The 141,141-nt window shown below is 50.3% G+C and overlaps 3 protein-coding genes and 1 non-coding gene across 6 annotated transcripts; 3 read left to right on the top strand and 1 right to left on the bottom strand.

The window, feature by feature from the left end:
- Window positions 1-21,349: 21,349 nt before the first annotated feature.
- Window positions 21,350-22,482, bottom strand: CEBPB (CCAAT enhancer binding protein beta). Its single transcript, XM_049781350.1, has one exon. The coding sequence runs from the start codon at window positions 22,389-22,391 to the stop codon at window positions 21,351-21,353; it is 1,041 nt and encodes a 346-aa protein (XP_049637307.1). The 5' UTR covers window positions 22,392-22,482; the 3' UTR covers window position 21,350.
- Window positions 22,483-51,160: 28,678 nt separating this feature from the next.
- Window positions 51,161-70,114, top strand: PEDS1 (plasmanylethanolamine desaturase 1). Of its 2 annotated transcripts, XM_049781354.1 has the most exons (6): window positions 51,161-51,322; window positions 56,306-56,425; window positions 64,222-64,313; window positions 65,654-65,798; window positions 67,242-67,454; window positions 68,729-70,114. In XM_049781354.1, the coding sequence occupies exons 1-6, from the start codon at window positions 51,193-51,195 to the stop codon at window positions 68,848-68,850; spliced, it is 822 nt and encodes a 273-aa protein (XP_049637311.1). In that variant the 5' UTR covers window positions 51,161-51,192; the 3' UTR covers window positions 68,851-70,114. The 2 variants fall into 2 exon arrangements, with proteins under 2 accessions (XP_049637311.1, XP_049637312.1); XM_049781355.1 differs by lacking the exon at window positions 56,306-56,425.
- Window positions 70,115-78,066: 7,952 nt separating this feature from the next.
- On the top strand, window positions 78,067-78,194 carry LOC126019405 (small nucleolar RNA SNORA51). The gene has a single exon (XR_007499124.1). It is a non-coding gene; the product is annotated as a small nucleolar RNA SNORA51 (small nucleolar RNA).
- A 16,848-nt stretch (window positions 78,195-95,042) lies between these two features.
- Window positions 95,043-125,672, top strand: UBE2V1 (ubiquitin conjugating enzyme E2 V1). 2 transcript variants are annotated; one of them, XM_049781358.1, is made up of 4 exons: window positions 95,043-95,113; window positions 112,427-112,575; window positions 123,698-123,823; window positions 124,942-125,672. In XM_049781358.1, the coding sequence occupies exons 1-4, from the start codon at window positions 95,092-95,094 to the stop codon at window positions 125,086-125,088; spliced, it is 444 nt and encodes a 147-aa protein (XP_049637315.1). In that variant the 5' UTR covers window positions 95,043-95,091; the 3' UTR covers window positions 125,089-125,672. The 2 variants fall into 2 exon arrangements, with proteins under 2 accessions (XP_049637315.1, XP_049637316.1); XM_049781359.1 differs by lacking the exons at window positions 95,043-95,113; window positions 112,427-112,575 and adding an exon at window positions 112,626-112,764.
- Window positions 125,673-141,141: the final 15,469 nt, after the last annotated feature.

Below are 141,141 nucleotides of genomic sequence, written 5' to 3'. Positions count from 1 at the left end.
ACCAGTGATTCATTCATTACAATGCCCCACAGGGCACCCCGTGGAATCCAAGAACACTTAGATCCACAGAGATTTGTGGGGGAAGGACAGAGAACTGGGTTCCACCAAATCCTTCCTAGCCCACACTGCCCAGGCCATTGGGAGCCCTGTTGAGCCCAGGCCCAACGGTCACAGGTAAGGACACTGCCTAGAAGACCAACCATATTTGCCCATGGAGTGCCAGCTTCCAGGAGCATAAATATGGGGGGCAGTTGGGATGGGGAGCTGCTAGGTAAAGTTTTAGGAGGCCTGGCTAGAGCAGACTGGCAGGCAAGCCCTCCTGTCTCAGTTCCTACTTTGGGCTGCTGGCTGCAGGCAGAGCAGGGGCTGTTTAGGACAGGGAGAGCCTCGGTCGTGAGGAGGGGGTAACTCAGAGCACTTAGGCCAGCCAAGGCTGCAATGTTTTAGGGTGCAAGGGCCAGAGGCATGTCCAAGCCAGCCAAGCAGGTAGCCCTGGGATCTTAGTCAGTGTGGGTGCTGATGAAACCAGGGCCAGAGGGAGACTCAGCTGTTGGGTGGTCTACTGTTACCTAAGCACCTGGGAGAACCTCCCCTCCTCAAGAGTCAGGCAGGGCCTGGGTCTCTCCTTCCTGTAAGTGTCAGGCCCCTGGACACAGCAGACAGAGACCCAAACACTGGCATGGCCTCTCGGCTGCTGCCCCCACCTAGACCTCCTAGGGAACATTCCAGGCAGCGATTATCTCCCTTCTCAACACTAATTAGCCCAGTTTCACTGCAGGCTCAGTTCAGGGAGGCCCCCCGGGGAGGCCATCTCCAGGCACGTGGTCCCCAGGAGGGCCCATAGGCAGATGAGGGGCCCTGGGCTGGTCCTGGACTCGCTAGATCTAGGCTGCACCCCAGGTGTGGCGCATGTGGTTCTATACACCAGCACCCTCTGCCTTGCTCTCCACCTGCCTGGCCAGCACAGCCTTTGTACCAGGACTGGCCCTGGACACCTGGCCCAAGCCCCCACTGCACAACCAGCCAGCTCCCCCACTTCCCTCGCCTCTCCTCTCTTTCAGCCTCAGTCTGGCCAACTCTTTCCTTCCTCCTTCCTTCCTCCTTTCTTCCTTTATTTCTTTTTCCTTTCATCTTTCTTTTATTATTTTTTTTAGTGACACCTGGTTGTACTCAGTGATCATTCCTATTAGGACTGAGGGAGTTCTTATGGGAACCTATAGGAAGACAGGGATAGAATCCAGGTTGGCCACATGTAGGGCAAGTGTTCTACCTGTGCTCCAGCAAGAGCTCTAGCCCCTTGACTTTTTTTCTTTTTTTCTTTTTGGGTTGTTTTTTGATTGGTTGGTTAGTTGAGTTGGTTTGGGGACCATCACAGGTAATGCTCATAGGTCATTCCTGGTTCCATACTTAGGAATCTCTTTTGGTTGTGCTCGGAGGGACTGTCTTGGGTGATGGGGATCAAACCCTAGCAAGGCAAGCACCCTCCCTACCCGCTGTACTATTGCTGCAGCCCCTTCTCTTTTTTCTCTTTCCTTCCTTTTCTTCTCTCCTTCCTTTTTTCTATATTTTTTTCTTTCTCCCTCTCTCCCTCTTTCCCTCTATCCTGTTTCTTTCTTCCTGCCCTATCTCAATCTAACTTGAGGGCTCTCCCTCCCTATCTCTCCCCCTTGTTCTCACCCTCCTGTCCCTGTCCCCAAATCTGTCTCCTGGCCCCCTGCTGCCCCCTCCAGCATGGGTGGGGACGCCCTGGGTCCCAGCTCCATGGGGGGTGGGGGGGAGTGTCCCAGCCACCTCCAGGCAGAGACGCAAGGATGGTGCAGGCACAGACTGCTCCAAACCTGCCGGTTTTTCCAGCTCAGTCCCTCCCTGGCAGGGGCCACCCCTTCCCCGGGGACCCACCCTCCCAGGGCCAAGCGGGACTGCTAGAAGGAAAGAGATCCCAGTCAGAAGCAGAACCGAGGAGCCTAAGCCCACTTTGCAGCAAGATCTGTGCTCAAGACACAGGAACCATTTGCACAGTAGGGGCCGAAATAATAGCACAGCAGATAGGGCATTGTCTTGCACAGGGCAGACCTGAGTCAGATCCCCAGCATCCAAATGATCCCAACCCTGCCAGGGGTAGTTTCTAAGCACAGAACCAGGAGTAACCCCCTGAGAGCAAAAAGAAACAAAAATATGCACTTTAGGCCCTTCCACAGACATGGCCCTAGTCTGCCTCTCTGTTCAGAAGTTATATGTCAGTAGGAAACTGCCCGGAAGCAGGGTCCAGAGGGAGCCCAGAAATGTAGCCCAGGGTCCACCCACCTACTCCCATCTCAACAGTTTCCTGCACCTGAGGCTTCTGGCCCCAGTTCCTAGCAGGTCTCAGAAGGCCAACTTTGCTCTTTGCTGGAATATACAGAGACAGGCACAGCCAGCCCTCAGTGGGCCTTTCACTTACTGAGACCCTGCAGATGCCAAAACCTTCTTGATTATTCCTAATGCTGCACCAGGCTGTCTCTGCTATTTAGATTCTCCTTTATATAGAAAATGTCACCAACAGGGCCAGAAAGATAGTTCAGTGGGCAAAGCACTTGCCTTTTTATCCTATCACTCTAGGAAAATGGGTGGGAGTGAAAAGGGTTTTACACCATGAAACCAGAGCATGAATTGGGTTAAATAAATGAGAGATAGGAAACACACAGGAAGATGCAAGGACAAATCTGAGACTGAACAGGTTTTGGGGTTAAGAAAGAAGAGGAAGAAAAGGAGAAGGAAGAGAAGGAGGAAGAGGAGGCAGAAGGGGAAGAGGAAGAAGAAAGAGAAGGAGAGGAGAAAATGAAGAAATGTGTGGACTTGAATTGAACCTGGAACTTTCTGTTGCTTGTTGCCTCTGTGCCCACTCTGATCTTGTCGCCTGTCACTGCTGCTCTGCCTCCTGAGTGTCCCCCCCCCCCCCATATCCCATCCTCTCTCTTTGGGGCTCTGCTCCCCTCCACATATCCCTCCAACTGCACTCATCTGTCTGTCTCTCCCTCTGTCCCAGATGCAGCCAGCTGTCCCCAGGATTCAGAGCACCAGCTATGTGACATTCTGGGCACACAGCATTGCTTTGATAGGCCTGCCCCATCCAGGAGGTTAGTACCATGAGGAAGACTGGCCACAGAAACACAGCACACATAGACCTCCAAGCAAGGTTTCATTGTGGACAATGAGCACAGAAATTTAGGGCAACACATGGGGGAGAGGGGAGGCCCCTCTCTGGGCCCAGCAGTGAAGGATAGAGGTTGGCTTGGGAGAGGGGACAATGTGAGCAGAGGGAGGACTAAGGTCAGGTGGAAGGCAGGAAGACCATGGGCAGAGTAAGCAGAGCCTGAGATCAGAGTCACACTGGCCCCAAAAGAGCAAGGATTGGCACCCAACAGGGTGGATCAGAACCTCCAGGGCAGCAGACAGAAATCAGGGCAGGGTGAAATCAGCATGGGGTACCTACTCTGCCTGTCCTCCCCAGCATGGCTCCACTCATCTGCTCATCCAGAGGCTTCCCTATCAGTTCACAGAAGCTTCCAGGCCCTCGAAGCCTGCCCCCGCTGTGTGCCACAAGGAAAGTCGGAAGGTTCCCCTTCCAGGAGTGAGTGGCTTCATGCTTCACTCCTCTCCCATATCACCCAGAGCCCTGAGAGGTCACATCGTCTCTCTCCTCTCAGGATCACCCTCCCCAGGCCCTATCCTGCTTCTCTGCCCCAGCCACCAACTGTCTGTTCCCATTCCACCCCTGCTGCTCCTGACCCCAGGACCTTGCCCTTGCTGTTCCCTCTCCCTGGTCAGACCCAATGCTCTTCCCCTCAGCTCTTCCAGGCATTGCTTCCTCTCACAGGTAAGGCTGCATTGTATGTGTGTGAAACATACACATGACATTGTGTATGACATACAAACACATGCATGCTGGCACCCACACTCACACTAGCACTGTGCTCTCTCCTCCTGACCATCAGACCCAGTGGATCTCCCACTTCTGATACCCCATGAAGACAGGCCTTCGGGGCTGCCTTATTGTCAGCTGACTCAGCGCTCAGCAGGTGACAGGTTCATGGTACCATGAGCACATAGTGGAGCTTCAACCAGGTGCTCAGCTCAGGCTGACAGACAAGGCACTGAACAGAAGGGCAACACATGGAAGGTGGCAGCAGAATTTGGGTCCAGAAACTCAGAATGCCACCTAGGTCCTTCCCTAAGAGAAGCCATAGGCTTGGCTTGGCTACCTCTCCACAGTGGCACTCAAGGCATTATTGTCCACCCTTAAAGCCCAACCCCACATTACATGTTTTCCAAAACTCCAACTGGTCAAACCCAGCAGGGAGGCCTGAGTGAGATCTCGCCAATCCCTAGCCATGGTTGTGTTTCCTTTTATTCCAAGAGTTCCAACAGCCACCATCTGTCTCCCAGAGCTGAGGACTGGTAGTCGGGGGTTCTCCTGATGATCCCACTGCGGTAAATTAATCTGTGGGAGTCATAGGGCAGGGAGATGGGTGAAGCCCCGAGCATGGGCACTAGGCAGGGTTGGGTTAGTGACCATGGATGGCACTCATCTCTGCCCTGTGCCCTGGTGACACTTCTATAAACAAGGTGTGTTTGAGCCAAGGAACAGTACAGGACCTGCCTTTCAGGCAGGAGCCCTGGGTTCTACCCCCGCATCTCACACATATATACACGTTTGCAGCTTGTTGTGTCAACAAAGGCTTAGAAGCAAATGCCAACACACAGCTTACCCTGGTCAGACGATGAAGGGCCAGCTCCATGCACACCGCCAAATCCAGGAGCCCCTACTGCTGTTCTCATTTGGAGGCAAAGGTGTGCAAATGTCACTAGCACTGTTGTAAATTAAAACTAAATTTAAGGGACCAGAACGGTGGCACAAGTGGTAGGACATTTGCTTTGCATGTGCTAATCTAGGATGGACCACAGCTGGATTCCTCGTCATCCCATATGGTCCCCCAAGCCAGGAGCAATTTCTGAGCACATGGCCAGGAGTAACCCCTGAGCATCACCAGATATGGACCAAAAAAGCAAAAATAAATACATAAATAAAAATAAAAATAAAAAACTAAATTTTAGAAAGAACAAAGGGTCTTTCAGAATGCACAGGCAACGGGCCCGGAGAGATAGCACGGCGGCGTTTGCCTTGCAAGCAGCCAATCCAGGACCAAAGGTGGTTGATTCGAATTCCGGTGTCCCATATGGTCCCCCGTGCCTGCCAGGAGCTATTTCTGAGCAAACAGCCAGGAGTAACCCCTGAGCAATGCCAGGTGTGGCCCAAAAAAAAAAAAAAAAAAAAAAAAAAAAACCAGAAAGCACAGGCAGGAGGAGCCAGAGAGGGGCTCCTCTCAGAGTCACAGCAGTCCCACCACTGCTTCCCACTTCCTAGATAATGAAACTCAGGTCAGGGAGGTTAGTGATGGTGGCACCTACTCTCAGAGAATATTCCAAAGCCAGAGATAATGAGGAGATTACAGCCTTTGCCTGTCTTGCCACTGACCCAAGTTCTATCCCCAGCACATATAGGGTTTCCCCCATCCCTTCCAGGAGTGATCCCTGAGCACAGCTAGGTATGGCATCAAATCAAAAAAGTAAATTCCAGCACATTGGAGGAGGTAGCTCCTGTGAAAGTCCTCTGTGACCTGCCCAGAACCTGCCACACAAAGTCATTGAGAACATCAAGACAGGTGGGCCAGACACTAGTCCTGTGCCCCTCACCTGTGCCTCCCCTACTTCCCCAAACACAATCAAAACCGGAATAAAAACGAAGGAAGTTTTCTGAGTACTCCCAAGGCAAATGGAAAGCTCCTTTCTCCAGAACTTTCCATTGCAGACCAGCTGTTTTCCCATGCTGGTGTCTAAGAGGTCCCAGCCCCCCACTCCTCATGGAGGCCATAACTATAGAAGAACATAAAAGCAGCTCCAGAATGGAAGAAGCACTTTGAGCAGCCAAGAGCCCCCTCACAGCTCAGCGGGGCTAGACCCTGGAGGTGGGAACCAAGTCACCACACAAGGAGACACTGTGGCCTGGTGACCCAACATGAAAGGGTTTGAGGGAGACAGAGCTGGACTCCACCCACCCCCAGGATGCAGAGCCCAGGAACCAATACACTGGCCCAGGAAGGAAGACAAAGGCCAGCAGGCTACAGGAAGGCTGGCATAGGCGGTCACCCTCTGCCCCACTGCCCCCACCACCACCACCACCTCTTGGAGCCTGGGGCTCAGAGCTGGAAAAAACCTTTGCCAGACCTGGTTTCGCCATCACTGCCAGGCCCCAGGGAGCCTCTGGGAGCCAAACAGGGCCGTCTGGGCCAGAGCACTGGGTGAGGAGCTTCACTCACAGACCTCCAGCCCCCATTCGACCCAGCTCCCAAGCCTGCCGCTGCCAAGGACAGCTGCCTGGCCTCAGCCGAAGCCTGTGGGCTACTGCGAGGTTTTTCCTTTGTGGTGCAATGGGAGAAAGTGAGGGGCTGAGTTCCCGGCTCATCTCTGGGGGGTTGATGGGTTGATTCCCTCGCTCAGGCCTCACTTGCCTCACTGACAGTGGCCAGTGACACTAGCTTGCTGTTCTTCACTGCTTCAGTGCCCAGGCTCAGCTTCTGACTTTCAACGCAAGTCAAGTATGCAAAGGGAACATCTGCCTCTCAGTGAACAGAGACAGTTAAGGCAGAGAGAGGGCCGAGGCTCAAATACCCACCTGACAACCCTAAACACCGCACTGGTGACTTCCTGCTGGACAGTCCCCTAGGATGCCCTTTGTGTGTTCAGAGATTCTCCCTGGCACCTGGATCAATAGCTGCTGGGTCACTGTGTCATCAAGGCATTGATGAACAGACAAACTGTGAATTCTTTGTCTTGCTGAAAGACACTAGATGGTGCCTAATTTGAGCCCCTCATAAACAACAGTGGAAGGATTTTGCATCTGGGTCTTCCATGGGCTCATTCATTCATTAATTTATTTTGGTTTAGTAAAGGCCAGAAGTTGTGCGGGTTTTTACAATGACTTTAATCTAACTCCTACATTTCCTAAATTCAGGGACAGGCATCGGGGAAAGGCTTTGCCCAGACTATTGTCACTTTGAATTCAGCATTTCCCCCTAGAGTTAAAACTCTCACCTGGGCTTAGTGGGTAGAGTGTAGGGCATGAGGTCATGAGTTTGATCCCAGACTCCATCCACATACTGAGCTCGCTTTCTAGCACCCCACACAATGGCTAAGACCCTAGGCCTTCAGTAGAGCAACAATGGGAAAGGAAGGAAAACTAGAAACAGGGGGTGGGGGGGAAATCATTACTGAAACATATTTATTTCTCTCTTGCCCTGAATTATTTGAGTCATTGTTGACCCATGTCCTTTGATCCCCAAAGTCTTGCCCTGGAACTGTTACCATGCTCAGGACAGACTGTCCAGTTCATGTTCCAGGACTGGAGAAGCTCAGCAGGCTGAGCACAGGCTCCTCAGAAAGGCACTCCAGGTTCAGTCCCCAGCATTGTAGGCATCCCTGAACACAGAACTTGGAGTAAACCCCAAGTACTTCCTGGGTGGCATAAACACAAAGAACAAATCCAGGGCCCAGAGAGACAATGGAGGACTAAGGCACTTGACTTGCATTCCACTGACCCATTTCCTATCCTTGAACCACATCTGGTTCCCAGGGTGCTTAGGATCATTCCTGAGCATTGATAGGTGTGGTCAACACCCTGACCTCCACAAACACACCCCATTCGTAGGCATCACTGGAAAGGTTCCACCGCATGTCAGAGATTAAATGCTGGTCTCTTGCCTTTTCTGCTGCTGAGACACTTTCTGAGCTCCAAGAAGGTTTTTAGGATTTTTCAGGTGCTGGATCACACCAAGAGTCCTTGGGAGGATTTTGTCTACCATTTTCCCCTTTGGACTCCTGTGCCATCTCTCTTGCACCTTGTGCCTCATGCCGGGTCGTCTGTGCATTTCTCCAAGCTGGATCTGGTCAGCATCTCTGCCCAGCCAGGACAGAAGTCATGCTTCCACTTTTTGAGTGTCCTATCACGGGGAGTACAGTGGTGATTTGTCCCCAGCATAGAAGAAGGGGACAATAATAGCTCCCCATGGTTGAGTACTCACAAGGACTGAGACACAGCCCAGGCTCTGCTTCAGCAATTATTGTTCTGTTTACTGCATTTGAGGCTGAAAGAAGAGATTCAGGTCCCCCCACCTGATTTCTGGGATGGTAATCAGGAGGTCCCATCCGAATATCTGTAACCAGGATGCAAGGAATTGGGGGGTGGGGGGGACAAGGCACCTTGAGCCTGGTTGAGCGAATAAGCTTCACTAATCCCTTAACTGAGTGGTGGGAACTGAGGCTTGCCACAGAGTCACACGGTGAGAGCCGCCAGGTCTGGCATCACCCACTCCACACCTGACACTGGCAATGCCTCTGCCTTTGTTGTTCACCAGTACTGTGGGCAGTGGCCAGGTGCCATGGAAGGCAAGAGTACCAGGAAGAGAACCAGCCTGCAGACTGAATGACAGCTTCGAGCTTTCTCCTAGGGGCCCTTGGTCCCCTGTACACAGAGGGGGTATGGGAACAGTTGTCACATGAGGCACAGTGTGCAATGGCAAGAGATAGAGGCACAGCGAGAAGACAGCGGTCAGGATACTACATGAAGTGTAGTCACTAGGTATGACCCTGGAGACCTCTGAATATCATCACAGTGACCTGGCAGTCCCAGTCCCTGACACCAAAGAACCTGAGCCTTGAATTGTCCAGCATGATTGGCCAAGAACTTCCAGGGATGGCCCTGAGCCCCTGACCACTGCTTAGAGAGCCCCAAGGGGAGGGGAAGTAGATGGAAAGATAGAAGTGATTGGGGCTGAAGTGATCAGATTGTGGGTAGGGCACTTACCTTGCATGCAGCCATCTGGGGGTCAGTCCCCAGCATCCCAAGTGGTCCCCTGAGCCCTGCCAGGGGTACAGAACCCAGTGGAAGTCCTGAACCCTGCTTGTGTGACCCAAAAACAAAAAGAAAAGAAAAAAAGTATGACAAAGAGAGTTGGAGAGATGAACCAGCAGAGAGGGCATTTGGCTGGCTTGAGGTCGACCTAGTCCCATCCCTGGTACCACATCTGGGGTAAATAAACCCTGAGTACAGCCATCGAAAAGGTGAACCAAAAATGGCAGGGAGGGAGGGAAGGAGGGAAGGAAGGAGGGAAGGAAGGAGGGAAGGAAGGGAGGAAGGAAGGAAGGAAGGAAGGAAGGAAGGAAGGAAGGAAGGAAGGAAGGAAGGAAGGAAGGAAGGAAGGAAGGAAGGAAGGAAGGAAGGAAGGAAGAAAGGATGGAAGGAAGGAAGGAAGGAAGGAAAAGGGAGGGAGGGAGGGAAGGAGGGAGGGAGGAAGGAAGGAAGGAAGGAAGGAAGGAAGGAAGGAAGGAAGGAAGGAAGGAAGGAAGGAAGGAAGGAAAAGGGAGGGAGGGAGGGCAGGAGGGAGGGAGGAAGGAAGGAAGGACGGAAGGAAGGACGGAAGGAAGGAAGAAAGGACGGAAGGAAGGAAGGAAGGAAGGAAGGAAGGAAGGAAGGAAGGAAGGAAGGAAGGAAGGAAGGAAGGAAGGAAGAAAGGAAGGAAGGAAGGAAGGACGGAAGGGGGAGAGAGAGAGGAAGGGAGGGAGGGAAGGAGGGAAGTAGGGAAATAGGGAGGGAGGGAGGGAGGAAGGATGGAAGGGGGAGAGAGGAAGGAAGGGAGGGAGGAAGGGAGGGAAGTAGGGAAGTAGGGAGGGAGGGAGGAAGGAAGGAAGGAAGGAAGGAAGGAAGGAAGGAAGGAAGGAAGGAAGGAAGGAAGGAAGGAAGGAAGGAAGGAAGGAAGGAAGGAAGGAAGGAAGGAAGGGGGAGAGAGAGAGGAAGGGAGGGAGGGAGGAAGGAAGGAAGGAAGGAAGGAAGGAAGGAAGGAAGGAAGGAAGGAAGGAAGGAAGGAAGGAAGGAAGGAAGAAGGAAGGAAGAAGGAAGGAAGAAGGAAGGAAGGAAGGGGGAGAGAGAGAGGAAGAAAGGAAGGAAGGAAGGAAGGAAGGAAGAAAGAAAGAAAGAAAGAAAGAAAGAAAGAAAGAAAGAAAGAAAGAAAAGAAAGAAAGAAAAGAAAGAAAGAAAGAAAGAGAAAGAAAGAAAGAAAAGAAAGAGAGAGAAAGAAAGAAAGAGAGAGGAGAGAAGAAAGAAAGAAAGAAAGAAAGAAAGAAAGAAAGAAAGAATAAGAAAAGAAGAATGAAAGAAAGAAATAAAGAAAGAAAGAAAGAAAGAAAGAAGAATGAAAGAAAGAAGGAAAGAAGGAAAGAAAGAAAGAAAGAAAGAGAAAGAAAGAAGAAGAAAAGAAGAATGAAAGAAAGAAAGAAAGAAAGAAAGAAAGAAAGAAAGAAAGAAAGAAAGAAAGAAAGAAAGAAAGAAAGAAAGAAAGAAAGAAAGAAAGAGAGGAAGATGATGCCCATACATGTTGGGGGTCCCTCCCTCACACACTGGTTAAATGGCCTTGTAAGGAGAAGCCAGTTGAGGAATGGCCACAATAGTGATGCCAACATGGCTCCAATCTATCCCAGCCAGAGGCACAGCCAGAACTAAGATAGTAGGAAGATCAGATCAACCAAAGTGAGGGTCAAGCTACAAAACCACTGTCCTGCCACCTCACAAGGGATCAGGTCACAAAAGTCAAGGAGGGGTGCCAGCGATAAATGGTACAGCAGAGAAGGTGCTTGCACAAGGCTGACCCAGGTTCAATCCCCAACATCCCATATGGTCCCCTGAGCACTGCCAGGAGTGATTCCTGGGTGCAGAGCCAGGATTAACCCCTGAACACCTCCAGATAAACATTCCCAAAAAAGGCAAATGAGGGTCTGGAGCAGTGGCACAGCGGTAGGGTGTTTGCCTTGCACTCGGCTGACCCAGGACAGACCTTGGTTCGATCCCCAGCGTCCCATATGGTCCCCCAAGCCAGGAGCAATTTTTGAATGCATAGCCAGGAGTAACCCCTGAGCCTCACCGGGTGTGGCCCAAAAACAAAACAAAACAAAAAAGTCAAAAGAGTCTGAGGTACAAAAAGGAAAAAATGCTTGTGATTCTAGCTGGTGTCTTTTTCAGGTGAAATACAAGTGGTCCGAACAGATGACCTTCTCAAAGGCACCTCAATGAATTCTGAACCTTTCAGCAGCTTGTGGACACAACAACAAGGAATCAACCCCCAGCCTCACATCCCAGCAGCCTGGTCTTGGCTTTTCCTGAGAGAGAAATCTGATGTTTGAAAGTCAGATGATGGGCTTCTGTAAGCAGAGCCCAAGAAGATTGAAAATAAAGTTTCTGGGCCCGGAGAGATAGCACAGCGGCGTTTGCCTTGCAAGCAGCCGATCCAGAACCAAAGGTGGTTGGTTCGAATCCCGGTGTCCCATATGGTCCCCCGTGCCTGCCAGGAGCTATTTCTGAGCAGACAGCCAGGAGTAATCCCTGAGCACCGCTGGGTGTGGCCCAAAAACCAAAAAGAAAAAGAAAAAGAAAAAAAGAAAATAAAGTTTCTGAACAAAAAAAAAAAAATAGAAAAAGAATAAGAACAAAATAAAAAGAAACAGAATAAGATTAAGAACAGAAAGGCATTCCCAGGAATGAAAACGCTCACACATGGCATTTCCTGTGACTCAGCAAAGCGCTCTGAGGTCAGTGCCCAACCAAAAGACTTACCTGAGTTCACCAAGACAGGCTTCTAGAATGCCTGCCACAGCCCAAGTCGAAAGATCTGAAGGCTGACCACAGAAGGACCCCTGACAGGGGAATAGGCAGACTGGACTGGGGAGGTCAAGCCAGTGCCTTTTTGTTCAGTGTACAAGGGACCATCATGAGCACAGACAACTTGGCTGAATTATGCTTACAGACTGAACACGATTATTTCAATACCCAATTGCCACACTGAATGAAAGATGTTCAGCCAAGAGAATAGTTGTGTGTACTTGCATTTATAAACACTGTAGACATAGGCAGGAGGACACTCTTAGAAATCAGAACAGAGGCAGAAGCAACAATAGTACAGAGGCAGGGTGCTGTCTTGCATGTGGTCAACCCAAATTCAATCTCCAGCATTTCATATGGTCCTCTGAATAGTATGCTCCCCTGAATCACCAAAAGTGATTTCTTTTTTTGTGAGGGGGCCACACCTGGTGATGCTCAGGGGTTACTCCTGGCTATGCACTCAGAAATAACTTCTGGCTTGGGGGACCATATGGCATGGTGGGAGATAGAACTGTGGTCAGTTCTAGGCTAACGTGTGCAAGGCAGATGCCCTACCGCTTGTGTCACCACTCTGGCCCCTCAAAAGTGATTTCTGAGGGCAGTTAGAAGTAAGCCCTGAGCATTTCAGGATGTGGCCAAAAAAAAAAAAAGGAAAGGAAAGGGAAAGGAAAGGAAAAGAAAGGGAAGGGAAGGGAAGGGAAGGGAAGGGAAGGGAAGGGAAGGGAAGGGAAGGGACGGGAAGGGACGGGAAGGGAATGGAAGCGACGGCAAGGGAAGGGAAGGGAAAGGGAAGGGAAGGGAAGGGAAGGGAAGGGAAGGGAAGGGAAGGGAAGGGAAGGAAGGGAAGGGAAGGGAAGGAAAGGAAGGAAAGGGAAAGGGAAGGGAAGGAAAGGGAAAGGAAAGGAAAGGAAAGGAAAGGAAAGGAAAGGAAAGGAAAGGAAAGGAAAGGAAAGGAAAGGAAAGGAAAGGAAAGGAAAGGAAAGGAAAGGAAGGGAAAGGAAGGGAAAGGAAAGGAAAGGAAAGGAAAGGAAAGGAAAGGAAAGGAAAGGGAAAGGAAAGGAAAAGAAAGGAAAGGAAAGGAAAGGAAAGGAAAGGAAAGGAAGAAAGGAAGGAAGGAAGGAAGGAAAAAAAGAAAGAATAAAGAAAGAGCGAAAGAAAGAGAAAGGAAGGAAAAAAGAAATAAAGAGAGTGAAAGAAAGAGAAAGGAAAGAAAGAAAGAGAGAAAGAAAGAAAGAAAGAAAGAAAGAAAGAAAGAAAGAAAGAAAGAAAGAAAGAAAGAAAGAAAGAAAGAAAGAAAGAAAGAAAGAAAGAAAGAGAAAGAAAGAGAGAGAGAAAGAAAGAAAGAGAGGGAAGGAAGGAAGGAAGGAAGGAAGGAAGGAAGGAAGGAAGGAAGGAAGGAAGAAAGAAAGAAAGAAAGAAGAAAGAAAGAAAGAAAGAAAGAAAGAAAGAAAGAAAGAAAGAAAGAAAGAAAGAAAGAAAGAAAGAAAGAAAGAAAGAAAGAAAGAAAGAAAGAAAGAAAGAAAGAAAGAAAGAAAGAAAGAAAGAAAGAAAGAAAGAAAGAAAGAAAGAAAGATAGATGCCCATAAGGGTCCTACAAGGGATGTGAGTTAAATGCTAGGGCAGGTGGGAAAGCACAGCTGAATGTACCCTGGCTGTGCCCTTCCTGTCACTTCACCAACACAGGAAGCAGAGAAACCAGTGAGATGCTCAGGGAAGGGTGAACAGTGGATAGCACCCACCTTCAGGGAGGTAAAAATGGGTGCAGTGAATGTGTAGGTCCAGGATGAAGGGGGAGAATGAAGTAAACTGCCAGGTAGTTCCTGCCCAAATGGAGTGTGGAATCTTGGGAGGGTGGGGAGAGCACACCACTCTGCCCCCTAGTTCAAGTTTAAAAAGGTCAGGACCACCCCTTTACTCCCAAGAGGTGTCCATCAGGTCGGATTGGGAGCTGGTCACATTCGCAAGAGACTCCTGGCCAGAGCTAAGTGGCCCAGAAGCCTGACCCTTGGCCCAGTGATCCCCCACCTGCTGACCCCTGCCCCCAGCTCCTCCCTGGTCTTGTCTGTCCCCCTCACCCCCACCCCGAGGGCTCCAGGGCTGGGGCCTGGGAGGCAGAATCTGGTGACAGCTATAAAAATAAAAGCTCACCCAGCCACTTCCCTGGCCTACACACCTCACGCGGAACACAGCTGGGCTTGCCCTAGGCAGGTTGGCAAAGGTGCCAACCAGCCCTGGCAGGCTATATGGGCTCATTGGAGCAAGTGGTGGCAGTGACAGTGTGGGGCAAAGAGGTTATTTGGGTGGTGTGGGGGGACTCCAGTAGTCGCCAACATGTTCTTTGAGCTGCCATAACATCCATCACAGTCACAAGAAGAGGGGTTGAGGACCAGGATGTGCTGGGTTCCAGAAAGGGACATGTGTTCTCCTCTGGGCAGGTTCGAACCCAGTTTGTGCCTGCCTGGTGTCTCTGAGTCTCTGAAAGACACTGGAGCACTCTTCAAGGGCCTGGTATCTCTGAGTATCATTGTGTCATTCGAATAAATTCAGAGAAACCCTCCCTCCATGCCTGATGGTTGTTCCCACCTAAGCACAGAGAAAGCCCCACCACGTTCCTCCTCGCCGAGCTCCATCCTCAGGACTTTCTCAAACAAGGAGGCACTGGGGCATCACTAAGAAACACAGACCACAAAACAGCTCATGCGTCTGATTCGTTTTTGCGAATTGATCCTTTAGAAATAGATGCAGCTGCCAGAAATAGGTGACCAAAAGGACAGACCTGAGTAAGCAGGGGCTGCTGATGTGACTACTTTAACCAGCCTGAAGAACGCCAAGGTCTCTTCCCTTCTCATTTTACCACCCTCCCCATGTGGCTAACTTGCTTCAAATGTTTGCTTCACAGCTCAAGATTGTTCCTAAAGCTCCAACCATCACATCTGAGTTCCAAAGCAGAAAACAGAAAGTGGAGATGGGGTTTCTGAAGAAGGAGGCAAAGGAATATGTACCTCAGGGATGAATTGGGTTTAAAGAGCTTTCCTAGAAATCTCACCTATAACTTCTTGTTGCAATTCTTGAATCATCATCCCTAGTTGCAAAGGCGGATGGATGAAAAATGGAGTAACTTTGTAGGAAATGTGGAAAAAGAGGGGGGGGGGACTCCAAATAGGTAGCATTAGCTACAATGAAGGAATAAAAAAAGAGATGAACATTCTGGAAAAAAAAAAATACCTTCTCGGTGGAATTCCTTCTACACACTGTTTGAATTAATCTAGGAGTCTTTACAGAACACTGGGGTGAGGTAAGGGAGGATAGAAACTGAGGCACAGAGCAATGTACTTGCCCAAAATCAGATAGTCAGGAAATGGTGAACTCAGAAGTGAACTCAAAGCCAGGTATGTGCAAGGGCCCAAGTTCAAGCCCAGCACCATGCGTCCACCAAAATAACAGCACCACATCACCAAGCCTGAGAACTGACCCATCAGGCCTAGTTGGCCAAATATCACCAGAACCCCTGAGCATTGCTTGGGAGGGCCCCAAAAAGAACTAGGATACAAACAGCCAAATGATGACATCCGGCCCTAAACCCACCCCAACATGAATGAGTCCCTTTTTTGTTGTTGTTGTTTTGTTTTTGTTTTTAGTTTTGGACCACACCCGGTGACGCTCAGGGGTTACTCCTGGCTATGCACTCAGAAATTGCTCCTGGCTTGGGGGACCATATGGGATGCCAGAGTATCTAGCCGTGGCCTTTCCTAGGTCAGCCTGTGCAAAGCAAACGCCCTACTGCTTGCGCCACCACTCCGACCCCAGGAATGAGTCTTTCTTAAGGATGAACGGCAGCTAATACTTAACTGTGCTGACAATGCTCAGAATTGTTGCTGGATTAACTCATTTAATTCTCACAACAACCTTCTCAGGTAGGTCCTGTTATTGTTCCATTTCAGAAACAACCAAACCAAGAGGGGAAGTGACTTGCCCAAGGCCACACAGTGAGGGTCAGCCAGGGCTTCTTTCTGGGGTGCGAAACCAATGAGGCCTTTTGATTTCTTCCTTTGACCACTAAATCACCTTTTTCTGGGCTCCCAGTGACAATGCGTGTCCTGGTAACTTATGTGAGAAATTGGGAGTCAAGCGAGGCACCCCCTCCCCAAGGTTCAGGCTCCCCCACCCCAGTGCCAGGCCCTGCTCCCCCAGCCCAGCCCAGTGCCCTCTCCCCTGCAGTCTGGGATCCCAGAGAACTCTCGCTCCCTTGGCTACCCGCCCTGGCTGCTCGGTGCCCCTCTGGCCGCCTTTCTCCTCCTTCCTGCCTCATCAACAGCTCCTGGCTCCAGGCCCTGGGGCAGAGGCTCCTCACCCACCAGCCTCCCACACTTCACCCACTGCACTTTGCTCCTGCCGGCGGCCCAGGGCCCGCTAGAGCCCGTCCTGGTTCTGGGTGCCAGGCCCTGGCAGGAGCTGCCACTCACTTCTCTTCCTGACAGCCCCCTTCTTCACCCTGGCTCCTCACTGCGGCCCTTAACGATGCCCCTCACTCCACATCTCCCCTGGGCTCAGGCCTGTCTCAGGGGCCCCTGCCAGACCCACTGAGGCCTTCTTGGGCCACCCTCCCCACCTTTTTCACAAACTTGCTGTGGTCAGGCCTGCTGGCAGCTGGGGTCTCACTGTCACCAGAGAACCTGTCAGGCCAACTTGGTCACAGGCCACAGAGGCGCTTCCTAAACTGGGTGAGGGAGAAGCTGAGCACTATTCTCTGAGCTACCCCCCATAGTCATGCTACCTGGCCTGAATCACCTACAAACAAAGGACAGAGCTTGGATTTGTACCTTCTCAAAAGGTGCCAAGTGAAAGCTGAGGTTTGCCAGAGCCAGCGGGCCTCCCATGAGGGGCTGAGTGTGTAGCTCAGACAGCGGATTCGAATCCCAGCTTTTCTGCTTTCTTTTTTTGGTTTTGTCTTGTTTTATTTTGGGGGGGGGGTCACACTCGGCAGTGCTCAGGGGCCACTCCTGACTCTACGCTCAGAAATCGTCCCTGGCAAGCTCAGGGGACCATATGGGATGCCGGGATTCGAACCATCGTCCTTCTGCATGCAAGGCAAACAAATGCCCTACCGCTGTACCAGCCTTTCTGCTTTCTAAGCCAACAAGTTCCCTCCACCTCAGGCTCTGGACTCTGGGCCACTGAGGAAAGTTGGGAGGGACCCCAGAAGCAGCCTGACCGAATCCACCCAGCCTACCTCACAGCCCTGTATGTGCCACCCACCCATTGTCGGCAACTCCTGAGGACACTCTGCTGGGGCCCATCAATGCACCAGGAATGTTGCAGTAGGGATGGCAGCAGGACAGAAGTGGGGAGGAGAGGAACCTTCCATGGAAGGAGAATTCAAATCTGTCGCTTCCCAGCTGTTGGATTAGGAAACTAACTGTTGTGACTTGTGCCTCAATTTCCCCACGTCAGGAGTGAGGTTGGGGGTGGTGATAAACAGCAGCTATGTTAGGGCAAATGAAAGAGATAGAAAGCACAGAAGTGCATCTGGGGGGCCGGGCGGTGGCGCTAAAGGTAAGGTGCCTGCCTTGCCTGCGCTAGCCTTGGACGGACCGCGGTTCGATCCCCCGGTGTCCCATATGGTCCCCCAAGCCAGGAGCAACTTCTGAGCACATAGCCAGGAGTAGCCCCTGAGTATTACCGGGTGTGGCCCAAAAATAAAAATAAATAAAAAAAAAATGAAGTGCATCTGGGGGGAGTAGCATGTCAGTGCTCACCCATACCTCATCTAACTCGATACCTGCATGCATACCTGCTCTCATACCACCTCTTGGAAGCCCTCCCAGATGGCCCTGCAGCCTTCCCTCAGAGCCCTTATCCCCGCCTGTCAATTATGTGGTTCCCCTTACTGGATGCCAAGTGTCTCTCTCTCCCCATATTGTGTTACCTCCATCCAAGTCACCTGTGTCACCCAGCAGAGGCTTGGTCAAGCCAGTTTCATCATTGAGAACCATAGAGGGGCGAATCAACGACTGACTGAGTGAGGGTGCTAGGCCCATAGGTGACAAGGGGTGTTGCGGGGAGTGAGGAGGGTAAATGTGCTTAGTCTCCAGCAGAGCAGCTGAGACAGGCCTCGGCCCCGCACACTCCTGGGCAGAGCTGTGCCAAAAGCAGAAGCTGAGAGGCCCAGGCACCAGGTGCGTCCACGGCAAGTCTGTGGCCCCAGCACCTGCAGTGGCTCTGGTTTCCCTGTGACACCCACTTTTGTCCTGGGTAAGACTGACAGGCATGGGGGGACAGCCTAAGGTTCTGAGGTGTGGATGTGTGTGTGTCAATCTCCCATCCCCAGCTCACAGGACTCGGCTAACCTTGGTGATCAACCCCACTAAATGGGTCCATGGCAGCCACAGAAACATCAAGTTCTCTAGGCAAAGGGCCTGGCATGGTGTTTGCACATGGTAGACATTGAACCTGCAGCCGGGCCTATTCCCTGGAGCTCATACCTGGCCGTGAGGTGTCCCACCTTCCCCCAACACACACACACACACACACACACACACACATACACACACACACACACACACACACCACCTTATCTCATTCCCCTATGCAGACTGTGAGTCTCTCTGTCCACTATGCTCCCACTTCGGGGCCCCCAGATAACCACCAACTCTCTGGTGATGTGAGGGTGAGTTTCTGGCACATCTCAAAACAGGGTGTGAGGCCAGACACGTGTCCTTCAGGGCCAGTCTGTCTCGCACATGTGCCGAGAGGCCAGGCCAGGCCTCAGCCCCACACTTTCACCGAGACTTAGCTGTGACTCATGCTTCATCCCATTCCAGTGTGAGCATTTCCCCGGCTTCTGTGGACCCCAGTTTACTTTTAAAAAATGATGTGTAGGAACTTCCGCAGAGGACTTTACAGGAATGGGGATGGGGTGAGCACCAGAGTAAAGAGATGGGAGCTGGGGCCAGAGAGATAGCATGGAGGTAAGGCATTTGCCTTGCATGCAGAAGAATGATGGTTAAAATCCTGGCATCCCAGATGGTCCCCTGAGCCTGCCAGGAGCAATTTCTGAGCATAGAGGCATGAGTAACCCCTGAGTGCTGCTGAGTGTGACCCCCCACAAAAAAAAAGGGTGGGAGCTGAGGGGCCAGCCTGGTCCCCCTGACCCTCAGCTCCTCTGAGTCTTCTGCAAAGGAGGACAGTGGCAGTCAGGGGCAAAGATGAGAGCAGAGATGGGGCAGACCTAAGTAGTGACCTAAGAGATGGATCCTACATAGTGACCCTGGCCCAGGCTCCCTGAGACAGGCAAAGCTGCTCTCCATGCCCAGCCCACAGCCCCTGGTCTCTCGGGGGCCAATCCTGGGGGTAGACAAGCTGCAGTAAGATGCCTGGTTCTAGCCAGGCTTGAAGTTGGGCCCAGCTTAACCCCCAGCATAAAGCGCAAGAAGCCTTGCCCGTGGGCCCTGAGGTCATCCATAGCCAGTGCTGTACACAGCCCAGTGTCCTGAACCCAAGACAGTCCATGAGGAAGGAACTGGTGCTGGCCTTGGTCCTCAACTCTGTAGTGGTGGGGCCAGGCTCGCCCCGACCTGGGGTTCCCGTGAAAAGGCAGAGCCAGGATTTCCGAAGGAACCCAGGACACCCCGTTCCCCACTCAGATCAGTGTTGGAAGCTGCACGCAGGCCCTTGGCAGCTTATCCCCAAAGCCCCTTCCAGCCACTCCAACCCATTAACCCCTCCGGAATCTGAGGCCGCTGCCCCAACCAACGCTACCTCCTGCCCTAAGTTCAGACCACTTCAACCTGCCACCTCCCTGCAGGCCCTGGGGAGGGCTGGCCCAGGGTTTCCTAAACACCCAGCCTCTGGCAGCCCACACCATACTCTGCTCAGCTCCGCTCCCAAATCTGGGGCGCCACATGCCAGGAGCCTCCCAGCGAAAAATAATAACAAGAGCAAAAGCTTGTATAACACCTCAGCGTGCCAGGCACCGTGGGGCGCAGCGCGTGTATCCACTAACCCCTCAGTCTGCCGGCATCCTCAACTCTCAGGAATGCCGGCCAGGGCTGGGACGGGGTGGGTGGGTGAGGGGGGAGGAGCAGGGGGTGGGGGTGGGGGTCAGGGAGCAAGGAGGCAGGAGCCTGGCCACAGGCCACATCTATTGCGGAAAACTATTGGAGAGTCCCACACACACACACATGCCTTGTTCAAGCCTGCACCCATCTGGGTTAAGAGGAGCAGGGCTTTCTTGCAGAGGGGAAGGGGAAGTGGGGGGACCCTTCCCGCAGTTCCTGCACCTGGACAGGGGCACTCAGACCGGGGGGGGGGGGGCTCACGAACACAGTACAGCCTGCCCACATGCCTAGGCTCCCCTCACATACAAACGCACACAAAATTATTTTGTAAGCAGCCCTCTTCATAAGCCCTACCAAAAGGACCCAAGTTTGGGGCTCACTGGGACCCCCTCCAACTGTATCCCCTCCCCTCCACAAGACCTACCAAAAGGACAGAGACTTGGGGCTCAGTAGAACCCCCAATTGTACCTCTTCCTGCAAAGTAGCAGGCCTGCCCAGTCCCCAAACACTGTGCCAGCGTGACAACCCTGCATGCCCACTCGATGGGAGCAAGTCAGGTACCAGCCAGAGAAACCCTGGGCTTCCCGCCACCCCCAACTTCCACTACCAGCCCCCCTCCAGAAGCGTTCCGGTCACTCCCCCCCAACCCCCCCTGCACCCAGGGGCAGCTGAGTCACCCGGAAGCCTGACCCAGCACTCAGCCCTCCCCCTCAGCCCAGCCTGGGACCAGAGGCTCCAAGCGCAGGAGACAAACCAGCTGTAACACCCGCACTCAGCCCCCCCCCCCCAAAAGCGCAAAAATAACAGCAGCCCCCACACGCACCCCCATGCAACCCCCCCACACACACACAGAGACGAATGCACACACGCTGCAGCAGCCAGGAAAGCCAAACTCATAACCTACGGTTCCAAAAGCCAAGGGGAGGGGGTGGGGTGAGGAGAAAGATCCAAAAGCCGAAGAAGACTGCCCCCAAAAGGTGTTTCACCATTTTCCAAAAAAAAAAAAAAAAAAAAAAAGTTTATTATTAAAAGTGTGCTTAATGCTTGCAACGGAAAAGATTCCCAAATATACAGACGCCTGTTTTCTCATAGAAATAGATTATTTTTTATAATACAAAAAAGGAGGGGGGGGCCAAAAAACAACAAACAACAACAAACTAACGATTACAAGGACGACAGCCAACGAGAAGAAAACAGCCCGTAGGAACATCTTTAAGCGATTACTCAGGGCCGGGCTGACAGTTACACGTGGGTTGCGTCAGTTCCGTGTACACTCGCGTCTGATCAGCCATGTTGGAGCCGATTGCATCAACTCGGGACCGGGCCGGCCCGCCGGTCGCTCCTGGCCCATCCGGACGCACGGACATCCCTTCTTTAAATAACGGGGCAGGAGGGCAAGCGGGCGGGCACAAAATAGATAGTTGGGTCGATAGATAGATGGGTAGGTCCTAAAACCCTTCCAATCACCCACCAGTCCCCGCCCTGCCGGGCGCCCCAAAGTTTGGCCGGGGCGGGGGAGTCGAGTCCACCTCGCGGGGGGCCGGGCCGGGCTAGCAGTGCCCCGAGGAGGCGAGCAGGGGCTCGGGCAGCTGCTTGAACAAGTTCCGCAGGGTGCTGAGCTCCCGCGACAGCTGCTCCACCTTCTTCTGCAGCCGCTCGTTCTCGGCCGTGAGCTCCAGCACCTTGTGCTGCGTCTCCAGGTTGCGCATCTTGGCCTTGTCGCGGCTCTTGCGCACGGCGATGTTGTTGCGCTCGCGGCGGATCTTGTACTCGTCGCTGTGCTTGTCCACCGCCTTCTTGGCCTTGCTCTTGGCGGCCTGCGGGGCGGCGGCGGCCGCGCCCGCGTAGCAGGCGGCCGGGGCGGCCTTGGCGTCGGCGGGGCTCGGGGTGCCGGGCGGGCTGGACGACGACGACGCGGTGGACAGGCTGCCGCTGCTGCCGCTGGGCACGGCCTGGTAGCCGAGGTAGGCGCGCAGCGCGTAGGGGAAGCCGGCGGCCATGCCCGCGCCCGCCTCGTCCTTCCTCTTGCAGTCCGCGGGTTCGAACCCCGGCTCGGCCTTGAGCTCGGCGGGCGGCGGGGGCGGCGGCGGCGGCGGCGGCGGGTGCAGGGGCGCGAAGCAGCCGGGGTGCAGCGGGCCCTTGGCGGCGCCCAGGCGGCCGCCCAGGCTCACGTAGCCGTAGTCGGCCGGCTTCTTGCAGTTCTTGCCCCCGTAGTCGTCGGAGAAGAGGTCGGAGAGGAAGTCGTGGTGCTGCCCGGAGGCGGAGGCGGGCGCGGGGGCGGGCGCGGGCGCGGGCGGAGCCGCCTCGAAGGTGTCCGCGCTGGCCGGGGCCGCGGCGGGCGGCGCGCCCAGCGGCTCCAGGTACGGGCTGAAGTCGATGGCGCGCTCGTGGTCGCCGATGCTGCCCAGCTCGCCGGCCGGGGCGCGCGGCCCGGCTCTGGGCGCGGGGGGCGGCGCGGGGGTCGCCTTGCCGCCGTACGCAGCAGCCAAGCAGTCCGCCTCGTAGTAGAAGTTGGCCACTTCCATGGATTTAAAGGCTGGCGGCGGCGGCAGCGGGAGACATGGTGGGTCCCAGGCCACCAGGCGTTGCATGAACGCGGGTGCCCGGGCAGGGGGCCTGGCTGGGGTGCCCGCTCCGGCCGGCCCGCCCGCAGGTGGCACGGCCTCGCGGCGCCCGGCTGTCGCTGCTGCCGCTGCCGCTGCTGCTGCTGCCGCTGTCGCTGTCGCCCTGCTCCTCTCGCTGCTGTTGCGCTGCCGCTGCTCCTGGGTGGGTGGCCGGCCGCGAAGACTGCGGGTTCGGGGGAGCTGGCGCCTGGACCCTTCGGCGGTGGGTCCCCGTCCCGGTCCCGTGCGCGGCTCTGACTCGCTAAAGTTTCTCCCGAGCCCGCTTATTTATAAGGCGGCCCATGGCAACGGCTGCGTCACGCCTGGCGGCCGCCCCGGCCCCTCCCGCCGTGGGACGCGCGAGGGCACGGCCGTGGGCACGGGACCCCCCCGCGCGCCGTGGCAGCGCGCCGGACCCCCGGCGGGCAGCGCGCGCCCTCGGGGAGGTTCCCTTGCCCCCCGGGCCCCGCGGAGGGCCCCCCCGAAGGCTGCACGCCCCCCGGCCCACCTCCCCACCCGAGGCCCCGGGATTGGGAGCACGAAGGGGCGGCGCGAACCCGCCCCCGGACCGCCCCCCGAAAGCCTGGAGGCTGCCCTGGAAAGGGCGGGGAGCTGGGGGGTGTACCCCGGCCAGGGGCCACCACGCGAGCGCCTCTGCCCTCTGCTGGAGGCCGCCCGGTGCACCCCCTCCAGGTGCGCCCCTGGAGAGCCCCACGACCACTACCAGGCGCGTGGAGCTAGCTGCCTCTGTCCAGCGCCCTCGCCACTCCGAACCCGGATCCCTGCAAGAAGGGGGATCGGATGGGCGGAGCAAGGGGTGCAGCCGCCCGGAGCCAGCCAGGTGGGCCCGCCCACGGCACCTGCCCGCCCCGCGGTCCCACCCGCTGGCCTGGACCCGCGCCCGACGACTGAAAGGGCGGGACTCGGCGCACTGTGTGACCTTAGGTGAGTCACTTCACTTCTCTGAGCCTCAGCTCCAGGAGGGTTCTGCCTGTTATTGAGGCTTTCGGCTGGGAGACGAGTCCCGGCACCACGGACGGGATCTACACGGTCGTGGGCCAGCCCATGTGCCCCACAGAAAAGCCCTTGGCCAGGAACCCCAACCCCTGGTCACCAGCTCTTAGGCCCTAGAAGCTACTCTGAGGCCCGCAGGGCTCAAAGCAGGGGAGTGCAGGGTCCCCTGTGTCTTTTCCCGGGTGGGCTGGACCCCGCTTCCAGTTCCCACCCAGGGCTGGGCTTGCCTTGCTACTTCAGCCCCTCTCAAGACAGTTTGGGCACATCTGTGCAGCACACCCCCCCTGCCCCTCCTGGCCCTAGGGCCACCAAGCAGGAGCTGCCCCCGTGCCCGGGGCTGACCCCCGGCCCACTGACCCCAGCCCTGTCCCTGGCGGGCAGGAGAGCATTGCTCAACCCTCGGTGTTATCTGCTGAGCTGGGGTGACCTCCGCCCCGCAGTGCTGGAGAAATGACATCTCGGAGTGCCCTTGGGGGTGGGGGTAGGGACGGCGGGATGGACCTGGGCGACACTGTCGCCTTTCCAGGCCTCCCCCACGGCCCCCCAGACTCACAGGGTGGAGCAGGGCGCAGGTTCTTCCGGGGGGGCTCACCCCAGTAACCTCTGAGGGCTGGACTGGGACGTGGGAACTTCTGGCCAGGCAAGCTCACCTGTGAGCAATGGATGCTTGTGTTTGCTCTCACCTCAGCTCTACCCAACGCAGCTCCTCGGGGCTCAGACCAAAGGTTACCTCCCTCTTAGGAAAAGTCCTCCCTGATCTCGCCATCTGAAGCCCCATGCACACTGTGTCCCAGTGAGCTGACAGAAGGTGCAGTAAGTGGAGGAGGAAGAAGAGGAGGAGGAGGAGGAGGTGAGCGCCCCATAACAGGCTGTGATCTCAGCTCGTAGCTCCCCCTCTGGGTTCTAACACTGGTACACGCTGTCTCTCAGGGCTCCTGGCAGACCCGGTGAGACCCAGGAGAAGCCAGGCTCAGCAGGACATTCACCGTGTGTGCTCAAGTTCCTCCCACCCTCGATGGACCCCTGGCAAGCTCTCTGCTTCTGACTGCCTCTAGGGTCCCTCAGCAGGGGGTTGCCAGCATTACCTCCCTGGAGGTGCTTCGTGGACCAGCTCAGGCTCACAGAACAGACACCAGGACTGGCCTGTCCAGCTACCCCTCCACTCTGGGCTGGTATCGTGTCATAAAAGATCGGAGATGTGAACCCCACTTCCCAAGTGGGTGATAGGCCTCGCAAAGGCTGACTGGAGTCACACTGTGAGCCAGGGACAGCCCCGACTCTGGAGCCAGGCCACACACACACACACACACACACACACACACACGAAGGCCTCAAGGCTGACACGACCTTCTCCCACAACACCCGGAGCCCCTCACTCGCTGTTCCTGGCCCCGATTCCCTGAAGTTCTGGCTAGTCCCGGAGCCTGTGCAGTCCCAGAAGAGTCACTCAGGTGTCCTGCAGCGAGGCTGTGCCTGTGATGTGACGTCAGGCCTTGTTTTGACAGAAGTTGTTGCTCAATAAGCCCCACCTGCCACCCTCCCCTGGGGGGCCTGGGCCGGACAGCATTTCCACCTCTCCCAGTCAACTCTCCCAGGTGTCCACCCAGCCAGATCCCACCCAGAGATGGAGCCATTTGGCCCCCTGGTGTTTTCCATTCTGTGTTTGGTTTGGGGAGCTCCAAGGGTCATGCAGGGCTAGAGAAGGAAGCTGGGTGTCTGCAAGAAATACTTGTACGCCAGCCCTTTGAGTTGGGTTTGGGTTTGTCTTTATGAGTTTGGTGGATTTTTTTAATGCATTTCTTGCCAGCATTTAAAAATCAGGAGATTTTATTTCAAAATTCCCATTTCCAGATTCTCTTTTCAAACCCAACACCGTGGGTTGGACCCACCACATGGCTCAGAGTGGTGAGCAGGTTCGTGGGGAATTTCGGAGAGAACAGCCATCTCCCACCGGGTACTCACCCCCCTGTGCCCCCACGCTTTCCCAGCTCCTTCTGCCCCCTGCAGCTTTTTTTTTTTCCAGCCCTGTTTACAGAAAGGAGAACCAGAGACATGTCCACTGACAATCCGGTGTGGTTTCCCTGATGGAAGGTCTGTGCAGAAGAGCTGAGCCATCAGACAGAGGCGGGAAAACAGGCTGGAGAATGAAGCTTCACCCTTGGTGGAGGGGGCCAGGGACGGGCCTCTTGTTCTGCTTTGTTCCCTCTAGCCATTGTCACCTGCCACGCCCTCTAGATTTTGTTCTAGGACAGAGTACAAGCCTATGGCCTGGGCCTTCTAAGGCTGAAGCTTCCCCTTTCACTGTCCACCCTCTTCACTGCACAATGACTTGATAAAAGCTCGTCCTGAAAACCCCAAGAAATGGGTGGATGGAAGTTGAGGAAAAGAGCAGAGCTAGAGCATAACCCAGGATGTTGTGGAACAAGTAAAACAGCCATCTCTATGTCATGGATGTTCCCCCAACATGCTACCCATATCATTGAAGCCTCGGTTTCTCTATCTGCCAACCAGGGTCAACACTCAGCTTCTGGGGACTCTCAGAAAGTTCTGAGCAGGACTGAAGTTACAGTAAGAAGGGTGTGCAGTCAACCGGATTTGATTGATCCTCAGTATCCCATATAATCCCCTGGGAACCGCCAGGAGTGATTCCTGAGTGCAAAGCCAGAAGTGATCCCTGAGCATCGCCAGGTGTGGACCAAAAGTTTAAAAAATAAGTTCTGGGCATCACCTGGGAACCGCGGGGCCGGCTGATGAGATTTTTCCCGGGAAGATGCTGCCACCTTGTGGTTAGATCTTGAACTAAAGGAGTTATTTCCGCGGCTCTGCTAGTGGGCGGACCTGTTGCATAGCGCTGCTTTGGGATACAGAGGTCAGCTCTGGGGCCATCATCTGAGTCCTCAGGAAGCAAATAGATTACCAAAAGAAAGGAAAATGACCCACAAACTGCCTAAAGGTGCTGGCTTTACCTTAGTCCAGTGGTTCTCAAATAGTGGGGCGCCACCCTGGGCGCAAACATTGTCATAACAAGCTAAGCCCCGTGTTTATGTCTCTGTATCTCTGGAGCTGAGAGTTGCTATGTCCTGTTTCAAACATCATTTCGAAAAGCTATGCATTGGGGTCAGAGAGATAGCACAGCGGTGTTTGCCTTGCAAGCAGCCGATCTAGGACCTAAGGTGGCTGGTTCGAATCCCGGCATCCCATATGATCCCCTGTGCCTGCCAGGAGCTATTTCTGAGCAGATAGCCAGGAGTAACCCCTGAGCACTGCCGTGTGTGGCAAAAAAAAAAAAAAAAAAAAAAAAAAGAAGAAAGAACGGAAGGAAGGAAGGAAGGAAGGAAGGAAGGAAGGAAGGAAGGAAGGAAGGAAAGCTATGCATTGCAAAACGTGCTCATTGTAGCCATTAATCCAGACATCACCTCTGATTAAAAAATCAGCTCAAGGGCCTGGAGAGATAGCACAGCGGTGTTTGCCTTGCAAGCAGCCGATCCAGGACCAAAGGTGGTTGGTTTGAATCCTGGTGTCCCATATGGTCCCCCGTGCCTGCCAGGAGCTATTTCTGAGCAGACAGCCAGGAGTAACCCCTGAGCAACGCTGGGTGTGGCCCAAAAACGAAAAAAAAAAATCAGCTCAAATTATTTTATATATTTTTGTTTTGCAGGTTAAAGATTTTTTTAATAAAGATACTATTTACAGTTGCGTGGGGGGTGCAAAAATGTTATCTTCCTAGTGGGGCATGACAGAAAATAATTGAGAAGCACTGCCTTAGTCATTCATCAAATAATGGTTCTCACCTACTGTTGTTCCGGCATAGAGATAGACACTGCTCTACTCGAGAGGTAAAACAAGAAACAAGAGTAAATGAGGGACATTGTTAGGTGATGCTAAATTCTACGGAGAGGGACTGGAGTGATAGTACAGCAGGTAAGGCACTTGCCTTTTCGATGGATCCCTCACATCCCATTTGGTCCCCTGATCTCTGCCAAGAATGAACCCTGAGCACTGCCCAAAAAGTATTAAAGAGAAAATCAACCAAGTGGAAGAGGCTAGTTTTTGTTTTGTTTGGGGGCCACACCTGATGGCTCACAGGAGTTACTCCTGGCTCTGCGCTCAGAAATCACTGCTAATGGGCTCAGGGGACCATATGGGATGCCAGGGATAAAAACTCAGGTCAGTTTCATACAAGGTAAGCACCCTACCCACTGTGCTATCACTCCAGACCCAGAAGGCTAGTTTTGATCTTCAAATCATCCTGGGAGTCTTGGTTAGTGACTGTGGATCCAAACCAAGCTGTGTGCAGTGGACGGTGAAGTTAGTGGTACCAGGTTAGGGAAGGGCAGGTGCAAAGACCCTAACAAATAAATGGGGGGGGTTCTGCCATGTGTAGGAAGAGGGGTCTCAGCATATCATCAACTCAGAAAGAAAGGGGGGCTGGAAAGACAATACATTGATATGGCACTGGCTTTCACGTGGTCAACCCAGGTTTGATCCCTGAGTACAAGATATGTTCCAAAGAGCAAATAACAAAGAAAGAAAAGGAGGGACCGGAGAGATAGCACAGTGGTAAGACGTTTGCCTTGCAAGCAGCCGATCCAGGATGAATGGTGGTTCGAATCTCAGCATCCCATATGGTCCTCCGTGCCTGCCAGGAGCAATTTCTGAGCACAGAGCCAGGAGTAACTCCTGAGCGCCACCGGGTGTGACCCAAAAACCAAAAAAAAAAAAATTATATTGAAGAAAATCATCTAAAAAAATAAGAAAGGGGAAAAGGGAAGGAAGGAAGGGAGAAAGAAAGAAGAAAAAAGAAAGAAAGAAAGAGAAAGAAAGAAAGAAAGAAAGAAGAAAGAAAGAAAGAAAGAGGAAAGAAAGAAAAAAGAAAGAAAGAAAGAAAGAAAGAGAAAGAGAGAGAGAAAGAAGAAAAGAAGAAAGAAAGAGAGAGAAAGAAAGAAGAAGAAGAAAAGAAGAAGAAGAAGAAGAAGAAGAAGAAGAAGAAGAAGAAGAAGAAGAAGAAGAAGAAGAAGAAGAAGAAGAAGAAGAAGAAGAAGAAGAAGAAGAAAGAAAAAGAGAAGGAGGGAGGAAGGGAGCGAGGGAGGGAGGGAAGGAAGGAGGAAGGAAGGAAGCTTGCACATGGCTGACCCAGAATGGACGACCTCATTTCAATCCTTAGCATCCCATAGGAAGGAAGGAGGCAGGGAGGGAGGGAGGGAGAGAGGAAGGAAGGGAGGGCGGAAAGGCAGGCAGGAAGAAAGGAAGGAAGGAAGGAAGGAGAGAAAGAAGAAAAGAAAGAAAATTGAGTAGAAGAGAGGGAAGGGAGGAGGGAGGGAGAAAAAAGAAAGGGGACACATCACTTGGGGACTTGTTGGTTTCACCTTGGAATAAGTGGCACAAGGAGGGCTGTGGGCAGAGGAGCAGCAAGGTCTGACTTCCGCTGTTTCAGGAGGCTCTGGCTGCAGGCAGTGGAGTGAGGGCAGATGGGAGCATGTCACAGGGAGGTCAATACTCTCAACCCCCAGGGCACATCATGCCACAGCCACTACAAGGTACCCAAGGGTGACACCAAAACAGTGGCCATCAAAGTTTAAATGAGTGGGGCCGGAGAGATAGCATGGAGGTAAGGCATTTGCCTTGCATGCAGAAGGACGTCAGTTCGAATCACAGCATCCCATGTGGTCCCCTGAGCCTGCCAGGAGCGATTTCTGAGCCTAGAGCCAGGAGTAACCTCTGAGCGCTGCCGGGTGTGATCCAAAAACAAAACAAAACAAAACAAAAAAGATGCATGGTGGGGGGTGTAGGTGGAGATACTGTGTAGTCCAAAAACTAAAAAAAAAAAAAAAAAAGATGCATCAACAAGACCCTGGGGGAGAGAAGTGAGCAGGCTGGAGTTCATGCCCAGGTTTTGTCTGCAGTAGATATTTTTGAGCTTGGACCACATCTGAGGCTACTCAGGTATTACTCCTAGCTTTGTGCTCAGAAACCACTCCTGGTTTGATGTCAGGAGTTTGATGATGACATTCCTGATGTCAGGGATCAAACCCAGGTTGGCTACTTGAAAGCAAGTGCTCTACCCACTGTACTATCTCTCTCTGCTCCCATGCAAACAGTTCTAAGCACATTGAGAGTGACACACAACACAAGTGGGTATGACTCCAGGGGAAGGAAAACAACAGAATGGAAGAAAAAGGAGTGGGGAGGAGGGAGGGGCATTGGTGGTGGGAATGTTGCACTGGTGAAGGGGTATTCTGTTTATAACTGAAACCCAACTACAAACATGCTTGTAATCATGGTGCTTAAATAAACATTTATATTTAAAAAAAGAATGGAAGAAAAATTTGTAGATCATACATCTGATAAGAGTTTAATAGCCAGAATTTTTTTTTTGGTTTTGGGGTCACACCTGGCGGTGCTCAGGGGTTACTCCTGGCTATCTGCTCAGAAATAGCTCCTGGCAGGCACGGGGGATCATATGGGATGCCGGGAACCAACCACCTCAGGTCCTGGATCGGCTGCTTGCAAGGCAAACAACGCTGTGCTATCTCTCCGGCCCCAATATCCAGAATATTTAAAGATTACCTATACTCTTAACAGTTACCAAAAAAAGTTTTAATGGGTACAAGACTTGAACAGACATTTCTCAGGGACAGGGACTCTAGGGAAAGTTCAGTGGCTTTAGCCAGAGCGATAGCACAGTGGTAAGGCATTTGCCTTGCACACAGATGACCCAGGATGGACCCAGGTTCAATCCCAGGCATCCCATATTGTCCCCTGATTCTGCCAGGAGTGATTTCTGAGCACAGAGCCAGGAGTATCCCCTGAGGATCGCTGGATGTGGCCCCAAAACCAAAAAGAAAAAGTTCAATGGCTTTGAACATCTGCCTTGCAAGAATAAGGCCATGAGTCAATTCCACGTGTGCTCAAGAATTGATGTCTCAGACGTCCTCCAGTACACTCTCTCTCTCTCTCTCTCTCTCTCTCTCTCTCTCTCTCTCTCTCTCTCTCTCTCTCTCTCTCTCTCTCTCTGCAGGTACCACAGACCATAACTGATCACACTTCTGCCAGCTTCCTGTGCAAGCACCACAACTTATAAAAACACTGGCAGGGGCCAGAGCGATGGCACTAGCGGTAAGTCATTTGCCTTGCACACGGCTAACCTAGGATGAACCGAGGTTTGATCCCCCAGCTTCTATATGGTCCCCCTTACCAGGAGCAATTTCTGAGCTCATAGCCAGGAGTAACCCCTGAGCGTCACCGGGTGTGGCCCAAAGAGAAAAAAAAAAACTGGCAATGGGTAATGAAGTCAGGAGGGCATTTGCCTTACATGTGGCCGACCGCATGATCCTGGCTGATCCGGGTTCGACACCCATATGGCATCCCATATGGTCCCTTCAACCTACCAGGAGTGATTTCTGAGCACAGAGCCCGGAGTAACCCCTGAGAGCCACTAAGTGTGGCCCAAAACCGAAAATGCCTGGGCAAGCACTGCCACCAAGAATGCACCGCTTGACAGCATGTATGTGTCACCCCAGTGAGCACTACCACTGGGGATTCATGAGCCCCACGGTGGAAGGATCATAACCCCCTGCAAGTACCACAATCAACGAGCAGTCTGTGTCTCACTATAACAATAGCATCCAGGCCAGGAAAGGGAAGGTGAGAAGAGAGAAAGGAATCCTCAGGGAGTGGCCAAAAAGCACATGAAAATAGACTCCAAGTCACTGGTGGTCAAAGGAAGTCCACAGCACGTGTCTGCACTAGATCTGAAGAAAGTCACATTACTGGGTGGGTGGGAGGACACAAATGCCTCTTTCCATCCTGGGGTCCTGGGGCTGGAAAGATAGCACAGTGGTAGGGCCACCCCAGGACAACCTGGGTTCAATCGTCGGCATATCATATGGTCCCCCAAGCCTACCAGGAGAGATTTCTGAGCTCAGAGCCAAGAGTAACCCCTGAGTGTTTACGGGTGTAACCAAATAAATAAATAAATAAATAAAAAGGGCTGGAGAGAGCACAGAGGTAGGGCCTTGCATGCAGACGGACAGTGATTCAAATCCCGGAATCCCATAAGATCCCACAAGCCTGCTGGGAGGGATTTCTGAGTGTAGATCCAGGAGTAACCCCTGAGCGCAGCCGGGTGTGACCCAAAAGCAAAAAATAATTAAAAAAAATAAAAACATCCTGGAGTCCCACACTCCAGCTCAGACCACTGTCTCCTCTCCAACTGCACCCCTCCCAGGGGTGGCACAAGAAAGCATCCCTATTGCCCCCTTCCCAGAGCCCTCATCTTTGATGAAGCAACAGCTGCAGTGATAGGAGTGGGCACACACGAGTGGCTGTAGTGTTCCCTCACACAAGCACTTACAGTGGGGCCCAGGTCATGACTGTGGGCCCCATGCAACTCATGCAAGGGTTCAGCTGAGTCACATTTCCTGGCCTGGTGCTGGGGCGGTTGGTCCCTTTTTCTATGGTGTTCATGTCCCCATCTGGGGTGCTGCTGGAAATCAATCGCTATGTTAGGTGTCACAGACAACAGATCTGCCATGGGGGAGTGCATGGGGGAGTGCCAGGTACCGTATTTTCCGGCGTATAAGACGACTGGGTATATAAGACGACCCCCTAATTTTGCAGTTAAAACATAGGTTTAGGCCTATATTCGCTGTATCAGACAGAACGTTCCTGTGCTGCAACTGTATGTACCGCAGTGAGCCAATCACAACAAGCAAAGGTTCAAAGGTTATACTGTAATAGACTTCCTCTCTGACTCTGGCCAATCTGAGCAGGGTTTTGACAGTGTAGATTCGGGTCCAGAACATTATCTGATTTGCATGCATCAAAAGCCTGCTTGGATTGGCTGAGTCAGAGAGGCAGTCCGAGCAGCCTTGCAGTGATTGGTGCAGGATCGAGTTGGAAAATTCCTTTTGTGGCAATATTAAGACAATTTTTGTTTAGTGGCATATTGAAACATTTTTCGGGATATACTCGGTGTATAAGACAACCCCCGATTTTCGGTTGACCTTTTTGTTTCAAAAGTCTCTTATACGCCGGAAAATACGGTAATCGAACTCTTGAACTCTTGACCATATGCTCCTTTCTCTTTGCCCTAAACTGCTTTTTGTTTGGGGCCACACCTGGGGGTCCTCATGGGATTATTGATGGCAGTGTTCAGGGACCATATGTGGTGGTGGGGATTGAACCCAGGTCAGCCAGATGCAAGCCAAGCATCTTCCCTTTTGTACCAGCTCTTCCTACTCCTGTGTTTCTTTAAGACACAAATTTCCTTGAGCCTTCAGTTTCCTCTTCTCTCCTCCCTTCTCCTCTCCCCTTCTCTTTCCCTCTCCTCTCTCTTCCCATCTCTCAAACTCCCACCATCAACATTTGGCAAGCCAACCAAAGATTAAGCAACCCCATCAAAATCTGCAGGTAGGGGCCAGAGCGATTGCACAGTGGGTAGGGCATTGCCTTGCATGCAGCCGACCTGGGTTCAATCCCCCAGCACCCCAAACAGTTCCCCAAGCACCACTAGAAGTAATTCCTGAGAGCAAAGCCAAGAGTAGCCCCCTGGGGCCGGGCGGTGGCGCTGGAGGTAAGGTGCCTGCCTTACCTGCGCTAGCCTAGGAGACGAACCGCGGTTCGATCCCCCGGCGTCCCATATGGTCCCCCAAGCCAGGAGCGACTTCTGAGCGCATAGCCAGGAGTAACCCCTGAGCGTTACCGGGTGTGGCCCAAAAACCAAAAAAAAAAAAAAAAAAAAGAGTAGCCCCCTGAGCATCTTTGGATATGAACCCCCTTAAGGGGGTGGGCAATAGCTACAGGTTCTCTTTCCTTTATTTCCCTGGTGATCATTGAAAAAACAACAAACAAGAAGGTGGATCCTTCTTGAGCGAGTTAATGGTGCCAGTGTGTGGGAACATCTGGCAGTTCTGCCAAACAAGAAGCCAAATCTGACCCTTCAATTCTAGGTACACAAGCAGAAGAACTGAGGCACAATTTTGGGGCCGGGGGCTAGCTGCCTGCCTGCGTGGGAAATTTCCTATCTGAGTCTTCAGTAGTCCCTGGTGCAGCTATGGAGCAGGCGAGGTCCAGATTTCATGGACTGTGTGAGCACCTCAACTAAGGAGTGTGGGGCGGAAGGATAGCACAGCAGCAGGGCATTTGCCTTGCATGCGGCCAACCCCAGACAAACCATGGTTCAATTCTCGGCATCCCATATGGTCCCTCGAGCCTCCCTGGGCTGATTACTGAGCGCAAGCCAGGAGTAACTCCTGAGCACAGCCGGGGGAAAAATATCAACTAAGGAGTGTTATTCCCAGAACGCACGAAGAACAAAGTGTACCCTGCATCCAAGGAGGGCATGGACTGTGAATCAGAGTCACAGTCCTCGAGACCTGTGGTCTCCAGACACGCAACCCTTTGATTCTGCTTCCCTCAACATGGGTAAGAACTCCTGACCAAAAAAAACAAACAAAAAAAAAAAAAGAACTCCTGACCATGTGTAGCTTTGGACATGACACTGAGAAGATAAGCCTGGAGACACAGGATAGACATGGCACTGGGGAGGAAAACCTGGGGGATGCAAGTATGGTTCATTGGTTATAGCACCTGCCTTGTGTATTCCCAACTTATTGGTAAGATGGTGACTCAATGCATGCACCTTACCAGGGGCTACTTGTTGGGTTACACCATATTTTACCCAAAACAAAGATCATCCCTGGTTCCTTTGTATATGTTTGTTTACAACTTGGTTTCACCCAAAACAAAGATTGTTTTTTATTTGTTTGTTCTTTGGTTTTGGGTCACACCCAGCAGTGCTCAGGTGTTACTCCTGACTCTACCCTCAGAAATCGCTGCTGATAGGCTCAGGGAACCATATGGGATGCCGGGATTCGAACCACCATCCTTCTGCATGCTTTACCTCCATGCTATCTCTCCAGCCCCAACAAAGATTGTTTTATATATAAACCTGGTAGGATAGGCTCAGGATAGCTGCCCCACCTTTGGGTGGTCTCTATACACAATAAAATTGATAGATAGGCAGCAGGAGCTCCATACTAGGTAGAAGACAGCCAGACTACACAATTCACCCTCAGCCTGGTTTGGATTGTATCTTGTGCGACTCTGTTTCAGACTCGTTCACCTGGGCTTGGAAATAAGGTGCATGGGATGATTTTACACTACTCCAAGCTCAGTGCTCAGGGTCACTCTGTCAGTGGGCAGGTGTGAAGCATGTGGTGCCCAGATTTGAACCTTCACCTCCTGCATTCAAGATCTGTCCTGTGAGTCATGGTCCCTGCCCATTTCCTGCTTCTTTTTTGTTTTATTGTGATTTTGCTTTGGGGGCCACACCCAGCAGTGCTCAGGATTGACTCAGGGCTCTGTGCTCAGGGATTACTCCTGCTGACACTCAGGACACCCCATGGAATGCCAGAGATTCAATGCAGGTCCGTTGTGTGCTAGACAAGATTCCTGCACGCTGTTCTATGGCTCCTGCCCTTATTTCACCTGTTAATATCCCTCTCCTGGGACACCTCCCCACCCCATGATTACAGACACATGGACCTCCTGGTGCTAGGTAGATACCTGTCATTTAGGGGCCCAACCCTGGGAACACCCCTTCTTCCCTACCCACCACTCCAGACCTTCTGCCCAGTATGTGAGAACTAACCACCAGGGGGCAATGGTGAGCCAGTTCTGACCTGGGAAAATCCAAGGTGGTGCCTGGAAGGGCATCTTCTCTTTCTCACCTTCATGTCCCTTCTCTTCCTCCTCAAATTCAGTTTGCTTCCTCCTCCCAGCAACCGACCCCAGCTACATATGACGAAACATAGAGATGGGATATTCGGGACAGTGTGCAAATTATTGCTCCAGGGCAGAGTTAGAGAGAGAGCTAAGCTTAGACTTTGCATGTTTCCATCCTGGGTACCATATGACCCAACCACTGCCAGGAGCAACCCACCAGCACCACCAGGTGTGGTCAAAACCAAAACAAAATATTGCTCCAAGTGAAAAATGCCAGATTCAAGAGTATACTTCCTGCAAGATGCCATGTCCAGGCCCCCTGAGACCTGGCTGGTTTCTTTTGGGGGCTAGAACATTAGGTGTTGTGTATATAAACATTTTAATGGGATTATTATGTTACTGACCCTACCCTGATCAGTGATTGTGCCCTACCCTAGGGTGTGACCTGGCATTCTGCTCCCACCCTAGGATGGTACCTGATTCTGCTCCCACCATTGGGTGGTACCTGATTCTGGGGCATAAAAACAAAGGTCTGTGGAAGGCAAGAGGCTTTTTGTCCTGGACCTATTCTTAGGCCTTTTGGCTTCGGCCTCTTCATGGAATAAAGAGCTGTTTTCTTCAGAAGCCTGACTGCCTGTTGGCTTTCTTCCCGCCACATTCCCTCAGAACCGCCGACTGAACAGGGTAACAGGCGTGTGGTCCGAGCCGGAGGAGAAAGGCCTCATCCTCCATCCCTCCATCAGTCAACCTCTTCAGGGGCTGACTTGCAACAATTAGGTACCAATCATTTATATATAGAAAAGAATTGAGGGTCTCAGGAGCACAGCTAGTAGGAGATTTGCCTTGCATGAAGCAAATAACCCAGGTTTAATCCCAGATATCATTTGGTTCCCCCCCCCCCAGCCCACCAAGAGTGGTTCCTGAGAGTAGAGCCAGGAGTAAGCCCTAAGCACCATTGGGTGTGGCCAGAAAAAAAAAGAAAAGGAATTTGGAGTTTTTCCTAGACAACTTTAGACCTAAATAAAAGAAAAAATAGTAAATAAGGAGGTTTCGATTTGTGGCGGGAATATGCTCCTTGAGTCAGTCTGAAATGGAAACAAATATAATAGTGGAGCCTCAAGCAGTTGGGCTGTCAATGCACTGGGGAATCATCCTTACAGTCCCCAGCTTCCAGCAATGTTTGGCATCCTTTAACACATAGATATCATGCCAATTTATTTTACTTTTTTTTTTTGTTTTGTTGTTTTGTTTTGAGGACACGCCTGGCAGTGCTCAGATTACTCCTGGTTCTGCACTTAGAAATCACTCCTGGCAGGCTCAGTGGGACCATATAGGATGCCAAGGATCAAAGCCAGATCAGCCATATGCAAAGCAAATACCCTATCCATTGTGCTATCACTCTGTCACTCTAATTTTTAACTGTCTTCCATAGCCTTGTTTCAATGTTGGCCTCTGTGAGGAAATTTCTTCCTTTCTCTTCTGAATACATTAGCCATGTGGGTCACCTCCACTTCTCCCACCTGCAGGACCCCATTCCTTTTTTGGGGGGTGGGACCACACATAGCGGTGTTCAGGCATTACTCCTGGCTCTGCACTCAAAAGTCACTCCTGGCAGTGCTCAGGGAACTATATAGGATGCTTAAGATTGAACCCGGGTCAGTCACATTCAAGATAAGCTCCCCACCTGAAGTACTATCTCTCTCCAGCTGGCCCTAAGACCCCATTTCTAAAGATCGACCTCATCTAGGGTTAGGACTTTAGCAGGGAAATTCTGGAATCACTCCCAGGAGTTAGAGCAGAGTCGGGAAGCATGCTTCTTGCATTGTGAGGCCTGGGGTCCAGGTCCAGCTCCCTGAAACGCCAGTGACTGGACCGGATTGCAGTACTATGCCTTGCCAACAGGGGTCCCCAGAGGCTTCCTGGTGGCGGCGGCGGTGGCCAGGAGCCCAGAGCTAGCCAGCAGGACTGGCTGCGTGCCCAGAGGCCAGAAGTGACTCAGCAGCTCGGTCCATAGACACTGAGGGCAGCCTGGGACCACCTCATGTTGATAAAACCCGAAGTGTGTCTGTGCTGAGCTTCCGGTGTCCTCCCAGGAGTGTCTGGCTCAAGACTCCAGCCCTACCCCCAAACCTCCACACCTCAACCCCACCCTGGTCCTCCCAAGCCCCAGGAAGAGGGCTGGGCCTTGACCAGTCTGCTCCTAAGTGAACGTGTGCCGGGCTCCAGTGCACAGACGCTGTCGCAGAAAACACAGGTTCCTTGCACTCAGGAGCAGGATTTTCAAGGGTGGCTGCAGATAAATTGTTGTCGGGTTTGTTGCAGATAAATTGTTGTGTTCGATCTCCGCCACTGGCACTGGCTTATACATCCTCGGAGTTTCTCAGCTTCACTCCCTCCGGTGTTTGTTTTTGTTGTTGTTGTTGTTGTTTTGCTTTGCTTTTGGGTCACACCTGGCAGCGCTCAGGGGTTACTCCTGGCTCTGCGCTCAGAAATCGCTCCTAGCAGCCTGGGGGACCATATAGGATGCCAGGAATCAAACTGGGGTTCGTTCTGTGTTCCTGTGTTGGCTGCGTGCAAGACAAATGCCCTACTGCTGTGCTATCCTTCCGGCCCTCCCTCCAGGGTTTGAAATAGAGAATTGTTTCCTGTGCATGGTTGATCAGGCAGTTGTACTCTCCCTGACCTCTCTATTTATGAGATGCCAGGAACTAACCATACTTTCCACAATGGTGGCACAGTGTCTCTAGACTTTGCCAATTGTCACGAGGGAACTTGCAAACCTTCTCTAGATACCCTGCGTCAGGAGTAGAACACTCGGCACCAGTTCTGGAAGTAGAGCTATGTAGAGCTATGGACCTATAGGCTGACTGCCTAGTGCAGAGGTTCAGCTTGGCTTCCCTCTGCACACGGGTGCAGAGATGTCAGCAGTCACGACTTTAAGACATCACATATGGCTTCTTGCCCAAGCCGACTTTAAGAACCGGGTTTGCTAAAAAAATAAAATAAAGTGGAATGGAGAAATAGTAGAGAGGGAAGGAACTTACCTTGTTATCTGCCAACTCAGATTCAATTCCTGGCATCACAGAACCAGGACTAAGCTCTGTACAGGTCTGTCCCAAAAACAGAAAGAAAATAAAAGAATCGGGGCCAGGGGCCGGAGAGATAGCATGGAGGTAAGGCGTTTGCCTTTCATGCAGGAGGTCATCGGTTCGAATCCCGGCGCCCCATATGGTCCCCTGTGCCTGCCAGGAGCAATTTCTGAGCCTGGAGCCAGGAATAACCCCTGAGCACTGCCAGGTGTGACCCAAAAACCAAAAAAAAAAAAAAAAAAAAAAAGAATCGGGGCCGGAGAGATAGTATGGCGGTTAAGGCGTTTGCCTTTCATGCAGAAGGATGGTGGTTCGAATCCCGGCATCTCATATGGTCCCCTGTGCCTGCCAGGGGTGATTTCTGAGCATAGAGCCAGGAGTAACCCCTGAGCATTGCTGGGTGTGATCCAAAAACGAACGAAAGAAAGAAAGAAAGAGAAAGAAAGAAAGAAAGAAAGAAAGAAAGAAAGAAAGAAAGAAAAGAAAGAAAGAAAGAAAGAAAGAAGAAAGAAAGAAAGAAAGAAAGAAAGAAAGAAAGAAAGAGAAAGAAAGAAAGAAAGAAGAAAGAAAAAGAAGAAAGAAAGAAAGAGAGAAGAGAGAAAGGAGAGAGAGAAAAGAGAAAGAGAAGAAAGAAGAGAAAGAGAGAGAGAGAAAGAAAGAAAGAAGAGAAAGAAAGAAAAGAAAGAAGAAAGAAAGAAAGAAAGAAGAAAGAAAGAAAGAAAGAAAGAAAGAAAGAAAGAAAGAAAGAAAGAAAGAAAGAAAGAAAGAAAGAAAGAGAATCAGGAATGCATCTTTGTGGGCCACACCTGGTGATGCTCAGGGGTTACTCCTGATTCTATATTCAGGAATCACTCCTGGTGGTGCTCAGGGGACCATATAGGATGTCAAAGATTGAACCCAGGTCAGCTGCATGAAAGGTAAATGTCCTACTTGCTGTATTATCATGCCAATCCCCAAAAACAGTTTCAATGAGTTCTTCCCACCTGCTTCTAGGAAAGGAAACTTGTCCTGTGATTGTACCAAGGATCCTTGCTCCACAGAGGGCTAAGTGAGAACTTCCTAAGTCTCTCCAAAAGGCTTTCTTTTTGATGTAGGAAAATTGCATCGAATTGAGTGTATGAAATAATGAGAGAACTCCACCCATTTCTCCCATTCTCCCAGGGGAGAACCCCCATCTCTCACAGGGCACCCTGGCTCAGGGACAGAACAGCCTCCAGTGCTGGGGCCAGGCACATGACCCAAGGCGACCAATAAGGGACAAAGAGACCAGGGCCTGGAGCGCTTTGATCAATCCAAGGAGCAGATGTGACTGAACAAGCTTGCTGACACCACCAGTTTCTTGCCTTCTGGAAGATGAGAGCAAAAGACTGAGCTGTCGGGCTAATGCAGGAAGGGGAGGAAGAGGCCGGCTGGGCCACCAGAGCAGCTGAAGCTGGAAAAGCAACTGCTGGTAGAAATGCAGATGAGGACCCCTCCAAAGGAAGCCTGAGGAGGTCGGGGTGTCCTGGACTGTTGAGGTGCATGTGAAGAAACTGGGGGAGACAGCTGGAGTCAGCATATCTGCTCTTGCATGGCTGCTCTTGTTCTCCAACTCACAGTGAACTGGCATTGTTAGGGCCCCAGGCAGGAAGTGAGAAGCCAGCACTGGTAAACATACAAGGAATTTGCCAGAAGGATACTATAAGGCGGCTCTCAGAATGCTGGGAGCCTGGAGAGGGCAGAGACTGGGGGCGAAATAGAAGGACTAATGGCCACCACTCTCACCGAGGCTGCAGGCATCAAATATAAAATACATTGCCCGGCCCAGAGAGATAGCACAGCGGCTTTTGCCTTGCAAGCAGCTGATCCAGGACCTAAGGTGGTTGGTTTGAATCCCCGTGTCCCATATGGTCCCCTGTGCATGCCAGGAGCTATTTCTGAGCAGACAGCCAGGAGTAACCCCTGAGCACCACCGGGTGTGGCCCAAAAACAAAAAAACAAACAAAAAAATAAAATACAATAAAATAAAATAAAATAAAATGCATTGCCTTGCATGAGGCCTTTGATGGGCTTGATCCCTGCACATACACTAATAATAATAATAATAATAATAATAATATTTATTTTCTATTAATAGTACCCCAGCTTTTCTTCAGTTTCCTAAGGCCCAAAAATTTAATTCCCAGCTCCTATACAGCCAAAAGTGCTAGACAATGAGTCAATGTTTTAATCAGTGGGATAGAAGCAGGAGAATGTTGCCCTCTTTGTGCCTTGCTGCTGGCTGGTTTCTGATGAAAGGGATGGAGCTTGAGCCCCCTCCCGGGGACTCTGAGGTCGAAATCACCAGGCAAGGAAAGTAAATCAATCAGAAAGACATGAGGAAGTGTGGAGTCGCCACAACATCTGACAGAGAAGTGCCTGCTATTTAAGCCATGGACATCCAATCCACGGACATCTAACTTCATGTGGGAGAAAAATCAATGCAGGAACTTTCCACAATATAGAAACACAATAACAACAAGCCACTAACGTGGCTTTGTTGGAGCAATCCTCATCCTGTCTGAGTCCTCCCTTCCCTGGAAGCACTTGATGTGTGTCTCCTTTCCTGGCCTTTGCTCTCACCCTATCTACTCTCAGGCATGCCAGCCCCTATTTTTTCTCCTTGAGGAGACCTTATGCCTTTGAGCAAATAAAATGTTCTGACCTCAGTTTTCTCTTCTGTAAAACTGAGTCAGTAGATATTCCCTTTTTGACATATCATAACCAGCTGCAAACACCAGCCTCTCACGCCTTTCACCTCCATCCATCCACCTGCAATTCCTATACTCTGCAGATAAGAAAGAATATTTTATGGATCAGATCAATAGCATAGTCATTAAGGCACTTGCCTTGCACATGCCTGACCCAAATTAGATCTCCTGCATCCCATATGGACTTTTTTTTTATGGGTCACACCTGGCAGCACTCAGGGGTTATTCCTGGCTCTATGCTCAGAAAGTGCTGCTCCTGGCAGGCTCAGGGGACCATATGGGATGCCGGGTTTCAAACCATCGACCTTCTGCATGAAAGACAAACGCCTGGGGCCGGGCGGTGGCGCTGGAGGTAAGGTAAGCCTTACCTGCGCTAGCCTAGGAGACGGACCGCGGTTCGATCCCCCGGCGTCCCATATGGTCCCCCAAGCCAGGAGCGACTTCTGAGCGCATAGCCAGGAGTAACCCCTGAGCGTCACCGGGTGTGGCCCAAAAACCAAAAAAAAAAAAAAAAAAGAAAGACAAACGCCTTACCTTCATGCTATCTCTCTGGTCCCCCATATGGACTCTTGAGTACCGCCAAGGAGTAATTCCTGAGTTAGAACCAGAAGTAATCTCTGATCATCACTGGGTGTGGCCAAAAACAAAAAGAAAAGAAAAAAATGCCATAAAATACTAAGAGAATTTGTTGACTTACTATTAGTCTAAAGTTCAGAAGAGGGGCTGGACAGATAGCACAGTGGTAGGGTGTTTGCCTTACAAGCAGTCAACCCAGGACAAGACCTGGGTTCAATTCTCAGCATCCCATATGGTCCACCAAGTCTACCAGGAGCAATTTCTGAGCACAGAGCCAGGAGTAACCCCTGAGTGCTGCCGGGTGTGGCCCCCCCCAAAAAAACAAAACAAACAAAAAATAACTTATTTCCTTCAAAAGGCTGAGGAGCAGCTGGAATTAAAATTAAATAAATATGGTGGGCCAGAGAGATAGCATGGAGGTAGAGCATTTGCCTTGCATGCAGAAGGATGGTGGTTCGAATCCCGCCATCTCATATGGTCCCCTGAGCCTCCAGGAGCGATTTCTGAGCATAGAGTCAGGAGTAACCCCTGAGTGCTGCTGGGTGGGACCCAAAAACCAAAATAAATAAGTAAATAGAGGGCCAGAGCAGTGGCACAGTGGTAGGGGTTTGCCTTGCACATGGCTGACTCAGGAATGAGCGGGATTTGATCCCCCGGCATCCCATATGGTCCCCCAAACCAGGAGTGATATCTGAGTGCATAGCCAGGAGTAACCCCTGGGTGTCACTAGGTATGGCCCCAAAAAGAAAAAAAAATAAATAAGTAAATAAAATAAAGTTCAGAAGAAATTACCATAAGGTGAGGCTTGCTCAAGGGCCTCAATGCTAATAGTAGTAACTAAAATTTATTAAACGTTGGGGGCCGGAGAGATAGCCTGGAGATAAGGTGTTTACCTTGCATGCAGAAGATCAGTGGTTCGAATCCCGGCATCGGAGATGGTCCCTTGAGCCTGCCAGGAGCGATTTCTGAGCATAGAGCCAGGAGTAACCTCTGAGCACTGCCAGGTGTGACCCAAACAAAACAAAATAAATAAATAAAATTTATTAAATATTTACACTGTCTACACACTCTTCTAACAGCCCTGTATGTATTCATTTATCTTTTTTTTGTATTTTTTGTATTCATTTATCTTAACAATTTTTCATCTTTTACATGAGAATTCTCATGTCCTCAAAATAAGCTTTAAATAATCTGCCATGGTTACATACCACCTAAGTGGTAGCACTGATATTTGATCCTCAATCTGTCTGAAAAGTACGTCAACCTTCAGGTAAAGCTTAATCTAGCTGCTTAGCAATTTCAATTGCTTCCTCTTTTTTTTCTCCAATTTATAACTAAGGATGACTCCATCTGGTTTCTAACAGATTCATATGAGTCGGGCCGGAGAAATAGTACAGCAGTAGGGCATTTGTCTTGCATGCTACTGACCTGGCAGGACCAGGTTCTATTCCCAGCATCCCATATGGTCCCCCAGCCTGCCATGGGTGATTTCTGAGTGAAGAGCCAGGAGTAACCCCTGAGCACTATTGAGAGTGGCCCCAAAACCAAGCAATCAATCAATCAATAAATAAAAGTAAAAAAATAAAAAGAGGGACTGGAGAGAAAGCATGGAGGTAGGGCATTTGCACTTCATGCAGAAGGACAATGGTTCGAATCCCAGCATCTCATGTGGTCCCCCCAGCCTGCCAGGAGTGATTTCTATGTAGAGCCAGGAGTAACCCATGAACACTGCTGGGTGTGACCCCAAAAGAAAAACAAAAACAAAAGATTCATATGACTGTTGCTTCCTTGTTCTTGTCTAAAAGGAACCAATTGGTATATGCCCCAATAATTAATCACATACTAAAGATCTAATTAGACGATTTCCAGTTCTCTTACCTACCTCTGGTTCAAATCGCAATATTGCATAAGATGTCCCCAAGCACCACCAGGATGTGGCCAGAGCACACATCCAGGAATAACCCCAAACAATATGTAGAGGAGGACCTTGGGTGATGGCCCAGCAGAAACCACTGGGAGTAAGCACAAGTTCCTTCTAGAAAATGTGATAAATGACAGGTCTGAGAGATAAGATAGCAGATAAGGCATTTGCCTTACACGAGGTCAGCCAGGGTTTTATCCTCAACATCCCTGAGCATCTAGTAATTTCTGAGTGCAGAGCCAGGAGTAAGTCCTAAGCAGCATCAGGTATGACCCAAAGCCATCCCCTCCTCCCCCAAAATGTAGTTGACTTGGGAATCTCCTTAGAAAACAGCTTTTAAGATTCTGAGCAGTGACTGTGAGCCATACACTCCCATACTTACACCCCACTTATCCACACACCACCCCTTTATGGGACAGTGAAGTTCCCCTGAAACATTCCAAATATATCCAGGTCCTGATGGCATTGTCCTTTTTTTTTTTTTTTTTTTTTGGTTTTTGGGCCACACCTGCGATGCTGAGGAGTTACTCCTGGCTGTCTGCTCAGAAATAGTTCCTGGCAGGCACAGGGGACCATATGGGACACCGGGATTTGAACCAACCACTTTTGGTCGCATTGTCCTTTCTTATGCCTTTTCCCTCAAACTATATTCTAGCCTCACCCATTCACTATCACTATGGTTGAATAATTAGGCCATCACTCTGGCCTAACCATTAACCTTTCTTTATCAATACCTTAATCAACATAGACTTTGCTTAAAAGGTACAAAATGTGATGGTACAGTGGGTAAGATTACCTGGGTTCCACCCCCAGCATCCCATCTGGTACCCTCAAACCCTTCAGTAGTGACCACTGAGCATAGAGTCAGGAATAAACCAGGAGTACCATTGGATATAGTCCACAAACACACACACACACACACAGAAGTGTGTGCAAAATGTGGAACCAGAAAGTAGAATAGTAGTAGTTAGGGTTTGTTTTTTTTTTTGGTTTTTCGGGCCACACCCATTTGATGCTCAGGGGTTACTCCTGGCTAAGTGCTCAGAGATTGCCCCTGACTTGGGGGGGGACCATATGGGACGCCGGGGGATCAAACAGCGGTCCTTCCTTGGCTAGCGCTTGCAAGGCAGACACCTTACCTCTAGCGCCACCTCACCGGTCCCTAGTAGTTAGGGTTTTTAACTTGCATGCAGCCAACCTAGGTTCAATCTCTGGCACCCATATGATTGCCTGAGCACCATCAAGAATAATCCCTGAGCACAGAGCCAAAAATAAGTCACACCACCAGGTATGGCTCCCCCACCATTACCAAAAAAGGAACAAAATGAGTTGGTGCCTAACTACCTCTTGGATCTCATTTCCCTTAACTTGCTGTTGCATCACATACTGAAGCACCTTGCTTGACTCCAGAATTATCTGCCTATGTGCCTCTAAGCTCTGTTCAAATGTCAGGTGCTACCTTAGAGGCTTTGTCTGCCCCCCTCCCCAGTCCCCACCCTGGAGTTCTAACAGACCTCTGCTTCCACTAGCCACTCACCTTTCATTAGATTCTCTTACCCAGCCCTGTCTGTCCCCTAAGAGGATAGATTCATCATTTACCTGTTAATGTCTGGCCCTTGGCCACTGTGGCAGCAGTGAACCAGCAGTGCCCACTGAACACCTGATCACAGGAGGTCTCAGTGACCATCTAGTGAATAAACAGAGGGAGTGATACAAGTGATGAGGCTGGAGGTTATGTGGGGCAGCCTCAGTCCCCAGCACCCTTCTGACTCAGTGAGATGCCAGCCTTGCCCAGTCCAGAAGCTGGAACAAATAGAAACCTGGAGGAAAAACACAAATCAGCCCATTCCCCTAGGCAGATGGAACAGGAAACTGGCAAATGCAAAGGCCCCCAGAATAGGATGATAAGAAATGAGGAGAGGGGGCCGGGCAGTGGCGCTAAAGGTAAGGTGCCTGCCTTGCCTGCACTAGCCTCGGACGGACCGCGGTTCGATCCCCCGGCGTCCCATATGGTCCCCCAAGCCAGGAGCGACTTCTGAGCGCATAGCCAGGAGTAACCCCTGAGCGTCACCGGGTGTGGCCCAAAAACCAAAAACCAAAAAAAAAAAAAAAAGAAATGAGGAGAGGGCCCGGAGAGATAGCACAGCGGTGTTTGCCTTGCAAGCAGCCGATCCAGGACCAAAGGTGGTTGGTTCGAATCCCGGTGTCCCATATGGTCCCCCGTGCCTGCCAGGAGCTATTTCTGAGCAGACAGCCAGGAGTAACCCCTGAGCACAGCTGGGTGTGGCCCAAAAACCAAAAAAAAAAAAAAAAAAAAAAAAGAAATGAGGAGAGCAGGCTGGAGAAAGCCCGGATGATGGGTGGGGTGACTCCTCAGACCTGCCCTTTCCTACCAGGCTATGGATCTCATGGTTGAATGAGAGAAACCAGATTCTACCCTGTTTCTGCCCCTTTTCCCAGCCACTGGAACCCTCACCCACTAGACTTGACTTTTTTTTGGGGGTTTGGTTTTTGGTTTTTTTGGGTCACACCTGGCAGCATTCAGGGGTTACTCCTGGCTCTACGCTCAGAAATCGCTCCTGGCAGGCTTGGGGTACCATATGGGATGCTGGGATTCGAACCACCGTCATTCTGCATGCAAGGCAAACGCGCTACCTCCATGCTATCTCTCCAGCCCCAGACTTGACTTTCTTCTCTGTAAAGTGAGAGGGAACTGGAGGGGCCTGGCCTAGCTGCTCATGCTGCAGAAACACCCAAGCTCCTTTCAAGGCCCATCACCTTCCACCACCCCCCACCCCCCATTTCCACCAGGTGCACCATTCTGCCTATTCCCTATTTTCTGGCCTGATTCTAATTAACCTGGCATGTAAAATTGCAAGTCATACTCTGGCCAGGAAATGTCCTAGATGTCCCTCTGCCTCCTCTGGGATGTCCAATCTGCATTTTACAAGGAGCATGGCCCACATGAACCTGCTCTCATATCCCTAGAATGGCTCCAGGCCCCTCCAATTTCAGCAAAAGCACTTCTATCTACCCTAGAGTTAAGATAAAAAAGCTGAATTTCTTTTTATTCTTTCCTTCTCTCTTTCTCTGTCTTTCATTCCTTCTTTTTTTCTTTCTTTCTTCCTTTTGCTCTTCTTCTTTTTGGTGAGGTCACACTTGGCAGTGCTCAGGGGTTACTCCTGAATCTGCACTCTGAAATTATTCCTGGCAGTGCTGGAGTACCATTTGGGATGGTGGGATAGAACCCGGGTCAGCTACATGCAAGGCAAATGCTATCACTGTGCTCTCATTCTTGACCCCTCTCATATTCTCTCTCTTCCTTCCTTCCTTTGTATTTTTGGACCACATCCAGCATTATTCAGAGCTTCTGTGCTCTGAGTTCTGAGTTCTGTGCTCAGGTATCACTCCTGGCAGTGCTCAGGGAATCATATAAAGTGCTGGGGATGAAACCCAGATTGGCCACATGCAAGGAAAGAACCTTAGCCCTATATGATCTCTCCTTTCCAGCCCCAGAAATTTTAGCTTCTGAATCATCTTACACTTCTGGCACACCCACCTCCCACCCTCCAGCAAATTCTACCTACTTCATCTGCAAAATACTGAATGCATGTTTGCTTGCAGATTTGATCCTCAGCGCCACATGGTCCTTGAGCAATACAGAAAATAACTCCAGAGCACAAATGTACCCAGAATTCACTGTGTTTCCCCCTTTGCAGTCACCCTCCATCCCTCCTTGTACCTGGACTGTTAGAGTCACTCCCTTCTGGTTTTCTCCATGCAACCTCTGACTCCATCCCCCCCCTTCACAGGCAGAGATAGAGGGGAGAGAGAGAGAGAGAGAGAGAGAGAGAGAGAGAGAGAGAGAGAGAGAGAGAGAGAGAGAGAGAGAGAGAGAGAGAGAGCGCCTGTCTGGAGAATGAAAGCCACTGTACAATTCTTTCTCTATGGATTTTGTTTTTGTTTGGGGGTGACACCCAGATGTGATCCCAGCGTGCCTTGCTAGAAGTTACTCATGCAATTGTTATGTGGGTGTGTCCTGTGTTCTACCTTCACATGTGAAGATGTGTGTATGATTTATAACCTATAAACCATAGGTACAAGTTCAATGAATCATAATCCAGTCTCATGATGGAATACAAGTGAGATGATACTAGTAAAGAGACAAGAGATCTAGGGGCCGGAGAGATAGCATGGAGGTAAGGCATTTGCCTTTCATGCAGAAGGATGGTGGTTCAAATCCCAGCATCCCATATATGATCCCCTGTTCCTGCCAGGGGCGATTTCTGAGCATAGAACCAGGAGTAATCCCTGAGTGCTGCTGGGTGTGACGAGAGAGAGAGAGAGAGAGAGAGAGAGAGAGAGAGAGAGAGAGAGAGAGAGAGAGAGAGAGAGGAGAGAGAGAGAAGAGAGAGAGAATGAAAACAAGTAGAAAGTTTTCTTTATGAAAAGTAAGAGCTAAGAAAAAAAGAAAAGTAAGAACTAAGAGCTGGAGAGAGCATGGAGAGTGCTGGAGTTAAGACACACTTGCCTTGCTACACAATAGACCCCAATTGGGTCCCTGTACCTTAGAGGGTTTCTGAACCCTGAGCACTTTGCCACTGAGTCATTGAAGTCCAGCTGAAGAATTTGAGTCTTTACTGCATCTGTCAAGTTCAGAGCTGGGGCCCCTTTGTGGGGATGGAGGTGAAACTGGTAAGCCTTTTCTTTAGGGAAGCCCTAAATGTATAGGAACTAGAACCCATTCCAACTTCCTTTCTCTCCTTGTTTCCTCTAACCTGGATCCTGGGATGGCCTCTGAGCTTGTCTTGGTCTGGCCTGCATATCACTGCTTCAAGCCCTTCAGGGTATACCAAGATATACCTGGCCACAACTAGTTCCCTGCCCTGTAAGACTGAATACAATGGAACAGGGGGTAGGAACTTGCCTTGCACATTGCAGACCCAATATGGCACCTAAAGTGTTGTCAGGATGAATGGGTGGCCTCTAGGTTTGTTTCTCCATCTCTCCTCCACTGGCTGGCTAGCAGGGGCTATCAAAGCCAGTGGTATAAGCCCTCCCAGCCTGCCATGAGATCTCAGACACAAGCAGAAGGTTTAGGAGGCAAATTCCTGGAAATCTTCTAACCAAACACCTAGTCAAACACTGCATTAAAAATCAATGTCTATGGGGCCGGGAAGGTGGCACTAGAGGTAAGGTGTCTGCCTTGCAAGCGCTAGTGTAGGACGGACCGCAGTTCGATCCCCCGGTGTCCCATATGGCCCCCCAAGCCAGGGGCGATTTCTGAGCGCATAGCCAGGAGTAACCCCTGAGCGTCAAACGGGTGTGGCCCAAAAACCAAAAAAAAAAAAATCAATGTCTATGGGGCTGGAGAGATAGCATGGAGATGAGACGTTTGCCTGGCATGCAGAAGGTCGGTGGTTCAAATCTCGGCATCCCATATGGGTCCCAGGAGCCTGCTAGGAGTGACTTGTGAGTGCGGAACCAGCAGTAAACCCTGAACACCACCAAGTGTGACCGAAAAACCAAACCAAATAAACAAACAAAAATCAATGTCTAGGGGCTGGAGAGATAGCATAGAGGCAGGGTGTTTGTCTTTCATGCAGAAGGACAGTGGTTCGAATCCCAGTATCCCATCTGATCCCCAAAGCCTGCCAGGAGCAATTTCTGAGTGTAGAGCCAGGAGTAACCCCTCAGCGCTGCCAGGTGTGACCCAAAACCAAAACAAACAAAAAATTAATGCCTAGAACTAGAGCCACTGAACAACAGGAGGGAGCTTGACTTTTACATGGCCAACCTAGGTTCAATCCCTAGCATCTCATATGGTCCCCCATGCACTGCCAGGAGTAATCCCTGAGTATAGAGCCAGGAATAACCCCACTGAGCATGGCTAGGTGTGCCCCCACCTCCCCTGAAAGAAAGAGAAGGAGAAGAAGAAGAAGAAGAAGAAGAAGAAGAAGAAGAAGGAAGAAGAAGAAGAAGAAGAAGAAGAAGAAGGAGGAGGAGGAGGAGGAGGAGGAGGAGGAGGAGGAGGAGGAGGAGGAGGAGGAGGAGGAGGAGGAGGAGGAGGAGGTGGAGAAAGAAAAGAAAGAAGAAAGAAAGAAAGAAAGAAAGAAAGAAAGAAAGAAAGAAAGAAAGAAAGAAAGAAAGAAAGAAAGAAAGAAAGAAAGAAAGAAAGAAAGAAAGAAAGAAAGAAAGAAGAAAATCAGTGTATAGAGCCAGACTGATAGTACAGTGGGTAGAGCACTTAACTTGCCTTGCAGCCAACCCATATTCGATCCCCCAACATCTTGTATGGTTCCCCTGAACCTACCTAATTTCTGAGTGCAGAGCCTGGAGTAACCCTGAGCACAGCGAGGTGTGCACTCCTCATAAATGAAAAGAAAATCCGTGTCTAATTGTAAGGGATACAAGAACACTCCTTTGCCAGCATTTGGGCTACAAGAGAGAAAGAAGCAGAGATTCTTCAGGCTGAATGGTCCTGGGGTCTGTTCAGAAAGGAAGATGAGATGGACTGGACTGGTTTCTCCTAGCACTGGGAAGTGTAGGACAGGCTGGAACCTAGGAGAGATCCTCTAGCAGGGGCTCCCCTACCTAGCTGGACCCTGCCCTCTTTCTCTTGGGTGTTCCCAGGTCTCCAGGACAGCTCCCTCTTGGTAATTCTGTAAGCATGAGCAATTGTGTACTTTGTAGTCAGCTAGGCCTGCGGTCAAACCCTGCCCTAGTCATTCACCCCAGGAGGGAGGAATAGCTGAGCCTTTTATTTCACCAGCTTTACCTACGGCCTTGAGACCTGGTGGTTCTTTCAACTCTGATGAGGGCTGGGGATCCCTCGCAGCTTGGGGGGAGATGGCTTTCGGTGGTGGGGATGGGGTGTGTCATAGGTGGCTGTGAGCTTCGTAGCATGTTTATCACCCAGGTCACAGCTGTGAACACAAACCAGGGTGCTGCCATAGTGACTCTCTGAGTCAGAAGGAGCGTCCTCTGGAGGCCAGGTGGCAACTTCTGAAGGACAGACTCAATGCTGGCCACGCACTTAACAAGCTATTAACTACGCAGCAAATCTTACAAAGGTTTTATGGGGGCCATTTTCCTCAGTTTCTCCAGGACCCAAAAACAGAGCCAAGGGGAAGTGGGGGAGAGGCCTGGCTGCCCTTTTCTCCTCCCCAGGCTGGCACACAAGACCGTGTGGTAGTCCTGGGTGGACTACTGGGTCTCTCGGATCCAGAGCGCTCTGCAAAGTTCCCACCAAGTGCTTGGCCTCAGGGCCTCGTCTGGGCATCTTTGGCACTATGCTTGGCTTGCAAAAAAAAAAAAAAAAAAAAACCCAAATGCCTAATCCCGGGACCCGCGGGGTACATTGCACAGCTGGGTCAAGGCAGCCAAGGAGGGCGGAGGTGCGGCCAAAGCTGTGCACGGCGCGCGGTGGTCCGATCCGGGCCGGGAGGGCGGGGAGGGCGGAGAGGGCTAGCCTGGACGCGCCCAGCTGTGGCCAGCTGCGGCCCAGCCCCTGGCGGGCAGCGGTTGGCTGCGGCTCGGCAGCCGCTGATTGGCTGGCGTGGCCCCTGCGCTGTCCCGATTGGCTGTGACGCGCGGCCGGGCGAGGTCCCCGCCGGTGCCGCCCCCGCGCCCGGCGCTGGGCGGTCATTGGGCGGCGTGATAGCGCCGCGGTTCCGCGGCCCTGCCGCCGCCGCCGCCGCCTCCAGCACAGCGCACCGGGCGGGCCGAGGCGAATGGCCATGGCGGGCGCTGGGGTCCGGCCGGCCCTGCTCTCGGAGCTCGACGAGGACGAAGCGGCCTACTGCCGGCGCTGGGGCGCGCAGCACGCCGGGGCCCGCGAGCTGGCCGCGCTCTACTCTCCAGGTAAGACCTCGGGGCCCCCCTCCCGGCCTGCAGTTCCCAGCAGGGCTAGGGACCTCGGTCCCTGGTCCCCCCAGATCGGAACCCCGCTCTCAGGCCCTGATGCAGAACTTACGCCGCGTTTCCTAACTTGCAAATAGCGCCCTAAGTCAGGGAAACCCCTCGCCCTTTCCCCAGCGCCCCAAGCCAGAAGCCCAGCCCTTGGACTTTCTGGATACATAAAGGTGGTTTCCCCAGATCATAGAAATTGCTCTGTGAAGCTTCCAGGCTGGAAATAGAACTCTCTCATCACACCTTTGATCCCGATCTTCCCTCTGGGCTAAGATAAGCAGCCTGCGGCACCCCTAGACTCCAGGACCACCCTCACCCCTACACACACACACACCCTATGGAAAGCTGAAAATACTTTTCAGTGGCTTGTACACGGTTCTTTAAATCCCACTCTGTTCCAGATCTACCCCACCTCACCCTACCCTGGAAGGCACGTTCTAAAGTTCCATTTGCACATGGCCAGGTCCCTGGGCTGAAAAGCATCACCTCAGTTTCCAGGTCTGGCCATGAGTCAGCTCACCATGCTCTAAAAAACCCAAATCAGAGCCCTGAGGTACTTAGTGCCCTACAAGCCCCTCCCTTCTTTTCCCCTCAGCCCCCATGTAGTGGGGGAGCGTCAGAATATCCCAGGTGGTGGGGAAGGAAATCCTCTAGTTTAAGCTTTTCCCACAGACAAACCCGACTCAGCCCTTGTCTTTCCCACAGTGCAGATTCAGAGCTCACCCCTAGGTACCTACCAGATTCCTGCTCCAGTTGGCCCCTGAGTTACTTCTCACTTTCCCTCTGTGCCTGTCATTTATGCTGCATCTGAGCTCCTGCTCTGACTTCCTCTCCAACCCAGGAATCTCCCTGCATGGCTCCAAGAGAGCTAAAGGGTTAAGGCCCAAAGGGTTAAGGAAGTGTCTTAGAGTCAGGCCTGTGAGGTGAGGAGGTGGTACTGGGGGGCGGGGGGGGGGGGGAGCCAGGATTTAGGAGGTCCCAGTGGTGGTGTCTGCACTGTCACTCGAGCGTTGTTGGGCCAGAATTCTGAGGCTCTTCTTTTAATTGGGACGAGAACTCGCCACTCACAGTTGTGCTTTGGATGGGCTATGCCCTCTATCACAACCTAGTTTCCTGCTCAGCCAGCTCACTTTGCTTTAGTCTCTCTCACAACTTGTTTCCTGACCTTGGGCCATGGACGCTCCTTGAGTCCCTTTCCCCTGCACCTTGCTTGCCTGCTTCTGCCCTAGTCTTTTCAGCCTGTCTTGGCTGCCTGACTTTTACTACTACATTATCTCTTCTCTGCCTCTTCCCCCCATTCCCAGCCTGTAAATGTAAGAAAATGTGCTCCATGGGGTCAGCTAGACCACTGACCCTCCTTCTAAACTGTGTAAGCCCAGCTTTCCTCTGAAGGTGAAGAGCTTTTCCAACTGCTATCCCCTCTCAGCCTCCATCTCTTCCCATCTAAAATACATTCACAGCCAGGGCCTGGGCTGGATCAGGAAGCTCTTCCTGACTGTCCCTGTGTTGGAGTCACACTCCCTCACCTCTCTGCTCCTCTCACTCAGCCCCGGTGAAGCCAGGGGAAAATTCCAAAGAATCTCTCATCCAGATCTGCCCACTCAGAAAGCCTTCCCTCCTTTCACCCAAACCCTTCCTGGGCATCCAGAGCTTCCTGGGGGACCAGCCATCTCTCCCTCAAGCACAATTGCATCTTTGTCCAAGTCTGGCTTTTCCTAAGGGTCCCTCAGGGACCTGGGAGTAGCCAGTGTCCTAGGCTACCCCATGGTGCCCCAAATTGGCAGGCTTTATCACCTGTGGATCTACACACTGTATCTCCTTTTACTCTGCAGCAAGGGAGACTGGCCAGACGGATTTCTCCCAATGTCATAGGACTAACTCCTTTGGCCATGACCTCTGGGCCTGACCTAGAGAGCAAGGGGACCAGGGAATAACCTGAGGACACTTTTGTCCCAGTCCCCACACAAGGTCCAGGAGACAAAGCAATGAACAAGATAGGGAGATAGTAGCTGGCGTTTTAGTCAACCCAATGAAAAAAGGAAATATCATTGCAAGAGCTCCAGACTAGCTGAGCAGAAGAGGAAGAAGTGAGAGGGTTGGGGAGGAACCTCGAGCAGCAGCAGAGGGAAACCTGGACAGAGAGGCGGGGTTCTCTCCTATTGGAGGAGTAGGTCAGACCTGTGAATGCAAAGGCCCTAGGGTAGATCCAGGCCTGGAGTACACCCCAAACCCCAGGAATCCCAAAAGCCTGTGGGCTGGAGCAGAGTGAGCAAGGGGAGAAGGGCAGCAATGCCTGGGTTTCTGGATTAAATTCTTGAGATTCCTGGGACCAGAGGCGGATCAGCCCTGGGTGAATGAGTCAGCCACTATAGGGCTGTTGGCATGGACTGAGTAAGTGGGCACTGTCCACCAGACTCTTACTCCCCTCACTGCAAAGGGCTAAGGAGCGTCTCACCTTGGCTCCATTTGACAGAAGGAAATGCATATGCCCCAACTGGAAACCCCTTCTCCCCCATATACGTGTATGCGCACACAGCTGCACACACACACATAGTGTACATGCCTCCTTACTGGTCTGGGCTTATGTCACCTGAGAGATGAAGGGCACTGTCCTGGGAACACTACCTGCTGGTTTAGTTCCCAGGCCTTGACTCAGCGAGTATCCACCTGCCTCCCACATCACCATCTGCTCCCCCTCCCCAACTTAATCCCACTGAACAGTAGGGCCAGAATCAAACAGAACTCTGGGTTTGAGTGTTCTACATTCCGTGTTCTGAGCCCTCCCAGCAGGCAGGAGGCTGGTTGGGCCATCACAGGGGGAACCAGTGGTGCAGACATAAAAGCATCCTGCTTGTGGACCACATAGTCTGCAGGGAGCTGTGAGTGGTCTGATCAGGGTCTCCTGGTGTATGGAGAGCCAACCTCAGTCCTATTCTGAGGGCCCTAATGATCATCAAGAACCCCTTCTACTTTGAAGCCACAGCAGCCAACCTTGTTCCAGGTGCCAGGATTCAAGAAGGATTGAAGGACAGGAGAGTGTGGCAAAGGATCACTTCTCAGCAGGAGTTCACCAGGACAGGCCATGGGGTCCCCCTTCTCGGATGCCCAGTCCTAGACCCAGAAACTGATGCATTAGCTGTTTACTCCCTGCTCCAGTTCTGATGTCTCTGGCCAAAGGGACCTCAGGACCTCAGCCTGGGGTCAAGGAAAGATGGATGGAAGCACTAGGACAGATAGGAAGGTCTTTGCCCTGTATCTGCCACTTGTGGATATGATCCTGGCATCCTATATTGTTCCCCAAGCTTTCCAGAAGTGATCCCTGAGTACCATTTGATGTGCTCCCATAAACACACACACACAGGCCCGGAGAGATAGCACAGCGGCGTTTGTCTTGCAAGCAGCCGATCCAGGACCAAAGGTGGTTGGTTCGAATCCCGGTGTCCCATATGGTCCCCCGTGCCTGCCAGGAGCTATTTCTGAGCAGACAGCCAGGAGTATCCCCTGAGCACTGCCGGGTGTGGGCCAAAAACCAAAATACACACACACACACACACACACACACACACACACACACACACACACACACACCACACACACACCACACACAAACACACACACGCCTGAGAGGCGAATCTGAATCTGAATTAAATCCCCACATCAGGCCTGCTGGCCCCTGCCTCCCCTGGCCCCCCTCTGTGTCGTGTGTCCCAGCTCTGTCCCTATCTTTCCTTCTGCATCCTTCAACTTCCCATCTTGGTGCCTCCTGTGTTTTCACCCCTCTGCCTCTGGTTGTTCGCCCTGCCACTGCTCCCCCTGCTCTCCCACCCCACTGAGGCTCAGGGACTCCTAGGAGCTGAGGGTCAGAGTGTCGGTCACTCTGTCTGTGACAGGCTGCAATCTGTTCTTCTGAGGAAGCAGGGAAGGGCTGTGCCTGGCACGCAGCCGCTGCTCAGACTGCCAGTCAGTGTTGTTGGGGACATGGGGCAGGGATAAGGTGTGGGTACCAGACTAATGCTGCCTGGGCCTCTCATGACCGAAGCAGAATGTCTCAGTCTGCCTACCGCAGAAAAAGGGGTAAGGCCAGGGAGTAGAGCTGAGGTAGAGCGTGCACCCAGCGCATGTGAGGCTTGAGTTTGGTCCCTGGGCCCACTGGCTGAGGAGAAAGTGTCCTTTGTGGAGAGCAGGTTCTGCATCATCTCTAGCAGGTCCAACGTCACCCTGGCTTTATTCCTTCTCTCCTATCTCTTGCCCGTGATCTGGCCAACAAACCCCCGGGAGGCGAGAAATGGCTGAAACGGGTTTGTGCCACCTGAGCACTGACCCAAGAGGCCAAATGCTGAGTTCGAGTTCTAAGAGCAGTAGATAGGGAGAGGGTTTCTCTCTGAAGATGGGTACACACTCTCATGGAAGGGAGCGAGTCTGCAGGACCCCAAGCGCAGCCCCAGTCAGTCTCCATCCTAACAGGCCTCAGGCCCCAGCCATTGTGATTGTGACTGTTTCTTCCCCTCCCGGGGTGCCAGGTAGGCTGGCACTGAGGGATCAACTGCCCTCCACTGCCAGCTGAGCCCCTCCCCTCACTTCTGCCACTGAGCCCAGATCTTGACCACCGGCAGAAACAGGACAGGGGAGCCTTGTGGGGTGGAGTCCCTATTGCCAGGACAGATCCCTGGCTACGGAGATGTCAGGACCTGCCACTGTTTGTGAGACATATGCCCACGTACCCTCACTGGTTCCAGACTCTGGTCCCCCAGATGGAGCCACAGTGAGTGGCCAAGCGACCCCCTCTGTACCATGAGCCTGGTACAGAGCAGTGGTGCCACTCCTGGGCTCTGCATTCAGTATGCCCCTTCCAAATAGAACATGCACCCAATATATTGCTGCCCCCCTCCAGCCCATGCTCCCCTCCTCTGTGCTCACCTCTCCCCTCTCCCACAGCCAAGCGGTTCCAGGAGTGGTGCTGTGTGGTACTGTGCTTCAGCCTCATCACCTACAACTTGGTGCATCTCCTGTGGCTGGCGCGCTGGGAACACACGCCCCTCGTCATGCTGGGCATCGGTGAGTGCCCGCAGGACCTTGTGGCTCGGGGTTGGGAGCCAGCTTGTGTCCGCATCGCAACTGACCATGTGCTTGTGGGCAGGCGTGATCATGAATGTGTGTGCGTGACTAAACCAGCACCCACTCTAGGGGAGCCCGGCCTGGCCCAGAAGCCTGAGTAACTCCTCTCACTCTCACAGTCTCTTTTCTTTCTCTCACTATGTCTTTCTCCTCTCTTCCTCTATTACACTCACACACCCCATTTTTCTCTTTCTCCATCTTACTCTCTCATTCTTTCTCACTCTCACTTTCTCATACAACTCGTTCCTTCTCTCTCTCACAATTTTATATACTCTGTTCCTCTCTCCCTCACACTTGCAAACCCAATTATTCTCTCTCTCTCTCTCTCTCTCTCTCTCTCTCTCTCTCTCTCTCTCTCATCCATACTCACATCTCTTACTATTCGATCTCACTCTAACTCACACCCTTCATCTCTCATATTTTCCCATTGAAAACATCTATCAATGCTCTTGGCTTCTCTTCTGAGAAGCACCCAGAGTCCACCCTGGACAGTCCCAGAAGCCTGCCTGGTCTCCTCCAGGGACAGTCTGAGCCCAGTACCTCCTTCCTGTTTCCCTGCACCCTGCTAATTTCTCCCCCCACCTCACTTTATGGGGTCTTCACATATGCTGATCTTTCTGCCTGGAATCCTCTCCCCAAACACCTTTATGATTCACTGGTATTTTCTGGGTGGTCATTCCCATTTTGACAGCTTGTTATGTACTATTGCCTCATGTGATTTTGTTATATGATCTGTTTTTTAGTTTAATCTCTTACCACCACCCCCATATACACACATATTCAAATATTAGCTCCCTTGGGATCGAGTTGGTTGGTTGGTTGGTTGGTTGGTTGGTTGGTTGGTTGGTTGGTTGGTTGATTTTGGCCACACCCAGCAGTGTTTGGCTCTTACCCTGGCTTTGCACTCAAGGATCACTCTTGTAGACTATGTGAGGTACAAAGTCAGCTAATGCAAGGCGAGTGCCCTACCCACTGAACTATCTCTCTGGTCTCTAGAGTTTTGTCCAGCTCCAGGTGCAAAGCTTGGTTCACATCAGGCATCCGGTAAATTGAATCTAAATGAATCAAGGAAAGAACAAAAGTGCTCAGCTAGTACAAGCTGCTGAGTATATTGGGTTAAGGGTCAGTTCTGTGCCACCAATGGCTGGAAGGTGTGTCATATAACTGTCCTGTTTCTCCACAAAGAGCTGTGCCTCCTCCTTAGGCTCCTGTTGTTTCTTTGTTTGCTTTGGGGCTTTGGGGGAGGGGCTCACACAGTGATGTTTGGGTCACTCCTGATTTTATGCTCAGGAATCACTCCTAGTGATGTTTGGAAGACCATGTGGATGACAGGGATAGAATCCAGGTCTGCCATGTGCGCGGCAAGCGCCCTCCTCACTGTGTTATTGTTCTAGCCTTGCCTCCTGCTTCTTAGTTGGGTCTCCATGGGTCCTGGACCAAGTGCTGACTCAGTTTCCTTCCTCACCACACACCACCCCACCTTTTTTTATGGGGAGGGCACACCCGGGACACTCTAGTTACTCCTGGCTATGTGCTCAGAAATCACTTCTGGCTCAGGGGATCACATGGGACACCAGGATCAAACCTAGGTCTGTCCTGGGTCAGCGGCAACTGCCCTACTGAAGTGCTGTCATTCTGGCCCCTCAGCCCACCCTTCTACCCTCAAATCACTCAGGCAACACCTTGGCTCCCTGGCTGAGGAGACTAGTCAGTCTGTGTTCAGCTTTGAGTCTCATTCCACCCTCTCCAGCCACCTCAGTTGAGCCTCTGGGTCTGGCATGGTCCGGGCATATACGGGGGCACCTACCCTGCTTGAGGGGGCTTTATCTACCCAGTGCTGTAGGCCAGGGCCAAGTACCTGCTGCCTAAACCCCGGCCCCATATAACCATGTGCTCTGAGCTTCAGTGGCCACGTCTACAAGTGAAGCGTCCTGGGCCTGTGTAGAGGGTTGAAAGCAGGTCCCACAGCTGGACAGAGGTGGGCAGGGCATTGCCCAGCTGCCCTTCCTCACTGGTCCTTCAGTCTCACAGCCCACAGCAATTGCCAGCCCCATGCTGGGCACTAAAGGTTGCCTAATGAGGTGCCCTTCCTCTTCCCCATCACCAGTGACTGCCCACTTGTCTTCCACTCTCCAATGCAGGGAGGGGGCAAGGGACAGAGTTTGGGGGACAGGACGGGCCCACCAGCAACCCCAGGACAAGCATTTGACCCTGGCCCCCACGCATGCCCAACCTCACCTCCGCATCCCCACCCCACACCCAACTGATAAGAGCAAATAAGCCCGATAACACTGTTTACTCAGTCCCTAATCGATGGAGTAGTCGACCTGATTTGTGTGTTAATATGCTGGAAGTGGGGCTTTGTGCCAGCATAATCGTCTACCTAGAGTTTGCTCCTGGCCTGGGAGCAGTTCCCCGGGGCTCCTGGCAGGCCCTAGAAACCTGACTAGATGGAAGTGTACAGAGCTGGCATCAGAAAGATGTTGTGGTGCCCAGAAGCAAACCCCTGATAAGGAACTCGGCTGGGGCCAGGGGGAGAGGAAAGGCCTGTGGAAAGAGACATTGGGGAAACTCAAGCATGTGCCCCAACAGAGGCATGTCCTGTGCCTTGGGGGGGCGGGGAGGAATCTATCCTATGGTGCTAATTAATGGCCTTGAGCAGAGCAGTAGGCCCAAATGAGGCAGGGAACACTATAGCCCAGGACCCCAGCACCTTGCTGTCCCAGTTGAATACAGAGATCACCGGTCACATGAGCCTTTTGGGCTCATGAACAGGGGGATGATTTGGCCCAGCTGCCCAGCAGGACTGCCCTCTGCAGGGGACAGCACCTGCACCCACTGCCCAGCCTTCGTCTGTCCCAGGCCTAGAGGGGACCAAGGCAAAGAAGGCCCAGCGGGGGCCTGGATATCCTGTGGGGCATCAGGTTGGTAAAAAGGTAAAAAGCCATACCACAGTGTCACCCATATAGCCCTAGAATAAAGCCCTTTTGTATACCTGCTCTGTGTCCCCTCCTACCTTTGGGCCACAGTCCTGCCTGGAGTCGCTCTGAGCTGCTGCCTATTCCCAGCTTCCTGGGGGTCACAAAGTCGTTTCCTCCAACTAAGGGACAGTGCCTTCTCTCCAAAAACCATTCCTGCCATCCTCTTGAGCATTGTCCCACTCTGCCCAGCCACTTCACAGATGTCAAGACTGTGACTGACAGTATTTAAGAGAGCTGGGTCTAGAGAGATAGTACAGCAGGGAGAACACTTGTCATGCATGTGGCCAACCCAGGTTCTATCACAGCATCCCATATGGTTCCCTGCTCACCACCAGGAGTAACTCCTGCGTGCAGAACTAGGACTAACCTTTGAGCATCATCAGATGTGACCCGCCTCCCCAAAATAAGAATTGGAGGCCAGAATAATAGTATAGCAGGGAAGGCACTTGCCTTGCATGGGGCTGGCCCTGGTCCAATCCCTGACACTACATATGGTTCCCAAGCCCTGCCAGGTGTGGCCAAAAAACAAATGAGTAAATGTATATGTAAATAAAGGAAGTACAAGAGAGTTTCTACATACACCAGTCTCCAGTTTCCCTAATTATTAATTTCTGGGGAGATGGCTGGGATAGAACCCAGAGCCCCCAGTTTGTGCGGCTTCAATCTGGATGATTTTTTTGTTTTGTTTTGTTTTGGTTTGGGGTTTTGTTGTTGTTGTTGTTTTGAGGTTTTTTTTTTTTTTTTTTTTGGTTTTTGGGCCACACCCGGCAGTGCTCAGGGGTTACTCCTGGCTGTCTGCTCAGAAATAGCTCCTGGCAGGCACGGGGGACCATATGGGACACCGGGATTCGAACCAAACACCTTTGGTCCTGGATCGGCTGCTTGCAAGGCAAACACCACTGTGCTATCTCTCCGGGCCCGTTTTGAGGTTTTTTTGTTTGTTTTGGTTTTTGGGTCACACACGGTCGCTCTCAGGGATTACTCCTGACTCTGCCCTCAGAAATTGCTCCTGGCAGGCATGGGGGACTATATGGGATGCCGGGATTTGAACCATCATCCATCCTGGGTGATCAGCTGCTTGCAAGGCAAGGCCCTATTGTGGTGCTATCTCTCGGGCCCAATCTAGATGATTAATGTCTTTTTTCTAGTGTTGGGGATGATCACAATGCATGGACAGGATGGATACATTCTTTGACTTCTGTCCCAGTTGATTCCAAACTTGGGTTTGAGCTTCTTCCTTTTGTGCCAGGGTTTCTCCATGCTTTCCTCTCTCCGGTGTTTTTCTTAGACCAGATGGAGTGTTTGGAGAAGAGTGCTCTGAAGTTTATGGTATTCATGCAATTATGACTTAGTGCTGAGATGCCAATACAGGCCAGGACTACCAGCCCACCTAAGGCACCCATACTCTAAGGCAGGCACTGTGCAGCCCCCAGGGAAATGTGTGGATAAATTATGTATTTTAGGGGGCCAGAGCAATAGCATAAGAGGTAAGGCATTTGCCTTGCACACGGCCAACCCAAGTTTGATCCCCAGCATACCATGTGGTCACCCGAGCTTGCTAAGAGTCATTTCTGAGCACAGAACCAGGAGTAACCCCTAAGCACCCAAAAAAAAATGTTCTTTAGGTTTTTCCACAGATATGGTCCTAGCCCTGCTTCTCTGCTCAGTTCTGTTTCAGCAGGAACCGCCCCACACTCTAGATCAGCCCACTCACAGGGTCACCAGCATTATTTTCCTAATGGTTTTATTAGCATGGTTGTAGAGAGCCATAAGGATTAAATACCATTAGGAGATAAGATAGGAAATCAGTTTGAGATGGGACTGGCTTTAGTTCTGGGATTAAAGAAGGCAAGCAGTCTGGTGTTGGCATAGGGCCAGTGACGGAAATGTGACAATAAGTGGTGACAGGAAGCATTCCGTAAAAGACCAGCTAAGTCAATAAGCCAATAGCTGGCATCTTCACTCAAGGACATGCAGGCAGGTGTGTGCATCCAGGCGGGCGTATGTTGGAACGTTGGCAGTTACGTGAGTCTCAGTACTTCTGCAGGATGATGTTCCTGGTGTGACATCAGGCCACCTACCACTGGCCTCAGCACTGCTCCTTCAAGAAGGAGCCTCAAAACCTCAGGCCCTGGGGCACCTGCTTGGTCCCATGAAGGACAGAAGGTGGTGCACACACCCTCAGACTGTGTGATGAGAAGCACAGGGTGGTGGAGGGAACAGAGGGGGTGTCCCAGGTGCCTCACTACAGGGACTGCTTATGTGTGAAGGCTACAGTGCAAGGCATCATGAGTGCTGTTTGGCCAGAGCAGCTGAGGGCTCTACAGTGACCCCTCTAACTGTAGTGAAGATGCCAAGACCCAGAGCAGAAAAGGGGCTTTCCCAACGTCACACAGCAATAGTAGAAATAGATGAGCCCAGGGGCCAGAGAGATAGCATGGAGGTAAGGCGTTTACCTTTCATGCAGAAGGTCATCGGTTCGAATGCTGGCATCCCATATGGTTCCCCGTGCCTGCCAGGAGCAATTTCTGAGTACAGAGCCAGGAAAAACTCCTGAGCACTGCTAGGTGTGACCCAAAAACCACACACACAAAAAAAAAAAAAAAGAAAGAAAGAAAGAACGAAATAGATGAGCCCCCAAATCTTACTCTAGCTTCATCTGGGCTCCAGTTTCTGCTGGTGGGCACAGAAGTAGCCTGGAGCATATAGCCGACATTTTACTAATGCCCAGGAGCTGGGAGCATACAGCAGTTGCTCCATTAATGCTTCTGGAGCATGCAGAAGGTGTACCATTAATGCCTCTGCAGAATCTGGAGCATGCAGCAGGCACTCCAGTAATGCCCAACAGCAGCCTGGAGTTTGCAATAGGTGCTCCTGAATTCCCGTGAGCAACTTGGAACATGCAGCAGGCACTTTATTAACGCCTCTGTAGTTTTAGGGAGGGGAAAAGGTGTTTGTTTGGATGAGTTTGGTTTGATTTTAGGGTCACACCCAGTGGTGCTCAGGACTTGTAGCCCTGCACTCAGGCGTCACTTCACTCATGGAAGAGATTAGGGGACCATATGAGGTGCTGGGGACGGAACCCAGATCAGCCATGTCACGTGCAAGGCAAACTCTCTACTGCCTATATTGTTTCTCTGGCCACAAAAGATGCCATTTTAGGAGAAAGGTAGATGCATCCCCTCCAGTCTCCTACCTGCCATTTCCCCTGAGACTGAGAGGCTGTAGTTCAACTTCTCTGAGCCCCTGGGGCTCATCCATGAGACCTTTTCAGATGGAATCCATGACCATAGGAGAAATGGAGCCAGGAGGAGACCCAGGAGATAGCATAGAGGGGGACTGGGGCTCACATAAAGCATGGGAAGAGCCTGGGGCTCCATCCCCCACACCTCATGGTCTCCAGAGCAGCACCCGCAGTGTGGATAAACAAAAGAGAAGGAAAGCAAAGCAGGAAACTTGACTGAGACTGCCTACTGGAGCAGAGGGGCATTAGCTGGAGTTGGGGGCAGGTGCCAGTCCAGGAAGAGTTAAGCTCCCAGCACAGTCTCTCAGCCTTCCGGCTTTGAACTCAGGAGCAGAACAAGCCACCTGTGCCCTGGACCATTCACTTGCCCACCCCCCCAGGCGGCAGCCTCCAGCCTCTCCAGGTGGAACAAAATGAGAAGTCATTGAGATCAGGCATATCAAGTACATTCTATGACCTGAAAAAGTGCTTTTGAGTGGCAGCTGCTATGCTGTGTTTTTATTTTTACCATTATCATTCCCATCTCTCACAAGGAAACGAAGACACAGAGCAGTTAAGCAACATGCCCATGCCCACACAGCTAGGCTGGCACAGTGGGATTTGAGCAATCTATCTAGTGGCTCTTAGGTTTTGTGTTATGCTGCACTGTCAAGCGAGCAGGTCCTGGAGGGAGACCCTGGCCTATTTCTGAACAAAGTGACAACAAAGACAGTGGAGGAAGGCTGGTAACAGATGTCTCTACATAGTAGGTAAAAGCTAGGCTGGGACCCTGCAGACAATTCAAAGTGATGATCTCAGGCTTTGCAGGAGGGAAGCCCAAGTTTAATCCCTGCCACATGGTCTCCCATGCACTACCCCCTGGAAGCAGCCCCTTAGCTCTGAACTTGAGTAACCTCTGAGCAACACCGAATGTGGCTCCCACACAAACACAAGCCAGTAGAGAGCAGAGATTTCTCTGCATCAGCTCTCCAACATCAGTGCCAGAAGGACCATCCATCTGTTACCTGTAGTCCAAGCAGGTGTAAGGGGAGTGTTTACAGGAGACAATTGGGCAGCTTTGAGCAAGCCTGGGTCCATCGCTCCATATAGACCTCCACAGGCCCCTGGGTAGAGGAAATCAAAGGGTCATGAAGGACAGGTACATGATTCCCAAAGACTCGTTCAGGGGCCGGAGAGATAGCACAGCGGTAAGGCATTGCCTAACACATGGCCAACCTGGGACAGACCCAGGTTTGATCCTTGGCATCCCATATGGTCCCCTGAGCCTATCGAGCGATTTCTGAGTGCAGAGCCAGGAGTAACCCTGAGTGTCCCTGGGTATGGCCCAAAAACAAAACAAGGTACCATTCACACAGAAGTGCCCTGAATAGAGAAGGAACACCCCTGCACCAAATGGGGACCAATGGGGACCCAGCCAGGGAGTGAAGGAACACCTGTTTCCTGGCTGAGGGGCAGGTAGCTGCTAGAGGCTTTCCATGTCCCCGTCCCAGATCACTAATTCTTGCTCACAGTTGCAGGGGCTCTCATTGCTGACTTCCTGTCCGGCCTAGTGCACTGGGGAGCTGACACTTGGGGGTCCGTGGAGCTGCCCATCGTGGGGAAGGTGCGTAAGTTGACATGGCTTGGAGGTGGGGCTCTCTGTTCTGATGCGTCTCCATCCCTCTTGGAGCCTGTTTCCCTCTTAGAGCAGGGAAGCCTTATGCCAATCTAACCTCTTCATCCCCTCCCCCCATTTGAGCAGCAGTGCCCCAGGGTGACTGGAAGTCAAGGCACCAGACACAGGATGGGTGAGGGCTTGGATCTGTGTCTGCCTTGCTGGAAATCTGTGGAGTCTAGAGTTGGGGCAGGTGGGGGGTGGGGACACGCCTTTGTTCTCTTTCACCTGTGCTTTGCACCTCACCATTTCATGCTCAAATGAACCTTTACTGTGCATCCAATTTCCATGTTTGTGACACTGAACTTCATGTAAATCAGCTGAACCAAATAAAGCTGCTAATTTCTGTCCCTAAATATTCCAAAAGTACATCCAGTTAAAAGTCCAGCAGGATCAAATCTGGCCATCGCCTTCAAATTCTATCTCCCTGCTGTCTCTGTGTTCCTCTGTTGGTGTCACTCTGCATAGGCTGACTGTCACTTGGTTTAGGTGCGTAAGGTGGTTCCAGATATTCTTATATGGGGCCAGCCCAACACCCTCAGTGGAAAGTGGACCCCTCTTTTCCAGAGTTCCAGTCGAGGCATAGAGGGTACAGGCTCTTTCCCATTGTTAGGTCACATGACCATCTCAGCCAATCACTGCTCAGATGAATGGGTTGGTGTTCTGATTGGTCAGGCTAGGTTCAGATATTCCTATTCATTCACTCTTTCACCCTCGCCCAGTACCATGGGAGGATAGAATCCAGGCCTCCAACAGGCAAAGCAAAATGCCCCCCAAATGTTTTAGATTCAAAAATCTTCTAATTTCAGGGCATTGAATCCAGAGCCTCATTCCTGCTAGGCAAGTGCTCTGTAGTTGAGCCCCATCCCCTTACAGGGATGACAGGGTTAGCCCCTCCTGGAACTGTCTGTATTGAGAAAGGAGTCTTGCACACTCAGAGCAAATTGAGGGTCCTGCTAACGGGTCTCAAACTCTTGGCCGCGGGCCGCAAACGGCTCTCCGTACATTTTGTGGCCCTGCCCTAGAGGAATCTTTCTTTGTTTTGTTTTGTTTTGTTTTGTTTTAGTTGTTTGGGTCACAACCCCCAATGTTCAAGGCTTACTACTGACTTTGCACTCAAGGATCAACCGGATTTGCTTCCTGCGGCCCCCAGATAAATTGAGTTTGAGACCCCTGTCTGGGTGAAGGGCTGAGAACTCTCCAGCCTGCACAGGACAAGAGGCAGCAGCAGTGACTGCCTGCGCTCCCCACCAGGTTTCTGTCATGACTGACTGCTCCGCCTCCCCCAGGCATTCATCCGGCCCTTCCGGGAACACCACATCGACCCCACGGCCATTACCCGACACGACTTTATTGAGACCAACGGGGACAACTGCCTGGTGATGCTGGTGCCTCTGCTGAACATGGCTTACACGTTCCGCACCCGGACCTCCGGTGAGCATGTCAGCAGGGCACCTCGAGGGTCCTTCCATGGTGTGTGTGTGTGTGTGTGTGTGTGTGTGTGTGTGTGCGCGCGCGTGTGCATGTATGTATATTAGTTTGTGAGTTGTCTATATGTGTGAATTTGTATATGCAAGTGTGTATGCGTGTGTGTAGATGTGTGAGTGTGTGTCCCCTGGCTCAGTAAGTTCAGGCAGCACTGAGCTCAGTGCCGAGGGTGTGTCTCACGAGTGAGGCGTTGGCTTCAAATCCCTGTCATCACAAAAGGAAAGGGAAGGGTCCTGAGATGTCTGTTGAATCCTGGTGTTGGCCACCATGTCTGTGGTTGCAGCATCTCGTAGTCAGTGTGATCTGGCCACCTGAGTCCTCACTCCCACCTAGCGTCACTGGGTCAGTGCCGAGTGCTCCTTGCCCACCTCTGGGACTTTCCACTGGCAGTACCTGCCCACCTGCATTGGATCATGTGGGGCAAACAGGTCTGTCTGCTCCCTTGGCTAGTGGGAAAGTGTAGATGGTGAGCTCAGACCTCTCTCTGCCTGCCTGTTCCGAGAAGCAGTTGTGTCCCTGGGTAGAGCAGCTCAGGCAGGATGGGTGGAGGAGCTGGTCCCATTCTCTTCATGTCTTCCTAACTTGCTTAGTGCCCGCTGTGGCACATAGAATGTCACATGCCTGGTCCCCCCCACATCCTCATCTCCAAGGGTGTCTAGTGTCCCTTGTCCAGAGAACAGCCCTCGGCTCTCTCAGAGAGATGCCCAGGGACAGGCCTAAAGCCAGGAGGGGCCAAATCCTCAAAAGTACTCTCAGTGCCCAGAGCTCTCTCCCTCGCCCCGTCTTTGCTCAGTGTGGCTTAATCCCATCCTGTTGTCTCCGGCCCTCAGGTGTTTTTTTCTGGAGGACCCCCCCCCCCCCCGTAAACCACAGGCAAGAGAACCTTTGACTCAGGCTCAACTTGGGGAGCCAGGGCAGGGCTTCTCCACATTTCATATGGGAGTTGAGATCATAGGTGGCTCAAAGTGTCTGAACCCAGTTGGATCAACCCCAGAGCCTTAACTATTACTTCCAAATCATCCGTTATCTGAGCTAAAGGGAATAACAAGTGGAGCCCCTGGAGGCAGAAAGGGAATCCGGGTGGTCCAAGACCACAAGAGAAGGGCCGGAGAGATAGCACAGTGGTAGGACATTTGCCTTGCACACAGCAGATCCAGGACAGATGGTGGTTCAAATCCTGGCATCCCATGTGGTTCCCTGAGCCTGCCAGGAGTGATTTCTGAGCACAAAGTCAGGAATAACCCCTGAGCGCCGCCAGATGTGACCCAAAAATACAAAACAAAAAGACTACAAGAAAGGTGGCAAGGAGGCCTAGGTGCTATAGGGGGAGCTGGTGGGCCCCACCCCATGTGACAGCAGTGTGGAATCCTGCCCCTCCTCACCACACAGACACCCTGGAGCAGCTCTATCCCTGGGAGTGCTTCGTCTTCTGCCTGATCATCTTCGGCACCTTCACCAACCAGATCCACAAGTGGTCGCACACATACTTTGGGCTGCCCCGCTGGGTCATCTTTCTGCAGGACTGGCACTTCATCCTGCCACGGAAACACCATCGCATCCACCATGTCTCCCCGCACGAGACCTACTTCTGCATCACCACAGGTGTGGCCACCCTGCTCCTCCCCCTGCAGTGCTGGCCCCAGGGTCAGGAGGGCAGAGGTCACACACCTGCCCTCCCAGGATGACCCCTGAGTGCACACATCTCTGAAGCACTTGCGAGAGTCCTGGCCTATCTCACAGCAACAGGCACTGCAGCAAACATCACCTCCTATCCCTAGCCAGTCAGCCAGTGTTTACCGAGCCCCAACTCTGAGCTTAGAATGCATCCCTAGGGGCCATAGCAATGTTGTAGTGGAAGGGCTTTTGCCTTGCACGCGGCTAACCCAGGACTTTCGATCCCTGGCATTCCATATGGTCCTCCAAGCCAGGAGCAATTTCTGAGCGCATAGCCAGGAATAACCCCAAGAGTCACCGGATGTGGCCCAAAAACCAAAAAAAAAAAAGAATGTATCCCTAAACAGCGCCGACCAACACCTGCCCTTGTGCCAGCCACATTCCACCAGCCAGAAGGCTCACATTGCTGGCAAATAATAGAGGAGGTATAGCTGCAATACATGTCTTCTACTTGAGAGACTCTGGGTTATATCCCCAGCAAGGTCAAATTTAGAAAGGTGAGGGCAAGGGGCCAGAGAGATAGCACAGTAGTAAGGCGTTTGCCTTGCATGGAGAAGGACGGTGGTTCAAATTACAGCATCCCATATGGTTCCTCGAGCCTGCTGGGGGCGATTTCTGAGCATGGAGCCAGGAATAACCCCTTTGCGCTGCCGGGTGTGACCCAAAAACCAAAAAAAAAAAAAAAAAAAAAAGGTGAGGGCGAGCAATAGGACAGAGAATAAATAGGGTGTTTACCTTGCACATGGCTGACCCAGGTTTGATTCCCAGCATCCCCTATGTTCCCTCTAGCCTTTCCAGGAGTAATTAATGAACACTGCTGAGCCTAAATAACCCAAAAACAACAGTACAAAAAAATGAGCGAAGGGCATATTAGGATGGCCCCCAGACCTATTGGTGCTAGTTTGTCTGTTTATTGGGCCACACCCAATAGTGCTCAGGGTTTACTCCTGGCTCTGCACTCAGGAATGACTCCTGGCAGGCTTAAGCAGACCTTATGGGGATGCTGGGGATCGAACCCAGGTCAGCTACATGCAAGACAAATGCCCTACCTGCCATATTATTGCTCCAGTCCCCCAAGCCATTGGTGTGAGGGTCTCTGCCCTTGTAGTCAGTCCTTACCTCTTCCCTTAGTACCCCACTTCCCCCACCCTGAGCCCTGTTTTCCTCCTCCCACTCAGTGCTTTATCCTGTCCCCACTGCAGGCTGGCTTAATTACCCTCTGGAGAAGATCGGCTTCTGGCGCCGCTTGGAGGACGTCATTCAGGCCCTGACTGGCGAGAAGCCTCGAGCCGATGACATGAAATGGGCCCAGAAGATCAAATAACTGCTTTGAGCTACCCGCGTCTTTGCCAACCTTCCCCAGGATCCTTACCCCTGAACCAAAGCCATCTGCCAAATTCCAGCCTCGTCACACTGACCTCCCGAGTCAGAGGTCACCCCTGGGCCGGGCCCAGGCACCCCCAGCCTACCCTTGACACAGAATACTTGAGCCACTAATTATTAATTTTTTTCATGACCTTTTTCTCCTTTTGACCCCTCCCCAGCCAGCTGAGCTGGTCTGTCTGCCAAGCCTGAAAGCAGAAACTGGAGCTCCAGGCTGCCAGCAACAAGCCAGGGGAGGGGGCAGAACCCCAGTTTCCACAGCACTCCTAAGTGCCCCATCCCAATAGGCAGCCCTTGGTAGCATTGATGGGGCTGTGACCAGAGGTGTCATCTCTGTCCTTCCCTGCCTGGCTGTAGTTGGTTGGTCTAGGAATCCTCAAGAATCAATAAATCCCCCAGACCACTGCCCTGCTGAAGCCTTGAAAACTGACCCCCAAGCTGGGTCGACCCCCCCCAACCCCAGTCTTCATTCAACCTAGCCTGACCCCCCAGGTTGACAGCACATAGTTAGGGTCTGAGGATGGATCCCACCTCACCCCTCTCGCCCTCAGGATGCTAGTGAGAATTGATGCTTCAGGCCAGAGGGCCATATTGTGGGCCATAGTTCCTGCCGAGGGGCTTGGTCATTTGGAAGGACACTCACTGGGCATTCGTTCGGCCAGGGGTATGTCAGAAGCAAGCAGGGCGCTTTTATTTGTTTGATTTTTTTTTTAAGGTGCTTGCTTGTTTAATGTAAATAATAGAAAGCCTTAATATCTTTTCTGTAACGGAGTAATATTTTAATGTCATGTTTCGGATGTACATAATATATTTATAACAAAGCAGCAAGTCTCCTTCACCTAGCTGCCTGGCACTTCCTGGTTCGTACATCAGAGGTTCTGGAGCCTGGTGGGGAGCAGGACTCACCCATACCACCCTGTTCTTGGGGTGGGGTGGGGGGCTTTTTAGCCTAAGACCAGCCCTAAGGAACAGTGACATCCATCTCACACATTTCCAGAAGGGACCCAAGTCTTGGTGACACACTGCAGATAAAGATCATGATGCTGGAGCCAATGAGAATGAAAGCTACACTGGATTCCTGACTGTCTTCTGCAAATGTTTCTGGTGTTTGGCCTGGACATTGGAGCACAGCAATGAGCAAACAAAGGACTTGCCCTGGCAGAGCTGACCTACTGGGGAAGAGACAATAAACATCAATAAATTCACATGGGCATGGAGATGGTGATTTGTAAAGAAAATCAAATGGGGCAGAACCTCCTGGAAAAGCGCGGGGGCGGGAGGGATGCTGCTGTGGTCCAGGAGGGCCTCTCTGAAGAGGTGACCCTGAGCAGAGAGTTCAGGAAGAGATGAATCTAAATGAGGAAAGAGGCCTGAGGGAAGAGCAGGTGCCAGGCCCTGAGGCAGGAACAAGCTGGAGCAGGGGTGGAAGGCAGTGGTGGTAAGAATTTGGCAAGCAGTGAGTTGATTGGACAGGAGTGAGTGAAAGGAAGTGGAAAATGAGGTGAGGCAAAGGGATTTGCTAGAACTTTACAGGCTGCGGCAAGTGATTATTATCTGACTCAAATGAATATCTTATTCATTTATTCCATTATGAGGCAGCGTCTCTGCCAGGCTCTGGGATTCAATAGTGGATCCCACAGACAGTTTAATATCCGAGTTGAGCTAATTTCTGCAATAGTAAGGGGGGGAAGAGAAGAGAGTAAGGTCTTTAGTGCAACTACAGAGACTTTGTTTTCTTTCTGAGGGGCCCACACCCAGCTGTGTGGAAGTCTTCCTCCTGACTGCGAGTAGCTATCACTACTGACAGGACTCAGAGGGCTGTATGTGGGGAAAATGAAACCTAGGTTGCAAACATGCATGGTAAGCGTGTTTACCTACCTGTTGTTTTATCTCCTCGGGCCCAGTAATGGTTTTGTTGCCAGGGATAGAACCCCGGACATAAATGTGAAGCAAGTGTTCTACTCATCCCAATTCCCAGATAATTAAAAAATAGGATCAAAGCATTAAGAGGGGGAGAGAATTCATAACTTAATTTCCTTACACTTTGCCTGACACTGGACTTTTGATCTCTGACCAAAAGAAACATAAAAGGAAGGTAGAAGTCATTAACTTAATTATGACTAAAGTAGGACCAGAGCCATAGTCCAGCAGGTTTGGTGTTTGCCTTGCTTGTGACCAACCTGGGTTCAAGTCTCTGGCATCCGATATGGCTCTTCAGTGCAGAACCAAGATCAAACCCCAAGCACTGCCTGATATGGCTGTCCCCTCTCGACCCCCCCCCCCAAAAGACTAAAGCAATTATACAGGGAAAGGTTAAAAGGCTGGAGAGATTGTACTTGCCTCACAAGCACTGACCAGGTTTGATTCCTGGAATCCTGAACACTATACCTAGCAGTCATCTGAATATAGAGCCAGAAATAAGCCCTGAACATAACTGGGTGTGCCCCGCAAAATAATAGTTAAGATAATGATTCACCTATATAGCAGAAAAGTCCAGCCACGGTTCTGACCCAAAGATTGGCAGGACCCCAGGGATTACATGATTCCTCAGAATTTCATCTCACTGTCGAACTCTGTTTTCCTCTGAGTTGAAATCTGACTTTAGAACAGCCTTGGCAATTTCAGTAGCAAATCTTCTAAGAGTTGCAGCAAAACCCAGGGGCAGGGGTTCATTGGTACATGAATTCAGTCATGTATCTGCCTAAGCCAATCACAATGAAGGGAAGGGGCTTGATTGTCTGAACATTCTAGCCACAGAACAAGCAGATAGGATGGATTCACACAGGAATAAAGGTTATCAAAAGATAACCATAGGGGCCAGAGAGATAGCATGGAGGTAAGGCATTTGCCTTGCATGCAAAAGGACGGTGGTTCGAATCCCGGCATCTCATGGTCCCCCGAGCTTGCCAGGAGCAATTTCTGAGCATAGAGCCAGGAGTAACCCCTGAGTGCTGTTGGGTGTGACTCAAAAAACCAAAAAAAAAAAAAAAAAAAAGATAACCATAGGTCCATGGTAGAGCTTCTGCTTGGCATAAATAAAGCCTTGAGGTTCATCCCTGGCACCCCAAACTGGCACAAAGTCTACTGAGGGGTGGTAGGCAGCTAACTTCTCCCAAAGTGGCCTAATAAACTAACTTGGGGAACAGGGTTGGGTTTTCTGTTTCCAGGCCCCACAGGAATGAACAGGTCCTACAATTGAGCCAATTCTGAGGATTTCAGAGATTTCCTAGGTTGGGGAAATGGTCCAGCTGGCAAACCAGAGCCTCATACCCAGACCCTCTCTACTGGGAAGTTCATAGGATCTGAGGAAAGGGGTGTGACTTGAGGGTGTTGTAAACAAGTGTCCATGAGGGCCATGTCATGCAAGGCCCACCATAACCTTATTGGTTGTCAAAAAATCAAGTACTCTCCCTCTTCTATTATTGCTTTGGTCCCCTTGTGCAGTTTATTGTTTATATGTTTTGTTTTGTTTTGCTTTGGGGCCACACCCAACAGAGCTCAAAGGTTATTCATAACTGCACTCAAGAATCACTCCTGGCATTGCACAGGGGACTGTATTGGATGCCAGTGAATCAAGTTGGGTAGCCCACCTGCAAAGCAAGCACCTTACCCACTAGACTATCACTCTGGCCCCACTATCTGTTTATTGTGTTAGACTTTGGAGAGCTCCAGGCTTTGGACCCAGCAAGTAGGGTGAGATGAGTATCTTCACTCCCACTTGCAGACAGGAGCAAGTAAGAGGCAGCAGGTCCTCTTATTGGTGGCAGGTGGTGGGGAACTGAGGAAGCAGGTGACCAGGGAGAGCTTTGAGACAAAGACTGAGAGTCTGAGAGCCCAGTAACAGCTGGAGGAGCAGCTGAGGCTGGAGGCACTAAGGCCCTGGAGAACTCAGGCCCCAAGGACCATAGTTTTTGCATCAGCTCATGGGGGTTTGGTTGTTGTTCATTTGTTTGCATTTATTGAGGCTCTATAATCTACAAAATTGTTCCTGACATAGTTTCAGCATAAGACACCAGTTCCATCTATAGTGCCAACTTAACCCCATCAATGTACCTCCCCAGGTTCCCTCCCACTCCTAAGCCGAATCCGGCTCCTTAGCAAGCACTTTTTTTTTTTTTTTTTTTGGTTTGGAGCCAAACCACACCCAGCCTCGCTCTGGCTTACTCCTGGTTCTGCACTCAAGAATCCTGGCAAGTTCAGGAGACCATATAGGCTGCTGGAGACTGAACCCAGATTGACTGCATGCAAGGCACGTTCCCTTCTCGCTGAAATGTTCAGCTCTGCCCCCAACAAGCATATTTTAAATTTGATCATTAGTTTGGCTCTTAGACTTATAGTGTTGTTGGCTCTGTGGTTTGTTTTATTTTGGGAGAGGTGGAAAGCCATACCTGGTGGTACTCCTGGCTCTGCACTTAGAGATCTCTTCTGGTGAGACTTGAGGGATCTTAGGTGTCAGGGATTGACGCTAGATCAGCCGCATGCAAGGCAAGTACTTTACTCACTATTCTGTCTCTCCAAGTCCTAGCTCTGGGGTTTAGATCTATACCTTACCCCTGTCCACTTCTTATTTCACTCACCTTGAATTTTATTTTGTTTTGTTTTGTTTGGGGGCAATACCCAGCAGCACTCAGGAGTTCCTCCTGGCTCTGCACTCAGAAATCGCTCCTGGCAGGCTCAGGGAATCATTTGGGATGCTGGGAATTAGACCCAGTTCTGTTCTGGGTTGGCCTCGTGCAAGGCAAACGCCCTACTGCTGTACTGTCATTCCGCTCCAGCTCCTCACTCATCTTGATTTCTTCCTTGCCCTTATCTCTATAATCTAGGGTGAAAATTAATCTAGGTATCCCTGCTTTCATGCCTTGCATTTCAGTTATTCTACATACCAAAGATAAATCGGATCACTGATATTTGGCCTTCTAACTTAAGACAGTCTCCTTCAGTTCCATGCAAGAAGCATGGTTTCATCCTTCCTTGCAGCTGCGTAGTAGTCCACCGTGCCTGTTGATCAGCGCTTCATCACCTTCTCAACTGTCGTGGGTGCCTGGCTTGGTTCCAACTGGCTATTGCACTGTCAGGGGTCTTCAAACTTTTTAAAGTGGGGGCCGGATTATGGTCCCTTAGAGAGCTGGAGGGCCGGACTATATTAGCTACTAATTTCTACTCACACTGCACATATCTTATATAAATAAAATGAAAACCACTTATAAACAAACAGATCACGCACCAGTATTTCAATGGGAACTGTGGGCCTGCTTTTGGCTAAAAAGATGGTCAGTGTCTGGTTCCATATTTGTCACTGCCAGCTGTAACTAGTGATACAAGTGGGCATCAGTTAATCTTGATCTGGTTGGAGATTTCATTCTTGAAAAAGTCTGTTCACAGGCATAAGTGCTACCAAAGATGGTTACCATTTTGAGTGCATGGTTCCTGATATTTGGATATACACTGAGTGTATATGCTGGCAGGTATCTTGGCAACCAAACAGCGCTCACTGCTGGCGGGCCGGATCAGACTCCTCTGCGGGCTGCATGTGGCCCTCAGGCCGTAGTTTGAAGACCCCTGCACTAAGTGCTGCAAGAACAATGGTATGCATGTATTCTTTCAAATGAATGTTTTTGTGTCTTGGGGGCAAGATCCTGAGAAGTGGAATTTAGTGGAATTTCTGGGTTGTACGGCAGCTCTGTTCTTTTTTTTTGGGGGGGGGGGTTGGGTTTTGGGTCACACCCGGCAGCGCTCAGAGGTTAACTCCTGGCTCTATGCTCAGAAATCGCTCCTGGCAGACTTGGGGGACTATATGGGATTTGAACCACTGACCTTCTGATAGCAAGGCAAACGCCTTACCTCCATGCTATCTCTCCAGCCCCAGGCACCTCTATTCTTACTTTCCTTTTTTGGTTGGTTTGTTTTGGGGCCATACCTGGCAGCATTCAGGGATTATTACTCCTGATTCTGCACTCAGGGTTCCTTCTTGGCAGTGCTTGGAGAACCATAAGGGATGCTGGGAATCGAACCCAGGTTGGTCCCAGGCAAGGCAAAAACCCTACCCACTGTGCTATCACTCTAGCCTCTCTATTCTTACTTTTCTGATGTCTCTATACCTCTTTCATAGGAGTTGAACCAGACAACATGAGAGTTCCTTTCTCACCACTTCCTTGCCAGCACAGATTAGAGGTTTCTAGTGCTGGCTGCAGGTGAGTGTTCATTCCTGCCCACTTGCCTCCTGCTGTGGCAGAAACACATGCTAGGTGACCGGGTGCTGCTACCTGGTGGTAGAGTAGAGCAGGTGGCAACGACAAGCTAGACAGAAAGTTCTGCTCGCTTTTCCACAGGTCAGGACAGAGCATCTATCTGCCTTCAACTGGAACTCCACCTCTTTAGCTAACCCTAAAGCTTTTGAGTTACTTTATTTTTCTTTTAGGGGTGGTGTACATCCAGCAGTGCTCAGGGAACCAGTACGTGAGGAGCTCCTACATGTAAAGTGTGTGTGTCAGCTCTCTGAGCCATATTACTCACCCCTCAAGCTACTTTGGTTTTGTTTTGGGGCCACGCCTGGCAATGTTCAGGGGTTATTCCTGAGCTGTGCTCAGTAACTCCTAGTGGTGCTTGGGGGACCATATGGGATGCCAGGGATTGAACCCTGATCAGCAATGTATAAGACAAGTGCTTTACTATTGCTCTGCCCCTTCAAGCTACTTTGAAGCACAGGTGATTGGACTAAGAATCAACAATACCCAGGGGCTGGGATATGGCTCAGCTGAGTACAGCCAAATCTGGCCTTTCTGTTTTCCTCTGGCCCCATAAATGATTTTTTTTTTTTTTTGGAGGTAGGGAGCACACCCAACAAAAACAGGGTTTACTCCTGGCTCTGCACTCAGGGATCACTCTTGGCATCCTTGGGAATCAAATCACTCTGCTCCTTCAAGCTACTTGGAAGGCAGCAATGGAATGCTGGGAATTGAATCTGGGTGGCCAAGTGTAAGGCAAGGACCCTAATCACGGTTTAATCTCTTCAGCCCTCATAAGCATTTTCAAATGGCTGGGATGAGAAAAGACTATTTTTTTGTTTGCTTTTTTTGGGGGGGTCACACCCAATGGTACTCAGGAATTACTTCTAACTCTATACTCAGAAATTACTCCTGGGGGCCGGAGCAGTGGCTCGAGTTGTAGGATGTTTGCCTTGCACATGGCTAACTTAGGATGGACCACAGTTTAATACCCTGGCATCCATATGATCCACCAAGCCAGGAGTGATTTCTGAGAACATAGCCAGGAGTAATCCCTCAGCATCACTAGGTGTGACCCAAACCCCCCCCCCAAAAAAAATTACTCCTGGTTTGGCTCGGACCAAATTGCCAGGAATCGAACCCAAGTCAGCCGCATACAAGGCAAATGCCCTAACTACTATGCTATCACTCCAGCCCCATCTCCCAACTTTTGAGAGGCTGGTTTCCCTGCACCTTTGCCAGCAGAACTTGTTACCAAGTGTTGTGTTCTTTGCCCATCTGATAGGTGGTTTTACTTTGCATTTCTCTTACTGGATTTCAATTTCTCTAAAGTGTCATTGATTTTGAGATGCAGCCTGGTTTCAGAGATCTCTGGATGCACATCCAGAACATCTCAGAATCTGTGAAATCCTGAATAATTAGTGAGACTGGGAAGCATATTTGGGGCCACACCATGTGATGCTCAGGGCTTGCTTCTGGCTCTGAGCTCAGGGATCACTTCTAGTGGGCTTGGAGAATCATTTAGGACTTTGGAAATGAAATTCTGATTGGCTGCATGCAAAGCAAGAGTCCTGCCTGCTGTACCATGGCTCAGGCCCCATGCTCTCTCACTCTGAGCATGTTCTTTCCCCTTTTCTGCCAGGAAGCAGCAGTGGTAATGGTGTAGATCTGTGCCAGAGAGATACTGTACAGCAGAAGCAGTGCTTGCCTTGCATGTGGCCAACCCAGGTTTGATCCCAGAACCACATACGGTCCCTAGTAGTGAGCCCTGAATACAGAGCCAAAAGTAAGCCCTGAGCACCACTGGGTGTGCCTCTCCAAATAAAAGAGTTTGGCAGTTTAGGGACCAGGGAAATGTCTCAAAGGGATGCGTCTTAGGTTCAATAACCAACACTGGGGCCCGGAGAGATAGCACAGCGGTGTTTGCCTTGCAAGCAGCCAATCCAGGACCTAAGGTGGTTGGTTCAAATTCCAGTGTCCCATATGGTCCCCCGTGCCTGCCAGGAGCTATTTCTGAGCAGACAGCCAGGAGTAACCCCTGAGCACCGCCAGGTGTGGCCCAAAAACCAAAAAAAAAAAAAAACAAAACAACACTGACTAGTACCCCAGCAGTGACAGGAGCAACCCTTAAGGGGTCTGGGTCTGATCCCAAAACAAGAACATGACCTTCACTTTGACTTTGAAAGATTTGCTGTACTTCTCAATGTCCAGGTGTCCCTATCTGTAAAAGAAAAAATACGTACCTCATAAGGTAGTCAGGAACATTAAGTTAACATATAAAAATATATGCAAAACATAGAAAATGTTCCCACGATTCAGTCTTATTGGCTTTTGAGTCACACCCAGAAATGCTCAGGGCTTACTGCTGACTATATACTCAGGAATTTCACCTGGGGGGCTCAGAGAAATATATATGGTGCTGGGAACCAAACTTGTGTTGACTGTGTTCAAGGCAAAGTACCCTACCTGTTTTATTATCACTCTAACCCTTTTCTTTTTTATTTTATTTTTAGTGCAGTCACAGAAATAATTACACTGAGAACTATCATAATAAAATGTGACAGAATGAGGGAAGTAGAAAACCTATCTAGAGCACAGGCCAGTGTGGGGTGGAGAGGAAGGACACTTGGGATATTGGTCATGGGAATGTTGCACTGGTGAAGGATTTTATACATATTAAAAAAAATAGGGGTCGGTGAGGTGGCACTCTATAGAGGTAAGATGTCTGCCTTGCAAGCCTAGCCAAGGAAAGACCGAGGTTCGATCCCCCGGCGTCCCATAAGGTCCCCCGAGCCAGGGGCAATTTCTGAGCGCTTAGCCAGGAGTGACCCCTGAGCATCAAACGGTGTGGCCCGAAAAACCAAAATAAATAAATAAATAAATAAATAAATAAATAAATAAATAAATAAAAAGAAAAAAAAAAGAAAAGATAAGGCCTCCCAATTCTTACCACAGGTCGTGTTCTTTACACTGACTGTATAGAAAGAGGAGGTATAGTAAATGCACCCCATATACACCTCAACCCAGGCCCTTTACCTGTATTGTGAATTGGGGGACAAAAAATATTTTAAACTTTATTGATTGATCAATCGATTGATTGGTTTTTGGGCCACACCCAGCGACACTCAGGGGTTACTCCTGGCTCAAACTCAGAAATTTCCCCTGGCAGGCTTGAGGGACCATATGGGATGCCGGGAATAGAACCTGGCCCTCCCAGGTGGGCCGCATGCAAGGCAAATGCCCTACCACTGTGCTATCTCTCCGGGCCCCCCTTTTCTTTCTAATACCGAGAAGGATTAGAGTATGGGGAGATTGTGGCTACACCCAGCCAGGTTAGAGACTACCCCATTGTCTGTGCTCAGAAGTGATCCCAGGCAGTGCTCTGGGACCATATACGATGATAGGGACTCAACTGGGGTTACCCGCATGCAAGGCAAGAGCCTTAACCCATATCCTCTCTCCAGCCTTAGAGCATCTTTACTGTGGAACTCTCTCTCTCTCTCTCTCTCTCTCTCTGGCCCCTATCTTATTTGTTTGGGTTTTTTTGTTTGTTTTTGGACCACATCCAGTGACGTTCAGGGGTCACTCCTGGTTATGTGCTCAGAAATCGCCCCTGGCTTGGGGAACCGTATGGGACGCTGGGAGATCGAACATGGTACGTCCTTGGTTAGAATGTGCAAGGCAGATGCCTTACCACTTGCGCCACCACTCTGGCCCCTGTCTTATCTAGTTGTAAGGCTCTTTATAAACTAATGAAACATTCTCTGTTTTCTACCTCTGCTTCAGGCTACTGGGTAATTTGTTTCTCACTTCCCCCCAACTCCCAGCAAAAGAAACAAAATGATACAAAAGTAACAGGTATTACATAAAAAACAAGTTACATAAGTAACCTAGTATACAAATTACAGAAGATGCAGAAGTAACAGACATTCGGAAGCCAATGGAAACCCCGGAATCTGTCTGCAGAGGCCCTCTACCCACCTTCCGCATCTGTTTGGGCTAAATAGTTTGGTAACTGAGTCAAACAAATGAAACCATACCTATTATTTGGGGAGAGGGAAAGACTGCACCAAATGGCTGCTTCCAGTTGGTGCTCAGGGGACAAATGTGCTATTAGGGATGGAATTCCCAAGGGATGGGATTAGGGATGGGTTCCCAAGGATTATAGAAACCTCGAGGAAAGCTCCCACTCAAGCACTTTGTGCTAGCTTCTTCTTCTAGTGCTCGCATTAGTCTCTGCTGCTTGCTAGGGGGTCACACAGCATGAGGCTGTGGTGCTCACCACCGTTTGCACTCTTTCAGTTGGGGTGTTCACAATCGTACTAGAGGTTCACACATTGCAGTGCTCAACACATCCTCGGCAGTGGTTGAACTCCTGCCATAGTACTTGAACATCATTTTTGCTTTTTTTTTGGGGGGGGCCACACCTGGTAATAATACTAAGGGCTTACACTTGGCTCTGTGCTTAGCAATCACTCCTGGTGGGCCTTAAGGGACCATATAAGGCACTGGGATAAAAACCCAGGTTGATTGCTTGCAAGGCAAGAGTCCTACCCACTATGCTAGCACTATGGTCCCGAATAGCCTATTTTCAAACCATTTGGTTTGGGGGTCACATCTGGCTGAGATCAGGGCTTACTTCTGGCTCTCTGGATGGGGATTATCCCAGATCATTTGAGAGACCATATGAGTGTTGGGAATTGAACCAGGATGAGCCGTGTGCAAAGCAAGCACCCTACCTACTCTACCACCTCTGGCCCCCTTAAATATTATTATAGTTGGAGTACTTGCCAAGGGTCACAGCCTCTTGTGCCACCTTTTTTTTTTTTTGGGTCACACTTGGCAGTGCTCAGGGGTCACTCCTGGCTCTGTTCAGACGTCATCCCTGGCAGGTTCAGGGGACCAAATGGGATGCCAAGAATCAAACCATCATCAGTCCTGGATCAACTGCATGCAAGGCAAAATCTTTTTTTTTTTTTTTTTTTGGGTTTTTGGGCCACACCCATTTGATGCTCAGGGGTTACTCCTGGCTATGCGCTCAGAAGTCGCTCCTGGCTTGGGGGGGCCATATGGGACGCCGGGGGATCGAACCGCGGTCCGTCCTACGCTAGCGCTTGCAAGGCAGACACCTTACCTCTAGCGCCACCTTCCCGGCCCCAAGGCAAAATCTTACCACTGTGCTATCTCCCTGGCCCCTCCTGTGCTACTTTCACATTCCTGGCTGTAGTATGGGTTGGCAAGGGCTTGCAGTTTTAGACAGGATTTGTTAGGATTGTGCTCAGCACATGTGGGACACTAGGGACTTGAAGTCATGATACAGTGCAGACTCATGTTTGCAAGACAGGCGAGCTATGCCACTGCATTATTTCTCCAGGCCTCTACATTTTTTGTTTGTTTTTTGGGTCACAACCGGCGGTGCCCAGGGGTTACTCCTGTCTCTGCTCTCAGAAATCACTCCTGATGGGGCCGGAGAGATAGCACACTGGTAGAGTGTTTGCCTTGCAAGCAGCCACTCCAGGATGGACAGTGGTTCGAATCCCAGCATCTCATATGGTCCCCCATGCCTGCCAGGAGGGATTTGTGAGCACAGAGCCAGGAGTAACCCCTAAGTGCTGCTGGGTGTGACCCCCCCAAAAAAAGGAAGGAAGGAAGGAAGGAAGGAAGGAAGGAAGGAAGGAAGGAAGGAAGGAAGGAAGGAAGGAGAGGGAAGGAAGGAAGGAAAGGAAGAATGGAAGGAAGGAGAGAGAGAGGAGAGGGAGGGAGGGAGGGAGGATGGGAGGGAGGGAGGGAGAGAGGAGAGAGAAAGAGAGAGAAAGAAGGAAGAAAGAAAGAAAGAAAGAGAAAGAAAGAAAGAAAGAAAGAGAAGAGAGAGAGAAAGAAAGAAAGAAATAAAGAAAGGAGAGAGAGAGAGAGAGAGAGAACAGAAAGAAAGAAAGAAAGAAAGAAAGAAAGAAAGAAAGAAAGAGAAAAGAAAGAAAGAAAGAAAGAAAGAAAGAAAGAAAAAGAAAGAAGAAAGGATGGAAGAAAGAAAGAAGAAAGAAAGAAAGAAAGAAAGAAAGAAAGAAAGAAAGAAAGAAAGAAAGAAAGAAAAAGAAAGAAGAAAGGATGGAAGAAAGAAAGAAGAAAGAAAGAAAGAAAGAAAGAAAGGAAAGAAAGAAAGAGAGAAAGAGAGAAAGAGAGAGGAGAGAGAAAGAAAGAAAAGAAAGAAAGAAAGAAAGAAGAAGAAAGAAAGAAAGAAAGAAAGAAAGAAAGAAAGAAAGAAAGAAAGAAAGAAAGAAAGAAAGAAAGAAAGAAAGAAAGAAAGAAAGAAAGAAAGAAGAAAGAAAGAAATCACTCGTGGCAGGCTCGGGGGACCTGGGAATTGAATCCCTGTTCATCCTGGATCGGGTGCATGCAAGGTAAATGCTTTGTCACTATGCTATCTCTCCAGCCCCAGGCCTCTAGATTTTTAAAATGTTCAAATGCCATGCTTCAGATATAGTCAGAATTCACATTCCCTTTATTTACTGTAAAATGCCTCTAACAAAGGTATCAAACACTTCACCCTTCATAGACCCCCTCTCAGGGGACTCTGATTTTTGTCATTGGAGTATCCAGGACAGTTAGACAGCTTTTATTGTGATGAGCACAGCCAGATATGTTCAGAGGTTACTCTTGGCTCTGTGCTCAGGAATTACTGCTGGCTGTGCTTGGGGAACCATATAGGATCCCAGGGATTAAACCCAGGTAGGCTGCATGCAAAGCAAACATCTGCTGGACTACTGCACCAGCCCCATGGGTATTTTCTTAACATGAAACTGGAAATACAGGACCAGAGAGATGGCTTAAAGGACTGGAGCACACACTTTGCATGCAAGAGTTTTGGATTCAATCTGACACCTCATGGCCCCCTGAACTCTGCCAGGAGTGACCTCCAAGTGCCATATCTTGAGTAGTCCCTAACCACCACCAAGTGTGATTAAAAAAGAAAAGGAAAGGGGGACCGGAGTAGTGGCGCTAGAGTAAGGCATCTGCCTTGCAAACACTAACCTAGGACAGACCATGGTTTGATCCCCTCGGCATCCCATATGGTCCCCCAAGCCAGGAGCAATTTCTAAGCTCATAGCCAGGAGTTACCCCTGAGCATCAACAAAAGCAAAAAAAAAAAAAAAAAAAAGAAAGGAAAGGAAAGGAAAGGGGCCGAAGCAGTGGCACAAGCGGTAGGGTATCTGCCTTGCATGTGCTAACCTAGGACAAACTATGATTCAATCCCTTGGCATCCCATATAGTCCCCAGGAGTGATTTCTGAGCACATAGCCAGGAGTAACCCCTGAGAGTCACCGGGTGTGACCCAAAAAGCAAAAAAAAAAAAAAAAAAAAAAGAGGGACTGGTGAGATAGCACAGCGGTAGGGCATTTGTTCGAATCCCGGCATCCCATAGGGTCCCCTGAGCCTGCCAGGAGCAATTTCTGAGCATAGAGCCAGGAGTATCCCCTGAATGCTGCCAGGTGTGACCCAAAAACAAAAGGAAAAAGAAAGAAAAAGAAAGAAAGGCAAGATGAACAAGAAATATATATTTAAAATTACTTACTGTTACCACAGCTTTACTACAAGAGGGTAGTGTGGCTCTGCACTCTCACCCTAGAACTACTTAGAAAAGCAGAATCTGCTGACCCTAATGACAGAACAGCAATAAGGTGTTAGCCTTTTTTTCCTTGTGTGTGTGTGTGTGTGTGTGTGTGTGTGTGAGAGAGAGAGAGAGAGAGAGAGAGAGAGAGAGAGAGAGAGAGAGAGAGAGAGAGAGAGACCTGTGCTCAGAAGTTGCTCCTGGCAGGCTCAGGGGACCATATGAGATGTTGGGATTCGAACCAGGCTTTGTTCCTGTGTTGGCCACGTGCAAGGCCTTACCACTGTGCTATCACTCTGGCCCCCAAGGTATTAGCCTTGATGAACCCATTTTTGGTCTCTAAATCCCACCAGGAGTGATCTCTGAGCACAGAGTCAGGGCTAAATTCTGAACAATGCCCAGTGTGGTTCAAAAAGAAGAAAGGAAAGCAGAATCTCAACACTTCTCACTTCCCTGAAATCCAAGCCTTCATTTTTTTTTTTTTTTTTTTTTTAGTTTTTGGATCACACCCGGCAGTGCTCAGGGGCTACTCCCAGCTCTATGCTCAGAAATCACTCCTGGCAGGCTTGGGGGACCATATGGGATGCTGGGATTCGAACCACCATCCTTCTGCATGCAAGGCAAATGCCCTCCCTCCATGCTATCTCTCCAGTCCCAAGTCTTCATTTTAAAATGAGTTGTGCCTTCATTAGACTCTGTCTGAGAAGTAGTGCTTTCAAAAATAATAGTACAGGGAGTTAGAGCAATAGCACAGCAGTAGGGTGTTTGCCATGCACACAGTTGACCCAGGACAGACCCAGGTTGGATCCCTGGCATCCCATATAGTCCCCTGAGTCTTCCCAGAGCAATTTCTGAGTGCAGAGCCAGGAGTAATGCCTAAGCGCCACCGGATGTGGCCCCAAAACAAAACAAAGCAAAACAAAACAAAAATAGTATAGGAGTCAAGGGGCCGGAGAGATGGCATGATGGTAAGGTGTTTGTCTTTTTTTTTTTTTTTTTTTGGCCACACCTGGCAGTGCTCAGGGGTTACTCCTGGCTCCACGCTCAGAAATTACTCCTGGCAGGCTCGGGGGACCATATGGGATGCCGGGATTCAAACTGATGACCTTCTGCATGAAAGGCAAATGCCTTACCTATCTCTTTTTTTTTTTTTTTTTTTTGGATTTTGGGCCACACCCGGTAACGCTCAGGGGTTACTCCTGGCTATGTGCTCAGAAGTTGCTCCTGGCTTGGGGGACCATATGGGACACCGGGGGATCGAACCGCGGTCCGTCCAAGGCTAGCGCAGGCAAGGCAGGCACCTTACCTTTAGCGCCACCGCCCGGCCCCCCTATCTCTTATGCTATCTCTCCAGCACCAGGTGTTTGTCTTTCATGCAGAAGGACAGTGGTTTGAATCCCTGCACTCCATATGGTGCTCTGAGCCTGGTAGGAGTGATTTTTGAGCCTAGAGCCAGAGCCAGGAATAACCCCTGAGTGCTGCCAGGTGTGACCTAAAAACCAAAAAAAAAAGTATAGGAGTCAAAGCAATAGTACAGTGGGGAGGGTATTTGCCTTGCATGCAGCTGACCTGGGTTAATCACCAACATCCCATATAGACCCCTGAGCACCACCAGGAGTGATTCCTTAGTGCAGAACCAGGAGTAATCCCTGAGCACTTCTGGTGTATCCCCCCACCAAGAAATGAGTACAGGCCCTATCATACACATTGCATGTTTTTTACATCTGAACCCCCCTCCCAGAGGCCAAAGATGTGGCTCAGATAATAGAACATATGCCTTGCTTGGTTCGATCCCTGTCACCAAGTAGTTCTCTGAGCATTGTTAAATGTGGACCTGCTGACCTCCAAGCAATTCCAGATGTGACCTCCAACAATAAAAATAATAGCCTCAACAAACAAATGAAGGATGTCTCCAAAGTATTTGTGCTTTTTGCATCCCAGAAATCCCGAATCTTCCTATATATGGGCCCAGAGAGATAGCACAGCGACGTTTGCCTTGCAAGCAGCCAATCCAGGACCAAAGGTGGTTGGTTCGAATCCCGGTGTCCCATATGGTCCCCCGTGCCTGCCAGGAGCTATTTCTGAGCAGATAGCCAGGAGTAACCCCTGAGCACCACCGGGTGTGACCCAAAAAAAAAAAAAAAAAAAAAAAAAAACCAACAACTTCCTATATATAATCTCATCTGATTGAGGCCATGTTTGAATGAATCTGTGGAACAGTCCTTAACTGTGTGTCTATTTTTCAGGAGGGGAGTCACTTCAGGGAGCATTTGGTGCTGGGGGTCGAACTTGAGCCTCTTGCATGCAAAGTATGTGCTTTCTTTGAACTATCTCCCAAGGGCCAATTTTCTTTTTTTTTGGGGGGGGGTTTGGTTTTTGGGTCACACCCGGCGGTGCTCAGGGGTTACTCCTGGCTGTCTGCTCAGAAATAGCTCCTGGCAGGCACGGGGGACCATATGGGACACCGGGATTTGAACCAACCACCTTTGGTCCTAGATCGGCTGCTTGCAAGGCAAACACTGCTGTGCTATCTCTCTGGGCCCAGGGCCAATTTTCTTTTCCTTTCATTTCTTCTATCTTTTTTTCTCTTTCTTTCTCTCTCCCCCAGCTTACTACTCTATTTTTTTCTGTTTTGTTTTGTTTTTGGGTCGTACCAGGCACACAGGGGTTACTCAACGCTCTGTGCTCAGAGATTGCCCTGCCAGGCACGGGAACCATATGAGATGCCAGGATTTGAACCATCATCCATCCCGGATCAGTTGTGTGCAAGGCAAACGCACAACCATTGTGCTATCTCTCCAGCCCCTGCTTACCACCTTCTATATCTATTCATTGATTATGTATGTTTTTAGCTATAGATAACAAAATTCTACAACAACGAGAAAAATTATTCTCTGTTATTTTAAGATGGCTGTAGGTAGGCAGCTCCAGAATTCAACTATCAGCTCAGCTCATCATCCAGATACTGACACTACCATTGTTCTGGGTTGCCTCTACACTGTTTTGACTTTTTTGACCTCAGACTTTTTTGTCATGGTTTTACTATGTTGCCACAGTTCCAACCATTGCCACTGCATATTATAGGAAGAGGACAGGAAGGTACAAAAAGAACCTATGATCAGGGGAAGGAAACTACTTTCCAAACACACCCTCTTGCCCAACTCACTGTGCAGACAAACCCCTAAACCCAATCACTGACAACGGAAATGACATTACATTGACTCAGAGCCGGGCCTTCTTTCTTTGGGCCTCTTCCTTCTACGCAAACTTCCTGTTGAGACCATCAACAAACATGACTGTTTAAGCTTGAACAAAGACTGGTTGGACATTTCTCCTTCCACCTCCCCTACTTCCTCTCCCTTGTCAGGATTAAAGAGAACTGGATTCCAAATCTGTTGTCCTGCCATACTTGTTGTCCAGCCCAGGGACAATTATTAAATCATATTTGAACCTCAATTTCCTAGTGTGACGAATGAAAATGACAACTATTCTGCAAGGCTCATCAAAGATTAAATAATAATAATTAGGGGGCTGGAGCGATAGCACAGCAGAAAAGATGTTTGTTTTGCATGAGGCTGACCCGGATTCGATCCCAGGCATCCCATATAGTACCCCAAGCCTTCCAGGAGTAATTTCTGAGTAATCCCTGAGCACTGCCAGGTGTGACATAATAATAGTAATGATAAAAATAATAGTTAGTATTGGGGCTGAAGAGATAGCATGAAGGTAGGGTGTTTGCCTTGCATGCAGAAGGAAGGTGGTTCGAATCCTGGCATCCCAGATGGTCCCCGAGCCTGCCAGGAGGGATTTCTGAGCATAGAGCCAGGAGTAACCCCTGAGCGCTGCCAGGTGTGACCCAAAAACAAAAAAAAAAGAGAGAGAGAGAGAGAGAGAGAGAGAGAGAGAGAGAGAGAGAGAGAGAGAGAGAGATCATGGCTGGGCAGGAGAGTAGCATACAGGTAAGGCATTTGCCTTGCATGCAGAAAGACGGTGGTTCAAATCCCTGCAGGGTCCTGAAGCCCCCCAGGGGGGCCCGGCCAGCAGGAATTAGCTGGGAAGGCTTCTCAGACAACCGCACTCCTATTTTGCTGAGCAGAAGAGCAACCACACCTGTAAAAAATCTGTGAGAGGTTAATAAAAAAGACCCAAGGCAGCGTCTCACTGTTCAAGGGTGTCTTTATTGGCTACAGCTCCTTCTTATATAGTGAAGGAGAAGGGGGCAGTACAAAGGTGATGTCAGTCATACTTTTGGCGCGAAGGCCCATACAAGGCAAGAATATATTTCAGGTTTCAAGGAACAAAGAAAGTTAGGCATTCTCTAAATAAGGAAGTGGGCAGTGGGCTAGGGGGCTGGATGACCTTCAAGTTATGATGAACGTGCTGTTTCCATGGAAATTTCTAGTGACCTTCCAGCTGCATTCCTAATTGTTTAACTATCAGGAGGTGGTGCAAGATGTGCTTGCCTCAGTGATCTTGAACAGACAATGTAGCATACACTTATTGATAACAGCCTAGTTCACTCCGGAATGTGGTCTTAAGGAGTGAGGCCTAGTTTCTGATAAGGTACCAGGCAGCTTTTGCTCTCCTCCGGGCTTAGAGCTAAATTATGTCCTGCAGCTGCACATTCTTTTCTCTTAGCTCAAAAATTTACAGCAAGACTGCATATTGCTTTTAGGTGAAAAGCTGGGCTATGGCAGAGAGAACAGCAAAATGTCCTCAAACAAGTCAGTCCCCAACATCTCCCCCTTTCTCTTCTAATAAAAGAAGGAAAGTCGTGAGCGGGTGGAAGAACCGTGTCTTAGGCTACAAGGTTTGACCAGGTCGGACACGGCCAAAGCCGCATTTAAAAGGTGGCTACAAGCGCCGTGGGTGCGCGCAGAGATCCGAATTATGCGTTGTAGCCTTTTTGGGCCGTGCCCTAACTGGGACCTTGCTAATCCCGTCGTAGGTGTCTCCACAGCTGAGAGCACAAGTGCCGGAGCGAGCTCCGTCTGTTAGCTATGCGCTCTATCTCCTGGAAACTTAGTGGCTGGAAAGGCGGCTTGGTGACTAAAGCCAAGTTTTCACAGGAGTCACGCGGGGTTAGACGCTGGTAGTTAACCTGAATAGAGGTTTTTGCCTTTTCATCTACCTGGTTTTTAATAAAGGCAGTAATTTTGCGGAAAATCCATGGGCCAAGAGAAAAGAGCAGCATGAGGCTAATAAGAGGGCCCACAACGGTGGACAAGATTGTGTGGAACCAAGGAGAAGAGAAAAACCAATCCTGGTACCAGCCTTGTTCTTCATCGAAATGTTTTTCAAAATCTTTTATACCATCACCAATATGTTGGACGCTGTCCCTAACTAATCCAGTTTTGTCTTTAAAAATACAACATTGTTCCTTAAGGGCTACACAGACTCCCCCTTTCTTCAAAAAAAAAAAAGGAAACCAAATTAAAGCATGGTGGTTTTGCTGCACTATCTTTGCTAGGGATTTAACAATGTGCTTTAAGTGTTGTAAACTTAGTTTAAGTTTGTAAACATTATTAACAACAGTTATACTTAAGGCATTGACAGATTTTAGAGTATGAACCAATGAATAAATTATTGTGCTTACAGCGGTAGCACCCAGGCCTATGATTAAGGCTAGGGTGAGAGCAGGTTTGACAGGTAAGTTAGGCATTAAAACAATGAAAACACAGTAGTTTTAGGACTGAAAAAACAAATGTGAAACAATGGGGGAGATAAACCAGTGAAACAGGCAAGAAACGTTAAATTGGGGGCAATTATGAACTAAAAGGAGGAATTAATGACAAGAATTTGATCACAATTTTCAATAGGGGGAATTATATTGGGTACCAAAAGGCAAAGTTCAAGTTTCACCACCTGTTTGAAGGTGATGCTGAAGTGAGGCTTGGGGCTGGATTGCAGAGCGAAGGGGTCAGAGACAGGCAGGAGGTTGCCAAAGCAGGCAGGGTCGGTGATGGTGGAGGCGTTGACCAGCTGTAGGATGAGGTTTGAGGTGGGTGAATAGCAGGTACCGAAGGCGTTTGCATCTGGGCGGAGGGCGGAAGCGTTGATCATGACAAGGATGAGCTGAGAAGAGGAGGGGGGTCCGGAGGACAGCATGGGCAGCAAAGGGTGAAGAGAAGGAACCAGAGGTGTTGTCATCGTCTTGCAAGGGAGAGTGAAGTGGAGCAAACAAATTAATGAAGCCTTGGTGCGAAGGGGGTGGTTGGTGGCAGTGGGCATCAAGGACAGCCAGGCAGAGTACCAATTTCAGCCCGGCATTCCATATGGTCCCCCGTGCCTGCCAGGAGCAATTTCTGAGCCTAGAGCTTGAGTGCTGCCAGGTGTGACCCAAAAACAAAAAACAAAACAAACAAAAAAAAGAACTGCAGGTTAAGGGGCTGGAGAGATAGTGGTGGGGGGAACCCACACCGGGTGACACTCGGGGTTACTCCTGGCTATGTGCTCAGAAGTTGCTCCTGACTAGGAGTCAGAAAGATAGCATGGAGGTAAGGCATTTGCCTTGCATTCAGAAGGACGGTGTTTGAATCCTGTCATCCCATATGGTCCCCCGAGCCTGCCAAAAGCTATTTCTGAGTGCAGAGCCAGGAGTAACACCTGAGTGCTGCTGGATGTGAATTTCCCCCCCCCCCAAATAGTTAATATTTACAGAGCTTTCACTTAATATCAAGATATTTTCTAGCTTTTTTTCCTGAGGCCTATTCTTGGAATAATAAAGAGCTGTTTTCTTTGGGGGAAAAAAAAAGATATTTTCTAAATATCTTAGTTCTAGGGCCAGAGAGATAATACAGCAGGAAAAGCACTTGCCTTTCACACGGCTGGCCCCCGGTATCCCTGAGCCAACCAGAGTGCAGAGCCAGAAGCAGTGAGCACCACTGGGTATGCTCCCTAAAACAAACCAAACAATTAAAATTCTAAATTATTCAGTTCTTCAAACCATTTAAATCTTTTTCTACAACCCTATAACACAAGACTTCTTTTTTATTGGGGGGGGGGTTGGTTGGTTTTGTTTTAGGGATTACTCCTGGCTCAGCACTCAAATATCATTCCTGGCAGACTCGGGAAATCGAACTCGGGTGGGCCAAGTTTAAGGCAAACGCCCTATCCGCTGTGCTTATCACTCGAGTCCCAGAAACAAGACTTAACCCCATCAGTGAAAGCTACAAATCTAAGCTCAGCGAGGGGTGAAGCCTGGAGACTTAACAGTGAAGACCAGGCTGTGAGAGCAGGAGAGGGGCGGGGCCTTCCCAAGTTGTGGGCGCAGACTACAACTCCCAGCAGGCTTCGCACAGTCTTACAGACAATAACCAGCATGCCCCGGGCCAACTCCTTTAACCTCTTCCTCTTGGGATGGGTTCTGCAGGTGAGTTTGCTTTGCCTGGGCCTGCACAGCGGTAGGGCGTTTGCCTTGCACGTGGCTAACCCAGGACGGACTTGGTTCAATTCCTGGCGTCCTATATGGTCCCCCTAGCCAGGAGCAATTTCTTTTTTTGGGGTGGGGGATCACAAAAAACGGCAACGTTCAGGGGTTAATTCTGGCTCTACACTCAGAAATCGCTCCTGGCAGGCTCTGGGGGACCCTATGGGGTGCCAGGATTCGAACCACCGCCCTTCTGCATGCAAGGCAAACGCCCTACCTCCATGCTATCTTTCTGGCTCCTAGCCAGGAGCAACTTCTGAGCATATAGCCAGGAGTAACCCTGAGTGTCACCCAGTGTGGGTTCCCGCCACCACACACACAAAAAAAGTTAGTTTTGCCAATTTGAGAACCAAAGAACTTACACAGTCCCACGTAGTAAACATTTATGAACACTGTGGATCAGAAGCTTGTATTTTGAGGCCAGAGTAATAGTACAGCGGGTAGGGCTCTTCCCTTGCACTTGACTGACTGGAGTTCCAGCATCTCATATGGTCCTTTGAGTCCGCCAGGAGTGAATCCTGAGTCACACAGGAGTAAACACTCAGAACCAGGAGTAAGCCTGAACACTGCCAGGTCTGGCCTCAAAACAAAAACAAACAAAAAAAGAAGCTTGTATTTTTTCAATAATTTTATTGTGACCAAAGTGACGAATCTTTTACAGTAATGTTTATCTTGAACTTTATTTTTATTCTTGTTTTGTCTTAGGGCAAAACTGAACAGTTCATGGGTGCCAGAGAGATAGGATGGAGGTAAGGCGTTTGCCTTTCATGCAGAAAGTCATTGGTTCGAATCCCGGCATCCCATATGGTCCCCCAAGCCTGTCAGGAGCGATTTCTGAGCATAGAGCCAGGAGTAACCCCTAAGCGCTGCCAGGTGTGATCCAAAAACCAAAAAAAAAAAAACAAAAACTTATTTCCTTGGGGCTGGGGAGAGATAGCATGGAGGGAAGGCGTTTGCCTTTCATGCAGAAGGACAGTGGTTCGAGTCCCGGCATCCCATATGGTCCCCCGAGCCTGCCAGGACCGATCACTGAACCTAGAGCCAGGAGTAACTCCTGAGTGCTGCCAGATGATACCCAAAACCAAACCAAAACAAACAAACAAACAAACAAACAAACAAAAACTGAGCAGTGCTGGAAGTTATCTCCTCCCCACAGGATGTTTTGGGGGTCTTTTAGTTGGCATTGGAGTTTAGAGCTCCCACAAGCACTCCAACCTGCTATCTTCTCCCTTTAGCAAATCTTTTATGGGAGTCCATTGGGCCACCAGCCAGCATGTTCAGGGTTTCTGGTTCTGTGCTCAGGAGTTATTATTCCTGATGGGACCCAGGACAATATTGGATGCAGCGGTTCAACCCTAAGTCAGTGTCTCCTCTCTCTCTCTCTCTCTCTCTCTCTCTCTCTCTCTCTCTCTCTCTCTCTCTCTCTCTCTCTCTCTCTCTCTCTCTCTCTCTCTCTCTGCCCCCCCCCCCCCGCCTACAAGTGACTCTGGTAGGGCCATATCCTTTGCTGAAATCCATACCAGTTACTGCAAGTCAAACAAAACAAAAAGGGTATATTCTTTTTTTTTTTTTTTTTGGTTTTTGGGTCACACCCAGCAGCGCTCAGGGGTTACTCCTGGCTCTAAGCTCAGAAATCGCTCCTGGCAGGCTCCGGGGACCATAATGGGATGCCAGGATTCGAACCACTGTCCTTCTGCATGAAAGGCAAACACCTTATCTCCATGCTATCTCTCCAGCCCCAAAAGGGTATATTCTTAACTTTCCACATCCTGCTGTTTGGAGGATTAAAAGCTAAATCTGATGACAGGGCCAATGTTCACTCAGGAGTTACTCCTGGCTCTGCACTCAGAAATTGCTCCTGGCAGGCTCAGGAAGGGACCATATGGGATGCCAGGAATTGAATTAGGGTCCGTCCAGGGTTGTCCACGTGCAAGGCAAACACCCTACCTCCGTGTTATCTCTCCAGTCCCTCCAGTGGAATTTTAAAAATCTGCACAGCAACCCTATGACATTGAGTTAAGCCCTTATTCAGAAGGTAGGTAAAGATTTGACTCACTTATCTGAATTCATGCATCAAAGTGAATGTGAAAGAGGACAAACCCAGAAATTTTGGGCTCTAGAGGTAAATCCACCTTTGGAACCCAAAGGCTTCCTATTAGCTACTTGACAAATCACCCAAATCCAGGACAAATAATCTCTTCCAGGTACACTTGACTTATGGGATACATGGAACGACGTCGAGATCACTGCAGTATGGACAGCTCTGGGGAGGGAATTCCCCAGGAGGAGAATACAAATTCATAGTTGTGTTAGATCTACTGGAAGAAATCAGGGGTGGTTTCCTAAGGAGGGAGGTGATGCTGAACCTGGCAACGAGGAGTAGAAACAGTACAAAAGTCTTGAGGAAGATGAGGTCATGTTTTGTTTCAGTGGGCATAAAAGTCAGGGTTGCTGGCCATATTCTGCAAGTCTCTGATGTGCTGTGCAGGAAACTCTGGAATGGGATTAGGGACATGAGGCACCTGTGGTGCCAGCTTTTTGGAAACACTTGCTCACAGGGTTGTGCAGTGTAAAGCTGGGACCTTAGAGGACGTCTTCTTCAGTGGGCACTCCAGAGCAGGGCCTGGAGGGGTGGGGCATCTATTCTGGTGTTTCCCCAGTCTTAGTTTCTACTGGTGTCCCACATTCTTCTAGGCTCCTTGCCAGTGTGAGGAGTGTCCTCGTTAGAAACCATAGCATCATGGGGCCTGAGCGATGGCACAGTGGTAGGGCATTTGCCTTGCACGCGGCTGACCCAGGATGGACCGTGGTTCGATACCCGGGATCCCAGATGGTCCCCCAAGCCAGGAGCTATTTCAGAGTGCATAGCCAGGAGTAACCCAAGTGTCACTGTGTGTGGCCCCAAAACAACAAAAAAGAAACCAAAGCATCATTCAACTTGCAGGGTATATTCTAACCATGGACAGCGTCAGCTGAGCACACAGCTACACAGGGAGCTGGACCAAAAAGATAGGAATGTAAGCTGCTGGAGTGGGTCATCCAAGGGAGAGACAAGGATGACTTTCTCATAAAAGAAAGGCTGGAGTTGAGGGTCAGGATGGATAAGGCACTCCTGAACACTGCCAGATGTGGCCCAGACCCCAATCATCATCATCATGGGGTAAAACTTCTTCAAAGGCACTGCTGTCAGGACAAGGTGATGAATGGGTTATGTGAAATGAGAGATTCCACTTTCTTTGGCCCCTTTTAAGCTTTATGACCTTGTGAGTCCTTTCATTTCTCAACCTTCAAGAGGGGCCAGAGAAATAGTACACTAGAGTAAGTAGGGCACTTGCCTTGCACGCAGCGAACCTGAGTTTGAGTCTCAGGATCCCATATGGATCCTCAGCGTCCCATATCCCGTAGTACTGCGAGGAGTGATTGCTGAGTGCAGATCCTGAAATTACTCCTTATTATCGCTTTGTGTAACCAAAAAACTAAAATAAAGAGTGACTTCTTAGATTCACGTATGATTTGCAGGGGGTAGGGAGATGGCTGCTCCACAGGCTAAACTCAAGCTCAGGCTTTGCAGGCAAGGACTAGCTACGGTCCTCAGCACATGGTCCTGATAGCACCACAAAAAAAAAAAAAAAAACCAGCAGTGACCCCTTCACTGGGCTATTGCATATCACAGTTGTGCTCTTTTATTTGCCCCACCATTCATCTTCCAAAAGAAACATAGCCCTGAGCAGGTAGGTAGGTAAATAAATAATAAATAATTGGATAAATAAATAATGTATTGGGGCTGGAGAGATAGCATGGAGGTAAGGTGTTTGCCTTTCACGCAGAAGGTCATTGGTTCGAATCCTGGCATTCCATATGGTTCCCCAAGCCTGCCAGGAGCGATTTCTGAGTGTGATGCCAGGAGTAACCCCTGAGCGCTGCTGGGTGTGACCGAAAAACAACCAAAAAAACAACAACAACATTTATTTGATAAATAATTGGATGGATAAATAATTGATCAAATAAACAGATAAAATAAATTTATTTGACAAATAATCGAATGGATAAATTGATAAAAATAAATTTATCTGATAATTGATGGATAAATTGATAAAATAAATTTATTTGATAATCGGGTGGATGAATAATTGATAAAAATTAAGTTATTTGATAAATAATTGGATGAATAATTAATAAAATAAACTGATAAAAGTAAATTTATCTGATAAGTAATTGGATGGATAAATAACTGATAAAAATAAATAATCGAATTGATAAATAATCGATTAAATAAACATAATTGGATGGATAATTGATAACATAAAATGATAAAGATAAATTTATTTGATAAGTAATTGGATATGGATAAATAATTGATAAAAATAAATTTATCTGATAAATAATTGGATGGGTAATTGATAAAATAAACTGATAAAAGTAAATTTGGTAAATGATCGGATGGATAAATAATTCATAAAATTAATTTATTTGATAAATAATCGATCAAATAAACAGATAAATAATTGGATGGATAAATTTTCGCCTTAATCCCGACCAGCCAGAGCTGCAGGGAAGCCCCAAGCAGCCAGGCAAATCGATGCCGAGCCCCAGAGGCGCTTTGGCTTTGGGAAGGGGTAGGGAGGGTCTGGAAAAGCCTTTTCTCCGGTTTTCCGCTTCCTTCACCATCCCCCCTCCCCAGCGGGATCACCCCTTCTCACCCAGCACCCAAAGGCTCCCTGACCCCGAGCAGATGAACGCCGGAGCTCTCCGAAAAGGCCAGAGAGGAGGAGCCAGCAGGGCCTCCGGCCGCTGCGACAACGCGCGTGCGCGCGGCGGCGGCGGTGGCGGGACGTCGTCTGCGCGTGCGCGCGCCTGCGCACTCGCGGCCGGGGCCGGCGGGGGGTGAAGAAGGGGCCGGGCCTTGGGCGACAGCGACGCAAGATGGCGGCCACCACGGGCTCGGGTGAGCGGGCGCCAGGGCCGGCCGGCCGCGGGCGCGCGGGCTGGAGCCGGGGGGCGGCGGGGGGCTCCGAGGCCTGTGCAGAGCGCTCGGGGCCTGCACGCCGCGGGGGTGTGCGGGAGCCCGGGGGCGGCCCGACCCTGGAGGAGGAGCCGGCGGGGCCGGAAGCTCGGGCGGGGGCCGGGGTGGCGTGCGGGCCCCTAGCCGGGACGCGGGTCGGGGGGACCCCTGGGGCTCCCGCCGAGCGGGAGGGAGGGCGGAGACGCTTGTGAGGCTCGAAGGCCGGCGGCTCTTTAAGGAACCAGGGGCCCCCCGAGAGTCGTGATGAGGTGGCGCCCCAAGTGAAGAGGGCCCTTGGCTGGGTCTGGGGGTCCGCGCGGGGAGGGAGCCCCGAGAAGTCCCTCGGTGTCTGGGGGAGGAGGAGCAGCTACTCCGGGCTTCTGCGCGGCTTTGGGGGTTGGGGGTTGGGAATCGTGGAGGAAATTGTGCTGCCGAGCAAGGGGGAGTTTCGGGGTGACCGCTGCGTGGGGAGCAGACTCAAGGGCATCTCCCCGCGTGGGGGAGGAGAAGAGGGTTTTGGGGGCAACCAGAGGTGTCGGGGCCTCTCTTCATGTCGGTGTCAGGGTGCTAGACCCTAGTGGGGGCACCCCACTTCGGGAGATGCAACCAGGGGCCCTTGGGATCCTCTCTGGGGTCTGGACTCTGAGCCTTGGGGGGCGCGGGGTGTCAGCGTGAGAAAAGAAAAGGTCACGCTTGAAAGATGCGTCTTGCAGAGAAGCAAAGTCTTCCTCCCGGCGGGAGGGCCGCCAACCTGGCAGCGGCTCTGCCACTGCCTCCTCTAACACGCTGTGCTGAGATGTAGGGGTTCAACCGAGCCAGGGATGCTGGGACTTTGGAGCTCTGGGAAGGCTGGGGCGCCCCGGGGCAGCCTTCTGTATCCCTTCCTAACTCGGCCACCCGGGGCTTGTGCAGGGGCAAGGCCAAGGCATAGGGAATCCCTGCAGTACCTAGGAGAGGTTGAGGGAGGCTGCCCTTGTTTTGACCCATTTTCTGTTCTGCCAACCCAGAGGAACTCGAGGTTTTGAGCCTGAAGTAGCTGCAGAGTCCCAAGTCCACAGTGACATTATACCCCAGGGGTGAGCCTCTTACCCAGGAAGTTGGCCCCCAAGTCCTCCAGGTGGGGTAACTGTGGGTGACCTCTATTGAAGAAAACACCCAGGACCCCCAGCTTGTGTCTTGCTGTTGAAAGCAGGGGATTGGGGTCATCTTTCTGGGCTACCCTAGTCTGATAGGCTGGAAATAGGTGGAGTGCAGTGAAGGGGAGGCATGACAGCAATGGACCCCCCACTCCATGGCTGCCTTTTCCACTGAAAGCAGAGGGTCTTCCTGGAAATTAGGACACAAACACACACACACACACACACACACACACACACACACCCTTTTGGATTTGCACACACACACACACACACCCTTTTGGATTTGGGTTTCAGTTGCAACAATGCTGAGTCAGGGCATTTGCTGATGCTGTAGACACCCAGAAGAGGGGCTGCATCCAGCCAGGCTGCCATGGGAGCCCCACAATAACACCCCTTGCAGTTTGCTATGGACTGGTGGGGGGATACCCTGGGCCTGTGGCAGCCCAGCCCTTTGGTGCAGCTGCTTCCAAGCAGGTTTAACAGCTACTTAATTCTAAGTTCTTGCTGCCCTGCCCTCTGAAGGGTGCTTCCTCCAAGCTCAGCAGCCAGCTCAAACATGGCAGCTGCTGGCTAGTGTTAGGTGCATGGGACAGGGTGAGGTAAGAGACCTGACTCTGAGGCACCCTCAGCAGGTCTTCAGACTCCTTTGACTATTTATCCAGCTTTCACTGAGGGCCTGTTCCATCCCACTGTGGATAAAGAACAAATTGGATATGGTTTCTGTCCTTAGGGCTTCCAGTCTAGACACATCATTAGAGGGGGAAAAATAGCTTGGAGTTTTCCACAAATCAGTAAGTGCAATGAAGGAAGTTGTCTGATCTGATTAGGTTGTTTGGAGAGTTAATTAAGGACACAGGCTGTGAAAAGGTGGCATTGGAGCAGAGGCAGATGGTGGAAGGAGTCAGTGCTACAGTCTGTGCCACAGGCAGGGAAGGGCAGGTAGTGAGTGCAAAGGCCCAGTGTCAGGGCTGAGCTTGACGTGCTGAAAGAGCAGGGAGGGAGACTCATAATCAAATGAGTCTGTCTCATTGTTTCCCTATTAGAGAGATGGAGCTTTGAGTTTTAGTAAGTGTGAAAGGAAGCCATCAAACAGTACCTGAAATGAAATATACATTCAGTAAATATTTGCTGCCATTGAAGAAATCAAAAAGAGAATGATAAGATCTAACCTGTGCCCTTGCGGTGAGCAAGTGTATGTAAGTCTGCACAGAAAGACCTTCATTGGGTTAGCCTCTGCTTTGTGCAGCTTTCTGCTTTCTTACCCAGACACCTCGGATGTGGTCAGAGGCCCTGAGACCTTCCTGGATTTAGAACACTGTTTCCTAAAGCAGGCTCTTGGAAGACTCAGAGCAGTTGGGGCCACTTTCTCTTTATCATTTAAAAAAGGTGGGGCATGGACACCAAGTGATTTCTCTCCCCAAAGAGGTGGTCAGCTAAATAAATTGGGGAACTTTTGGTTTAGAACATGGCTCTTTTTTTGTGTTTTGTTTTTGTTTTGGGGCCACACCCGGTGGTGCTCAAGGGTTGCTCCTGGCAGGCTCATGGGACCATATGAGATGCCAGGGATTGAACCTGGGTTCTTTCCAGGTCAGCACAGTGCAAGGCAAATGCAAGGCGAAGAGTCCCTGTCAGGATGCGCAATGGCTGCTGCTTCTGACTCTACTCAAAGGCCCATTGGGATGCTTATAGGCCCACACATGGGGTTGCTATATGCAAAACAAGGGCCTTATCATGGGTACTATCTCCTTAGCTTTTTTCTTGTTTTGTCTTTGCTTTCAGTGCTTGGCCACACCTTCCCCCTTCCTGTGGTTCTGTGGTGATTTCTGATAGAACAAATCTTTTAAACTTTTTACTCCTGTGAACGAGTGCTGGCTCATAGCCCATGTTTGGAAATCATGTTTGGAAGTTTTCGGGATGCCTGTGTTGGGGCAAGGGACAGGAATGGTGTATGGTCTTGCCTAGGATCACAGGGCCTCATACAGTAGCCCTTGTCCTTCCCCAGCATCCCCTGAACTTATTTGTGTTATCCAGAAACAAGGGCCAAAATGTCAGCCTTGGCCAGACACAATTTTAGATCCACATTCACTGATTGACTAATAGCCACATTCAGCCTAGGAAGTTTAGATATCTGGGCAGGGGAGGTTCAATGGTCTTTCCTTTCTCTGTGTGTCCTGGGGAGCTGAGCACCTGCAGTCTCTGCCCATTACTTTACTGGACGACTCACTTCACGAAAGCTTTAAATTGGTTGTAGCATGTGTGGAGTTAAACAGCTTCCCTGGTTTTAGATGTGGGTGGAGTTGTAGCACGTGTGGAGTTGAACTGTTTCCTCCAGTGTAAACGTGGGTGGAATTGAACTGCTTCCTCCTAGAGCTGCCCTGCCCCTGTGACAGGCCTAGATTGTTGATGGACCAAGTCTCTGTCGTTCGACCCCTTTCCCCTCAGCCCTCCTTAGCCATTGATGAGCTTAGTTTTGTTGACCTTGATTTTCGTGATTCTTCCTTCACAAATTTTCATTGTTGATTTGGGGCCACTCCCAGCAAGTGCTACTCCCAGCTGAGTGCTTAGGGTATTATGCTATTTTGGGGATCACTCACAAAGCATGCGCTTTAGCCCCTTGAGGTTTCTTCTCTGCCTAGCTATGGTTTTCCTATTCTGTGTAGTGCATTAGGGTTCCCTCGGCACCCTGATTTCCAAAGCCCAGTGAACTAACAGGGAAGTATTAATTGTATAATAATATATAATATAGTATAATTGGGTGAAATGGTGGAATGTGATGCTGGCTGCGGGCCCTGGTATATGGACCCTCCTCAATTGCTCAGCAACCCCAGTATCCTGGGAATGAAATGCAGTGGGAAACCATGCCTTTTTTTAGGGGTAGGGATGGACAGAGGCAGTGCCCAGAAGGTTCAGGGCCATTCCCAGTTCTCAAGCATGTCAGTGCTAATGCCAAGGATCATCCTCGTGGTGTTTGGAAGTTTCCAGGGCCACATCCAGGGGCATGGGGTGTGTGTGAAATGGATCAAGCCCAGAGCACCTTAGCTGCACCCTCAGCCTGGTATCTTCTCCCTGGCCTGAGGTATGCACTGACAAATGCTTTGTTGGATCTGGGTGAGAGGGCAGTAGTAGGGGTAGGATATGCCACCTACTGCTGGAACGGTCACTGTTTCTTCTGGGGAGGGTGCTCCTGCGTAGCCCTTCAACTCAGTAACCCATTCTTGTGGGCTTGGGGCACTCTCGCAATTAGTCTACACTAGATCTCTCATGTGCAAGCAGCCTTTTAGATTTGAAGTGTTTATGGGTGGGAGGATTACGTGTAGACAGTGCTGATTTTGCTTAGCACATATTACACTTCTCCCAGCAACCTTCTGAGGCAGGTGTCTATTTGCAAAGGCAAGGAAAGCCCAGGGCTGGCAGACCCAACCCCGTTGTTATTTCAGCCTCACTGCCTTTCTCTAGCAGCCAGGCCCTGTTTTTCCTCAGCTATTGGCACCTCCGTGGACACCTGTGCCTTGGCTGATTAGATCTTTTTTGGAAACTAATGACCATCAGATAGGCTTCCTTTAAGTATTTGTTTCTGCTTTTAGTGGTTTTTTGTTTGTTTGTTTGTTTTGTTTTTGTTCAGAGGCCTCTCCTGGCTTTGTGTTCAGGAATTGCTCTATGCTGTGGCAGGGCTCAAACCCGACCTCCCGTTCCTGCATACAGAGCTTGTAGCCCTTTGTGCTATCTTCAGAGACCAAGATTCTTTCCTCATTATCACATTCAGCCCACCACAACCCCTGTAGGCATAATGTATGCCAACCCCCTTTTTTCCAGTCTCTATTATAATTTTTCCCTTTTCTGATTATTGGGTCATACTCAGTGGTGCTCACTGAATGCAACTGGTGGGTTCTCCTAGCATTGCTTTGGGGGGAAAGTCCATGTTGGTCTAACCCACTTGCAAAGCTTGCCCACTAACTTGCCCTCAGAGCTATCTCCCTATCCCATTGTCATTCTTGTTCAGACAGAACCATCCTTTTCTTTCCTCTGCTTGCACACCTGCCCATTTCTCCATAGAGGAAACAGAATAATCTCTCACAGCCTAGACACTGCTGGCCTCGAGCAAAAGCCCCACACCCTCTCTGTCTGGGACCCAAGGCCCTGTGTGGGATCAGCCCTGCCCCTGCTCACCTCTGGGCTTGCACATCCCTTCCAGAATGTTTTGCCCCAGCCTTATCTTATACCTGGCTGCTTCTTCACTGGGTCCCAGCTCTCCAGAAAGCCCATCCCTGAGTGTCATCTCAGTCTTCACGCCTCTGTGCCTTTCTGAAGTGTCTCACATATGTTCCTTCAGCTTTTACACCCGAGGGCATTGTCCTATCACCTAGCACCTCTCTGGTTTCCGGCAGTGTGGGTGGGCAGGAAAATACTTGCTGAATGTAGCAATGAGTGCCTCTGGCTCTCACTTTGGTCTACCAAATCTACTAATGTGAGAATGACTATTGGGAGAAGCATTGTGTTGTGTCAGATTGGACTGAAGCCGAAGGATTCATCCTTTCCAGAATAGTCTTAACACAGTTAAGTTAAAAGAATTAACTTTTTCCTGGGCAGGAGAGACAGTACAGTGGGTATGGCAGGCCGAACTGGTTTATCCTCCGTACCTCATAGGGTTCCCCCAGGCACCACCCAGAGTTATTGAGCACAGAGCCAGGAGTAACCCTTGAGCATCACCAGGTTGTGTCCCTACCCTTCCCCCCCAAAAAGAAAAAAAAAACTGAAAAAGAAAAAAGAATTAGCTTTGCCCTCTCCCTCCTTGACTCCCTGCACTTCCACATTGTTTTTGATCTCCACCCTTAACAATCAAAACCTCCCCTTTGGCCTTGGTCATAAGGTAGCAGAGGTTGTATATTTTGTTACCAGAAGTCGTTACATTTTCTGCTCCATTTGAAGGGAAGATTCCTGCCTTTCTCCCTGTGTATCAGTGGCGTTCACAGCTGTGTGCACAAGAGACACCTGGAGCCTTAGTAGATTGCTGAGCTGAACCCCACCCCATTCCGAGTTACCCTGTTCCTATGGTCTGAGAGTGGTGTTTCTAGCAAGTTCCCAGGTGGTCTGCGGACTGCTGGGAGGAAAGACTAGATCTGCCAGCCAGACCACTTGCACTGATGCAGGAATAGTTTTTCTGTCCTGGCTGGTCAGTTCTGTATTAGGAAACTTCCTTCTCGTCAGGGATCCTTGTGTTTAGTTGCCAAATTTTCTGTACCTCCTTAACTTCAGAACAAAGCAGCTGACCTAGAGGTATCTGGCGCTATCTGACAGTGGTACCTGGCTGTTAAGGCCTTGGCCAGGCAGCTGTTTCCAGAGATGAGCCTGAAAGAGCAGCTCCAGTTGTGACCCTGAATTTCCTTCAAAATGTTTATTTTTTTTTTAAATGTTGGGGGGGGGTTTGGTTTTTTTGTTGTTGTTAGGTATTTTGTTTGTTTTTGGATTTGGGGCCCCACCCAGCGCTGGCACTCGGGTTACTCCTAGCACTCAAAAATCGCTCCTAGCAGGCTCAGGGGACCATATGGGATGCTGGAAATTGAACCCAGGTCTGTCCTGGGTTGGCAAGGCAAACGGCCTACCTCTGTGCTATCACTCTGGCCCCCTTCCTCAAAGATGTTTTAAAAGTCTTCATTATCCCTCACTCTTTTGGGCCACTCCTGGCTGTGCCCACTGTATGCTGGTCATGAGGTGGGGTTGGGGTCATTCACGTAGTACAGGAAAGCAGGCTGTGCATGAGCTGGGCCCAGGGCACTCTAGCTCTTGAGCATCTACCCAACCTCAGCAATCTTTTTGTGCCACAGTTACTTTAATATGTTGCTGTGTTTCAGTTTCCTGCATTAAGTGTTCTGCTCTGTTGAGGTGTCTGTCTTATCAAATATTTAAACGTTTTCAGCCTGGTTATCTTATTTTCTCAAGGATATTCTACAGCTCTGACTTTACAATTTATATTTAGCCAAGAGCTAATGTTTTATACTGACACCAATTTAGGAAAATACCCATCTGAATAGAAGAATTCTGAAATAACAAGAATAAATATTTTCTTTTGAAAAGAACTTGAATTGGATATAGAATAACAGTACAGGAAATATAGGGCACTTTCCTTTAAAAAAAAATAATTGGGGGCCCGGAGAGATAGCACAGCGGCGTTTGCCTTGCAAGCAGCCGATCCAGGACCAAAGGTGGGTGGTTCGAATCCCGGTGTCCCATATGGTCCCCCGTGCCTGCCAGGAGCTATTTCTGAGCAGACAGCCAGGAGTAACCCCTGAGCACCGCCGGGTGTGGCCCAAAAACTAAAAATAATAATAATAATAATAATAATAATAATTGGGATGTTATAACCTGCAGTCCTCAGGAGTTGCTCCTGACTGTGCATTCAGGAATTACTCCTAGCGGCATTCAGAGAATCATTTGGGATGCCAGCAATTGAACCTGGGTCCACTGCATGCAAAGCAACTGCCCTACTGCTGTGCTATTGCTCCTTTTTGTGGGGGGGGGGCATACCTGGTAACGCTCAGGGGTTACTCCTGGCTATGCACTCAGAAATCGCTCCTGGCTTGGGGGACCAAATGGGACACCCAGGATCGAACCAAGATTCATCCTGGGTCAGCCTCGTGCAAGGCAAATGTGCAACTGCTGCGCCATCTACCCTGTTGCTCCATTTCTATAAGGCAACTGCTTACATGAGTCAGGCCCAAGCTCTATCTCCCCATATGGTCCCCTGAGCACTGCCAAAATAAGCATATTCTGAGCCAAGAATAAGCCCTCAACACTGCACTAAAACAATTAAAAAAAAAAACAACTTGTACTACTATGGTAACTTAATACCTGGGTATTAAGAACTTGTACAGTTGGGTTTTTCTTTTCTTTTTTTTTTTTTTTTTTGGTTTTGGTTTTGGTTTTTGGGGCCACACCCATTTGATGCTCAGGGGTTACTCCTGGCTAAGCGCTCAGAAATTGCCCCTGGCTTGGGGGGACCATATGGGACGCCGGGGGATCGAACCATGGTCCTTCCTTAAGGGGCTAACTTGCAAGGCAGACACCTTACCTCTAGTGCCACCTCGCCGGCCCCATTTGGGTTTTTCTTGTGGATTTGATTGGTTAATTTTTTTTTTTTTACTCAGGTTGAATGTACATATTTATTAACCTAACACTATAGTTAATTTCTTTTTATTTTTTTCTTTGGTTTTTGGGTCACACCCGGCAGCATGCTCAGGGGTTACACTCCTGGCTCTGTGCTCAGAAATCGCTCCTGGCAGGCTCAGGGGACCATATGGGACACCGGGATTAGAACCAACCACCTTTGGTCCTGGATTGGCTGCTTGCAAGGCAAACGCCGCTGTGCTCTCTCTCCGGGCCCTGTTTTCTTTTTTTTTTTGGTTTTTGGGCCACACCTGGTAACGCTCAGGGGTTACTCCTGGCTATGCGCTCAGAAGTTGCTCCTGGCTTGGGGGACCATATGGGACACCGGGGGATCGAACCGCGGTCCGTCCAAGGCTAGCGCAGGCAAGGCAAGCGCACCTTACCTTTAGCGCCACCGCCCGGCCCCCGGGCCCTGTTTTCAAATGATTTTAAGTAGTCACTGAACTTGTGTGTGCATTGTGTGTACACTCATGAGATCTCAGGGTCTCTGCCTACTTTCAGGACTTGGACTAATGTCACTAGATAACTTCAAAGCTCTAAACTGGGGTGTGATGGGGCACATGGAATTATGCTTTGTTGAAAATATTGCAATATTGGGGCTGGAGAGATAGCATGGAGGTAAGGTGTTTGCCTTGCATGCAGAACAGTGGTTCGAATCCCGGCGTCCCATATGGTCCCTGAGCCTGCCAGGAGCGATTTCTGAGTGTAGAGCCAGGAGTAACTCCTGAGCGCTGCTGGGTGTGACCCAAAAACCAAAAAAAAAGAAAAGAAAAGAAAATATTGCAATATTTTGTGTGCAGTTTCTAATTAGTTTTAGAATATCAGTGACATGCTTTCATGTAAACAAATACCTCTTTAAAGTGAAGAATTCTTTAACTTTGTGATCTGGGTAAAAAAAAATGAGGTTTTTCTTGTTTAAAACATAAGTTTCTTGGGTGGAGAGATAGCATGGAAGTAGGACGTTTGCCTTGCATTCAGAAGGATGGTGGTTCGAATCCCAGCATCCCATATGGTCTCCTGAGCATTACCCAAAACAAAATAAAAACCTGCGTGTTTTTTTTTTTAAGTCTTTTTTCATTGAGAAAGAAAACTGTCCAAATTTGATTGTCAGAGTTGAAAACCATAGTTATCTCAGTCATGTGATGTCAGTGTCTGATATTTTTAGTCACAGTAGACAGAGGGGGAAGAGGAAAAGGGAGGGAAGGAAGGAGGGAGGAAGATGGGAGAGATTATAGTAGGAAAGAGAGAAAGAGAAGACTATAGGAAAGAAAGTGGCACTGCTGGGCCGGAGAGATAGCATGGGGGTAAGGCCTTTGCCTTTCATGCAGAAGGTCATTGGTTCGAGTCCCAGCATCCCATATGTTCCCCCGAGCCTGTCAGGAGCAATTTCTGAGCATTGAACCAGGAGTAATCCCTGAGTGCTGCCGGGTGTGACCCAAAAACAAAAAACAAAAAAAAGAAAGTGGCACTGCCTTTCTTCTATCAGGAGTCATTGAGCATCATTCTGGACCAGATAACACAACCAGATACTAGGCAGCAGAATTGAATGAGTCACAAGTCTAACTTGAAACGTTCAGAGCAGGTCAGATAATAAAAGAGAAAAGAAAGGAAAGCGGTAAAGTGTTCCCTGTGCTGGGGAGCAGAGTGATGACCTTGGCCCCTCTGAGCATGTGGGCTTTCACGGTAGCTCCTTGGCGTTTGATGGGGAATCATGGTGCCAGAACTTACCAGCTCTGTGCTTTCTGTCCTCTCGCTGGAAGACTGCAGAAGGTTTTTGTTGTTGTTGTTGTTGTTGTTGTTTGTTCTGTTTTGGGTCACATCCATTGATGCTCAGGGGTTACTCTTGGCTCCTCACTCAGGAGTGAGGACCAAGCTTGGGGGACATTTGGGGGTTTCAGGGAGTCAGGTTACTTGCAAGGCAAGCACCCTTCCTTCTGTACTATTTCTTTAGCTCCTAGATTGCAGGGTTTTGTTGTTGTTGTTGTTGGTTGTTGGTTTTGGGGCCACACCCAGCGGTGCCCCACGGTTACTCCTGGCTCTGAATTCAGATATTGCTCCTGTTAGGCTCGGGGGACCATATGGGATGCCGGAAATCGAACCTGGGTTCGTCTTGGGTTGGCAGTGTGCAAGGCAAATGCCTACCGCTGTGCTGTGCTCTGGCTCCTTGATTTGTTTTGTTTTGGGACCACACTTTTTTTTTTTTTTTTGGTTTTGGTTTTTGGATCACACCCGGCAGTGCTCAGGGGTTACTCCTGGGTCTACGCTCAGAAATTGCTCCTGGAAGGCTTGGGGACCATATGAAATGTTGGGATTCGAACTACCATCCTTCTGCATGCAAGGCAAACGACTTACTTCCATGCTACCTCTCCGGCCCCGGGACCACACTTGATGTGCTCAGAGGTTACTCCTGGCTTTGCATTCAGGAATTACTTCTGTATGTGCTGGGAGGGGGCCATAATGAGATGCTGGGGATTGAACCTGGCTCAGCCATGTGCAAGGCAAATACCCTCCCCACTAATGCTCCAGACCCAACCAGGTATTCTTTTGGGCCACACCCTGTGATGCTCAGGGGTTACTCCTGGCTATGCGCTCAGAAGTTGCTCCTGGCTTCTTGGGGGACCATATGGGACGCCGGGGGATTGAACCGCGGTCCGTCCTAGGCTAGCGCAGGCAAGGCAGGCACCTTACCTCCAGCGCCACCGCCCGGCCCCATCAACCAGGTATTCTTATACTCTACCAACTAGAGATAATTTCAGTGAGGTCAGACATGCAGGAAATCATGGGTGAATCTTGCATTTATTTATTTATTTATTGGTTTTGGGGTCACACCCTGCAGTGCTCAGGGGTTACTCCTGGCTCTGCGCTCAGAAATCGCCCCTGGCAGGCTCCAGGAACCATGTGGGTTGCTGAGAATCAAGTCCTTCAGGGTTGGCCATGTGTAAGGCTAACACCCTACCACTGTGCTATCTCTCAGGCTCCAAAACTTGTATATTTTTTAAAACTTTTATTGTGACCAAAGTGCATTACAAATCTTTCACTGCATCATTTATGGTACATAGTAACAACTGGTCTCCACTTTACAGCTTGTTGTAGATTGAGCATCCATTCCACCATCATTGGAGATAAGAAGGATAAGAAAAAAGGGAGAAAAAAATTTGGTGACAACTACCAAAAAAAGAAAGAACTTGTATGTTTTTAATTAGATGGAGTTTGAACAGACTTTTGTTTAAGGGCCACACACTGTAGTGCTCACTCCTGAGATGCTTTCAAGTGCTAGGGATTGATGGAACCTGGGCCTTCAGCATTTAAAATATGTGCTCCAGCCCTTGGGCTTTCTCCCAAACTCCATACATACAGGTTTTACCTTTTGCTCAGGTTTGGATTTTTCACCCGATATCTAAAGCTGCCTGTATACAAGACATTCGTCATGTCATATTGCACAGCAGAAACTATAATAGACTGTTAATACAGCACTACTACCTACCATGGTTAGGTCCTTAAGAAGTTTCCAAACAAGTGGCCACAGTATTTGGTCCAAATACTTCTGGCTTTGTATCCTAAACTAGAAGGATCTAACCTGGTCTAATGCTCCTAGCCCATCCTGAACATTCCTCTGGAGATTTGCCTTATCTCCTGCCCTACTCAGATCCTTTTGCATCCCCACTAATTACAGTACATTCAGAATTAGTTCAGTTTCTTCTAGTGACTATGGCCCTACCTCTTTAGCTTTTATCAAAGCTAGGGAAGATCTGTCACACACACACACACACACACACACACACACACACACACACACACACAAACTCTCTCTCTCTCTCTCTCTCTCTCTCTCTCTTTCTCTCCTCTCTCCTCTCTCCTCTCTCCTCTCTCCTCTCTCCTCTCTCCTCTCTCCTCTCTCCTCTCTCCTCTCTCTCTCACTCTCACTCTTGCTGAGACATTGCCCTGATTGTCCTGTAAGGTTATATTTCTCTCCTCTGTTTTGATACTGTTGATTCAGGAACTCTGCCTATTAAGGAATTGCAGTTCTGAAACGTGGAGGTTTTTACTTGTAAGTGTGGAATGAAATCAGTTTTTGTAAGTCCTGAAATTTCCCTTACCAGAGAGCATTCATTCAGTATGCCAGTCAGCTAGGTGATTAGCCTTTTCAGTAGCAGAAAAAGCTACATGAATCATCCTAGAATTTGTAAATGTTTTATAAGTCCTGGTTTCTCCTTTCTGGTATTATTCAGACCTTTTGGTTTGTTTGTTTGTTTTGCTTTTGTTTTTGTATGATATTTGAGGGCAAGTGAATTGAAAACAAAGTCTGAGGGGCCAGAGAGATAGCACAGCAGTAGGGTGTTTGCCTTGCACAACGCCAATCTAAGATACATGGTGGTTCAAATCCCGGCACCCCATATGGTTCCCCGTGCCTGCCAGGAGCAATTTCTGAGCACAGAGCTAGGAGTAACCCCTGAGCACCACTGGGTGTTACCCCCCCCCCAAAATATAAAACGAAGTCTCCATTCAGAGATGTTTAACATTTTTTTTTTGAAGAGGGTTACACCTGGCTTAGGAATCATTACTGGCGGTGCTTGGGGAACCATATGGGATGCTGGGGATTGAACCCAGGTTGGTTGCATGCAGGGCCAACACTTAAGGTTTAAGCTTCAGCTAAATACAGATTGACAGAATATTTAACCACTTGTGCTTGGTTAACACAATTTTTATCAGTGTTTTTATTTTGTTTTTTTTGGTCATGTCAGCTGAGATCACAGGGATCATGCCAGGCAGAGCTTGGGAGACCATATGGGGTGCTAGGGTCAGCCTGATGCAAAGGCAAGCACCCAACCAGCTGTAATTTTATCCTTCTGGTTCCAATTTTATCTATCTTTATTTACCTTCTGGCAAAGAATTTTAATATTATCTGAGTTACATAACTAAGAGCTAAAAGGAATTTGGTAGGGACTGGGGAAGCCTGCCAAATCATGCTTAAGGGTCCCCCAGGGGTCATGTGGCCATATTCAGCCAGTTGAGCTGGACTTTTCAGTGGTCAGGCTATGGTACTGGAGGGTGTTAGTTTACACCCTGCTTTTTTGGCCCAGGGCAAAGGCGACCTCCAACTTCCTCTTTCTTTTCACCAAGCCCTTTGATTTCTAAAAGTCTACCTGAATCTCACTTGACCCTCCCCGTCCTGGTTGAATTTGTACTGGTAGAATAAAAAGTTCTGGTTGGCAGGCCCGGAGAGAAACCACCAACTCTATGATTCTTTCCTGACTGGGTTGATTTATTAATTTGAGCAACCCTGCTTCAGACTAGTTCACCTGGGGTTGGAAATTTGGGTGTGTGGATTTATTCTTCAGGAGGGCATTGGGGCCACCCAGCAGGCTCTGCCATGTAGTTCACAGAATCAAATCTAGTCCCTCTGCATGCAAAGTATGTGGTTCTCACCACTTAGATTTCTCCTCAGAAAGGTTTGTGATAATGATGTTGACGATTGATGGTTTAAGAATCTGTACCCTTGGGCCCGGAGAGATAGCACAGCAGCGGTGTTTGCCTTGCAAGGAGTCGATCCAGGACCAAAGGTGGTTGGTTCGAATCCCAGTGTCCCATATGGTCCCCCGTGCCTGCCAGGAGCTATTTCTGAGCAGACAGCCAGGAGTATCCCCTGAGCACCGCCGGGTGTGACCCAAAAACCAAAAAAAAAAGGAATCTATATCCTTGGGGCTGGAGAGATAGAATGGAGGTAGGGCATTTACCTTGCATGCAGAAAGACCTTGGTTCGAATCCCGGCATCCCATATGGTCCCCCGAGCCTGCCAGGAGCGATTTCTGAGCGTAGAGCCAGGAGTAGCCCCTGAGCGCTGCCCGTATGACCCAAAAACCAAAAAAAACAATGCTTGGCACAGCAGTGGTTGTCACCATGGGAAGACAATGATCCTCCAACTCACCTGAGTCCTTAACACTCCCTAATCTTTTATTTATTATAGCTTTGGGGCCACACCTGGTGAAACCTAAGGTTACTCCTGACTGCTCAGAGGTCACTCCTGATGTGCTCAGGGGACCATATGCTGTGTGGGGATTAAAGCGTGATCAGCCACTTGCCTTAACAACCTAGCCCCTTAGGTGGGGGTAATGACCACACCCAGTTATGTTCAGGGATTACTCCTAGTCTATACTTAGGATAATTTCTGGCTATCCTAGGAAACCATTTGGGATGTCAGAGATTGAATCTGGGTCCAACTACATGCAAAGCAAACACCCTACTTTTTTTTTAGAACTTTTTTTTTTATTTAAACACCGTGATTACAAACATGATTATAGTTGTATGATTACAGTCATGTAAAGAACCACCCTCCTTCACCAGTGCAACATTCCCACCACCAATTTCCCAGATCTCCCTCCTCCCCACACCCTTACACCTGTACTCGAGACAGGCTTTCTACTTCCCTCATTCATTCACATTGTTATGATAGTTTTCAGTGTAGTCATCTCTCCAACTGCACTCATCACTATGTGATGAGCTTCATGTCATGAGCTGCACCTACCAGCCCTCATCTCTCTTGTCTCTGAGATACTTTTAAAAATGTCTTTCATTTTTCTTAAAGCCCATAGATGAGTGAAACCATTCTGTGTCTTTCTCTCTTCCTCTGACTTAACTTCACTCAGCATAAAACACCCTACTTTTAACTATTGCTCCAGTCTCAACCCCTTTAACTATCTCTCAGACTTATTATTTAAGCCAGTTTTGGGGTTTTTGTTTTTGTTTTTTTTTGTTTTTTTTTTGTTTTGGTTTTTGGGCCACACCCGGCGGTGCTCAGGGGTTACTCCTAGTTATTTGCACAGAAAAAGTTCCTGGCAGGCACGGGGGACCATCTGGGATGCTGGGATTAGAACCAACCACCTTATGTCCTGAATCGGCTGCTTGCAAGGCAAACGCCACTGTGCTATCTCTCTGGCCCCAAGTTTTGGTTTGTTTTTTTTTTTTTGTTTTTGGGCCACACCCGTTTGACGCTCAGGGGTTACTCCTGGCTATGTGCTCAGAAATCGCCCCTGGCTTGGGGGGACCATATGGGACGCCGGGGGATCGAACCGCGGTCCGTTCCTTGGTAGAGCTTACAAGGCAGACACCTTATCTCTAGCGCCACCTTCCCGGCCCAGTTTTGGTTTGTTTTAACTAAATTAAGTATTGTAAATATTTTTGGATAGGGCCAGAGTGGTGATAGTATATCATATCTGATCTGTATTGTAGGTCATTGAGCAGGAAATAAATCATGTCTTGTATTCTGGAAAATACTGAGATCTGTTGGAAAGTTTGACAGTCTTGAGTTCTTCCAAAGCTATTTGCTTTCTTCACAGCCATGTGTTAGTGGCTGCTGGCTTCTGGGAGTGGCCAGTTTGGGTTTTAGCATTCAAAGGGAAGAGTGTGTTTAGCTAGGCTAGCCTGGGCCCTGTGTTTGTTCAGAGAAAAGAACCAGATGCTACAGAAAGGCCAGGAGGTAATGGGCAAGCAGAAAGCAGTGGAGAGAGCAGTGAGTTAGTTAGTTGCTCATGTCCAAGTACAGGAAGAAAGTCGGTTTGCCTCTTCTGTGGCCTTGTTCCCAAGTTAAAGAATATATTGGGGTCTAGGATATGGCTCAGTAATAGAAAATTTGCCTTGTGTATGTTAAGCCCTGGGTTTGATCCCTGGCAGAACCAAAGAGAGAAGCCGTGATTTAACTCGTCCTTTTTCTGACTTAGTTGATCAGAAAGACACCATCTTTCCCAGAGTGCAGGGCTGGCCCTTCCTCCTGAAGGAGTTGGGAGGGTCCACCACGAAGCACACACTCAAGCTTCACTCAGACCTTAGTCAGGTGGTAGAGATGTATGTTATAAACATCACTAAAAAAAAGCATCTTGGGGGCCGGGCGGTGGCGCTAAAGGTAAGGTGCCTGCCTTACCTGCGCTAGCCTAGGACAGACCGCGGTTCGATCCCCCGGCGTCCCATATGGTCCCCCACGCCAGGAGCAACTTCTGAGCACATAGCCAGGAGTAACCCCTGAGCGTCACTGGGTGTGGCCCAAAAACCAAAAAAAAAAAAAAAAAAAGCGTCTTGTCTTTCAGGCACTTTCGTTAGCACTTGATAACATAGTTTTTCTTTTTCTGGTTTTGATCACTTTTGGGGGCACACCGGCAACGCTCAGGGATTACTCCTTGCTCTGCACTCAGAAATCATTCCTGGCAGGCTCAGGGATGCTGAGGACCAAACCTGAGTTGGTCCCAGCTTAGCTGTGTGCAAGGCAAAGGCTCCAGCCCCTGGTTTTAATTACTTGATTGTGCTTGGAAATTTCTCCCATTTCAGTGCTTGGGGGACCATGCAGCTCTGGGGATCACACCCAGGTTTCCTGCATGCCACTCTTGTATACCAGCTCCTTAACAATTTCCAATTCAAAACTGATCATTTTCATCTCAAACTAGTGGGCCCACATTGGTCGACTTTGGGACTGACCAGACTGATAGCACAGCAGATAGGGCATATGCCTTGCATGCAGTTAACCCAAATTTAATCCCTGACATTCCATATGGTTCCTCGACCCTGCCAAAAGTAATTTCAGAGCACAGAGCCAGGAGTAACCTCTGAGAGCTGTTGGATATGGCCCAAAAAAAACGAAAAAAGTAAAGTTGGTCGACATTTAGACTTGGAATTTCGTGATGACGTTAGTAAAAATGGTGGGACTGGGATCAGGGGTCTTGCTTGATCATCTAGTTGTTGGGCTAATTGTCACTTCACATGTAACCAAAACTTGTGCCTGCTTTTCTGAATGTCCTGATCAGTACAGGGAGCATGGTATACAGCATGTGTTAGGTTCTTCAACTTTGAATAACATTTTTTGCATGTCAGCACCTTTCTTCTGGTAGTGGTAATGAGTGGTGGCTAGCTTTAGGCTTTACAAGTTTCCCTGGAGTTGCTAGTATCTTGAATTTCTTTCCATTTATTTTAGGAGTAAAAGTCCCTCGCAATTTTCGACTCTTGGAAGAACTCGAAGAAGGCCAGAAAGGAGTAGGAGATGGCACAGTTAGCTGGGGTCTAGAAGATGACGAAGACATGACACTTACAAGATGGACAGGGATGATAATTGGGCCTCCAAGAGTAAGCGTCGAGCTCCGGCTATAAATGTCAATGTCTTAAATTCACTGTGCCTCCTTTTCAAAAAAATAGTAGCCTTATCACGGAAAAGCTCACCAATGGTATAATTTCTGAAATGTGGCTATTCTTTTTTTGACCAGTTTCAGTTTATATATTTGAACCTCCTCTGGTGCTGTTTAATTCCTCTAAATGGTAAGCAAAAACCTGTTTAGACTCCTAGTGTGAATTAACAAGGCTGTGTTGACAGGGAGGTTCAAGGTCACGGCACTCTCAGAGGCCGTGTAGAACTAACCCCTGGGCTGATGTCATAACAGAGCTCCTGAGCACAGTGTCCAGGGGGCCCTCGTGCAGCCATTCTGGTTGTGGTCTCGACTCCATCCTTCCCTTTGCCACTCTGTTCTACTCTGAATTCAGCTGGCTGGCCTGTTCCCCTCACACCTGGCGTGTTCGGGACACTTTCAGCCCTGGCGGCTTTTGCAATGCAAAGACAATAGAGGTGGAAATGTGTTTATTTATTTATATTTAAGAGTACGTAGTAAAACCTCCCGAGAAATGGTGTCAGTTTTTGCGGGAATCTTGTGTTTAGTGCCAATTACCCATTGAGAGGAAACAATGGGAGAGGCCAAGATCCGAGCCCAAAGTCACAAAGCTCATAAGCACTGCTGAACTCCTGAGCTGGCCTTAACTCCACATCCACCATGCCATACTAGCCCTCTCCAGTGGCTTTTAGGTCACCGTCATTGCCATTCTTGCTCCTCCAGAGCAGGAGGGAGGAAATCGTCCATATTGTAGTGCTGATCTCAGGCTTGGGAGATTCTTCATGAAAGCAGCAGCCTCTCCTGCCTGTTTGTGCTTAAGGGTGACGCTCCTCCTAATTGTGGGGCTAGGAGGGAGACCTCTGGATGACCGTGTGGGACACCAGGGATTTGAACTCATAATGTTTGCAAGGCAAGCTCTGCATTATTCTTCCAGGTCCAGACCATGCACTTACTCTGTGGGGAAGCATGTCTGGCTGAAATCAAGAGCCTGTCTAGTATGTCTCTAGACTGCCATAAACGCTCATACACAGGACTCACTCAGTTACTCCCTGGGACTTTTTGGAGACATTTTTGTGATTCTGTAGTTGAGCTTTTGGGGATTTTTAAAAATCCTATTTCTGTTTTTTTTTTTTTTTTGCACATGTATATTTATTGCAGCAACATATAAAATCATCTAGATCTTGAAACAGCCTGATGATAGGTCTTATCTATGAAATCATCTATTTTTTTGAAATCATCTTAATCTTCCAATTTTTTTTTTTTTTTTTTTTTTTTTTTTGGTTTTTGGGTCACACCCGGCGGTGCTCAGGGGTTACTCCTGGCTGTCTGCTCAGAAATAGCTCCTGGCAGGCACGGGGGACCATATGGGACACCAGGATTTGAACCAACGACCTTTGGTCCTGAATCGGCTGCTTGCAAGGCAAACGCGTTGTACTATCTCTCTGGGCCCCCAATTTTTCTTTATTTTTCCTATTTCTATTTCTTATAATTTTTTTCTTTAATCTGTAATGATGCATTTCTTCTGCATCTCTGGTAGCCAGTGTGTGGGAACCATTCCCTGCACTGCTTTGCTTCCTTCCTAAGAAGGATTTTGATTTCTTGAAGATGAGAGCTATTCTTCTAGAGCCAGAATGAGAGGATAGCAGATAGGCACTGCCTTGCACACAAGTGACCTGAGTTTGATCCTCATCATCCCATATGTTCCCTGAGCCCAGAGCCAGGATTAAGTCCGAGCATCACTGGGTGTGGCCCAAACACAAAAAGAACTTTTCTCCTCCTTTTCAGAATACCTGGAAATGACCCAGAATGGGATTGATGTCTAAATTTGTTTATGGACAGACTCATGCTCAGGTTCTAAAAGGTTAAGCATAAACCAGTTAACATTGGGAATCTGTTAGATATCACAAAATTAGACTTAAAATGAACAAAATGACCCACTAAATTCTCTTTAAAAATATTGTATTCCACCTAAACCATTTGGATTACCTTGAATTTCAGTTTGTCTCTTTCCAAGAGGGCTTATTTTATTTTATTTTATTTTGGTTTTTGGGCCACACCCGGTGACTATCAGGGGTTACTCCTGACTATGTGCTCAGAAATTGCTCCTGACTTGTTGGGGGACCATATGGGATGCCGGGAGATTGAACCGAATTCTGTCCTAGGCTAACACAGATGCCTTAAGGCTCGTACAACCACTCTGGCCCCAAGAGGGCATACTTTTTACAAGAAGCTGCAGGATATGAAGTATGTTCCATATTTTCTTTTATTTTAAAACATCTTTTGTGATCTAATTTATATGGGCATAGGAATAGTAGTAATATATACATAGTTATATATTGATGTAATATATAATTATGTGTTGTAATACATATGTAGTAATACATAGTTATGTACTGATGTAATATATGCTATATACTTCATTTATTTGGAGGATGTTTGGACCACACCTGATGGTGCTTAGAAGCTATTTCTGGCTCTGCTCTGGAGTGCCCCTGATTGTGCTTGGAGGACCATATGTGGTGCTGGGGGTTGAATCAGCATTGGCTTCGTACAAGGCCAGTCTTGGCCTCCGTGCCATCTCTTGGCCCCTGCTTCTAAAGTACAGTACAGGGGCCGAACGATAGCATAGTGGTAGAGCGTTTACCTTGCATGTGGCTGACCTGGGACAGACCTGGGTTCTATCCCCAGCATCCATATGGTCCCCAGAGCCTGCAGGAGCAATTTCTGAGCTCAGATCAGGAGTGTGGTCCCCCCAAAAAACAACAACAAAAAAAGTACAGTACAGTGGTTTTTATTGTTCAGAATTGTGCCAACTGCCATTAACATGAGAAGATTTTATGGCTCTTATTTCAGTCACTCATCCTGCCTTCAGTTCCTCACTCTACAACCACTGTTTTCTCTCATCTCTGTGAATCTCCTGGGCATGTTATGAGCAATTCTCTTTTGGGGATGGGGCATAGGTTTTAGGCCACATCTAGTGTTACTCAGAGGCTATTCTTATCTCCATGCTTGGGAGTGACCCCTGGCTGTGCTTAGGGGACTATATGTGGTGAGAAAGATTGAACTGGGGTTAACTGTATTGCAAGACAAGCTCCTTACTGCCTGTACTTTCTCTCTTCAGCTCTATCTGGGAAATTTCATGTACATGAACCACTGTGTTGTGTGTGGTCTTTACTTGGCACAATGTTTCATGTCTCATCTATATTAAAGCACTTAGTACTATTCTTCTTAGAGCTGAACACTTTCTCGTTGTATGGATATTCTAGATTGTTTTGTTTTGTTTTGGACCACACCCATTGGGATCAAGGGTTATTCCTGGCAAGCTTGGGGGACCATCTGAGGTGCCAGAGATCAAACCCAGGTTGGCTGTGTGCAAGTCAAATGCCCTACCTGCTATGCTGTCGCTCTGGCCCCTGGATATACTAGGTATTAATTTTCAATTGTTGGTAGGCATTTGGGAGTTTCCACTTTTTACCTATAATAAATAATTCCGCAAAGAACCATTGAGTGGAGATTTTTGTACGAACAGTCTATCATTTCTCTTTAGTGTATACAAAGAAAAGTACAATTGTTGGATCAGTGGCATGGTGATGGTGTTTAGTTTTATATTTATTTATTTAATTTTGGTTTTTGGGTCACACCTGATGGTGCTCAGGGGTTACTCCTGGCTCTACGCTCAGAAATCGCTCCTGGCAGGCTTGGGGGACCATATGGGAGACCGGGATTCGAACCATTGTCCTGCATGCAAAGCAAATGCCTTACCTCCATGCTATCTCACTCGCCCTTGGTTTTATATTTTATGAGGGACCACTCCTGGCAGTCCTTGGGGGACTATTTGCAGCTCTGAGGATCAAACTGGAGTCTGCCACCTACATGGCCAGCACCCACCCTATTGTTCTGTCTCCAACCATTTGTGAGTTTTTTTTTTTTTTGGTTTTGGGGCCACACCCGGCACTGCTCAGGAGTTAGTCCTGGCTCTGCACTCAGAAATCGCTCCTGACAGGCTTAGGGGACCATGTGGGATGCTGGGAATTGATCTGGGTCTCTCCCAGGCCAGCCACATGCAAGGCAAACGCCCTACTGCTGTGCTATCGCTCTGGCCCCACCATTTGTGATGTTTTTAAGACCTGTCATAGTTTTCCAGAGCAGCTACACGTGTTTGATGTTTCATCAACAGTTTGTGTGGCTTCCATTGCTTCATAGCCCCACCTAGATTTGTTATGTCTGACCTTATTGTTGTCTCAGCCACACCAGCAATGCCCCAGTCTAGCTCACCTGTATGCAGGGGTCACGCCTGGTGTTTCTTCTTGGGTCACATGGGATAAGTGGTCAAACCCTGTCATGCATGCAAAGCATGTGTTCTGCCATTTGATCCACACCCTGACCCCTGTAATTTTGATTACATAGGTCCCCAAAGTTAATAGCCATTGTAGGTTGAAAATGACTCAGCACTGGAACACACATGTGTCTTGCTGTGTGAAACTCTGGTTTGACCCCCACAAAAAGCCAAATAAAAGGGTGTTTGTGGGCCAGAGCAGTAGTACAATGGGTAGGGCATTTGCCTTGCACATTGTCAACCTTGTTCTATCCCTGGAATCCCATACCCAGGAGTGATCCCTGAGCTTCTCCAGGTATGGCCCCAAAAAGACAAGTTATAAAGGAATCAGCTCTTAGGAGCTTGTCACTGCCAGTTCAGGGTATGTTAATGAAGTCATGCTGAGTGTCTCAGATATCAGTGTAATTATCAAAGCATGAAATAGCACTTGAGTCACTGCTTACATTATTTGCTATTATATTACTCAAAAAATATTCTTCAATAAAATTTAAAAGGCATATTCTAGGGCCCGGAGAGATAGCACAGTGGCGTTTGCCTTGCAAGCAGCCGATCCAGCACCAAAGGTGGTTGGTTCGAATCCCAGTGTCCCATATGGTCCCCCGTGCCTGCCAGGAGCTATTTCTGAGCAGACAGCCAGGAGTAACCCCTGAGCACTGCCAGGTGTGGCCCAAAAACCAAAAAAAAAAAAAAAAAAAAAAAAAAAAGGCATATTATTCAGCAGTTCTAATGGAGTGTACTCAACTATTCTTAAACATGCTGCCCAGAGACCCAGAAGTACAAAATTATCTGGGGTGGGGTGGGGATATGCAGAGCAATTGTACAGTGGGTAGGGTGTTTGCCTTGCATGTGATTTGATCCTTGCACCCCATATGGTCCCCCAAAACCACCAGCAGTGATCTTTGAGTGTGGAGCCAAAATAAGCTCTGAGCACCACCAGGTGTTTTGGTTTGAACCACCAAAACAAAAGCAGAAGATCTGGTTGGAGCCAGGGCAGAAAGGAAACTTCTTTTCACCAGATCATTTTGTGCTGTACTCATCATGTGTGTCTCCGTGTGTGTCTGTGCTGGTTACAGGTTGGGGCTTCTCTCCCACAGGTGGGGCAGCTACAAATGTCTTTTGGCACTGCCTGAGGAGTTGTGTGGTGGGAGCAGAAGTCATCCCCAGAAAGACTGCTATGCTTTGGGCTCTCCAGGATAATACTTTTCTGTGGTGTAGACACACTACTGGGAGCCTGGGTAGGCTGAAGTGTGAGGTGATAAGGAATTACCAGCTCCTTCAGTCCCCCTTGATCAGGGTTTGTTCCTGGTGGGTTTGCTGTGGGTACCATAGAAGTAACCATCTGTAAGAGTGACACCTTGATGGCGCCAGAGCCATAGCACAGCAAGGAGGACACCTGCCTTATCTATGGCTGACCTGGGTTTAGACCCTATAGCATCCCATAGGGTACCTAAGCCTGCCAGGAGTAACCCCTGAGCACTGCTGGGTGTGGTCACTGTCCTCCCTCAGGCCCTAGTGTCAACTTGACAGTGCTTCATACGGTTATTTCCTCCCTTTCACTCAGATGACTATGACTTCTGGTGAAAAGCCCTGAGGTAGGTCCAGCAGGTGAATACATTCTTCTGAGCATGTCCCACCAGCACAGTGTGTTCAGGACCAAGTTCCCAGAAAGCAGGAGGGCCACAGACCACTGTGGAGACACACAGGTCACTGCAGAGAGCAGAGGGAAGGGCCCGAGGCTGGCTGTTGGGTCTAGTCCAGAGCTGGAGACAGGAATACCCCCTTGTGCCAGGATTAGGGGCCAATGGAGCAAGGACTTGATCCCTCCATTCACAGGGTGTGGAGCCATGAGGGGTTCCTGCAGGTGAGCAGAGAGAGTTTGGGTCTTGTCGCTGTGGACATGCCAGTTGATGAGTCCCCCTTCAAGACACTTGGCCAAGACACTGTAAACTCTCATGCTCCTGGGTCAGCTGGTTTTCAGGGGACACAGGAGAGCTCACAGGCATGGGAGCCAGAAGTGGCTTACAGGCTCCTATACCTCCCTTTGTCTCACTCTGAGAACTGCCCTGTCTGCCTCAGTCTCCTCGGACCACCCCAGTGCAGTGCCTTTCCTGCCTGCCTTCCTGCCACAGCCCCGGGCTTCCTATAGCTGAACTATCTTCCAACCATCCCCGACTGTGTGCTGCATGCAGCATAGTTGGACTTGGGCTCAGTGGGGTCCTGTTTTTTCGGGAAGGCACCCCCTACCCCGTCCTGCTGCCTCCTCCCCATGCCATACTCTGCACATCTCCACCTTGAAACACATGCAGTTGCAGTGCTAACTGTCGATAGATGCATTGGACCTTGTCATTTTCTTTATATATTTTAGTTGCTAATATCTTTTCCCTCATACAGCTTTAAAAGTATATTTTCTCTTATACTTTTTTTCTGGTTTTTTGGATTTTGAGTCACACCCGGCGGTGCTCAGGGGGTTACTCCGGGCTCTGTGCTCTGAAATCACTCCTGGCAGACACTGGGGACCATATGGGATGCCGGGATTTTGAACCACCATCCGTCCTTCGGCTGCATGCAAGGCAAACAACCTACCACTGTGCAATCTCTCCGAGCTCCTCTGAGCATACTTGCTGATTTACAGAAAAGTTGTCTGGTAGATCAGGAAGTAGATATGTTTAGGTATGTTGTGTGTGGTTATGCATATGTATATACCCTCAGAGTCCCTCCTAACAATGTTTGTTTGGTCCCAGGTCAGAGCCAATGAACCCAGACTAATCTGTTGTTGTTAACCAGACTCTACTTTGCAGGTGCTTTTAGTTTACCTTATAGTTATTTCCTATTTCTGAATCCTATATACCCTATCTTTTTAGATATTTTGTTTTTTGTTTTTTTGGGGGCGGGGGGCCCACACCCGGTAACGCTCAGGGGTTACTCCTGGCTATGCGCTCAGAAGTTGCTCCTGGCTTGGGGGACCATATGGGACGCCGGGGGATCGAACCTTGGTCCATCCAAGGCTAGCGCAGGCAAGGCAGGCACTTTACCTCTAGCGCCACCGCCCGGCCCCCCTTTTTAGATATTTTAAGACATCCTTGCTAGTACTAATTTCTTTGAAAGAAAACAGTAAATAGTGGTTTGTTTGTTTTTCTTTGGGGGGGGCATACTCATTTGACGCTTAGGGGTTACTCCTGCTATGCACTCAGAAATCGCCCTTGGCTTGAGGGGGACCATAGAGATCACCGGGGGATCGAACCTCAGTCCATCCTAGGCTAGCGCTTGCAAGGCAGGTGCCTTATCTCTAGTGCCACCTCTCCGGCCCCAATAGTGGTTTTTTTAGGGGTCAGAGCAATAGCACAGCAAATAGGGTGCTTGTCCTGTACACAACCAACCCAAGTTCTATCTTAGATATTCCATATGGTCCCCTGAGCAAAAAGAAAAGAGAAAAAGTGATTTTCTATCACTCATATTGTCAGAAATTGAAAACTACCAAGGGCTGGAGGAACAATACACAGGTAGGACTTTTACTTGCATTGCGTGTAACTGATCCAGGTTCAAGCTCTGGTTCCCCATATGCTCCCTGAGCCGTGCCAGTAGTGACCCATGAACACCACCAACGGTGACACAGAAACGGCTAGAGCCAAGCACAGCAGTAGGGCATTTTCCTTGCATGCTGCTGACCCAGGATAGACCCCGGTTCGATCTCCAGTATCACTTTTGGTCCCCCGAGCCTGCCAGGAATGATTTCTGAGTACAGAGCCGGGATTAACTCCTGAGCGCTGCTGAGTGTGTCCCAAAAAAACAAACAAAAAAGAAAATAAATGCCAGTGCTTTATTTAAGTGAGCATCAGACGGCAGAGAGGGAGTACAGGATTACTATACTTGCTTTGTGCTTGGTGAACCTGGGTTTGAATTCTTAACTCCACATATGGTCCCCTGAATGCCACCAGGAGTCATTTCTGAACAAGCACTCAACAAAATTTGAGGCCTAATCTCCAAAAATGTGGTATCAGGGATATTTGATGACTGTGACTTTCTTTGATAATTGCCACAAGCTTATCCTCCCCTCTCCCCCAGATTTTTTTTTTTTTTTTTTTGGGTCACACTGGCAGTGCTCAGGGGTTACTCCTGGCTCTTATGTTCAGAAATTGCTCCTGGCTGGCTCGGGGGACCATATGGGATGCCGGGATTCGAACCACCGTCTTTTCTGCATGCAAGGCAAATGCCTTACCTCCATGCTATCTCTCCGGCCCCCAGATACTTTTTTTAAGAAATACCTTTTTTTTCCTTTTTTTTTTTTTTTGTTTTTTTGGGCCACACCTGTTAGATGCTCAGGGGTTACTCCTGGCTGCGTGCTCAGAAATTGCCCCTGCCTTGGGGGGGACCATATGGGACGCCGGGGGATCGAACCTTGGTCCTTTCCTTGGCTAGCGCTTGCAAGGCAGACACCTTACCTCTAGCGCCACCTCGCCGGCCCCTTTTTTTTTTCCCTTTTTAACATTTTTTTGAGAGAGGATTTGGATCACATCTGTTGAAGCTCAGGGCTTACTCCTGATTCTGCTCAGGGATCACTCCTGGTGGTGTTCAGGGCACAGTATGTGGTGCTGGATACTAGAATCAAGGCAAGCACCTTGACCACTGTGCTGCCTTTCCAGTACTATGGTTTTGTTTTTGTTGTTGTTGTTGTTGTTCTGTTGTTTTTGCAACCATACTTGACTTGGTTCTCAGGGTTTGCCCCATTACTTCTGTTGGGATCATAGGGTGATAGGACGTGCCCAGGTTTCTTCATACAGAACCCAAGTCACCCCACAGAACAGTTGCCCTAGAATTTAGGAGCTTCTGGGAATTTAAAGTCAAGAGCCCTGAGGGGGGCCCCGGAAAGATAGCACAGCGGTGTTTGCCTTGCAAGCAGCCGATCCAGGACCAAAGGTGGTTGATTCGAATCCCGGTGTCCCATATGGTCCCCCGTGCCTGCCAGGAGCTATTTCTGAGCAGACAGCCAGGAGCAACCCCTGAGCATCGCCAGGTGTGGCCCAAAAAAAAAAAAAAAAAAAAAAAAAAGGCCCAGGGGACCAGACAGGCAAAGCTGGGAGTCCTGGGTCAGCCCCACACTGCCCTCTGGTTACGTGGCTGCCTGACAGGGCAACTGGCAGAAAGTCTCTGATTCTCAGGCCTCTTGGGCTCAGAAGCAGGAACAGACTGAGAGAAGGCAGATTCTGTGGCACTCTGAGCCAATCCAAGGGTGCCAGGGCTGGCAGTGTTGCCGGTTGTGAGATTGGGGCTACTGTGACGATTTGCTGTCATAGGTTAGGAGTGTGCCTGGTGATGGCACCGCTTACTGGGAAAGAGTATCAGGGAGAGGGTGTGGAAACCCAGAATTGAATTTTGGTTCTGGGGTAGTTTCCAGTCTCTTAAATGTACAGTGATTTTGTGGACTTCAGAGTTCAATTATAAGCACTTTCTGAATCTTGGATTCAGGCATCTGGTTTATTTTGGGATCCTACCTGGTAGGATTGGCTGGTGCTGGGGCTCAACCCTAGGGCTCCTATGTGCAGCAGGTGTTTGCCATTGAGATAGTCCCAGGATTTAATGTCAGTCCCCTGGAGGGCCAGTAGGTGTCACTGTTGGCGTGGATGTAGTTACTTGTGCCACTCTGGGTGTCAGTACCTCAGAGGGGCTCCTGGGGGCGTAGATTTTCTGGAGACTACTGGCCTGAACCAGGAGGCGGGCACACCAGGCCGAGCAGACAGGCAGTGCAGTGTGTTTGGGCATGGAGTACTGGACTTTGCATTGTTTCTCAGCAGTTGTCGGGGCCTTTTGTGACTATGTAGTGCCTGTGTCCTGGGCAGCTCACATCAGGGAAGCTGTTTCAGACCAGCTGAGGTCCTAGAACCTTCACAGCCAAAGTAGTGATGGAAGAGGAGGGCTGTACGCAGTGGCAATGCATAATGTGCACGCTCTCACACACACATATGCACACACACACCTTGAGCTTATTGTTTGTATTGTTTATGGTATCAGGGCTTGAGCCAGGGTCTCAGGTGCAGGGCATGCGGTAACCACTGAACCATATCCTTCCCGTGCTGCAGTTTCTTTTTTTTTGGGACCCGGCAGCGCTCAGTTTGCACTCCTGGCACCACGCTCAGAAATAGCTCCTGGCAGGCTCGGGGGGACCGTATGGGATACCAGGATTCGAACCACCATCCTTCTGCATGTAAGGCAAAGGCCTTACCTCCATGCTATCTCTCCGCCTGCCCCTCCGCACACACACACACACACACAGTTTCTAATTTCTGAAGCTTAGTCACCTGTTTTGTACTTGTGTACAGGATAGCTGGAGTTAGTGTGTTGGCCTGGGTGAACTCATGAGACTTCCCAGAATAAAAGAATTCCTTATGGACCAGGTCTGCAAAGTAGAGAGGTTCGTCATGCTGTCTTTGGGAGACCAGAGGGACAGGGCTATTCTAGTCTCATCACTAGTCCCCTTTGTGGGCTCCTAAGCATCACCAAGGTGGGCCCAATATAACCCCCATTCAACCCCCAACAATAACACTGCCTTAGCATACCAGTGATGAAATCTTCCAGCCCCTGAGACCAGAGCTCGTGATGGTGGTATGGAAGCCAGCAACTGCTGGTAGAAATAACAAGTGGGCTTGGGAGCGGAAGCACCAGCTCCCATTAAGGAGGTCACGGGGCATCTGAAACAGCCTGTTGGGGTTCATTGTGTATGATTAATTACCTGACATTTCTGTACCTTTTTTTCCAGACAATTTATGAAAACCGAATATACAGCCTTAAAATAGAATGTGGACCTAAATACCCAGAAGCACCCCCCTTTGTAAGATTTGTAACAAAAATTAATATGAATGGAGTTAATAGTTCTAATGGCGTGGTAAGTTACCTTTCTGCCATCTATCTATTCCTTGAGGTTGAGAGAATTCCTCTGTGCTCTACCTCCATTTGGGGCCTGATTCTATGTGTTCCCCACAAGTTGGGGTGGGGACTGGATTCCCAATAATGTGTGACAGTCCCTCAGCCAGCCCAAGGCAGGGTGCAGCTCAGGGCCACACTTTGACCTGGTGGCCTTAAATTCGGCCTAGTGGTGTACGATACACTCTCCTGTTCTTTTTCTGACTGTCTCTCTGCTGCCCTGGACTACCCAGTCTCTCTTTTGTAAGAAGACCAAAAGCCACAGTGGACATTTCAGAACTAAGCAGAGCTCATAAATTCTACCCCGCACACAGCTTCCAGAAGGCTCACTTCTTTGAAGCTGCTGAAAAGGGCAAAAAGGCGACCTGCTCATGTTGGGATGTCACACTCGTCAGCACTCCAGGAGCCAACCTTTGTTTCTGAGCTCCTCAGAAAGAGAGAATCTTGAAATGGCCAGAGAACTGTCGCTGGTGTCCGTATTCCCGGTGTCTCTGGGGTCCTGTCCAGACACACCTTCAGAATTTGCCCCTGGCTCTGATGGGTTTTCTGGGGAGATGAGAATCTGACCTCCCTGCCACTACGTGTGCCCCCAAATCAGCACATTTGTTTTGTGTATTTGGTTTTTGGGCCATACTTGGTGACGTTCAGTGTTACTCCTGGCTATGCGCTCAGAAATTGCTCCTGACGGGGGACCATATGAGATACCAGGGGATCGAACCTCGGTCCATCCTAGGCTAGCTCGTGCAAGGCAGACACCTTTACGCCCTGCACCATTGCTCCAGCCCCGAACTCGCGCGCACGCGCGCGCGTGTGTGTGTGTGTGTGTGTGTGTGTGTGAGAGAGAGAGAGAGAGAGAGAGAGAGAGAGAGAGAGAGAGAGAGAGAGAGAGAGAGAGAGAGAGAGGAGAGAGAGAGAGGAGAGAGAGAGAGGAGAGAGAGAGAGAGAGAGAGAGAGAGAGAGAGAGAGAGAGAGAGAGAGAGAGAGAGAGAGAGATCGTGCAGTATGCTGGTGGGTAACGGCGGGTTCGTCTCCCTACACCAAGAACCTGACAGTGATCTTGTTTCTGTTCACTCTCTGCAGGTGGACCCCAGAGCCATCTCCGTGCTAGCGAAATGGCAGAATTCTTATAGCATCAAAGTTGTCCTGCAAGAGCTTCGGCGCCTGATGATGTCTAAAGAGAACATGAAGCTCCCACAACCACCGGAAGGACAGTGTTACAGCAACTAAGCCGAACAGACGCCACCCCTCCCCCTTCGGTTTAAGCAGCCTTCATTTCCCACAGTAGCTCCATTTTCTAGATTCGTCTCCTAGACCTCCAAGCACTGGCGAGGACGCTCCCATTGAAAGGCGGTTTATCTTAAGATACTGTTCATGCTACTAATTTGTTGTCCATTTGAAATCTCTAAGTTGTGCTCTAACCGGTCACCCTGTCACGTGTAACCACTGTGCACGTAGTCGAACTGCTGGGATCAAGAAAGTCTATGGAAACCGCTCTCCGTCGTCCCTGGTGGGCACATCCAACTCAACTGTGAAAAGATGCTTCATACAATCACCTGCTGCTCATGACACGGCCTGGGGCCTGCCTCCTGTCCCTCCCCCTGGGGGGCCTGTTAGAGTAGATGTGGAGGGTTCCAGGCCCCGGCCTGTGTGTGGGGGTGCTTTAGTATCACCCTTGAGCTCCTTCTGGATATCACAAATGGTGTCCCCTTTCAAGCCATCGCCTGTTCCCCACTCTCCATCACCACCCTGGGCTGAAGCTTAGATTGTGACCCCTCTGCTCCCTTCTGAAATTGGCCTTTGGGGAGGAATTCAGGGCTTTTCCCATATCTTCTCCCCACCTTTCTTGAGGGGTGCTGCTTTTTCCTCCCCTCCTCTTCCTCAAGTCCCTTGTTGCATCAGATACACACACGCGCGCGCACACACACACACGCACACGCACGCACACACACACACGCGCATGCACGCACACATGCCCACATGTCACTTTTTGTCACAATCCCTTGCTCTGGCCTCAAGCCATCAGATAAGGTTGGAAAGACCTGACCTCCCACTCTAGTTTGGATCCACATCAATATACTCTCCACCAGCCCGGGAAATAAATGCACGCGGGGAACTCAGCCCCCCACTCTCTGCTGTCATCCACAGCCCATGCATTTTTTGGTTGTTTATTTTTTTAAGCTCAGGTCTTGATAAGGTGAAAAGAAAAGTCACCAGGGGTTGGTCTTCTTTGCCACCTCTGCCAGTCCTTGGTGGTTAAACTTGAAGAAAGGCCACATGAAGACACTTGACAGCACATGCAATCCCTCTGGATGAATTGTTTTCTTTGCCTCATAATTGCTTTTGCTTTTTAAATGGAAGCCGTGTTAAACAGGGCTCTCATTCAGCCGTCCTGGCAATTCATTTGGGTCTGGTTTGGAATCTGACAACTGGAACAAAAAGAACCTTGAATTTGGTGCCTACTTGGGTCCGGGTGCTGCTTCTCGCGTCCTCAGCAGGATTCAGAGTGAACTCGGCGTCTTCGAAGGTCCCCGGAAATCCAGCCGGCTTTTGGCTTCCTGGCAAATTGCTGCGTTTTTCCACTTTTCTGTTCAGGACCACTAAATGCTGAGATGTGGATGCATACTGAAATAAAAGCAATTCATTGTGTTCTGAAGGTTTTTTTTTTTTCAATTTAGAGTCGATGTTAAAAAAAAACACCTTTTGAAGCAGCAACCATCAAGTATGAAAGGCAGTTGATGTTTCCATTCATCCTTTTTTTTCAGGGGGGACACCCTAGTTTTAAGGATTTAACATCCTGTAAGTAAAGTTTAACATGACAGTATTCCATAAGCAGCCTTTTTATTGTCCGACCATTGCCTAATTTTAATATAATAAAAAGAAAAAGTGTGCGTTAATATTTAAGAAACTGTGCTCTTCTTCTCGGAACTGAATTTTTTTGGGGGGGGGGCCACACCCGTTTGGTGCTCAGGGGTTACTCCTGGCTAAGCGCTCAGAAATTGCCCCTGGCTTGGGGGGACCATATGGGACGCCGGGGGATCGAACCGCGGTCCTTCCTTGGCTAGCGCTTGCAAGGCAGACACCTTACCTCTAGCGCCACCTCACCGGTCCCTCGGAACTGAATTTAGGAGGTCATGTCTTAAAAAGGTGCTTCGGGATTTGAATTGATACTTTTTTTGTTTGTTTGGTTGGTTGGTTTTGGTTTTGGGCCACACCCGGCAATGCTCGGGTTACTCCTGGCTGTCTGCTCAGAAATAGCTCCTGACAGGCACAGGGGACCATATGGGACACCGGGATTTGAACCAACCACCTTTGGTCCTGGATCGACTGCTTGCAAGGCAAACACCGCTGTGCTATCTCTCCGGGCCCTTGAATTGATACTCTTAAGGCAGAGTTGTCAAACTTTGTACAAAGGACTCACGTGAGTAAATCTGTGAGCTTTGGAGGCCTAGAGGCACAGTCAAATCTGTTGGCCTGGCAGGACCTTCAGAGGGTCCGCTCAGAGGCCCAAATTGTTGGACATGGCTTGAAAAACAAGTTCTTGTGAGAAAATCCACATTGTAGTCAAAGGAGCTGGGGGCAGGCTTTGGTACTGGATTCCAGATTCAGGTCCTGGCACTGCACTGCACCTAGTCCTCTGAGCATGGCATGGAGAAACCCTAGAGCACCACAGACATGACCCAAACACATTTGAAGGGACTGGAATGAAGTACAGCAAGTAGGGCATTTGCCTTGCAGGCTGCCCACGTGGGTTTGATCCCTGGCATCACATGGTTCCCCAAACCTGCCAGGATTAATTCCTGAGTGCAGAGCCAGGAGGTGCACCAAGACTGAGTGCTTCCAAGTGTGGCTCAGACCCAAAAAAGTTTTCTAGGGAAGGAGAGGGACAGAGATAGTGCAGGGCTTTAAGTGCCTTGTGAGTGGCCAACTCCACTTTGATCCCTGGCGTTGCCTATGGTCCCCCAGGCCTGCCTGGACTGCTCCCTGATCACAAAGCCTTAAGGTCAGCTGAGTGTTGCTCAAAAAACAAAACGCCCAAATGTTTGGAACGGCTTCCTTTGAAAGGGCTGCAGAGGCTGGGAGCCAGGTTTCAAACTGGGTCCCAGTTTGCAGGTCCTTGGAGTAAAGGCTCCTGTGGGAAGCGTGCTGGCAGGTCCTCATTTGAAAAGGGTTGTCGCCTGGAGTCAACAGTCTGTTGGGAAAGGGGGAAAAGCACAGGAGTCTCACAAAGGAACATTGCTTGTTGCCTGTTTTTGAAATAGTTGTTTGATGACAGGCAGTGTCTGAACTTCCTGCTGTGGTCCCATAGCCTTAGTGGATTGGCCCATACAAGAGCCACGCCAGTTCCAATGGGGCCTGCTGCAGCCAGCTCTCATGTCAAAACCAGCTTCATGGTCGCTCAGCCGGGTGGCTTGAGAAAGCACCATCCAGGTTTCTGCCGCAGACAGGAAGTTAGGACCTTCCTAGGTGAAGAGCTTCCAGGATCCTTGCCAGCTCTCACAGAGGAGAGGACAGGGCAGTTCTAGAATCTTCCCAACAGCTGGGGAAGTTCTCCAAGTAAAATCAGGCATAACCTAAGGTGGCATTTTCTATGCTGAGTCAGCTGGAGGGGAGACTGGCTCAGTGGGGGCTTCTAGGGGACTCAGAACTGCAGGTTGAGGGGCCCGGAAAGGTAGCATGGAGGTAAGGCATTTGCCTGGCATGCAGGAGGACAGTGATTCGAATTCCAGCATTCCATATGGGTCCCCTGAGCCTGCCTGGGGCGATTCCTGAGTGTAGAGCCAGGAGTAATCCCTGAGTGCTGCGGGTGTGACCCAAGAAAACTGCAGGTTGAGGGGCCGGAGAGATAGCATGGAGATAAGGTATTTGCCTTGCATGCAGAAGGATGGTGGTTTGAATCCTGGCATCCCATATGGTCCCTGCGCCTGCCAGCAGCGATTTTTGAGCGTAGAACCAGGAGTAACCCTTGAGCGCTGCTGGGTGTGACCCAAAAACCAAAAAACCTGCAGGTTGAATTTCCCTTACAGGTGTAAGTTGGGGGGTCTGTTTGCAGGACATGTTCTTATCACTGAGGTGAAACATGCCAACAGGGAGTGAGGTTCAGGACTGGAGGAGAGACCTGTGCCACGGGTAGGGAGGTGGGTAGCTCTGAGAAAGCCCCCGGGTGCTCTCCCCATTGACCCCGGCTCTCCCAGCTCTTGTAGCTCAGTATACAGTAGCAACTGGGCAGAGAGGGAAAAGCAAGTCACTCCTGCTGGAGCTACTTCCATCTGTTCTCGCCAGGGGGCGCTGCGTGTTCACATTTTGTTGCTCTGCTTACATCTTTCAGTTGTCTGCGGTCCCGGAACAGACATAAGGGGACTTGAGATGTCTCTGGCACTCGGTGACTTCCCCCTGATCTGTCAGTGTCGTCCTGGCAACAACATTCTGGTGGGCTGGGGAGGTGGCTTAAAAGCATTTGGCTCCCCCAAACTGCATGCTCCCCTGAGTTCTGTTGGATGGAGCCCTCCACCCATATAGTAAAGAAAGATACCCTCCTTTTGAAGCAGAAGACTGCTATATAGGTTGGGCTCTAGACGCCAGGACAGAATGAGCTGAGAGGAAACTACTTCCTGTCTGCTGCGCCCTCTTGCTGGGTCTCCCATAGCTCCCAGCGACCAGTGTGCTTTGCTATGATGTGATCAGAGAGCATGAGTGCTGTGAAAAGTTCAGCTCAGTGCCAGCAAATGGGAGCCCTCTGGTTGCCGAGAAAACATGGTTCTCAGCAGCTCCTTCCCGGCCCAGACCATGCCACCTCCCTGACCTCTGGCCTCACCCCTGCCAGGTGATTCCTTCCACACCCCATAGCTATTCATCCTGGACCCGAGCCCCACATCCCTCCTCTCTGGCTGCTGCATATCTCCATCTTTCCAACCCCACCTAAAGTAGTTCCCAGGGACCAGGCTTGTAACTCAGAGCACAGCTTTGCATGAATGAGCACACTTGTATGCTCATACATGCACATGCTCACATATGCACACATGCATGGTCATAGACATACTCTGCGTACACACACAGTAGCCAACCCGGTCCTCCACCTTCCCTGCTTGCTCTTGCTTCCTGATATTTTTGTTTTTGGTTTTTTGGGTCACAGATCTGAGGGGTTCCTCCTGGCTCTGCGCTCAGAAATCGCTCCTGGGGGGGCCGGGGTGGTGGCACTAGAGGTAAGGTGTCTGCCTTGCCAGCGCTAGCCTAGGACGGACCGCGGTTCGATCCCCCGGCGTCCCATAAGGTCCCCCAAGCCAGGAGCGACTTCTGAGCGCATAGCCAGGAGTAACCCCTGAGCGTCACCGGGTGTGGCCCAAAAAACAAAAAACAAAAAAACAAAAAAAAAAAGAAATCGCTCCTGGCAGACTCGGGGGACCATATGAGATGCCGAGATTCAAACCAACGGCCTCCTGGGATACAGGGCAAACGCCCTACCTCCATGTTATCTCTGGTCCCAACTTCCTGACAATTATTTACTTGAATAAGAAGGCTCCCTGTTTTCCTTGCTCCTCCCTGCACATGAGCACCTTGTCCACATCGTCACAGTTGTGCCCAAAGCCAGAACAGTTCCTGGCTGCTAGCCAGAAGGGCTAAGGGGGCATTGGAATGTTCCCTAGAACGGCCCAGGCTTTCTGTCTTGTCCCATAGATGGGTTGTGGAAGTTGAGTGCAGCGGGCTAGGGAAGACTTGGGTCTCTCCCCTGTCTTTGTGCTCAGGAACCCTATGGGATGCCAGAGATCCGTGATCGAGCCTGGGTCAGCTGTGTATGAAGAAGTACTGTCTAGTGCTGCAGTCCCCGCCCCCAGGGGAAGGTTTGGAGGGGCAGATGGACCTGAGTGAGGGAAGTAGGGGTCCGGAGTGGTGACGCAAGTGGTAGGGCACCTGCCTTACATGCCATAACCTAGAACAGACCAAGATTCAAACCCTCAGCGTCCCATAAGGTCCCCCAAGCCAGGAGGGATTTCTGAGTGCAGAGCCAGGAATAACCCCTGAGCATCACTGGGTGTGGCCCAAAAACCAAAAAGAAAAGAAAAAGAAACAGTTTTTAGGTCAGCCCAGTTCAGCCACTGACCAGCTGTGCACAGCTCCCATGGGTTCCTTAGCCACTTGCCAGCCTTGTGTTAAGGGATTAGACTGCTCTGAATAGCAGCATTGACTGGAGCCCTTGGGAACCCAGGATGGTTTCGCTCTTTATTGGAAGAGCCAAGTGCGCCCGTGTGGACCAGCAGATGGCGCCCGCGGGCGGAGGACCAGGTACAGCAGTCCAGCCCAGGAGGCTCAAGTGGCCCCAGGATCAGCCGGAGCAGGGGAGCTGTTTAGGGCGCCTCAGTATCTGGAGGAGCTCGCCCACTGCTCCGTTTGTGGTGGGGCCTTGCTGAGCTCGTGAAAAGTCACTGCCAAGGCCTGCTTGGAGGTTCCGCAAGGGCAGTAGAGCTTCGAGGTGGAAATTTCAAATGACCGAGGCCCTGGGCCCGCCCCTTGTTCCTACCTCTGGTCTGTGGCTTGGGTGGGCAAATCCTTTCATTTTTCTCCAGAAAGCAGACAGCAGGATATCTTTAAAAAAGAATAAAAACTTTATGGTGGTGATTTTAATCACCAATTGCTCTGAGTTATCTTGGGGGGGGCATATAGCAGTTGTTGGGGGGCTTCTCCCATTGTTGTTGGGGGGGGGTTCTGGAAGAACAACCATGTGAGGCAGAGAGGGTGGGCATCGATTCTCAGACCCCTACCCTTCAAGTCTTCTCCTCCGAGTTACTTTTTTTTTTTTTGGCTTTTGGGTCACACATGACAGTGCTCGGGGTCACTCCTGGCTCTATCCTCAGAAATAGCTCCTGCCAGGCTCTGGGGGACCATATTGGATGCCGGGATTCGAACCACCACCCTTCTGCATGCAAGGCAAATGCCCTACCTCCATGCTATCTCTCCAGCCCCCCCCCAGTTACATTTTTTAATTCTCCTTGGAGGAAGGGGTTTTGAGACGTAATCAGATGCCCCCCCCCTTTCCCTTGTCCACTCTATGCCCCTTCTTCAGACAGGGAATGATTTATTTGCTGGCCAGCTGCTGCCTGGCTCGAGTCCCCCCGACTCACGGACGCCTGGGTGGGAACGATTTTCTGGCTGAAAGGGCCCACGCAAACCCTCACACAGCCACGCCTCCCCCAAGTCTGGCCAGAGACTTACTCCCTACTCCCTGGCCTGAACACAGTCTCCATCCAAGTTGCTTGTTATTGTTGGGGTAGGGCAGGCATGGTGGGGACTGATACCTGATTTTCTTGCCCTGGGGTGAGTGGAGAGGGATCGGCAGTGCCGGGGCCATTAGAGGAAGCATTTCCTAGACTTTCCTAGAGGAAGACAGATCTGGGCTGACAGTCTTGTCCCAGTGCTAAGTCCACCCACTGTGGACAGGACACATCTGACAGTACACCCGAGCAAGGTCCCGTTTGTACAGATGTGGGTCCTAACACCGCCCTCCCACCAGGCATGGTGATGAGGGGCCCAAAAGAACTGAGTTTTACAAGTGGATCCAAACAAGAAAGCAGGCCTTAAGGCTGAAGTAGCAGGAGAAGGGAGTTGTGCCGTACCTAAAGATGAAGGCAGAGCTGAGCCCTAACTGGGAACAAGTTGGCAGTGGAGCCAGCAAGTGCAAAGGCCCTACGGCAGCATGAAGGTGGGCTGAAGGGACATCAAGGCCAGAATTAAGGCTGGGGAGGTGGTTCAGGCTCTACATGTGAGGCCTATGTTCTGTTCCCAGCACAAAAGGAGGGAGGGTAGGAAGAAAAGCAGGAGGAGCAGAGGGAGAAGCAGGAGGAGCAGAGGGAGAAGCAGGAGGAGGAGGAGTGGGAGGAGAAGCAGGAGGTGGAGTGGGAGGAACAGAAGGAGGAGTGGAAGGAAAAATAAGAGGAAAGCAGGAAGAGGAAGAGGAGGAGGAGCAAAAGCGGCTCTCACCAGCTTCTCCCAGTCGGGGTTTCAGGGTGAGCAGAAGATCCTGGGTCTCTGGGTCTCATCTATGCTGTAGCATCAGCAGTGGCCCTGCTGGCCCGTTTACCCCTGCCGTGTCTGGGGTGGGAGTGGACACTCCCTCAGCCAGCTCCGGGGTCCCTGACTCAGTCCAGCCCAGAGCAGTGGCTTCTCTCCCACAGCAGTGCCCTGGGGTTCTGACTCAGCCATCCCATGTGAGGGCCTGCTCAAGTCCTGCCCCATGGGCTGTTTAACCTATGACCCCTGTGCCCAGGCAGGACACTCCACCAGCAGGGGTGCCTGCAGCCAGCTCTGGGCAACAGGGGGCCTCTATTCTCCCAGAGAGCTGAGCTCACTTCTGGCCACACTCTTGACCCGTCCCACTGCCTGTCACAAGTTTAACCCTGGCCAGAGACTTAGGGAATCGTACAGCAAACACCCAGATTCCCCTCAAATCCCCACAACCCAGTGCTCCTTTCCTGCAAACCCCAGTGTGATGGTACAAGTCAACCAAAGACAGGGGATACCCCACTCCGCTAGTGTGGGGGTGATGGGAAGTCAGTGCTCCCTGGACACTCGCGTGAAAGTCATTGGCCCCACTTGCAGAACATTCCAGGGTCATTTATTAGATAAGGATTTCAGAGCATCCGTTGAGGTCAGGCACTGCCCTGGGTGCAAGGGAAAGACAGGGAGGGGAAGCTGATGTGAAAATGAGACTGGAAGAGGAAGCGGAGGAAAAATGGGGGGATTCGATCAGAGCACTGGAGGGAGATGGGGGCATGGGAAAGGAGGTGTCGGGAATAGGGGGTGATGGAGGGTGTGGGTGATGGGGTGAGGTGGGTGATAGAGAAGGTGTGTTGATGGAGGGGTTGTGGGATGACGGTGTGTGAGTGGAGGTGGTACAGGTTTCAGAGTGGGTAATGGAGCAAGGATAGGTGATGGAAGGTGTAGGCGATGGAGTGATGGGAGATGGGGGGATGTGGATTATCAAGAGGTTATAGGTGATGAGTTGGGGGTAGGTAGTGGGAGTGGGGAATGTTAGTGTAGGTGATGGAGAGGGGTGGGTGATGGAGGGGGTTGTTGGGTGGGTGATGGGGTGGGGGCAGGTGATGGCATGGGGTTACTGGGGGCTATCAGGGGGGCAAGGAATGGGGCAGGAAAGGCTGATTGCTGAGATGTGCCATCTGACAAACCTAGAGCCGAGAAACAAGGGTCTGAGCACATGCAGGGCCAGGAGCCTGCCCCTTCCTCTGTGGGGATGGACGAAGTGCACAAATCTGGGATGACCATAAAAGCAGGGGAGCAGGGAGGATAAGAGAGATAAGACCTGTTTGAGGCACCCACATCAGGATGCATGATTCCTCCACACTGCATCTCCCGCAGCTGCTCAAGGCTTTTTGGCCCTGAACAGCCCAGGAGGCCGGGAGGGGTCAGTTCGCCTATCTCTGGGGTGCTGGGACCCCAGGCACCAGGAGACAAAGGTGGGAGACACACCTGGAAGTAAGTGTCTAGTAGTCTACCTGGGAGTGGACTTGGATCTGGCCGAAACTGACTTCCTGTCCCCAAGCTGGGGACCTACCCCCACCCAGCACCTCTTGCACCCCAAACCTACAGTCTGAGCAAGCTCCAGAGAGCAAGCCTGACCCCTCACAATGCCCTGGATTGCCAAACTATCCCTTCCTGTCCCTTCATACCTTCAGCCCTTGCCATGGTCCCAACTTGCCCACATTTGGGAAACAGGCTAGGGAAGCACAAAGGTGCTTTTCCTTTTCTTTTCTTTTCTTTTTTCTTTTTTTCTTTTCTTTTTTTTTTTTTTTGTTGTTGTTGTTGTTGTTGGTTTTTGTTTTCTTTGGGGGCAATACCCAGCAGTGTTCAGGGCTCTGCACTCAGAAATCACTTCTAGCAGGGCTCAGGGAACCTATGGGGAGCCAGGGATCAAACCCAGGTCTGCTGCGTGCTAGGCAAACACCCTCTCCGCTGTGCTATCTCTCCAGCCTCTGAGGTCCTGCCCAAATCAAAGACAAACAAGAGAAAAGAATTCTGCACAGTTCTGAGGATTCTAAAGCTTAGTTCCCAGCAGACCACAGCCCAGGGAGGTTCCGGAATTTTTCCTCCCTCTCCACCTCTTGAGCTTGTCAATATCCAGAGCACACCCCCAGTCCTTCCTCAGGCTCTGTGCCCCAGCACCCCGGGTTCCTAATGAGGACAGCAGCCTTAGCACAGTCCTTGCTTCCCATGGGGGTGACCCCGGGACACCCTGCTGCTGTGCTTGTCCTCCAGCCCTGCGGACAGTAGCCCATTGGGTGCATCTGCCCTGGTGGTGGTGAGTTCTGGTTCAGAGGGGTCTGGGGAGGGCCAGGGACACAGTTACAGAAGAAACTTTAGGGTGTGTCGGGCAAGAGCCCTCAGAGGCCACTCCATTGGCCTTGACCAGCCACACAGCCTGCCTCCACCACATCTGAGCCAGCTCGTTCTGCTCATCCTGAAGTCACCTCCTCCTGGAAGCTGTCCCTCCCCATCTGGGCCTAGTGTACACCCTCCCAGCATCAGTAAGGCAAAGGGTTGATTTTTGCTTACTCTCCCAGCACAACAGGACACACAGCTCTGTGGGAACTGAATCCACAAGTGGCCCGCGCCAGACTCCAGGAGAGGGAGAAGACAGGGCGGTGCCCTGGGAACTCAGCCAGGCCTGTCCCTGTGCCCATTTAGAGCAGGCATGTCTCGGCGTCCCTGGATTTCCAAAGTGCTGCTCTGGGGTCTCCTCCACCTTTGCTGCTGTCCACGTTGAGGGGTTCCATGGGTACAGCCAGGCCTTGCAGGGTGGGTGGTGGTCTGCTATGAGAAGCTCAGACAGGATGGGGCGTCTGAGCCCAGGCATGGTCACTCTGGGCCTATTCACAGCCTCTGGGTCCTCCTTGGGGCCAGGGCCCAGGCTGGGAAGAGGCCCTCGGGCCACATTGGCATTTCCTGAGCACCCCTGTGCATCAGCGCTGTGAGACGAGACTCAGCTCCCTTGTCACACTGTGTCCTGATGGGGAGACGCAGATGAATCAGTGAGACAGAGACAAGTTCCCAGGGAGGAAGAGGGTAGAGTGCATGAGGCAATCAAGCTGTTTCTTGGAGGACTGGAAGAAAGACAGAGAGACAGAAAACAAGAGCTACGGCACTTGTCTTACAGGCAGCCAACATCAGTTCAATTCTCAAATCAACACCACTATGGGTTTGTTTTGTTTTGTTTTGTTTTGTTTCTTTTGGAGCCATACCCGGTAATGCTCAGGGGTCACTCCTGATTCTGGGCTCAGGAATCACTCCTGGTAGTGTTCAGGGAATTATGTGGGATGTTGGCCACATGATGCAAAACAAGCACACTCCCCACTGTGCTAGTGCTCTGGCCCCACCAATACCGCAGTGAAATGGGCATGGAGCGCAAGGCTGGGAGTATTCCCTGAGTAGCACTGGTGTGGCCCGAACACCCAGAGTCTGGGAGACGAAGCTGACTCAGGGCTCAGGATGTGCCAGGTTGTACCCCAGGGTCTTCATGCAGGAGCTCCAAGGTCTGTTCCTGACTCTACATGGCCAGGCACCCCTGAGTATGACAGTCCCCCTACCCCCCCCCCCAATGAAAAGACTACTATGACCACACAGCCCCAAGGCTCCTTGATAGAACTAACCATGACAGGAAAGGGGAGATACTCCAAGCCTCAGTTTCCCTGCAAGGCAGGACGCACAACCTCACCTGAGCTGGCCTGGACCTCACGCACATTACAGCTCCCCTGGGACTCTGCTTCCAGGACTTGGTCCAGGGGGCATAGAGATAGCACAGCGGTAGGGCATTTGCCTCACACACAGACGATCCGGGACAGACCCTGGTTCGGTTCCCGGCATCCCATATGATCGCCCCAGCCTGCCAGGAGCGACGTCTGAGCGCAGAGCCAGAATTAACTCCTGAGGGCCACCAGGGGTGGCCCAAAAACAAAAACAAAACAGAACAAAAAAGACTTGGTCCTGTGCCCAAGAGACACTTGTCTCATCCTCAAGAAAAGACCCAAGGGGACACAGGATCCTCAGGGTGGCAACCAGGATTCCCATGGAAGGGAGACAGAAGGGAAGTGCCGTGAGACCCACGAAGCCAAGAGGAGCTGCAGGCAGACCTGCTGCACTGCTGATCCAAGGTCCACTTGAACCCAGGCCTTCTTCTTTATACTCTATCCTCAGGCCAGCCAGAACAGCAAGTGAGGCCAGCCAGGGTCCAGGGTGACTGCGGATTAGGGGAACCTCAAGGCCCCCCTCCAAGTCCCGCCAGGAGCACCCCCTTGGGTAACTGTAAATGCGGACTCTCCCTGGAAGCCCAAACAGGCTGGAGGAGTGAGGATGGTGTGGGGGCTCTTGAATATCTGGAGGTGCCCCTGTTTGAGGAGCACCTGCTGAGGGAGTCAGCAGTGAGGGATGAAGTCATTTCCTTTTCTCCCCATTAGTATTGACCTTCACACATACAAAGTCACTGCAGCCAACAAAGAGCATATGAAGGACCTACAGCACAAAAAATAAACTGAGGCTGGGGAGGTTCTCCCCATCCCCTCTTGCCTTTGTGGGGGGGGGGGCAGAGACACAGCTGCTTGAGTCCCCAGCATGGTCCCCACCCAATCATTTCGGGTGGGATCCTCTCCCTTCTCTCCGCTTGGGACGGAAACAAGGACACACACAAGGGGAGTTGAGGTGTCCCAGGACCCTCCATATTCTGCCTGGATGAGAGGGCTCAGTAGGGGGGCAGGGGCCAAGGGAAGGGTGCAGAGTTGCTGGGCTCAAGGCAGACGCCTGGGCACAGCGGCCGGCTGGCTTCTGCAGGCCCACGGCGCGGAGCCAGCAGGCTGGAGCCAGCGGCCGCCCTGGGCCTCCTCACAGCCGCTTTTGATAAAGCCCCTCTGTGCCTGTGGATGGGGGGGCCCGGCCGGCTGGAGCCGGCTCACATCTGGAGCCCAGCACAGGCCCCGGGCGGCTGACGGCGGCGCCACCCCAAGCCACATGCCGCCCTGGGTAAACATGCCCGCGCCCACCCAGCGGCTCACCTTTCGCCCACAAGGCTGCCTTTCTTCTCGGACCCGGGCCCAGGCCACCGCGAACATTCCTCCTAGCACAGGGCAGAATGGGCCGCTGACCTCCTGGCTGGGCTGGGCTGGGTGGGATGGGGTGGGGTGGGGGACTCGCTGTGAGGCCAGGCAGTGTGTGGGTGGGGGTGGGGGTGGCAGTGGCCGAAAAGCGCCTACTACATGCCAGACGGTGACCACAGCCCTGCAAGGCGCCACCCATAACCAGAGCATGTGCTGGGAGCTGGTCTGGACCCCTTCCCACTGCTGACCCCTCACCTGTAAAGTGGGGTCCTCGTCCCTCACAGGCCGAGAATGTGAAACAGCGCCACGACCCCCAAGATGACACTCAGCCGCAGGCACTTGCCTTGATGTATGAGGCCCTGGGTTGGAACCCAGCATGGCACAACAAGATGGGAAAGGAGAGAAGTTACCAGAAGGTACTGGCATGGGAGAGCACCTGCACCTCGAGCACCTGCTCTGGAAGCAACCATGCTGGGAGCACCTTTGCCAGAAGCACCTACACTAAGAGCACTTCTTGGGAGCACATGGACTGGGTGTATCTAAATTGGGAACATCTGCATCATTAACACCTGCACTAGAAGAACCTACACTGGGAGCACCTCCACTAGGAGAATCTGCACCAGGCTACTGGCAGGTGCTCGTTCCGCTTTCTCGGTTTCTCCTTGTTCACAGCCCCCCGGGAAGGAGGGAAACAAGGACTCAGCTCTCAGACTCTTGCCCGCTCAACTGAGCAGGAAAAGCAGAGGAGGACCCAAGTGGCCAGAGCCCCATTGTTCCAGTCATGAGGCTTTCCAAGCTGGCATAGGAGCCAAGAGGGCACACCGGCATGGGTGAGGTCCTCAGCTTTGGGCGCTGGGGCTGGGTGGTGGCAGAGGCCATGCAGCTCCTTGTCTGGGTCAGACTCGGAACCAGGTCAGAGATACACAGACCTGGGTATAGCTCCCCCACCTTTGCCTGGGGGGCCCCTCAACATGTCCTGCTGGCTCCTGATTCCTGCTACCTCCTGAGGTAAGTGTAGGAGCTACCATATTATGCCAGGGTTTGGGAAAAGATCCATTAGATAGGCCTTGGGAGAGACACCAAGGGGCTGGGGGGTGAGAAGGAGTCTGAGTGGAAGCCAGGGTAGCTTCCTGAAGAAGGTGTCATGTTCTGGGATGGGGGCTGGAGGAAGTGAAATCACCGGCAAGGTATGTGAGCACACTCAAGACTTCCAGCAACCTTTGAGGTCTGTCCCCAAGACACCCCATTTTACAGGTGAGGAAACTGAGACCCTGAAAGCAGACAACTTTGACGTTGTCAGGAAATCAAAGCAGAGGCGTAATCTCACGCAGGGGGCAAGACCCTTGATTCTCCTTCCTTGCATCGGGGGTCTACACTGACTTTGCCCATCCTGTCTCTCCTCCAGGTCATGGGTTTCAGCTCCGAAGTTTCCCCTGGTTGACTCAGTGTAGTTGGGGCAAGAGGGGGCCCCTGTCCCAGCAGGCGCGTGGGCGGGGAGGGGGTCCTCCACCTGCTGCCGCCCCCCAGCCCCCCCATGAACCTGCTCGCCGGGCTGGAGCCAGCCGCCATCTGGAGCAAAGCGCTGTTTATGGAGCCAGGCGCGGCCCCGGCCCTGACCCGACCCGTCTGGAAGTGATTAGCAGCCGGGCCCGGAGCATTTGGAGTTCTCATCAGCCGGGCAGGCAGGACGTCCCCCGCACTCCTGAGCCCCCAGAGCCGAGGCTGCTGGTGGGGGGGGGTCCCCGAGGAGCCCCGCTTCTAGCAGGGTATCCAGCTCCAACTGGCTCCAAGATCCAGAACGCTGCAAGTGCGGGACTGGGCCACACACAGGCTGGGATGGGGGAGGTGGGACGGGGGTGGATTGGGGACCGCGGGGTGGGGGTGGGGGCTGCTGAATCTTCCTGGAGTGTTTGGTTTGGAAAAGACAAGAGCCTCAAAAGTGCACGGAGCCCCGACAGACAGCCATCGGGTCAGAATTGAGGATAAGGTGCCCAGCCCCTTCCCACTTCTCCCTGAGGGCCCAGGGAGGCTGATTCTTAGGGCTCCTTCTGAGATCAGCTAACCCCATCTGCTGGCTCACCTGATGCTTGTCTCCCCATCCCTGTTCCCACTATGAAGTGTGACGCGGACACTAATGAATTCGCCACAAATGGTTTCATGGTGAAGTTCTTCCACGCAGGGCTGAAATCCTCCTCCTTCTTCAGGTGGGGAAACTGAGGCGCACATGGCCCAGCACCTGCTCCATGGAGCTAGGACTCAGGCCCCAGGGTACTCTCCATCTCTGCTCCATTCTTCCTCTCCCAAGGCTCCAGAATTTCCTGCCAACCTTAGGATCCCCAGAATAAGGCCCCCCCCCCCAGATAGCTCGATGGGGGGTATTTTCTCTACGAAGACCCCTAAGTGCCATACCGGGTGGAGCCAGGGACCCCTTTTCCATCTGTCTTTCGCAGAGAAGCTGTTGACACCCCGGACCTCTTTCGGGGACACCAGGCTCAGAGCTCCTGGGTCTGATGTCCCATTTTCCTCTTTTGGGACAGGACTTGGCCCCCATCTTCAACCTCACCTCTGGGTTGGGTGAATTTACTAAACCTCAATGGAATTGGGTATCTCAGGCTCACTCCATCACCCTCAGGATAAGGTTCCCCCAAATCTGCCCAGGCCACATGCAGCACCTCCATGCCCATATTCAGCTCTGTGCAGGCTGGTCCTTCTGCCCTGCTCCCTCTGGCCAAGTGTTCTCATTTTTGGGAACCCACAGCCCCCCACATACCAGGTGGACATACCTGCCTCAATGTTCTAATGTCTGTCCTTACACCTGACAGAACTTCAGTGCCTTGGGGAAATTTTTTTCCTGGAATTATTCATTAATTCCAGTCTGGAGCTTAGCACATGCTCAACAAAGAGGAGCTGGAGCAAAGTTCAACTGAGAAACAAGCAGGGGAATGAATGAGGGAGTGAAATGTAAGGGTGAATGGATGAATGATAGATGGATGGATGGATGGATGGATGGATGGATGGATGGATGGATGGATGATGAGAAGAATGAATGAGTGAATGGGAGTGAAAGAGAAGAGTGGAAGAATGAATGAGGAAAGTGAATGAATGTGGAGAATGAGTACAAGTAAATGAGTGAGGAGAGTGAGTGACGGAATGAAGGAGCCTTCCTAGTGAAGGGATAGGCACAGTAGTG

The sequence above is a fragment of the Suncus etruscus genome, chromosome 9 (genome assembly GCF_024139225.1).
Source record: "Suncus etruscus isolate mSunEtr1 chromosome 9, mSunEtr1.pri.cur, whole genome shotgun sequence".
Classification (NCBI taxonomy): domain Eukaryota; kingdom Metazoa; phylum Chordata; class Mammalia; order Eulipotyphla; family Soricidae; genus Suncus; species Suncus etruscus.
The sequence above is the reverse complement of the archived record's forward strand: the minus strand, read 5'-3'. Positions and strand labels throughout refer to the sequence as shown.

Bases quoted from the DNA above. Each gene is read 5' to 3' on its own strand.
- CEBPB (XM_049781350.1), bottom strand. From the start codon at position 22,391: ATGCAACGCCTGGTGGCCTGGGACCCACCATGTCTCCCGCTGCCGCCG.
- PEDS1 (XM_049781354.1), top strand. From the start codon at position 51,193: ATGGCCATGGCGGGCGCTGGGGTCCGGCCGGCCCTGCTCTCGGAGCTC. The intron at 51,323-56,305 runs GTAAGACCTCGG...CCTCTCCCACAG, and splicing joins GGCCGCGCTCTACTCTCCAG to CCAAGCGGTTCCAGGAGTGG. The intron at 67,455-68,728 runs GTGTGGCCACCC...TCCCCACTGCAG, and splicing joins CTACTTCTGCATCACCACAG to GCTGGCTTAATTACCCTCTG.
- UBE2V1 (XM_049781358.1), top strand. From the start codon at position 95,092: ATGGCGGCCACCACGGGCTCGG. The intron at 95,114-112,426 runs GTGAGCGGGCGC...CATTTATTTTAG, and splicing joins GGCGGCCACCACGGGCTCGG to GAGTAAAAGTCCCTCGCAAT. The intron at 112,576-123,697 runs GTAAGCGTCGAG...CTTTTTTTCCAG, and splicing joins TGATAATTGGGCCTCCAAGA to ACAATTTATGAAAACCGAAT.